The 144,179-nt window shown below is 40.6% G+C and overlaps 1 long non-coding RNA gene across 1 annotated transcript; it reads left to right on the forward strand.

Moving 5' to 3' along the window:
- The first annotated feature begins 18,953 nt into the window (after window positions 1-18,953).
- LOC144263766 (uncharacterized) lies at window positions 18,954-119,186 on the forward strand. Its single transcript, XR_013345847.1, has 3 exons — window positions 18,954-19,060; window positions 90,458-90,537; window positions 119,156-119,186. It is a non-coding gene; the product is annotated as an uncharacterized LOC144263766 (long non-coding RNA).
- The last annotated feature ends 24,993 nt before the right edge of the window (window positions 119,187-144,179 follow it).

Raw genomic sequence — 144,179 nt, forward strand, 5'->3', positions numbered from 1 at the left:
TTGGGAAGATTGTTCATTTTGTTAGAGGCACATTGAGGCAGCCCTTCTGAAAATTACTTTAAGCACTTCTGCAGTGAGTCCTTGTAATTTGTATACAAGTCTGGGTAAGAGCATTGAATCAAGAAAACTTAATTTTGACAGGCCTGATATATAGTCTATTTTGGTTAACCAAAAGGAACACATACATTTTCTACATTAGAGAAATTTCCATTATTTTTCTCTCATCCATGAAAATCGATTTTGATGTGATTACACTCAGAGGCCGCTTGATGTGCTTCTGACAGTACAAAATGGATAGAAACGGTGGGTGGTGTTGAATCGAGGATATTGTGGTTAGCTGAACTCTGTCACAAGCTGAAAATGGTAAGATTAAAGCACACACCATTAGTGTATTGTGCGGGAGAGTGAGCCTTAGGAAAAATGGTGACTGCAATATTTTGATACTGAAGATTGCAAATGATTCAGAGGACTTTCATCATCTTCTATTTACTGTAAACAGTGCTACTTTAGAAGTGGGAGGAGATCACCAATACTCATCAGATAAAAGCAGCTTTTAATAGTAAACAGTGGGGTATGTCTAAACATAGCTGGATATATGTAAACAGAGAAAGTCACATGGTATAATACATTAAGGATCAAATACTGGTCTCATTTACACAGGAGTAACTATTGACTTCTGTGAAACAATTCCAGTGACTGAGAGCAGAATTTGGCCATATATTTCATATGTCAGAGAATGATGTCATTTCTCATGAAACTGAAATGTTTACTCCTAGTCCAGCATGTAGAAAGATCCCCTTCCATCTAGAGAGACTGCATTATTCGTAAATACTACTTCCTCAAACATATTACCATGTTTTAAATATTTCACTTGTGAGGAAAATAACGACAGGTGAACCTCAGAAGGGTTGAAGTTCAATTCAGTTAGACAGCCAGAAGTATGGATACTTTTCTGAAATTCTTGGTCCTATCCATACTAGGATTTCTAGTTTCGTGTTTAAACACAGTTGTGGCTATCAAGGCCCTAGTATATTTCTCTGACTAGTGCGAAGATGGGTTTTAAAAAAACAAACAAACAAAGAAACAACTGCTATTAACCATGTCTATAGACTAATACAGATACAGGTACCATATTTTATGGTTTTATAACAAGGTTAAAAGAAAATGTCTGTTCTACTAGTCCAGGAAACCATGCTGGAACCTTGCCAGCAAACATTCACAAGCATAGTTGATATTAGTAAGTTTCAGCCGTGGTGTGCCTAGGGACAGGAAAGTTTACAAGAAGAGACTCTCCTATGAGATTTGCTTGACTTCCTGGTTTTGGCTAGATCAGAGATATCATGATAATAAGAAAAGGAGTACTTGTGGCACCTTAGAGACTAACCAATTTATTTGAGCATAAGTTTTCGTGAGCGACAGCTCGCTTCAGCGGATGCATCCTTTTCTTTTTGCGAATACAGACTAACATGGCTGCTACTCTGAAACCTATCATAGTCTTTCTTATGCTGTTTTTTCTATTTACACTTCCTGTCCAGAATGAAAACAGGCAACTGAAAATCACTGAGAAAATTGTTTTTAAAAAAGTTTATCAAATGTTTCATGAGCCTCAAAAAATGTTCAAGTTTGGTTTGGTTTGGTTTGAATTTCAAGCTTAGAATTGATTTGGTGCTTATTTCATTCAAAACTGTGCACTCTTATAGATTTATTAAGGATGTGATCAGTAGGGAGATGTGTATATATACATTTACACGCACACATATTTATATGGTCCCACAGAAATACTATAAAATGTATGAATTAAATAGAGAATTATATCCATCCTAGAACATTTTAAAACTAACTTATAGACTCTAATAGAATTATGGCCCTTCTTCAGCAAAGCTCTGAACCATGACGTAAAAAAGTCCCCTGCATTTTCTCTCCCTGATTATGGGAAAATCTGACTTTACACTGGGTGTCTCCAGCACAGGTTGCAACTTGCAAGAAGACCTACTCTTTGCAGGCCCTTTTAAGTCCCTCCTGCTTTCACTGGGAGTTTGCTGCACTTTCCATAGGGTCAGGGTGAAGATCTCCTGGCTGGGAGCTCCTTTGGAGATTCCAAGAGTCTCTTGCTTAGGGCAGTCCTGGCTTGGCTTGGGTTGGCTTGCCCTCCCCCTCCTCCAGATGACTGCCCCTTTTAAAGACCTCCTTCCGACCACACATGAGGCCCCCCCAAGACATCGCTGGCACCTTCCTTTTCAGCGTGGGATTTATATACATCATCACACATGTGCTAATCTTTTAGTACATGCTTAAATCCCATTGACTTTAAGTTTAGCGCATACTTAAGTGCTTTACTGAATCTGTCCTTAATCTCTCTGGACCTCAGTTTCCTGTTTGTAAATTGATAATAATACCTCCCAACTGCATGATTGCACAGTGAGGATAGACAAATTATGGTTGTGAGGTGCTCAGATAATATAGAGATTGGAGCCATATAAGTACCCAGACAGAAAGACATGTTGTCTATATTCTCTAATTTAGAGTCATTCCCTTGCCTCATTTTAGTCTAGACTCAGATCCCACTGAAGTCAATGGGAGTCTTTCCAGTGACTTCCATGGGATTTGGTTGAGACCCACAGACATAATCACAATCACAGTAAAACAATGCATTTTCTGACCCTTATCTTGTTTTTGTAAAAACAGCAAAGTACGAAACTTTTCACTTTCTTTTTTCTCCTCTTTCCCCGTGCTAAGCATTCTCCATATTTTCTCTCCTCAGTAAAAACATTTATTTTGCCTGGCCTTCCATCACTAATCACTTATGACTATGTATTGGGATTGGTTCCTAGACTGTAATGTCCTTGGGTCAGGGATGATGTCTTGCTGATTTTGTGATGCACCATTTCCCACATTGGGGTCAATACAGTTGATTAAAATAATAAAAACAATTTATGTATTTAATTCCAGATGTTTTGATTAAGACAGAGCAGTACGATTACTGTGCCTGTCATTCTTCCCAGGACATGACACAGTCCTCATGGTCAGTTAATCCTGTTAGAAAACACTCAGTAAAATTTTCAAAAGCACCTAGGTAACTTAGGGTATATAGGGTATATAAAACACCTGGCAGCTGGCCTGTGTCAGCTGACAAGGGCTCACGGGGCTCAGGCTGTGGAGTTTTAAACTACAGTGTAGATATTCAGGGGTGGTCACTTTTTAAAAATGTGAATGCTAGAAAAGTACTGTACAGTAGTCAACTCTTCATATAAAAGCTTAATAAGCCAGAGGTGTCTATTTAATATCTCATTAATCTAAATTAAACTCAGTTAAGTGCTAGTAGTATATTCTACCTGTAATGTGTTCACATCTCTCATTACTATTAGTGAGAGGCATGTGTGTGCATCAAGAAGAAAATCAACCCCATGGGACTTAATTTTTAACCTGTATATTCAAATCCTATTATTAGGCCAAAGCTGGAAGTTGTTACTAAGTTTTTTTTCAGTCATCACTCAGTCAGATTTTGCTGTTCAGGATTTGGTCCATGGTTAGCATAAGTTACATCTAATTTCTCTTGTATGCAAATGTTTCCCTTAATATAAAGCTTTATTTGTGAAGCAATCTGCAGTCTTTTTGGTGCTAACCAACACAGGGGTTTTTTAGTGTTTTTTGTTTTGTTTTTTGTTTTGCTGTTTGTTTGCTCTCCCGGTTTTTGTAGATATAAATATGCTGTTTTACTGTGCAATTTTTCCCTCTGTCTTGGTAATAACTGTAATCCAGTGACTTCCCATTTTCCCTTGATGTTTTGGGTTGTAAAGATGGGCTGAACTAATTTGCAAATTACAGGTAATTCTCCTCCTTGGGTATTACTGGATGTTGGCAAGGTAGATCTTGTATTTTAATGCTTTGATACACCCTTGCCTTTGTCTATTGGCCATGTAGATTGGATTGTAAATTTTAACAAGGTATGGAGGAGTTTAGCATGAGAGGGATTCTTTCAAACAATCCTCTTCTTCTAGTTCTCTTCTGCTTTCCTTCATCCAGGGTCAAAATCCTGGAACTCAAGACAAAGGGTACTGGGTGGGAGGAACATGCAGGAATGAGGGAAAAAATAATCCTATCCCTTAGCCACAAGTACAGGTGGTGTTCATCGCAGCCCTACCATGGTCACTGATCCTTTGCAAGGGAAGGAATGTTGGTCAGGACAGTTGTGATACCCTTTCTCAGCATTTTCAACTGCCATTTCAATGCACAAACCTACCATTCTACTTGTCCCCTTCCTTTCAGTCTTTAGCACTGCATCGTGTTCTTACGCATCTTGTGGCATTCCCAGCACCAACTGAAGCTTAACATGGCAAAAATCGAGCTCTTCATTTTTACTCCATAACTGAAACACTGCTCTGGTGAGAGAGGACCTGGAGAGTAAAGAGGCTTTTGTATGAAAAGTGAATTCATTTGAGGCCGTGATACATTTAAATTGGTGGTGGAACATTCAGGAAGGGATGTTGGTGTGATAGGATCCTTGTCTGTTCTTTCAATGATGCCAACCCCACTTCTCCCTTTGCTTCTCCATTTTTAATTGTTATGTCTTCTCCCATGCAGCCCCTACACACAGCATCCATGATCTGGATGCTACTGCACTGCAAATAAAATAAATAATAAATAAGAATAATAACAATAATGAGATTCACATTCATCCTCATCCTTAAGGTTCTATATAATCTTGCTCCCATCTATGTCCCCATTCTCATTTCCTCTCTTCCTCCTTCTCCCTCTCATCTGCTTAGTACACCCTTTGTCTCTTCCCGCTCTTATCACCTGTGGCACATTGTACCCATCTACCCTTCTTCTGTTCCTTCAGATCCCTCTTGAAAACTCACTTCTCCAAGCAATTCTTCCTACCTTCTTCTCAGAGTCAATAATCTCCACAAGAGTTGTCTAATAGCCCCTCACACAGGGGGATTCTGTGGAATATGAGCAGGACGACTGTCACTACGTCTCTTCTGGCCTTCCCCACAGTAGGAGCACAATGCGGGTGGAAAGGACCGTCGTTGCAGGTGTAATTTAGAGTAGTCTGTTGGCTGGTTTAATTTATGCTGGAGGCAGAACTAACTCCTGGCCAGCCCCAGGATTAGAAGAGCAGAATCGTGGCTAAGAGATTACCTCTCCCTTGCTCCTCTGATTTTGCACTGAGTATAGCTCAGCTAGACCCAATGATCCAGTCCTTTAATTTTAGTATCATAACACCCCACTGAGATGGGGGGACACATACTTCTCATGCCACAGAAGAGGAAACTGAAACAGAGAAAGATTAAGGCTAGGGTTTCCACAGAGGCTCTGAAAATTAGGTGCATAGCTCTTAATCTAAACCAAGGGGAGTAGGGCTCCTAACTTTTTCGAAGGTTCCTTTGGAAATCTCAGGTGTCTTACTCAAGGCTATACAGGATCCCTGGTGGAGCTGGAACTAGGTCTCTAGCACTGGGCTGTGTCTTAGACACCAGCCAATCCTTCCTCCCCTGGGAGGCATATTTAGGACAAACACATCCTAATTCATGTTTTAAAGCACTGTGTACAATTATAAGTGCATTTTACTATAGCAATTTTTTTGCATTCCAAACAATATTATTATAATTAGCAGCACTATTATTATGGGCCAAATTCTGAAGTCCTTATTTGATGTTAATTGGAGTTTTCCCTGTGTAAAAACTGAGGAAGGTGTTTTTCTTTTGGCACAATAATAATGAGGCTATCTTCTCAGGTATTCTGACCTTGTCTAAGACATTCAGCATCAAGGAGGAGATTTGGTCAGGACACCAGTGAAAGCAGATGGTGTATATAACCAAGATCACTGAAAAGTAAAAGCCCTGCTGAGAGGGATATGTGACATTTTGGAGGAAATCTGCCTTTTGATATACTGTATTAGAATTTTAAAAATTTAAGATGTCTTTTATGAGTAGGAAAACATACTCTGGGGTCCTGCTGGTATTAAAGAGATAACAGCATTTGCAGGGGTGGAAGGCACTTCAGTGTAATTCATGAGCCACGTGGTTAACTCACATCAACAACATGCATTACCATACGTCATTCAGGACACATATCACCAGGGGTTAAAGGCAAACACATCTCCCTTTCCCATTCCTCTTCCTCTGCTCTCCCTCTCCCAAACTTGGGGGAGTGCAGCGTCTGTCCTGAAACATGGACTCTCCAGGAAGCGAAGTATTACCAGGGAGCAGCAGGAAGAGTTGGTGCCTGACTAGGGCGTTTATAGCTCCTAGCCTTCCTGTCAATAGGGGAAGAACCACCACCACCTGACTGGAGGACAGGTGTTCTAAACAGGAGTCCCCTTTCTGCCTCTTCTCTTCCACATGAAAAAGATCTTTCCCTCCCACTTATTTTAATCACTGCATAACCCGCACTTGGGCCATAGAACATACCAAGAAGAACAAGAAGCATGTCTTCGCCTTCAACAGCCTTAATTTGTATTTAGGCAAAGTGCAGCTCACTCTTATTCTGTCTGGATATGGGAAGGGATATGGTAATAGGAAATGGCATTTTAATCTTCATTTGATAATTATGGCTACAACCTATGTAAACTAACATATTTAAGTGATGTACAGTACGTGATGCTGTTATTTGTAAGGCATAAATTATATATATGGATGCAGTTCTCTGAGCATGAAAAATGCTAAGAGCATTTGTAAAATGTTAGTTACTCAAATGTAAATATTAAACCATGATAGCTGCATGAAGCTAATCAGCCCAAGCATTCTGTCAAAGCTCACATGACAGGCTCGCTCATCTCTGACAGCCTAATTGTCACTATTAATCTCACAGGGAGAACAACTCTCACAATAATGTACAGCAAGTACAGATGCAAAGAATTTATATACCGCAGTCTACCTTTCACCTACATATTTCAGAAATAGTGTTTAGCCTTGTATAATAACTGCTTCATATTCATAAATTATGTGCAGAGGCAGCAGCACTGTGCATCCATCCTGTGTGCTGAATGACGCAGGGTTCCTGTGGAAAAAAAATCGATCATATAATTAAAGACCGTGTCAAAATGAATATGCACAAAGGGGTGCACGAGCAGCCTTAATTCAGGCTGCTCTTACCTTTTAGTGCTTGACTTTGCAACCTTAATGTTTTTTTAACATAGGTTTTATTTATACACACAGAGACCAATGAATTCCAAAGTATGTGTACAAAGCATGTATGTCTAAGAATGCCACTATGGAGCTGGCGATCACGTAGGCACCAAAAACATTGTGTAGTGGTGCAGTAAGATTGCCAGTGATGAACATAAACTGAATATCCAGCCAGACCACCTGCAGCACCTAGCCAGAGACTGATTCAGGTGATGCTTCATCTGCAAGGAAACCACATGCCTTTGGGATTGGCCATGATGATGATGATGTGAAGGAGGATAATCAATGGGACACAGTATTACCAGGGTAAAAAATATATCGGAAGGACAGAACAGGTCGTGCTGGTGGGGGAGTGGCACTATATGTGAAAGAAAGTGTAGAATCAAATGAAGTAAAAATCTTAAATGAACTAAATTGAACTATAGAATCTCTATGTATAGTAATTCCATGCTTGAAAAATAAGAATATAGCAGTAGGGCTATGTCAAGGTTCCTCCCCCACTCTGAACTCTAGGGTACAGATGTGGGGACCTGCATGAAAACCTCCTAAGCTTACTTTCACCAGCTTAGATTAAAACTTCCCCAAGGTACAAATTAATTTTATCCTTTGTCCCTGGATCTCCACTGCCACCACCAAACTCTAACTGGGTTTACTGGGAAACGTAGTTTGGACACGTCTTTCCCCCCAAAATCAACCCTTGCACCCCACTTCCTGGGAAAGGTTTGGTAAAAATCCTCACCAATTTGCATAGGTGACCACAGACCCAAACCCTTGGATCTGAGAACAATGAAAAAGCATTCAGTTTTCTTACAAGAAGACTTTTAATAGAAGTAAAGAAATCCCCTCTGTAAAATCAGGATGGTAGATACCTTACAGGGTAATTAGATTCAAAACATAGAGAATCCCCCTAGGCAAAACCTTAAGTTACAAAAAAGACACACAGACAGGAATAGTCATTCTATTCGGCACAGTTCCTTTCTCAGCCATTTAAAGAAATCATAATCTAACACATACCTAGCTAGATTACTTACTAAAAGTTCTAAGACTCCATTCCTGTTCCATCCCCGGCAAAAGCAGCATACCGACAGACACAGACCCTTTGTTTCTCTCCCTCCTCCCAGCTTTTGAAAGTATCTTGTCTCCTCATTGGTCGTTTTGGTCAGGTGCCAGTGAGGTTACCTTTAGCTTCTTAAGCCTTTACAGGTGAGAGGATTTTTCCTCTGGCCAGGAGGGATTTTAAAGGGGTTTACCCTTCCCTTTATATTTATGTCAGGCTATATTACAGACCACCTGACCAGGATGGTGTTAGTGACCCTGAAATGCTCAGGGAGATTAGAGAGGCTATTAAAATAAAAAACTCAATAATAATGGGGGATTTCAACTATCCCCAAATTGACTGGGTACATATCACCTCAGGAAGGGATGCTGAGATAAAGTTTCTTGACACCTTAAATGACTGCTTCTTGGAGCAGCTAGTCCTGGAACGCACAAGAGGAGAGGCAATTTTTGATTTAGTCCTAAGTGGAGAACAGGATCAGATCCAAGAGGTGAATATAGCTGGACTGCTTGGTTATAGTGACCATAATATAATTAAATTTAACATTCCTGTGGTGGGGAAAACTCCACAGCAGCCTAACACTGTAGTATTTAATTTCAGAAAGGGGAACTACATAAAAATGAGGAGGTTAGTGAAACAGAAATTAAAAGGTACAGCACCAAAAGTAAAATCCCTGCAAGCTGCATGGAAACTTTTTAAAGACACAATAATAGAGGCTTAACGTAAATGTATACCCCAATTTAAAAAACATAGTAAGAGAACCAAAGAAGAGCCACCGTGGTTAAACAACAAAGTAAAAGAAGCAGTGAGAGGCAAAAAGGCATCCTTTAAAAAGTGGAAGATAAATCCTAATGAGGAAAATAGAAAAGAGCATAAAGTCTGGCAAATGAAGTGTAAAAATATAATTAGAAAGACCAAAAATGAATTTGAAGAACAGCTAGCCACAGACTCCGAAAGTAATAGCAATTTAAAAAAAAAATACATTGTTGTATCAACCAGGCAAGGTACTAACAAGCTTCAATAGGACCTTATTTTCAAAGTGGAAACCCCTTTACCAAGCTGCTGCACCCTCTGTAGCTTTCTCCCAGCCTCTCAACTCCTCTTCCTCCTCCCTATTTCCTGTCCTTTCAGACTCCCAACAGCCAGTGCTCCTAATTCTAATAATTACAAGCAACATCTGAACACCACATTTCCTCCTCTCTTAAGAAACTCTCCCAATTAAAATAAACATTATTGTTCTAACCACAGGAACAAATATGAAACAAGACACTATACTGTTGGCAGAAATGTTACATTGAAAACACTGTAGATACTACATAACATAATCTCTAGTCCAGACAGGTAGTCGTCTGGGTCTGACAGGCCATCTCTCAAGCCCCAGTTCCAGTGCAATGTCTTGTTGTGTTGGTACTACGGTGAAGTCATCCAATGCAGACTGGGTGTTGGCATAATCTCCTCTTTGTGCATAGGCAGGTGCAAGATAAGAAGCATTCCATACCCACCCATCAGAAAGTTGATAGGTGTAAGGTCCCTTCTTCTCTATGATTTTAAGAGAAGCTGTGAATTTATGGTCCCCTTTGCATAAAATTCCAGGGTTTTCATATTCTAACGAAGGAACCACACTCAAACTTTGGTTCCTTAGCACCCCGCCACTTGTCTGTGAAAGCCTTAGACTTTGCTTGGTTCTGTTCAACCGTTTTTCTCACCTCATCCTCGTTTGGGGCATCAGGTCATGCCTTTAACAATCCACCAATGTTCTGTTTAGTATTCATCTGTTTCCCATGGAGAAACTCTGCGGGTGATCTTTGCGTTGTGACATGTCGTGTAGCCCGGTATGCTTGCAAGAAATCAGTAGTGAAGGGTATCCACAATCGCCCTTCCAGTTTAGCCATTTGCAAACTCTCTTTCAAACTTCTGTTAAACTGTTTTATTTCCCCATTGGCTTGAGGGTAATATAGGAGTGACCTTCTGTGTTAAATGTTCCTCTCTGCTAGAAAAGTTTCAAACTCCAGGGAAGTAAATTGACTACCATTATCTGAAACCAGTTCTTTGGGGTTACCTTCCCTGCTAAAAACTGAAGAGAGGAACTTAATTACTGTAGCAGAAGAGATTTGCGATGTAAACGCTACCTCAGGCCATTTACTGAAATAGTCTATTAAAGTGATGGCATAACGGCAATCAATTGGAGCAGTATCAAAGGGTCCTGCAATGTCAATCGCCACCTTTTCCCATGCAGATTCAGGAAGAGGAACAGTCTGTAATGGAACGGCACGTGTCACTGCTGTCTTGTCATGCATTTGGCAAGCATTTTATGAGTGCTTCAGTTTGAGAGTCCAACCCTGGCCACCAATACAGATCCCAAAGTCGTTGTTTGGTTTGGACGATTCCTTGATGAGTATCATGTGTCAGGTGTATGAGTTTTGACTGTAATTCTTCTGGCACAAGGAGCCAGTGTGTACCTCATAGCACACAGCCATCAAACAAAGAAAGTTCATCCCGAACTCTAAAATAAGACAGGAAAACTGGGTCAAGGTTTTTTGGGTGACTGGGCTATCTCTTTGTCAGAAATTCCCATAGTTTTTGTTGAAGTGGACACGCTACAGAAGCAGCTTGAAATTGTTCTCTTGTAACTGAAGTGAGAGTGCTTGAAAAAGCGCAACCACTACATCCTCATCCTCCAGTGGACCATCTGGTGAAGGCAAAGGCAGGCGAGAAAGGCAATCAGCGACCACATTTTGGTTTCCAGGCTTATATTCCAGTTCATAATTGAAAGAAAGTAATCTTGCAGACCATCAAGCAATACGGTATCCTGCTCTTCCCAGTCCTTTCGTGGTGAGCAACATTGTCAAAGGGCCGTTGTCTGTGCACAACTTGAATGTGCTGCCCCACGGGTAAGTTCTCCATTTTTCAGTAGCCCAGACACAAGCGAGTTCTTCTTTTTTGACCATAGAATATTTTCTTTCAGCATTACTTAGTGTCTTTGAAGCAAATGCAACAGTCCTCTCTGTGTTGTCCTCATGCAGTTGTGTGAGAACAGCCCCAAGTCCATAATCAGAAGCATCAGTAGTTACAATTGTGGGCAATGCAGGACTGAATAGTGCAAGTACTGGACTATGTACAATCAAGTCTTTCACCATTTCAAAACTAACTTGTGCATCCATTGTCCACACTAAGGTTGACCTTCTCCGTAGTAATTCCCGTAATGGTTCAATGACAGAAGCATAATTGGGAATGAATTTTGCATACCAGGAGGTAAGACCCAAGAAGGAACGTAAGGTTTGCAAATCTGTTGGAGGAGGAGCATTTGAAATTGCCAGGATATGATCTGGATCAGGTTTTAGTCCAGCTTGTGAAATTGTATGTCCCAGAAAGAAGAGTTCAGTTTGTCTAAATTTGCATTTGGACCTATTGAGCTGGAGGCCTGCTGTGCTGATGCAGTTTAGTACAGACTGCAGGTTATTGTCATACTCCTCAGAAGCATTTCCAAACAGGATAATATCATCCAGATGGCACTGAACTCCATGTTGATTCTTCAGAATCAATGACATTTTTTGAAAGGCACTTGGGGCAGATGCGAAACTGTATGGAACACATTTAAAATGAAATAGTCCCTCGTGTAATAAATTCTGTGAGGTCTCTGCTATCTTCATGCAACATAACCTGGTGGTATGCGCTCTGCAAATCAAGAGTAGAAAACATCTTTGCTCCACGGAATTCTGCAAATACTTCTTCTATGTGAGGAAGAGGATGGCTGTCAATCACAATAGCTTTATTTGGCTCCCTTAAGTCCACACAAAGGCGAATGTCTCCACCCTTCTTCTGCATCACTACTATAGATGAAACCCATTCCGAGGAGTTGATCTCTTCAATAATGTCCTTTTGAACAAGTTTTCTAAGTTCATTTGAAACAGCTTCCCTGACTGAAAATGGTAAGCGCCGTAACTTCTGTCGTACAGGCATCACATTATTCCAGATTTTAACTTTATGCAGAAACCCATAAGCACAGCCGAGTTTTTCCTCAACCTGGTGTTGGGTCCGAGCTGAAACTGGTGTGTGTACTGCAAGAGTGCTTTGCTGAAGAAGATCAATTCATCCATTAACTACCCTGAGATTTAAAGCAGCCAATAAATCTCTGCCAAGGATAGGAATGCCTTTGTGAACAATGTAGAACTCTGCAGTTACACAGCAATCACCAAAAGTAACTATTACTGGCAGGCAGCCATGTACTGGAATATGGTTTTTCAAATAGCATACCAAGTGAAGTTTGGGTTCAGTAAGAGGCACTTCTTTAAAGTAATGCAGATAGATGGAATCAGGTAGTATAGATACTGCTGAGCCAGTGTCCAACATTAGCTGAATAGAGCGTGGTTTGCCTGAGGGTATGGCAGAAATGTTTACAGTGCATTTTATCTGTTCTGAAATATATGCAGTAGTGATTCTGGAATATGTGCAGTAGTGACAGTAACATCTGGTATTGTAACTGCATGCACCTGTTGATTGAACTGGCTACTGTGATATACTTTAGCAAAATGTCCAATCTTTTTTCAATGATTGCCCTGAGCTACTTTTGCTGGACATCCTGTGTAGCTTGCAAGGTGTTGTGGGGATCCACGTGAAAACATACTTTTACTGTATTTTGAATTTGCTGATTCGATGGTTTTTCATTAGTTTTCTCTTGCAATTGTGTGTCTGCAGTGGTAGTGAACTTTTCTGCAAAGGAGTCACAGCCTGGACTGTGCCTTCTGTATCCATGCTCATTATTTTGGCTTCAGTTGTAGCTGACTCAATCTGAGTAGCAATGGTTATTGCTTTTTCTAGTGTAAGTTGTGGTTCCAGAAGTAAGTGTTCTCTTACATGAAGCATGTTTGTTTTCTCAATGAGCTGGTCTCTAATCATCTCATCTGCCATATTCCTAAAGTCACAAATTACAATCAGACTCCTCAGGGAAGTAATATACTACTGCATTATAGTTTCCCCTGGTTTCTGCTCATGCTGGTGAAATCTGTAGCAATTAGCTAATACATTCACTTTTGGAACAAAAAAATTCTTTAATGCAGTGAGTGCAGTCTCATCTTTATCATCTGCAAGGGGAAAAGTGTAAAATATATATGCTGCCCTTCTGCTCCAAGGCAGTGGATTAGCAAAGCACGCTTTCTTACTTCAGAAATCTCTGTAGCACTGATTGCGAGCAGATAAGTCTCAAACATGGATCCAGGTAGTAAAAGCAATTGGAGGCTCACCTGGGGTTTACAGACAGGGTGCATGGAGGCTCACCTGGGGTTTACAGACAGAGTGCAGGTGAGTTCAGAGGTAGAAGATCCATCCTCATCACCAAAATGTTGTATCAACCAGGCAAGGTACTAACAAGCCCCTTTACCAACCTGCTGCTGCACCCTCTGTAGCTTTCTCACAGCCTCTCAACTCCTCTCTACTCCTTCCTGTTTCCTGTCCTTTCAGACTCCCAACAGCCAGTGCTCCCAATTCTAATAATTACAAGCAACATCTAAACACCACATACATCAGAAGCAGAAATACTGCTAAACAACCATTGGGGCCACTGGGCGATCAAAATGCTAAAGGAGCACTCAAAGACGATAAGGCCATTGCAGAGAAACTAAATGAATTCTTTGCATCAGTCTTCACTGTTAAGGATGTGAGGGAGATTCCCAAACCTGAGCCATTCTTTCTGGGAGACAGATCTAAGGAACTGTCCCAAATCTGAGGTGTCATTAGAGGAGGTTTTGGAACAAATTGATAAACTAAATAGTAATAAGCCTCCAGGACCTGATGGTATTTACCCAAGAGTTCTGAAGGAACTAAAATGTGAAATTGCAGGACTACTAACTGTAGTCTGTAACCTATCATTTAAATCAGCTTCTGTACCAGATGACTGGAGGATAGCTAATGTGACGCCAATTTTTAAAAAGGGCTCCAGAGGTTACCCTGGCAATTACAAGCCAGTAAGCCTCACTTCAGTACTGGGCAAACTGATTGAAACTATTGTAAAGAACAAAATTGTCAGACACATAGATGAACATAATTTGTTGGGAAACAGTCAACGTGGTTTTTGTAAAGGGAAATCATGCCTCACCAATCTACTAGAATTCTTTGAGGGGGTCAACAAGCATGCAGACAAAGGAGATCCAGTGGATATAGTATATTTAGATTTTCAGAAAGCCATTGACAAGGTCCCTCACCAAAGGCTCTTAAGCAAAATAAGCAGTCATGGGATAAGAGGGAAGGCCCTCTCATAGATTGGTAACTGGTTAAAAGATAGGAAACAAAGGGTAGGAATAAATGGTCAGTTTTCAGAATGGAGGGAGGTAAATAGTGGTGTCCCCCAGGGATCTGTATGGGGCCCAGTCCTATTTAACATATTCATAAACGATCTGGAAAAAGGGGTAAACAGTGAGGTGGCAAAATTTGCAGAGGATACAAGATAGTTAAGTCCCAGGCAGACTGTGAAGAACCACAAAAGGATCTCACAAAACTGGGTGACTGGGCAACAAAATAGCAGATGAAATTTAATGTTGATAAATGCAAAGTAATGCACATTGGAAAACAATCCTAGCTATACATATACAATGATGGGATCTAAATTAGCTGTTACCACTCAAGAAAGAGATCTTGGAGTCATTGTAGATGGTTCTCTGAAATCATCCACTCAGTGTGCAGCGGCAGTAAAAAATCAAACATAATGTTGGGAATCATCAAGAGAGGGATAGATAATAAGACAGAAAATATCATATTGCCTGTATATAAATCCATGGTATGCCCACACCTTGAATACTGCGTGCAGATGTGGCCGCCGCATCCCAAAAAAGACATATTGGAATTGGAAAAGATTCAGAAAAGAACAACAAAAATTATTAGGGTTATAGAACGGCTTCCATATGAGGAGCAATTAATAAGACTGGGACTTTTCAGCTTGGAAAAGAGGCGACTAAGGGGGGATATGATAGAGGCCTATAAAATCATGAGTGGTATAGAGAAAGTAAATAAGGAAGTGTTATTTACTCCTTCTCATAATACAAGAACAAGGGGCCACCAAATGAAATTCATAGGTAGCAGGTTTAAAACAAACACAAGAAAGTATTTTTTCACACAATGCACTGTCAACCTCTGGAACTCCTTGTCAGAGGGCGTTGTGAAGGCCAATACTATAACGGGGTTCAAAAGGGAGCTAGATAGATTCATGGAAGATAGATCCATCAATGGCTATTAGGTCAGGAATGGTGTCCCTAGCCTCTGTTTGCCAGAAGCTGGAATTGGGTAACAGGGCATGGATCACTTGATGATAACCTGTCTGTTCATTCCCTTTGGGGCACCTGCCATTGGCCACTGTCAGAGGACAGGATACTGGGCTTGATGGACCTTTGGTCTGACCCACTATGGCCGTTCTTATGTTCTTATCTATATGCACAGAAGAGAGGTGCAAGCAATGACACTTATAAGATCTATCTCTGCTGTCCTTAATCAGGCAGTCAAGTCCCCCACTCCCAGAAAAACCTGTGTGAAGGGAAACATGCTACTGCAGAAATGGTGAGGAGCTGCCACCACACTCTCTCTTCCAAGTGGAGGAATTTTTGCCCTTGCAGAGAGGGGAGAGGGATAGCTCAGTGGTTTGAGCATTGAGCTAAACCCAGGGTTGTGAGTTCAATCCTTGAGGGGGCCATTTAGGGATCTGGGGCAAAAATTGGGGATTGGTCCTGCTTTGAGCAGGGGGTTGGGCTAGATGATCTCCTGAAGTCCCTTCCAACCCTGGTATTCTATGATTCTATGAAAGTGCACAGGTTACATGTGCCATGGAGCAAAAGGATCCATGGGAAAGCACAGCATAGTCCTATGCACTGTCTCATTCCTGGAGATTCTGTCCTCTCGATGCTGCTGTCTCCATTAGGAGCCATACTGCCATTGGCTGTGGTTGTAGTCTGTCTGCCTCCCTCTCTGAAGGAAGGTTGGTGTTGTGGAAGAGAATCATTCCTGCTAACTCACATATAGACTTCCACTTGGGAAGCCCCCAAGTTAGGACAGGAGCTTGCTGACCAGCATGGCTGTCTTCCAGTACCATAGCCTCCCAGCAACACACCCACAGTGCCCCATCCTACACTGGTTTTATGTAGGGGTTTCTCCCAGCTGCCAGGGAAGAAAACTCACTCTTAGGAGAGACAGTTTTACAAAGAACCGTTTTAGTTTCCATCACATGTTATATAACGTATCAAATGGCTGTTGACATAGCCATGTTTAAGGGCTTTTTGTGTACAATTGTATAAGGTTCCATAAGAAAGGAATGGAACTTCAGCCATCGCACTGTATGGATTTCATTTGAAACCAGGAATCACGTGTCGGAAAATTCTCACAATTACTCACAAGATAGAGTTCCTTATATAACTTTTTATTTTGCTGGTTTCCATAAGGGCTGTTTATAAACCTTACATCAGATAGTTATGATTATTAATAATACTAGTATGATTTGTATAATGCAGGTGTGCTAGGTATGCTCTACGCCTGTAGCTATATCTTGTCACTATTTAGAATGTAAGCCCTTTGGGACAGGGACTGTCTTTTACTGTATGTGCATATAGCATCAAGCATAGTACAGTCCACAGCTAGACTTGGCTTCTTGGCATTACAGTATTACAAATAAATAAATAAAATAATAATCAATAAAAAGCCAAGATCTCTTGATCTAAGCACACAAGGATTTTACAATCTAAACTGGAAACCTAAGGAAAACAATGATCTTACAATCATAACAGTGAGGTTTTAATATTACTGCTCATAGCACTTCAAGGACCTCTATATGGAACACAGAAGAACAATTTCCTCTCCTCCCACCCCCAACAATGTATTAAGTGAGGTCACCATATTTCTCCTTTCCTTCTCCCCTCACACTTACAGCATTTCCGTGTAAATTTATGGGATCATCCAGTCCTCAGTTGTTACTCAGATCAGACTCCTGTTGAATAGATTGCACCTGGTTATGAAAATATAACAGAATGTCACATTAATCTTTATTAACATCCACAGAAAAAAAAGTTCACCAAAATCTTTAATTCATGAAAAATAAATGAAGACATTTTTAATTTCATATGAAAGTGTGACTACAATGGACTGCTTTTGAGAATAACATCACTATTGTTTTTTTATTCAGTCTTACCTATTTCACTTTATATATTAATTCCTGACTCCTGTGGCAGTCAGTAATTTTGTTGATAGTATGTATCTGTACAGTATAGAGTTATAGCTCAATTGTTCTCACTTAAGTCCCATTTTCTTTCTCATGATGTGGATGGCATAGGTATTCTTTTTCATTACCAAACACCTGCTTTTGCTTTCATTTGGTTGAAAAGCTATTTACTTTGGAAATTACATTATTAATTGAAAAACTTGTAAATATTGCTAATGTCCCCACTTACAATAATTGCTATCACATTCTTGCTGCACATTTCCCTCCACATTTGTTGACTATAAATCCTGTTTTGTTACTGCAATGAGAGGAGCTAGACATTATACAATAATCTTAGTAATATTTATGTCTGAATTTCATCATATTGGGATAGAATCATGAATAGAACCTACAACATTCCCTTTTGGGGCAGGTAAGCATTGAGCAGATGGGGTAATTTAGGAACAAAGAGCGTAAGTGATCTGCCCAACATCATGTTTTACGACTCTAGCAGGACTACATGTGGGCACAGGGGTCTTCCCAGGGCAGTTCCATTTTTAGGATTCGGCCCTAACTCTGCGGTTGAGCTAGAATAGAATCCTGCTTCCCAATCATATACTTTAACTACTAGACAATACTTGCTCCCTAACCAAATTTTGGAATAGCCAGTGCTATGCATATACTTTAGAATACTCATACACTATAGTAGCTGTTTGATGGTTCCAAGGCATCAGGCACTATTTTCCTTAAAGGAGGAAAGAGTTGTGTGATGACCTGAAATTAAATGCGGGTCCCAATTCTGCAAGCTTCAACTCTTATTGGGAGTTCAGGGATGGGGGGAGGGTTGCAGGATTGGGTCAATGGACTATAAAGAGGAGAACACGACAGAGAGAGAGATTGCAAGGGATTTTGTGGAGGCAGATACAGATGGAAAATGTGGCTCCAGTTTAATATATCTTCAGTGGTTTCAGGAAAGTTCAGCTCAGACTTCAAAACAAGGATTCCAAAGAAACCATCCGACTAGGCTTAGTGCTTGCTAGTCCACTTCTCTACTAGATTCTGTTAATATAATGTTTTAAAAAAACAGCTCAAAGAGCATTTTCTGGAGTAAAATCAAAAGCCTGCTTCCCCTGCTCACACACATGCAGCTGAATTGATTTCACACTAGCTAGAAGAGACACATCGTTAACCACAGACCCTATTGGTCAACTTAATTAATCTGTTTTCCCTAAAAAGTACTAAACTGACTAGTAACCTGTTAAAAATTGAACTTCTTTGTAAAATGAAAAAACAAAACAAACAGTCTTTATAAATAAATTAAAATTCTAACTAAAAAGCTAATTATAAGGGTATTTGTTTTGTTTGAGGTAAGGCACATCTATTATCATAAAGATAATTAACTCAGTCTGACAGATCTAATAAAAGGACAAGTTTAGCATTGGCTTAGCCAGAAGCCCAAGGCAAGCAATTTTTATAATTACTAGTTATTGTAACTGGGCTCATAGAAAATGGTCTGTGATATTTAAACAGTAATGTTAATTTGCATTTAGACCTGTTTTTTTTTTCCCAGGCAGATCTATTTAACCGGAATAACTAAAAGAAACTTGAATAACTAAAAAGAAAAGAAAAAATATTCAGAATGGCTCTCTCTTCACAGAGAAACTTAAAGTCTTTTTATGTCTGGATAATTAATATCTTTACAAGGTAAGTGCTCTGGTAATCACAAAACAATTAAACAGCTTAACACAGTTTTAACATGCAGAAAATGTAGAATTTTCAGCTTGAGCTGATGTGTCTAAACAGCATGCATTTGGGGCAATTGTATTTATTAATCCTCAGATCTGCTATGTGTACATTTACTGTGCATGCCCTCAACCATGCTCCTGCAGATCAAGAAGGGGCTGTAGCTGTGAAAAAAAAAAAGTCATTCCAACTTCTGTAGCCAAGTGGGGGCCATTCGCAAACAAACAAAAATGATGTTTAGGAATATATGCAAAAGCAGTAAATTTCTCCTGCTGGCATGTTGTAGTAGCCCTTTACCTAGTGCTTACCTCAACATTTCACAGCCCATTTTCTGTAAAAAAAAAAAAAAAAAAAAAAAAATCAACATTTTAAAAGGAGAAAGTTATTTTTTAACTACTTCTGTAATGAAGGTTTTAGAAATAAGTAATAAGCAGGGTCAGAAAATACATTGGTTATATACTACAGAAAAGCACTTGGCAGTCAAGTAGGAATTTCATTATGTACTACTTCCAGATAATGCTACCTCATGACATTTTGCTAAAGCAGGACCAAATCCTGGGGAGCACCAGATGCACACTTGTCGCCTCAAAGTGGGTTCAAGGATGTGTGGCAGATCCTCAGCTGCTGTAAAACTGTCATAGCTCCACTGAGGTCAGCTGAGGATCTGCCCCCATGTATTAACCTCACAGGAGGAAGGGGGCAAAGCAGTGGCATCCCTATGTGTGGCAGGATGTGGATCTGTGGACTTCATGAATCCAATGGAGCAAAACACTGCATGCAGGTGGGGCAGGTATCAACAGACTTTGGCCACTATTCTCCCCACCTCTGAGCCTCGTAGCTGTGGTTTCAGCCCAGCTGCACAGTCACCTTGGTCTATTAGGGCTATAAATGTCTGTTTATCAGTCCATTACCTTTTCTTGTGAAGCAAAGCCTTTTTGTTCCATTTCCAAGATTTGGCCCATGGCATCTTGTATGTCCTCATTATTTGTAATGTTCCCTGGTGAGTACATTTGCTCCATCAGCCCAGTTAACTGGAAGGGCTGGCATATTCTGGATTGTATCAGCGATGGATGCTGGCAGCTGGCTGTACCTGCCTTACTGGAGTTATTGGTTTATTGATACAGATAAAGATATTGCTCAAACTCAGCAGCTACCATCTCTTTTTCTGCCTGGCTGTTTGATATTCAAGCCACTATGCCTCTCATGCTTCACTCTCACTGGATCTGATGTGATTTTTGAACACTTTAGCCAAGATTTTTTTTAAATGGGAGGCTAAATTAGAATCTCAAATCCCTTTTTAAGCACTTTGATTAGCTTATGCTTTATCCTCCATTTTGATTATTGGTTTTATGTTAATAATTTGGATTTTGTCTTCATTAGGATTAGAGCCCTTCCCTTTAAAGTATTTTTCCACTTGGTAAGAAAAAATAAGTGTTGTTCATTTTAATAAACATTTTGACCATTTTTTTCTAAGTTCTTTGCGCTCACTTTTTATGGTTTGGGGTTTCATACCCACATGAGTAGTCACAGGGACTACTCCCCTGCATAAGAGTTATGCCTGTGCTGAACGCCCAGATCCACAAATGGACTTATGCACCTAGAAATTCACAGGAACAACAGCGCAACCCATAAAGTCTGAATTAGGCATTTAGGCTCCTTATACAAACCTGGAGAGAAAGAGATGCCTCCAGATGTGATCCATAAAAACTCAGTATGCTAGGCAGCTCTCAAGCCTAAATTGGCCAGTGGGAAATGTTGACAAGAGAGTTGTGCCTGCCCCTCTCACAGAGTTAGGTGCTTAAATCTGGGCTGGAGGGAGGCGCCTGTGTCTGCTTGAGATCCACAACTGGAAACCCCTCTCATGGATTCAGGGAGCTGTGGTGCTTAAGTTGTTTCTGGAAAGAATGAGTTAGGCAACAGCCTCTCTCCACAAGAAACACTGACGATGCCCAGCAATTAGAGAGACCAGGTGGGTAGAGTAATATCTTTTATTCGATATTAACAACCTGGTCTCTCTAATATCCTGGGACCAGCACATCTACAACTACACTGCAAACAGTGGTTAGATCACTCTCCTGAGAGGTAGGAGACCCCTGTTCAAATCCTTTCTCCCCATCAAGCAGGCAGGGGAATCGAACCCACATCCCAGGTGAATGCTTTAAGCCCTGGGCTGAAAGATATAAAGTGGGTGGCAGCAGCACCTCTTGCTAATCTGGTCAGATTTTGAATGGGCCCCACTCTGGTAGGCATGCTCAGTTTACCTGCCAGATTGAACTCCACAGGTGAGATAGGCGGCTCCTTTGCCTATCTTCCCTTAGTTCACGGATTGCATTTTGGCTTAGGTGGGAGATGGTGTCTGGGTGCCCAGTGTGAGGTGGCAAGTGCTGCACATGCAGAGAGGAAGAAACATAGGCATTTAGGGATTTTTACAGCAAAAATTTAGCTGCATTTAGGTGCCTAAAGGCTTAGGCAACAGGAGTTTTGTGGATTGCAGTGGAACCTAAAACTGCCCTAGGCACCTAAGTTTGTAGTTTAGGGATATCAATACCTTTGTGGATCTGGGCTTAAATGCTTTGCTGGGTTGGGGCCCAAGGGTCTGATCCTGAGAAATGCTGGACATCTGCAACTTCCCCTGACTCCAGCGTTCAGCTCCTCTCAGATCAGATTCTCATAATATCAACAAAGCGCTGATCTCTGGCTCATTTTGGAGAGGTCGGGGGCAATCTTGGGGGTTGGTTTTCTCCGATGTTTGGTTCATGAACTCAGGTTTACAAGGTTCCTAATCCCAAATCCTCCAAAGTTACTTAATCACCTGACTCTCAGTGAAGCCAATGGTAGTTGTGGGGGTGGGGGGAAAGGGTTTCCCTTCCTCTGCAGCATGGGGCATGAGTCACTTGCAGGTTTAACCCAGTGTAAGTGGTGGAGTCTCTGTAACTTGAAGTCTTTAAATCATGATGTGAGGACTTCAGTAACTCAGCCAGAAGTTAGGGGTCTTTTACAGGAGTGGGTGGGTAAGGTTCTGTGGGTTGCAATGTGAAGGAGGTCCAACTAGATGATCATGATGGTCCCTTCTGGCCTTCAAGGCTATGACTTTGCCTGAATACTATGAGTGCCTTCAATTTGTACTGACTTCACCTCACCAGCTCTCAAGAAATGCTTAACAACTAACCGGTTCCAATGATATTTAAGACCAACACTATGAGACAGAAACACCCATTTCATTATATGCACCCTTTTTGTGCTGCCACGTTAGTGGCTCAGGCTAACAAGGTTCAGAAGGATCGGAGGAGAAAGACAAGTCCCTTTTCAAGAATCCTGATTTGGGTTGGGGAAAAACCCAAAATCCTGCTCTACTTCTGAATTGTTGCACTGACAAATAATCATAGAATATTGGGGTTGGAAGAGACCTCAGGAGGTCATCTAGTCCAACCCCCTGCTCAAAGCAGGACCAACCCCAACTAAACAATCCCAGCTAAGGCTTTGTCAAATCGAGCCTTAAAAACTCTAAGGATGGAGATTCCACCACCTCCCTAGGCAACCTATTCCAGGGCTTCACAACCCTCTTAGTGAAATAATCTTTCCTGATATCCAATCTAGACCACCCCCACTGCAACTTGAGACCATTGCTTCTTGTTCTGTCATCTGCCACCACTGAGAACAGCCGAGTTCCATCCTCTTTGGAACCCCACTTCAGGTAGTTGAAGGCTGCTATCAAATCCCCCCTCACTATTCTCCTGAGAATACTGAGAATGAGGGGCAAGCAGCAGGTTATCTCAAGTGCTTATATACGAATGCACAAAGCCTTGGAAACAAGCAGGGAGAACTGGAGGTCCTGGTGATGTCAAGGAATTATGACGTGATTGGAATAACAGAGACTTGGTGGGATAACTCATGTGACTGGAGTACTGTCATGGATGGTTATAAACTGTTCAGGAAGGACAGGCAGGGCAGAAAAGGTGGGGGAGTAGCACTGTATGTAAGGGAGCAGTATGACTGCTCAGAGCTCCGGTACGAAACTGCAGAAAAACCTGAGTGTCTCTGGATTAAGTTTAGAAGTGTGAGCAACAAGAGTGATGTAGTGGTGGGAGTCTGCTATAGACCACCGGACCAGGGGGATGAGGTGGATGAGGCTTTCTTCCGGCAGCTCGCAGAAGCTACTAGATCGCACGCCCTGGTTCTCATGGGTGACTTTAATTTTCCTGATATCTGCTGGGAGAGCAATACAGTGGTGCATAGACAATCCAGGAAGTTTTGGAAAGCATAGGGGACAATTTCCTGGTGCAAGTGCTAGAGGAGCCAACTGGGGGTAGCTTTTCTTGACCTGCTGCTCACAAACCGGGAAGAATTAGTAGGGGAAGCAAAAGTGGATGGGAATCTGGGAGGCAGTGACCATGAGTTGGTTGAGTTCAGGATCCTGACACAGGGAAGAAAGGTAAGCAGCAGGATACGGACCCTGGACTTCAGGAAAGCAGACTTTGACTCCTTCAGGGAACGGATGGGTAGGATCCCCTGGGGGACTAACATGAAGGGGAAAGGAGTCCAGGAGAGCTGGCTGTATTTCAAGGAATCCCTGTTGAGGTTGCAGGGACAAACCATCCCAATGTGTCGAAAGAATAATAAATATGGCAGGCGACCAGCTTGGCTTAACGGTGAAATCCTAGCGGATCTTAAACATAAAAAAGAAGCTTACAAGAAGTGGAAGGTTGGACATATGACCAGGGAAGACTATAAAAATATTGCTCGGGCATGTAGGAATGAAATCAGGAGGGCCAAATCGCACCTAGAGCTGCAGCTAGCGAGAGATGTTAAGGGTAACAAGAAGGGTTTCTTCAGGTATGTTGGCAACAAGAAGAAAGCCAAGGAAAGTATGGGCCCCATAATGAATGAGGGAGGCAACCTAGTGACAGAGGATGTGGAAAAAGCTAATGTACTCAATGCTTTTTTTGCCTCTGTCTTCACTAACAAGGTCAGCTCCCAGACTGCTGCACTGGGCATCACAACATGGGGAATAGATCGCCAGCCCTCTGTGGAGAAAGAGGTGGTTAGGGACTATTTAGAAAAGCTGGACATGCACAAGTCCATGGGGCCGGACGAGTTGCATCCGAGAGTGCTAAAGGAATTGGCGGCTGTGATTGCAGAGCCATTGGCCATTATCTTTGAAAACTCGTGGCGAACGGGGGAAGTCCCGAATGACTGGAAAAAGGCTAATGTAGTGCCAATCTTTAAAAAAGGGAAGAAGGAGGATCCTGGGAACTACAGGCCAGTCAGCCTCACCTCAGTCCCCGGAAAAATCATGGAGCAGGTCCTCAAAGAATCAATCCTGAAGTACTTACATGACAGGAAAGTGATCAGGAACAGTCAGCATGGATTCACCAAGGGAAGGTCATGCCTGACTAATCTAATCGCCTTCTGTGATGAGATTACTGGTTCTGTGGATGAAGGAAAAGCAGTAGATGTATTGTTTCTTGACTTTAGCAAAGCTTTTGACACGGTCTCCCACAGTATTCTTGTCAGCAAGTTAAAAAAGTATGGGCTGGATGAATGCACTATAAGGTGGGTAGAAAGTTGGCTAGTTTGTCGGGCTCAACGGGTAGTGATCAATGGCTCCATGTCTAGTTGGCAGCCGGTGTCAAGTGGAGTGCCCCAGGGGTCGGTCCTGGGGCCGGTTTTGTTCAATATCTTCATAAATGATCTGGAGGATGGTGTGGATTGCACTCTCAGCAAATTTGCGGATGATACTAAACTGGGAGGAGTGGTAGATACGCTGGAGGGCAGGGATAGGATACAGAGGGACCTAGACAAATTGGATGATTGGGCCAAAAGAAATCTGATGAGGTTCAAGAAGGATAAGTGCAGGGTCAGAACCCAATGCACAGCTACAGACTAGAGACCGAATGGCTAGGCAGCAGTTCTGCGGAAAACGACCTAGGGCTGACAGTGGACGAGAAGCTGGATATGAGTCAGCAGTGTGCCCTTGTTGCCAAGAAGGCCAATGGCATTTTGGGATGTATAAGTAGGGGCATAGCGAGCAGATCGAGGGACGTGATTGTCCCCCTCTATTCGACATTGGTGAGGCCTCATCTGGAGTACTGAGTCCAGTTTTGGGCCCCACACTACAAGAAGGATGTGGATAAATTGGAAAGAGTCCAGTGAAGGGCAACAAAAATGATTAGGGGTCTGTAACACATGACTTATGAGGAGAGGCTGAGGGTACTGGGATTGTTTCGTCTGCAGAAGAGAAGAATGAGGGGGGATTTGATAGCTGCTTTCAACTACCTGAGAGGTGGTTCCAGAGAGGATGGTTCTAGACTATTCTCAGTGGTAGAAGTGGACAGGACAAGGAGTAATGGTCTTAAGTTGCAGTGGGGTAGGTTTAGGTTGGATATTAGGAAAAACTTTTTCACTAGGAGGGTGGTGAAACACTGGAATGCGTTGCCTAGGGAGGTGCTGGAATCTTCTTCCTTAGAAGTTTTTAAGGTCAGGCTTGACAAAGCCTTGGCTGGGATGATTTAATTGGGGATTGGTCCTACTTTTGAGCAGGGGGTTGGACTAGATGACCTCCTGAGGTCCCTTCCAACCCTGATATTCTATGATTCTATGATTCCTCTGCAGACTAAATAACCCCAGTTCCCTCAGCCTTTCCTCGTAAGTCATGTGCCCCAGCCCCCTAATCATTTTCGTTGCCCTCCGCTGGGCTCTCTCCAATTTGTCCACATCCCTTCTGTAGTGGGGGGACCAAAACTGGACACAGTACTCCAGGTGTGGCCTCACCAGTGCCCAATAGAGGGGAATAATCACTTCCCTTGATCTGCTGGCAATGCTCCTACTAATACAGCCCAATATGCCATTCTTGGCAACGAGGGCACACTGCTAACCCATATTCAGCTTCTCATCCACTGTAATCCCCAGGACCTTTTCTACAGAACTGCTGCTTAGCCAATCAGTCCCCAGTCTGTAGCGATGCATGGGATTCTTCCTTCCTAAGTGCAGGACTCTGCACTTATCCTTGTTGAACCTCATCAGAATCATCAGCAGGACCCCTTGACCCTCCCGCTTCTCTACTGAACTCTGTAGGTTTTTAGAATAGTTTTTCTAGAAACATAAGAAATTTTATGGAGCCCTATTTGTTTCATGCTAAAGTAATACTTTAGATTATTCTTTTCAAAAAGTCACAGAATTATAAAGGTATTTCCCATCATATTTTAAGGGGGTCATTTTTTGCCTAAATAGATTGATTCTGACCCTTTAATTATACTCCAGTTGTCGCATATTAGTAATCACTGTAACGATTATAAAATACATTGTCTCCTTGCTGAGAATAGCATGTTTTCTTTTGCCTATGAATTGATCCCTGGAGTATTTCACATGGGAATTTATACACACACATATATGCACACATGTGCACACACACATTTCTAATGCAAAATGGCTTTAAATTGCAGATGTGCTAATCTGTAGGAGTCTCCAGAACTCATTGATCTGTGGCCAGCATAGGTATTAATCTATGTTGGTTGGAAAACTGAAAACAAGAACAACTAATTAAATAGCCTTGAGGATATTTTTCAAAACGGCAACGTAAGCAGTGATGGACAAACCTCAAAAGGGTTAGGGACTGGATTCAGTTCAGATAAGCTCCCTAATGTTCAGATGCTTAGCTGATCTTTAGGGCTTTTAGAGGAGAACAAAGCAATTTTGAGCTAATATTTGACATTTGACCCCAATGAGAAAGGGGTCTGTAAATTAAATTCTAATTCTTCTGTAGTGAAAGAGTAAGCCTGTCTGAGCGCTGGAGGTTCAAGCATTAGGGGTGGAATACCACAAGTTTTGTTCTTTCCATATCTGCTTTTCCTTTGAGCATCTATTTCAGAAAAAGATGAGAATCCAGGCCTGGGTAACATTGCTGGGAGTCAGTACAGATACCAAATAAATGCAACAAAGTTACACAGTTAAGTGGCCGTATTCAGATTTTTTTTCAAAAATCTTAACTCTGGGGACAAACACATGCTGGTTTACCATCTCTTATGGCTTCCAAAACAACATTTGGTAAAGCAATGAAGGCTAATGTCAACCCGTAACCTGTGTCTGCTTCATCAACAGCCATTTTTCGCCTTCTTCCTTGTTGCCCCCATGCATGAAATTCCCCAAATTCAGTTACAAGTCAACTACCTTTTCCTCCAAATTCCTCCTGAAGAATACTTCTCCCGTGACACTGACAAGAAAGGATAGGTTGAGGGGCATTAGGTTATAGAAGTGGTACATATATGTGTGTCCACTTCATATTAAAATTGTACATATCTTGAATGCACCCCTCTCTCACACCCTTCATATATTGCTTGTCTTAGATTTGAAGCTCTTCAGGGCAAAGCCCACATCTTCCTTTGTTTGTACAGCACCTAGAACAATGAGATTCCCATCTTGATTGATGGCTCTGGACACTATGTTAACAGAATAATTAATAATTAAAAAATAATTAATAATAAATAAGTTGTTACTTGAGTAAATGAATCGATCAAACAACTGTAATAATTTCTACTTGGGTTTTTAAAAGAGAATACGTATACACTTCTCTCAAAGTCTCTGCTGCAGTTTGGACACATTCTAGCATTAACAGATCTTTCTTAGATCTTACAGCCAGATGGTCAGCAGCTGCGAACTGCTTACTGAACTGCTCTTGAAGTTATGCCAAGATATCTGTATATGTGTGCTTCTTTTGCAAGCCAGTGCTATAAGGTCACAAGAATAATAAGGTCACAAGTGATTTGGCTTGTGCATTGGGGGGAGGGGGGCTGCTAGCTCCACCAGCCAAGCACGGTTGTTGAGTTGCAAACAGAGCAGGCAGGGCAAATAATTCATAACAAGTCATTTATTCATTGAATTTTGCCTCTTCTTGTGTTTGCAAATTGTCCATGAACAGACCATGATTTTCCTGAATATATTTATTATTCAGAGTTATTTGCTGACACAGGCAGCAGAAGCTGTGCAAGCAGTGTATGGGTCGAGCAGCCGATGCCTACTCCACCTTCACCAGACCCACAGAAGAGTGGGAACAACCCCCGCAGCAGCTGAACCTCCAGCCATTTGGGCAGGAGAAAGTATATCTCAGAGGTGGGCTCAAAGCCCAGGGAAGAGGAGACACAGAGATGTAGGCAATATCAGAGACTTTGCAGGCTCTTGACCTTAGTGACATCTCCAACTATGTTCCTCAGCTTGAATGTTAGAGTTTAACACTTCATGGGTGGTGGGGTTATAGAGTTCTGGGTCCTCCACAGTTGCCAGAGAGGACCAGAATTTGTTACAAAAGGGAGCTTACTAAATGTAGGAAGTTCTCTAGTTGGTGCTTAACGCAAGGCTCTTTGTGTTTGTCCACTACAATGTGTTCGCTGTTCTATCCTCCGCCTGCTGGTTGCTTTTCTCCAACTGCCAGACTTGCCCTGCTGCTGGCCTCACTCTCCCTACCCGCCATGCCCCTTCCTCCCCTCCCCCCAATATTTCCCTCCCTTTTCCTTCAATATTCATCTCCCCTTCCTTCCCTCCCTCTCTTTCCCTGCAATTGGATATGTAGAGGTGGACCCAATTACTGGGCAGCAATTTGTTAGTGAGCAATTTGTTGAAAACATTCAATAATTGTGTTACTCCAATAGGACACATAATATATTCCTGTTCCCTGATTGGATGCATATAACTCTTAATGTGTCACAGGTGCAAATACTCAGGGTTACAAATTCAGAATTCACTCTCCATTAATATTTTGGAACATTCGCTTAATTTTTTTAAAAAAAAACACCTGTGGCTATAAATGTTCACAATTTCCACCTCCACTCTCCATTTTTGATGAAATAGGACTTTTCTGACTGCTCTAGTTTCAGCAAACATTCCTGACATTAACCTAATTAGCTAGAATATTTGTGGAAAGTGAAGGTAGAAGGAGTGTGAATGCAGGCAAACCCAATTTGATTATAGATTGAAATGAATATTCACAGAAATATTTTGCAGTATTCAGCCAGTTCTAGGTGAAACTCCCACATAATTTAATTTATTTTTAATTTAATTAATGAACTCAACCTCTGTAGCTAAAAGCACTATCTTGTAAAGTGAGTTCCCAATACAGAATACAGCTTTGTACTTACCATGTGCTGTCATATATGTGAAATGGGTCTTTGGGTGAAAAGGTGTTTCAATGGAGCAATATACTGTGGTTCATTGGTTGTCATGACCTTCTGAAAACCACTGCGCAAAAAAACCAAACAAACCCAAAAAATCCCCAAAACCACAACAACGAGCAGCAGAAATTTTGGAATGGGAACACATAATTACTAGGCTGCACTATTTGACAGTGTGTAGGCTTTTAATCTCTTGTTCCCTTATACAAGTCCAGCAGCATGAGTTACATGTCCTCCCTGCTGATTGTTAGGTGATAGTTTCCCCAGACGTATAGAAAGAATGGTGCCCTGGATAAATCAGTTGTTTCCTGTTCAGCAGGTGGAAACAACTTTATGAAATCTGTTCAATTGCTTCTTTAGTTTGCACCGAAGAAAATACACTTCTTCATCCTCTGATCACGATTCCAGGTATAATTCTCTTCAGGAGAATCCAGAGCAGTGATACTCTGTAGCCTCTCAGAAGAGAACTATATTAGTGTTCAGCAACTCCTTAGTTCCCAAGCTTTCAGACTGCCTGTAATAACTACCATTTTAGACACCTGAGTAGTCTGGGTTTGCCCTGAATTACATCTCTACAGTTTCTATCTCTTTTGGCTCTGCTTGCAGATCAGCTGGAAACATTTTTTCTCACTGATTTCTCTGACCACAGCACAATTTCTCAGATTTCTGGACATATGTTTAAATATGATTCTGATAGCACTTTGTTATTTTTCCCCCTTTTGTTCCTGGTATCACTTCTACTATGAGGGGGAAAATGTGAAAAAACCCACTAGAGCAATGGAAATTAGCTCTCACTCTCAGGGGACTGTTCAGTAGCAACTGAAGTCAGTATACTGTAGCTATCTTCCTTTGCTTACTTTGTGTATCTGAAACAGACCTAGACTCATCCTCATGCCAGATACTAATATTCTCTGAAGACAGAGCTACTGGAGTGAGACATGCCTCTCCCGCTCCTCAAGTTATCTTATCAGCTTTCACTCCTGATCCCTAGGATGCAAGGGAATTGCTAGCATAAACCTTAAGCACTCCCACAAGCAACCAAGTCAGCTTAAATGCAGAAATTATTAAGCTTCTTAATATAGTCATTTTATTTCTTAAGCCTTGAATCTCTCTAGAAAGTGAAGGAGAAAAGTCAAACATTTATTAAAGTAGTCACTTATCTGACTAATTCCAGCCTCTCTGTAAAGCCTTCCCCTTTCCCACGTTGTTTTCCCACTTTCCAGTCTCCTTACCTTTGGAAAAATCTCTCTTGGAATAAGGAGCTTCAGAAGCAGAAAATGGGAAGGAGTCCAAGTGAGGAAACTCTAATTTCCCAGTATTTTAGACTATGTATAATTGCACAAAGAGCGAATGCTACCAATGTAGCTTCACCTTGTCTAACTTCATATAACTTCATCCACCTTACTTTAGAGAATGTAACAATGGAGTATTTTACATCGTCATAGTTGACTTGCCAGAAGAGAACACTTGAAATATCAGAAGATACCATATTCCCATTCTCTATTTTTTTTTGTCCTGTCTTAAGACTTCTGCAAAATTTTTGTGATGGCTTTTGTGTCTAAGAGATGAATAGAAAATTGTGATTTGAAAAGGGTTTAGTTGACTGGACTTGCACTAATATTCTACCTACTCAAGGAGAAGATGGCATCATTTTTATTTATAACTAAACAACAACAATCCCACCAAAAACCAACTCTCACCTGACAGTAGAAGAGCTTCTGTTGTTTAATCTTCTGGCACAAATTAACATCGGGGCAACTTTGTGTATATGCTTTATTACATGTGCCTCATACTGATATTTTGTGTTTGCCTTATTCTACCTTCTTTGTCCTGTATTGGTTTCATCCCTCTTTATTGACTGTCCGCCATCCTCTTCTTCATTTAACTCCTACCTGCTTGTACAATCACCTGAGCTGGTTTTATGCCACTGCTTCTAGGACCCAGTAATGTAAGTACCACTACCTTCAGTATGTTCTGCCATGATAACTGAGGTCAGCTGAGTGCCTTGGCTGTTGATGGTTGAAATTAGATTTTGTAGGGGTGGTGACAGGGCATTCTCAGTGCCAAGCCATTACCTTTGAGACTTGGGCCCCATCATGTTGCAAAGGTTTCTTTTGAATCACTCTTCAGGTTGCACATAATTTGGTTGATTCTATTTTGTTTTTGGCTATAGGTAGTTGGATGTCTAAGGCCAAGTGAATTTTATGAAGGACAGGGCTACATATGAGTGAGTCTGTGCTCTCTAAGGCCTAGTCTGCCTTCCATAATCCAGTAAAAACTCCCATTGAGGTAAGGGAAAAATCAGGCTTTTAAAATTTTTTTTAATTATTATTTTCCGTCTCCTAAGTACTTTTCCAGATTTGCAAAATTCTACTCACCCTGGCTGAGTAATTGTCTCGGAGGGGTAAGTAAAATCTTTTAAATTTGTTCATTACTATCATTGTCATGCTAACATGCAGGCAGAGAGATTTTTTTGCTTAGGTTGTAAATTACCAACCCAGTTTTGCAGGTCTGGCAATATGTAAATAAATAAATAATGTAAATATGAAATGAAAGTCAAGGAGCAAAGAATTGATTCTCCCCTCTCTCCTCCACTCAGTTCTGATTTCTCCAAATTAGGGGCCTGATCCAAAATCCCCTCAATGGGAGACGTCTTGTTGATTTCTGTGGATTTTGTTAGTTTAACATTGGATCAGGTTAGTTTAACGCTGAGTACTCTTGAAAAGTCCCTCCTTGCTTATTAGTTAGATTATAAGACTTTTGGGAAACGACCCATCTTCTATGTGCTTTTTATAACACACTGCTGGGTAGTAAAAAATTATAAATAGCTAATAATAAAATACTAAGTGTAATGTTGCCACTTCTCTGCTATGAACACTTTTCCTGCCAAGTCCCATGGACTCTCCCATGGTGTCCTGTGGGTCAGTATACCTGGATTCACTCTTGTAGTTTTCTCTGCTGGGTGGCAATAGCTGTTATTATAGATGTGACATACAGATCCCAATCTTCCTGATGCTACAGTTTATACACATAACATTTCCAAGTCTGTGACCTTGAAGGGGGTTCCAAAGAGGATGGATCTAGACTGTTCTCAGTGGTAGCAGATGACAGAACGAGGAGTAATGGTCTCAAGTTGCAGTGGGAGAAGTTTAGGTTGGATATTAGGAAAATCTTTTCACTAGGAGGGTGGTGAAACACTGGACTGCTTTACCTAGGGAGGTGGTGGAATCTCCTTCCTTAGAAGTTTTTAAGGTCAGGCTTGACAAAGCCCTGACTGGGCTGATTTAGTTGGGGATTGGTCCTGCTTAGAGCATGGGGTTGGACTAAATGACCTGCTGAGGTCCCTTCCAACCCTGATATTCTATGACCTTATATTCTTGCTTCATGTGAATATGAGGGCACCAAGGGAACATAAATACCTATATCCAGAACTGTTAATCCTCAGGAAATGTATCACAGGACACTGATATTTGATATTCTTCTTAAAGCCCCACCTCTTGGAATCATGAAGAACTCAGCTTTCATTTTTTAAAAAGGAAGTTTCTAGCCCTCATGGTTGCAGAGAAGAACTATAAAACAGAAAAGCTAGCCTAAAACCTCAGATAACCAGAAATCAAAGAAAACTAAGCACAACATTTATTATTTTAAATGTCTCATGAGTTTTGGGCCTGACTCATGATTTCTGAATTCTTGGGTTTGGCAATAATGTATACACCAGCCACTACATTGCATTTTCAGTTATTACTTGTTGCTCCTTTAAATTCAGAATTCAATATCTGTCTATTTATAGTTACTTTAATTGTTGTGTGTTCTTAATACTTTGGGGGACAGTTCCAATGCAGCACAGAGGGATTTAGCTTTGTGAATCCTATTAAAGTTAATGAAGGTCATGCAGTTACATCTCAATGCATCATGCTGAAAATTTACCCCCAAACGTCCTTAGTGTACGTGTTCTCATCATCATGTGGAGCATGTTCCCGGATTGCTGAATCGTGTGCAGCAGTTGTGTCCTACTACACCTTGCATGATGCCACTGACTCTTCCCCTTGCTCGCTGCATCCTGCTTTACTGCTGTGCTGGTGTTTTTAATTGTCACTCTCCTGCTGCCTGTCCATACAGTAGATACAGGTACAGTGTCATAGTTAGTGCAGATCTAACAGATAATGTCCTATTGACCTCTATAGGTGAGACAGACTGGACAGTACATTTTTTCTAAGCAACCATGTGAACATAAAAATAAAAATAGTTCCCATCCAGGTTTAATATAATGCACAGCAAAGGAAAACACACTATGTCTGATTAAAAAAAAAAACCTGTCCCAATTTTTTCTTCACTTTCACCTTATCCCTTTAATCAGGATCGGCAGCTGTTGTTCTTTATCTCCTTGTGTTCCTGTCAAGTGTGTCTTGCAAGCTGACACTGACCTTCATGTCATCCTTCAACATCTTGAACCACCTTTTACTGGATCTTCCTCATGATCTTTGTGCCATGACTATTAAATAGTGTGGCATATGTTGGGCAGAGTACATCTTGTTGCCTCACATGATTTAGCTGTCTCGGTCAATACTCCCTAAGCTTTTCCATCTGCAGCATGGCTCATACCATCTCATTGTGTAGCCTATCAGTGCTCATCTTACCAGCATCCACTTGAGCATTTTCATTTTGGCAATGAGAAGTAGTTGTTTTCTCTTCCTCATCAAGCAGCATTCTAAACTGTACATAATAGCTAGCCTAATTATGGTCTTAAATGCTTTGATCTTTAGCTTACGTAGCATGTTGTTATTACAGAGAATTTCCATCAACTGCGTCCATTTGCACCAACTGCTCTTCATGTGGTTTTTAACGTTGGCATCCACCTTCCCATCATAACTCAACACCAAACCAATATTTGAATTGTCGCACACACTTTAACTCTATACAAGCTAGCTTTACTAGCTTCTTGTCCCTCTCAATGAAGCATCGCAAGTATTCCGTCTTTTGTCAGCTGATTCATAAACCATATTCTTTTAATGCAGCACTCCCCATTTTAGATCCCTTTCCAGTTTGTATTTATTGGTGAAAAGCATGCTTTGTGAAGCCTCTCCTCTAACTCCCTGCATCAATATGTCCATTACAATCACAAACAGGAATGAACTCAAGACTGATCTTTGATGTAGACCCACCTTCACAGCCAATGACATGCTGTAGCCACAGCTGCATCTCACTACCATTGTGCTACCTTTGTCCATGTCCATGGTAGGTTAGAAAATACATCTCCAGCAGATTCCGCTACCACAGGCACCACTATATCAATTTTCTAAAAACTAATAAATCCACAAACACTAAATGCAATTCCTTGCTTTTCTTCCTGTACCTCTCCTGCAATGTTTGGGCTGCAAGCGCTGCATCCATTGTTGGCCTTCCTGGCATAAACCCAAATTGGTTGTCACTTACTTTGTGTTCTAGTTCCTGTTGAAATCTTTTCTCAATAATTCTTTTCAATCATTTCACAGTGTGACCCACTACCTTGATGGGTCTGTACTTGCTATATTCGTGTACATCTGCTTTATGCTTGAAAATGGAGACCAGTGTGCTCTTCCTCCACGTCAGGCATTTTTCCAGTTCAGATGATTAAGTGGAAGAAGTTTGTCATCGCTCCCTCATGGCCTAATGCTTTAAATGCCTTGATTAGAACACCATCCAGTCCCATTGCCTGTCCATATTTTATCATCTTAGCGCTCTCTGAGTCTGTCACAGTGATTGGTCTTGTGAGGTTGTTGGTTCTGCTTACTTTCCTCCATGGTTTCCTTCTGGTTTTCTTCATTGAGCTGTTTCTTTAAAACCACTAATGATTTCTCTGTCTTCCACCACTATTGTTTCTCTGGCATCTTTAACACACTTCATGACTTTCATGTCCTCAGTTCTTCTTTGCCTAGTCTTGGTTAATCTGTATATTCTTTCCACCATTCCTTAGTCAGTCCTGCACAAAAGGCCTTAAGTGCCTGGCCCTTAGCGTCTACAAACAATCTTTTGGCCTTTTCCTTTACTAGCTTGTATTCCTCATAACTCTTTCACCTTTCTTACTTTCTGCCATCATGTAAACTTTTCCTTCTTCTTTACTGTCTCTTGCACATCGATGGACCATCACCATGTTTCCTTGCCTTGAAATCGCTCTCCTTTTGTTTAGTCACAGGCAGCTTTTGCACTTTCTGTGATATATCTGGATATTTCTCCCCAAGCCTCACTGGTGTAATCATGGTCAGTTTGATCATTGTCCAACCTCTGTAGAACCTCATCCTTAAATCTCAGACTACATTCCCTATTCACAAGCCTTCACCACTTTATCTTTTGTCCCCAGCTAGCCTTTTCACCCAGAAATCCATTACAAGCAATCTATGTTGCTCTGCACTCTGATCTCCTGGAATCACTCTGCAGTCTCTCACAGTTTTCAGATCTCTTCTTCTTATCAAGAACCTGGGACCTGTTGGCTCCTTTGTTGTATGTAATTAAATGTTCCTCCATCTTTGCCAGGTATATATTGGCAACAAGCAGGCAAGGGTGATGGCCATGCGCATCGGAAGGACTGCAAGAGTGGGGGGGCCCAAGCCCGCCCCTGCCCTTCCCTTCTTACCTACTGACCAGACCAACGCATTCGGGTGACAGGTGCTTCCTGCTTCCCAGATCTGCCAGGTTCCCAACAGCAAGAGAAGACTCCGCTGCTGTTTTGGTAGCTGACTGGTGAGAGCCCAGCTGCTGGCATGTGGCTTAATGCATGGTGGGACCTGGATGCCAGCCTACTGGGCTAGGCCACAGTGCGCTTCCTCCCAGCCTGTTTTAAAGGTAGTGTGGGGGAACAGGACAATGGCTCTTCAGGCACCAGAACCTTTGTAGAAGGAGGAATTAATACTTAAATATTTTGGAGAGTGCATATGATTCTTTTGTTAAAAAGTGGGGGGGTGGTGCTATGGCTCACTGGCCGCCCTGGTTACTGTGCTGGTGGGGTTGGCTATCTGTAAGATTTTCTTACCAGCTTCATGTCTGCTTCCAAAGCCTTCTCCTCCATGACAGTCCTTCTAGCTCTCACTGTGTTCTCTTACATGACCACTGAGATCTGCTTTGATAATCAGGCACTCACAGCTTGTGGTACTTCATTTATCACTTGGTCCAGCGCTATCTGGAATTCCTCCTGTTCTGTCATATAGCCAGCTTGGGGTGTATATCTGCATATTACATTAAGTATTTGGTCTCTGCTCAGTACTGTTCTAACTTTCATCAGCCTGTCACTCTTCCTTTGGATGTCCCCTACCATAACTTACCTAAGGAATGTAGGACTGTCGCAATCTCCCGAGTGTGCTAACCTGAACCCTACAGTTGATTTGCTGTGTGGTTGTAGGCAAATCACTGTGGGATAAATTTTATCCTCACTCTCTCCTGCAATGCCAATTGAGTTGTTATCCATATTTTAAAGATGAGGACATTTACACTCAGAGAAGCTGAGGGAATATAACTGAAGGCAGAATCACACAGGCAGCTGCATGTCTTCATTGAAAAATGAGGATGCTCAGAACCTTGCAGGATTGGATTTAAAGTCCCAAGGGCTTCCAGTGTTCAGGTCTCCAGGCTAATACAGAACTGATAGATCAGCCTTATTCTTTGCATATCTTTTATTTCCATTTATATCTTTTGATTATATGAATTAAGACTAATTCCATACCTAATATGCACATTGTACTTTAATATAGGCCACATGCTATACACTGTATCAGTGTAGTTCTGCAATCCAAAAGAGAGTAATTTCATTTCAGAGGGCATCAAGGAATCTGAGTTTTGTGGTTAAGAAACGCCTTTATACTGAAACCCGAGTTCCTCCTCAGTGGATTTAATTTTCTGATATTCTGAAATCAAATGTAACTTTCTGAAGAGTGTTTAATATTGTCAAACAAAATAGTAAATGAAAATTAATATACAGAATAATCAGTATTACTGGAACCAACACATTTCACTGAAGCAAATTATTTCATTTATATCTAATGATTTTTATTAATGCCCAAATGTTTTTGCTGATGCTAGTAGAGTCCCCCCGCAATCAAAAATATGCATATATCTAAATAGTCATACAATTTTTGCTTAAGCAAATATTTTTTTCAAAGTCAGGCAACATTTAATCTAACCAACATTTACCCAGATCAATACATTTTAATTGAAATTAATGGCAGTTAGTTCAGTGAAAAAATCTGTTGGTTTAAGCTAAGTACATTAAATCAATACATATCTAAATTTTTCTATATTTTGTGTAAAAAGTATTTTTATTCTTAGCTAAACTCATTTCTATTGAAACATGTGAATACTAACAGTAATCAAAGTACTGACTCTGAGACCCAGTATTAGTGATATCAATACATTTAGAAAAGGATAGGCAGAGCTTATTTGTATATGTATCTCAAAATAATATAAAAGAGGTTAATTTGTAGAGAGGAAGGTTAAGACACTGGACTGGGACCAAGGAGACCTGGGGTTGGTTCTTGTCTCTGCCACAGACTCCTTGTGTAACCTTGGACAAATCTGGCTATGGGTATGTCTACACTGCATCTGGGACTTCCCAGCTCACATAGACAGATGTGTTAGCTCTGCTCAAAATAGCAGTGTACCTGAGGGTGCTGGCCCAGGCTACCAGCCTGAGTACATACCCAGAGGGTCTAGGCAGTTTTGTATTCAGGCTGTTAGCTTGTACTACCCCATCTACACTGCTGTTTTTAGCACGCTAGCTTGAGCGGAATGAGCATGTGTGTGTCTACGCAAGCTGAGAAGCACACTGCCAGCCGCAGTGTAGACGTACCCTATGTCTCATTTGTAAAGGGGGGATTATAGTACACTTATTTTAAAGTGTAAGTATAACCGTTGAGCGGGCTAGAGTTTACTTCACCACCCCTCACCTGGTACTTAAACACAACTCCTATAGCAGAGCACATAGAGATCCAGAATTAAGTCACTGAGGATTTTCAGCAAGGATTGCACAGCATCAATATTCCCTCAATCAAGTCCAAAAAGAACGAACTAAGAATTAAGTACTCTCTTTATAAAATCTTATAATAGATTAATTTCTACTACATAACAAAGCTACTGCATTATCCATATACATTATCTTCACAGTTTTACATAAATATAAACCAAAGAAATTAAATCTAAACAGATTAGTCCCTACAAACACTCAGTGAGAAGTAAGTCAAAGTTTCAAAAGCTTACGTTGAGTTCACTGAGTCTCAGTTAGTCATGGTTCATCAACTCTGCACAGTCTGCTGAGTCAAAAGCAGTAGTATCTTCCCTCCTTTTGCTTGCAGAACTGTCCAGTTGGAACCCAGGCAGACTCTCCTCCTCTGCAAGACTGTGGAATCACTGTTAGCCAGTCAGTTAACGAATTAACCACCTAACCAGTACTAAGTATATAAATGCAAAACCCTGTTACAAGAAATATATAAAACTAGGAAAAGCAAACTATAAGTGGCTCTTTTCCCATAATCACATTTAACTAAGAAAGGAGTTGGTGATCCATGCTGATTAAAACCAAATAACATTCAAGATGTACAACTAAAATGAAAGAAATTAGTTTTCCCTCCCAATTTCCTCTTTCTATAAGTAACAGTGCTATGCTTCCCTGTATGGAAAGTTAACAATAGGATCAACCTGCTGAAAAGCACTTCAGAGTTAGGGGAAAACCACATGCTTTCTGATCCTGTAGCTAAGTGTCTCCCAAACCAGGAAGGTCACATGTCCATAGCAGCTGCCCTGACTAATTGCCCTTAATGAAGTCTGAGTCCACCTACATGGAACCTATTGCATATACCCAAAACTACCGCACCTCAATTCCAGAAGCTTCTGGGCATGGGGTGCTAATTGTGCATCTGCCTAGTTGCAGTGACCCAGTCAACTCACTTCTCTCTCCTTCTCTCTCGAGCTCTTAAAAAGATATCTTCCTAATAGGCACGTGTGTTACCTAAGCTCTTTGGGGTAGGGACTGTCTCTTACTATGTGTTTGTACAGCACCCAGGACAATGGGGCCCAATCTCAGATGGGGCTTCCTGGCACTACCATAAAACTAATAATAATAGTAAATGTTCACAAAGATGCACTTGTGCTGCATGGGTAGAACTGGGTGCTTCAGTCTGCATTTGCTGGCATTTGCAAGTATAGTATGTAAATATTTCAACAGGAGGTACTCAAGAGTGAAGAAACAATTGCATACATTAGAAAGAGAACACACAAACAACTGGGTGGGATTGGGGCTGACACATGGTCATCTGTTTAAGTACTCAATTACAATCAAAGTATAATTAGACCACTAATTGCATGCCCAAATTTAGTTGATGAATTTGTAAGTGTAATTATGATTTATTGAAACACACTGTGTTAGAAGGAAATGGAAAGCCAAGCACTGCAAGCTGAGGGACAGACTTTATTTTTCATCTCCTTTGCATTTAAGCCACATAAAACAAATTTAAAAGATTGCCACAAAACACACACAACTCTGCCAGATATACCCCTGTCCTGCTGTACAAAAGGGCACAGCTCCATGCCCAGCCACTTGTTTCTGTGCTCTTGTATAGGGCCCTGATCTTGCAGTCTGATCTGTGCAGAAAAATTCCTGTTCTATTGTGGGGCTGCATTGACTTCAGTGGAAATACATGCAGGATTGAGGCTTTTTTGCCCAAGTGTCAGCTGCTGAAAATGGCAAGACGGGTTTTTCAGACTGCATCCATCCATTATTAGAAAGGTACTTTCCAGTAAAAGAAAAGAGAGAATTGTCTGAAACCAACCCCAATACTTTATATGCTGATTCTTTGGTCCTTCATCCACAAGAAAACAGGTGCACTAGAGCCAGGGAGCCTATATCAACTCTTCAACTGGAGTAGCACCCTTATCTCCAGCCTATTGGGAACATTTCCTCTCCCTTTGTCTCCACTAAGTTCCCCAGCACCCAGTTGAGTAACTTGGGCTGGGCATGGAGGAGAGGATTAGTTCTTTAATATGAAATACAAATCTTGGAGGAAGCTTTAGATGATATTGAAGCTTTGTTTGTATTTGAAAAAACCTTCTAAAAGGAAGCCCTTGCAACCGCTATGAGAAGCCCATCTGAAGCCCAGGTGGCAGCCACATGACATATGTGCAGGGTTTTATGAATCCTGTGAAGAGAAATCTCACATAGCTCGAGAGTCCATCAAACTTTCAAAGAGATGCTGCTGTATTTATAAGATGGCCTGCATTAAGGGAGAATTTATACCAAAATGTGCGGTTCTGTGAAGGCTTAACAGAATTAAAATTTGAGATGTTCCAGGATAAAACTGCAAATCCAAACAACTCTCTTTATAAAACTCTGGGGGGAAATCAGAATGTAAAAATTTTTGCCTGGGCCTTTTTCTTACAAGTTTTGGTTCAGTCCATGATTATCTGAAAACATGAAAATGTGGTGAAGCTCAGCTGAGTCCAGCCCCTACTGAAAAATAGATTTTGAGATGGTTTATATCTAAAGTATAATGAAATCTAGGCAAACATACCATACAATCTTGCCATATGCATTGTAATTGTTTTATGAAACGTATAACCTTTGGAAGGCTAGATTTTCATATGCATGCACATGGTGCAAAGAGCTTATGATCCTCAGAGACCAAGAACTGCATCTTGAGACCAGATTGCTGAAATGGGGAGCAGATGGAGATGGAGACAACATACAGGGACATAGAGCAGGCGTACATCAAAAGAGGCTGCCTCAATCCTTGAGTTAAGGAAGCTGGTCTCATGATGAGAGGGAACTCTACTGGAAGGGAAGGACAAAAGAAACACTCCCTTACTTGGGAACTGCTTTCCAATTGTTGCCTGTTATTGACTGTTTTGAGAAATAAATTTAAAGCATCAGTTCTGTTCTTGTCTTGAGCCTCATTAGGATGACTTAGACATCCTTGTTAGAAAGGTTAAATGTTGTAAGCAGTAATAATTTTTATTAGTGCCTTTTATCATCTTCTTTCTAACTCCTTCAAAGTCCACAACAGATTGACCAGGGGACATATGTTTTCTATTTCTTCTGTAAAAGTCTGTGTCATTGTTTTCAGGGCAGAATTATATGGGGATGTCCAATAATATTATACTAATTAATGTTGTTTCATTAGTAATTTTGTCCTTTCTGCAGGCATCCTGATGTGTTGGTGTCTCTCAGCGTACTGTATCCACTATACATTTCTTTACCCAACTCCAGACCGCCAAGAAATAATATTCCTGTATAAAATGCCTGTAGCATCTCTCTAGTGCAGCATTCTAGCACATTTCTTGAGGATGAATATAGAGAGAAAATTCTAACTTATATGTTCAGGCATAGTTGCCCATTGCAGCTTTTCTCAGCCAAAATCTGAAGCACAGCTATAGGGCCCAGCTTGCTTCCACCAAGGCAGAGAAAATGTCTAAAATACCCTTCAGCCAAGTTCCAGAGAAGAAGAAGAAGAAACCACTACTAAAATTTGAAAGTGAACCAGGTTTTGCAGACTTGTATTTGCATTGGCCCGCCTGTTCCATTGTACTGCCAAGTCAGGCAATGAGAAAGCGAGACTCTTGCCATCCCATCACCCTATAGTCTTGGGGAAGTGCACTCATCTGGGAACAAGAAGACCATGAGTTAAGGTCTAACCTTCACTGACCTGCTGTTATATTTCTGTGCACTTCAAAGCCCTTATTACTGAGCAAGACATCATACCCTACCTTAGAAGGCAATTAAGTATCATTCCCCGTATAACAAAGCCAGTGCAGAGAATGCACACTGGGAATAATTAATTAATTAATTAAATTAAATATTCAAAACTGGCCCAGCCTTGCTGCCCTTCAAATACCTGCACATAGGGCAGGAAACTGTGGTCCTTCTAATAAAAAAAAATACATTAACTTCTTCCCTGACAGCCTCTGTGGTATACCCATCATACTGACCCATTTGTAACCAAGAGGATTGGTTAAAAATACCCAACGTTGATGATAATTATACAATACCATATATTTTCTCTCTCTCAGACACACACAATTTGCAGCTACATATTAAATGCAGCATTATTATACCTACATCCCAGCTTTACCATAAGTATGTTTGTACAGTGCCTTGAAAATATAATATACCATTTCAGCGTTAATGAATTCTTATCCCAATTGCTAATAGCTTAGAAGTCCTATTCTGGGGCTGGTTTTGTGTGACAGTACAGCACCTTGTATTTTTGAAGCAATACACAAGATTCAGACTCTGAGTATTATTTTTCTTTGGCTCATTGGTGGGTTGAAGAGGCAAAATACCTGCTAGCATAAAACATCAGCACTTTTTAATTACACTATTATGTCGTATAAGGTGGACCTGCGAGATGACCTACAAGAGGAAGTCAGCATTTTTTGAGTGAGCACCAGCACATTTTTGAACTTGCTTTCTTCAGCCTTTTCTCCTCTTTCAAATGGATCAAGTTCCCTTTCTTTGGATCTTTAGCTTTGGTCCATTAGTACATCCCCAAAGACTATTTTATCAAACAGAGCAAAACACTTTAGCGAAGATTTTAGGTTCTTTCCAGAGTTATAGCCAGTGCTTTGTTTATGTATTGTGATTATTTACTGAGTTAGCACTCCCCAAAGAAAAATCTGGGTAGATACCAGAAAAATGCTTTAGATAATTGCTACTTGGCTTGATCTCTTGGTATTTTGTGGTATTGTATGCAGTCTTAATGGCATCATCTGAGATTCTCTGGGTACAAAAACGTTTTAAACTGTGGTCCCTAATAAATTGTAAGGAAGCGATTTTCAAATCCCAATAGTAACTAGCTATGCTGAAAATATTTTAATGTCCAGACTGCTGTTTTTGATAACATCATAACAAATGGCGATACAAAACTTACATCCGTGAGGAAGATTGGATCAAAAGATCATGATCTCTGTAAGCCTAAATCTTTAGTACAATCAACAAGTGTTTCCATTCATTCTCTTTTCCACTTACTGTCTTTTGGTTATTAATTGCTTGTAGTGCAATGCTTATTATTATTTGCTTTGTTTACATCCTGAGATCTTTACTAAGTATTGAGTCTCTCTCAAAATATTGTTACTTTCTGAAACAATAGTATGATCCTCTCAATTAGTTTCTTTTGGTGGCTTTGTTTGCAGAATACCTTTTTGAAACAGTACTTTTTGGTACTACCTATGTGTTTATCCTGAATTTATACTAAGCTGATGGTGATAAGTCTACATCTAAAAACTCAAAGGTCCAATAAGTTATTTCCTTGGTAAACTCTCTCAACTTAGTCTAAATAACTAAGAACAATTCAAGATCCATAAGCTCCAAAACTTTAAAAAGGCTTCAGTCTCATCTGGTTTTTTGCCAGTGATATTATATCCAAGTAAGACACTGTCAACTCGTAAAAGATTCAGGAGACAATCCAAGATTCTCTACATTTTGAGCCAGATAGTCAAGAAAATCCGACTATTCCATGGAGATGTTTTTAATAAGGCACTGAGATAGTCTAATCAAATTATGGAATATTTCAAAACCAAACCAAACTGACATAACCAATATTTTTTCATTACTCAATATTATGTGGGAATCTTTCTGGACCAGCAGTGACCAGTTAGCTTGGTCTATATATTTCAAAGCCTCAACCTTGTCATTTCAAAGTTAATGTTCACATTCCATATACTAAGATAATATGAAAACAGTATTACTCTAAAATACCCTTTGCAGTTTAAATTCATTGTTCTGTCTGAGGAGGGGCTGTCTAGACAGTTGATTATTAAAAATTTCTAAAAATAACTGAGGTAAATTGTGCATCTTACAAAAAAAATTAGCAGGCCAAATTCTGAGTTCATTTATTCGCTTGCAACCCCACTGACTTCAGTGTGTGAGAGCAGAATTTGGCCAACATATTAGTTTTTGGTAATCAATGATGTACATATGGATCATGGGAAAAAGCTTAGCTGCTGTATATTTAGCCACTACACCTCTTTCCCTTTCCTTATCTCATCCTCTATCCTCATACACCAGCTGCAAGCACATATTTGTCCATGTGAAAGTCTATGTGTGTGTGCTAGTGGGGAGTATCTCATCATTGATAGGAGTTGGCAAAGAAAGAGTACCACATTATTTTTCCACAAAGACAATTGTCACAGTATTTCCCAAGTGGCCAATCACTCTGCAGGGGACAGCTTCTTCTGTATTATACCTGCTTAACATAATTCATTAACTCTGTCAATTACCAGCTACTGCAGCAGTTTTTGTGATCATGTTACACAACATATGGGTTGCAGTTCAGATAGACTGTCCAGTTGTTTCCTGGCCTGATTTTCAAAGGTACTCAGCACCCACAATTCCCATTCTTTTTCATACATATTGTGGATTCAGAGCACCTTTGGAAATTGGACAGATGTCTGTAAGGGATGACTATACTTTCCTTGACAGTGCATTCATGAAGGTTTCATTGTCAAAATATCACTGCTAATTCTGTTTTGGCATGTTTTTAAGATAAATGTTCAGTTTCCTTTGCTCCCACATTCTGACAAAGCACACCTGATTTTAGTTCTCATTTGGATTTATGAAACTATTGTGGCAGGACAGTAATGTTCTTGGTTTCCCTGTACTTCCTTCCTATTCCTTCCCTCCCCAGCTCTTCCAGCAGTTAGGGACAGATTCTTAAAATGGTTTTAGCCTGGCCTCTACGTTTATGGATGCAATTTCTTGGGAATGCAGTTTTGCCCATGTAAATTAACATATGCGCAAAAACTCCATTTTTAAACTCAAAAAGGGCTTTTGCAAATACTTGTGGTGAGACATCTATGTGAACTGTTATGCTGGCAAATTATACACCTAAATCTCAGATTTATAATGTCTAAATTATTAGATTAGACGTCTCATGACTTGGTTTGCGTGTGGAAATCTAACACACATGCCCAAAACACTGGTAAAAATTCAGAGGCCACTTTTGAAACTAAGACTGCGTGTAACAAAGAGACCCATGATTAGACAAAATGAAACACACTTTTCAGATCAATCTAGCATCAAATATTCTGAAAGGGAACAGATGAATAAAAAAAAAAGAAAGTCATAAATACCACCCAATTATTTGGAGTTTTCTGGTCACTTCCCAAAAAAGAAGCAACAAATGTACAATATCTACTACTGCTGAAGTAGGATCCCGCAGGTCAGATAATGGTTGCTTTCTGTTACCCTTCATTTTCCAAAGGTGGAGTCTGAACAGTATATTTTTCTGTGCTTCAACTTTCCAAATGATGCCCTCCCAAATCCCCTTCCTGCTTTTCTCCTCACTGCTCTTCATTTTTGGTTTTCCATTCAAATCAGTATAGTTCCTTGGATATTAGGGATGCCGTGGTCAGGATAGTTTCTTTGATAAATAAGAGCAAGTGGCATTCCCTGTAGTCTCTTCCCATGCTAGGGCATGATGCAATGCAATGTGAGGTTCCAGCACACCAATTAGCTTTAAAACACCATAAGATCATATCCAGCTGATACCAATTGCCATATGCCACATTAATACCAAGACTGCCATTAAGCACTCCTGGGAACAGTACTGAATTCCCTAGTGCAGTTGGAATTTCACTGAATATGTATAAAGAAGGTCTCTATCACTGTGTTCATCAGAGGGTTTGCAATAATTTTACATTGCCTTCTATAAGCCTGCATACATTCTCAATTTTATACTGCTGACTGGGTTGAGATTCTTTTCTTAGTATTAGATGGACAATCATTTAAAGATAAATCTCTAACTGCAATAAAATAAAAGCTTGCAATTCTCTGATGTGCCCATCACCTGAATTTTTGAATTAGTCCGGGGGGTGCAGGAGGGGTTGGGGAATTGCAATATACCGTGAGCTAGTTCCATTCCTGAAAATGCTGTTTGTTCATAGTCAGGTGTAGGGTGAGGGTTTTTTTTTTTTTAAATAAAAATGAACACTATGCAAACACAGGCTGACTCCTTTTTAATCTGTCAGCATATTCTTTACATCTGTGCATAAACGTTATTATCACAAACGCAGTGTGTTACGGCAAAAATGATCAGAGTCCTCAAAATGTACTCTCTGTGGCTTCCAGTGGAATACAACTTTAATGCATTAATGTGAAAACAAGCAAGCTTTAGGAGGAAAAAATAGGCTTTTCATTTTCACAGAAGATTAGCCAAGGTTTCCCTCACTATCATATATACATACAGGATAAATATTTTGTACTTAGTACAATATTGTCTTATGACACAAACTTGGCCTTGATAAAAATTTTCCACTGTATTCACATAAAATATTAACTGTTGATGAAAAGACACAGTCAGACTTAGGAGGAGACAGGGATATGGCATATCTTCAGAGATTTGTAAAGATTACCTTGTGAGGTGGGGACCTCTAAGTGTATGGGTGTGTGTCTGTTTGTAGAAAAAAAATTACAATCAGCTTTTCCATGTTTATAGGGATGACCTTTTATGTTATAGAATGATACTTTGAAGCACGGTTATTTTTAATTGCTTTATATGCCTTCTGAGACCATTCTGTGTCTCATTTTGTAATATACAGTACCAAGGCATGTATGTTTGGTCAATGAATCATTTCATGACTTTGTATTTATGCTAAAGTCTCAATAAGAGTGGTGGAAATGTTGCAGGTTTTTGTTTGTATTTTTGGTTTTTTTCCTGTCACTATTGCTGTATACCTAATGAGGTGACAGAAAGAATTAAAAATGACAGATTGTTTTGGCTGCAGTGTTGCCATCTGAGATATATTTTCCTATAATACAGCTCAGTAAACCCAGCTTGTGTGAAGTCCTCTGTGTATGATTCATTGCCGCAGCAAGGGTACTCATGGAGGTTTAACGGGAGATGGTCTTGGGCTCGGCAGCAGGGAACTGGAATTGCTGTCAAAAGACCTCACTGGGGACTGCTGCCAGCACCACTATACGAATTCACAGGGGGTTGGCCAGGCTACATAATAATATACATTACTCCTAAAACATCTAATTGGAAGTTGCATTGGTTGGCTAACAGAAATACGCATTTCTGGCCAAACACCTTGAAAACAAGTAGCTTCCAGTCCCTATTGCTTGCAAAAGTGTGGTTGTCCCTTGTGTGGCCAGTCCCTCAACGCCTTAAGTCAATTATGTAAAATAAGCATCAGTGAGATTAAAATCAGACTCTAGGTCTGCAGTAATAAATGTCTTACCATCCACGTGCCATTTTGCTGCCAAGTGTCTGGTAGAACAATAAAACGTATCAGAAAAGATTCTTCAAGACAGAATGGTTAACTACAGGTGTTAGACTGATAGTCGGTATAATTAAGAAAAAAGATCTGTCATTTCACAGTCAGTGCAGAATAAATTCCAGATATCTGTGCGTAATCTTTCAAAGTACCTTTATCTCTAGAGCCAGTGAGGGTGACCACAGAATACCCTGAACCCAATTATGTACTTTCTGATTATCATATTTTTATTCCTCAAGACACAGGGCTAATATGAAAGATCAAAAAATGTTTAAACCAGAGTAATTTCAAATGTCAAGAACTAGTTATTCTTACAACAAGCTTCCAGATCTTGACAATGTAAGCTGTTTGCTGTTTGGTTTGATTCCTCCTGGGGAGGGGAAATGAGGGACTAGGGGATTTAAAGTGACTTTGTACTGTGGAATCAACATATGCTATTGAGACCTGCAGTTGACACCGGCTTTGTGGATTTTTTTTTCTGAGAGAGAGAAACCTGAAGAAGCATTGCAGCCTGTCATGACCAGTGAATTTCTTTTTAAACCTTCAGACCAGAAGAATCTAAATAGGTAAGGGTATGCAGGAAGGGACTGGGATGTCGAGAAAAGTAAAAAGACCTAATAGATGAAAGTCACATAACAAATTCACCTCAGAATAGAAAGTAATTTTATCAGCGATACAACAACAAAGGTGGAGAGGGGCAGGGACTCTTTTACAAGGAACAGAAAATATACTATTGCTATGCCAACAATCCCCACTTTGGAAGATGATTCATGGGGGTATTCATTTTGTTCTTGTGATCCTTCATGCCCAAGGAAAAGAATAGTAATATAAGAGAAAAAAACAGTGGGGCTCCCGCAGTGGTGCTGTTATGCATGTAATGCAAGTGTGGAAGCAGCTTCAAGACCCTCACCTTGTGGGATGCCCTTGGGGCTCGATCGTCACAAATGCCGAGCACCCATAAGCACAGTTGAAGGCAATGGGAGCTGTGGGTGCTCAGCACTTCTGCAAATCAGCTGCTAGGTATTTGGATGAGAGAGGAAGCTGGTCCAGCTCTTCATTCTCCTGCTGGCTCAGCAGAGACGGTAAATTCCACCCTCTCAACGAGAGGAAAGTGATGCAGCAGGAACTGGGAGCTAATTAAAAGAAAAAGCTCTGTAACGAAGAAGAAAGCTTTGTCTATGCATGTAAAACGTAGGGCTTTGGCCATTAACAAAAAAAAAAGGGAAAGTGAAAATAACTTTTCAAGGGGTTACCCATTTCTCCCACCCTGTTCATAGTTATTTCAGTTACAGACAAACCAAGAAAATCATTACACACCAGTTTTGAAAAATAACACAGAAGATGGAAAAATACTGCAAGTAAATCATGCAAAATAGTATTCTGAGAATAGCTTCAAGAGAACAAAACAAAACTGTTTTCACTGAGATCAATCATGTTAGTTTTCTGTGGGGTTTTGGGGTATTTTTTTTTAGTTCTAATTATCAGTACCATGCAGGAATCACAGATTAGACACTATTGAAGCTATTTTTAAGTTTAGCGTATTGAAACCTGTTCTTTTTAATTAATCTTTTCAGAACAAACTCAGCTTTTAGATTGTGCAATATACTGCTCAGAGTATCCCTGAAATTGAATACTGAAAATGAAAAGACCACTGCCAAGAGCCCAGAGGTACACATGCACATATACATTATATTTGCCAAGCATCATATCATTTGGAGATGGGTTAAGGAGGCCTATAGGTTAGTTTTACAAAACTTTTGCTGTTTGGGTTTTATTTTGCAAAACTCTATTTTGATCTGGGTTCCATGTCATCTGAACCACCAGAGTTTATGAGAGGGATGACAGAGAAAAGATTCCAGTTTTGGCCCTTCTCTAATACCATTTGAAAACGGCCCCTGATTTTAGGGAACTATAATACTGAAACATAGGGCAGAGATTGAGCGAAAAGACTAAAGACAGACATGGTGCATCAGAGGAAGCTATCATTTTGAGTTGTGGTGGTAAATTTTGGTGGGAAGGTGTGCTAGGTAAACCAGGCTGCTATAGAAACTTGAAGTACAAAGGAGTGCTAGTTTGGGGGAGTAAGGAGAGGAAAAAAGAGGAGGTGGGCACTTTTGTTTTTTTAAAATCCAGTCAAATCTATATTTAACAAAAGGGGTCTAGAAAAAGAATCAGAGAGTAAAAGGGGGAAAGAGAATGAGAATGCTGAGAAACGTTGAGAGAAAGAAGAGAGTGTGAAGATGACTCTTATAGAAGGGGTACTGTACAAAGATAGGAAACTAGGAATTGGCAGTTGTGGAATCCAGTAAAAGAGAATGAAAGGAAGGGTAATGGAAGAACCTGGACAACCAAGACGGACAAATATCCATAAAATCCTAACACTGCTCTTCATGGCTCAAATCCTACTACTAAACCATTCCAGTATGTGTACATGTACTTGTTCACAGACACCCATATAAGTGTATGTGTATATATTACACATGTATATACACAAATACATACATATAGTGAGATACGGTTACAGGCAAAAAGGCATCCTTTAAAAATCAGACAGCAAATCATAGTGAGGAAAACAGAAAGGAGCATAAGTCAAGTGTAAAAGTATAATAATAGGGCAGGCCAAGAAAGAATCTAAAAAGCAACTAGCTAAGGACATAAAAACTAACAATTTTTTAAAGTAGCCCGCCAAACAGTCAGTGAGGGCCACAGGACCATCGAGATGCTAAAGGAGCACTCAAGGAAGACAAGACCATTGCATGGAAGCTAAATAAATTCTTTGCAACAGTCTTGACTGCAGAGGATATGGGGGAGATCCCCACATAGGGTTGCCAACTTTCTAATTGCACAAAACTGAACACTCTTGACCCGACCCTGCCCCACCCTTTCTCTGAGGCCCCATCCCTTCTGAGGCCCCGCCCCCCATTCACTCCATCCCACCTCCCTCTGTCACTCACTCTCCCCCACCTTCACTCACTCACTCATTTTTTTGGGGCTGGGGCAGAAGGTTGGGGTGCAGGAGGAGGTGAGGGCTCCATCTGGGGGTGTGAGCTCTGGGGTGGGGCCAGAAATGAGGGGTTCACAGTGCAGGAGGGGGCTCCAGGCTGGGGCACAGGGTTGGGGTCTAGGCTCTGGGGTGGGGCCAGGGATTAGGGGTTTGGGGTGCTGGAGGGGGCTCTGGGCTGGGGGTGGAGCCGAGGGGTTCAGAGCGTGGGAGGGGGCTACTGGCTGAGACAGGGGATGGGGTGTGGGAGTGGGGTACAGGTTCTGGGCTGGGGTTGCGGGTTTTGGGGAGGGGTCAGAAATAAGGGGTTCAGGGTGCTGGAGGAGGTGCAGGGGGTGGGTTCCGGGAGGGAGTTGGGTGTGGGAGGGTGCTCCAGGCTGGGGTAGGGGGTTGGGGTGTAGGAGGGGGTGTGGGCTCCAGGCAGCACTTATGTCGGGGGGCATCCCTGGATCAGTGACATGTCCCTCAGCTCTGCATGGTGCGCACTGCCTCCATGTGCAGGTGCTGTCCCCCGCAGTTCCCATTGGCTGTGATTCCTGGCCAATGGGAGCTGTGGGGCTGGCACACAGAGCCCCCCTGACCATTCTTCCCCTTAGGAGCCAGAAGGAGGTGTCACCGCTTCCGGGAGCCGCACAGAGCCAGGTAGGTAGCCTGTCAGCCCCGCCAACCGGACTTTTAACTTCCAGGTCAGCAGTGCTGACCAGAACTGTCAGGATCCCTTTTCAACTGGGCGTTCTGGTCAAAAACCAGACACCTGGCAACCCTGTCCCCACTCCTGAGTAATTCTCTTTAGGTGACAAATCCTGGGAACTGTCCTGAACTGAAGAGTCAGTACACAAGGTTTTGGAACAAATTGATAAATTAAACAGTAAGACGTTACCAGGACCATATGGTATTCACTCAAGAGTAATGAAAGAACTCAAATATTAAATTGCAGAGCTACTAACTGTTGTACGTAAGCTATCACAGAAATCAGCCTCTGTAACAGATGACAATATTTTAAAAAGGCTCCAGAGATGATCCTGGCAATTACAGGTCAGTAAGCCTAACTTCAGCACCAGGCAAATTGGTTGAAACTATAGAAAAGAACAAAATTATCAGGCACATAGATTAATGTTGGGGAAAAGTCAAAATGGCTTTTCTAAAGAGAAATCATGCCTCATCAATCTATTAGAATTCTTTGTGGGTGTCAACAAGTATGTGGACAAGAGTGATCCAGTTGATATAGTATACCTGGACTTTCAAAAAGCCTTTGACAAGATTCCTCGCCAAAAGCACTTAAGCAAAGTTAGCTGTAAGGGGATAAGAGGGAAGGTCCTCTCATGAATCAGTAACTGGTTAAAAGACAGGAAACAAAGGGTAGGAATAAATGGACAGTTTTCACAATGGAGATAAGTAAATAATGGGGTCCCTCTGGGATCTGTGCTGTTCAACATATTCATAAATGACCTGGAAAAGTGGGGTGGAAAAATTCGCAGATGATTAAAAGTTACTCAAGATAGTTAAGTTCAAAGCTGACTGTGAAGAGTGACAAAGGATCTCACTGAACTGGATGACTGGGCAACAAAATGGCAGATGAAATTCAGTTTTGATATATGCAAAGTAATGCACATTTGTACGTATAGCTGGGATTATTTTTTCCAAATGATGGGTTTAAATTAGTTGTTACCACTCAAGAAAGCGAATCATTGTGAATATATCTCTGAAAACATCTGTTCTAGGTGCAGCAGCAGTCAAAAAATGCTAACAGAATGTTAAGAACCATTTGGAAAAAGATAGATAATAAAATAGGAAATATAATGACAATATAAATCCATGGTATGCCCACACCTGATTGCGGTTTTGGTTGCCCCATCTCAAAAAAGAAATATTAGAATTTAAGTTCAGAGAAGGGCAACAAAAACAAAAATTATTAAGGTTAGCACAGTTTCTGTATGAGGAGAGATTAACAGACTGGGACTGTTCATTTTAGAAAAGAGATGACTAAGGGGGATATGGTAGAGGTCTATAAAATCATAAATGGTGTGGAGAAAGTAAATAGGGAAGTGTTATTTACCCCTTCACAAACACAAGAACTAAGGGTCACCCGAAGAAATTAATATACAACAGGTTTATAACAAAGATAAGGAATTACTTCTTCACACAATGCACAGTCAACCTGTGGAACTTGTTATCATGGGATGTTGTGAAGCCAGAAGTATAACTGGGTTCAAAAAAGATATAGATAAATTCATGGAGGGCAGGTCCACCAATTGCTATTAGCCAAGATGGCCAGCGCCACAAGCCCATGCTCTGGGAGTCCCTGAACCTCCCAGGGCCAAAAGATGGGACTGGACGACTGGGGATGTACCACTTGAAATTGCCCTGCTCTGTTCATTCCCTCTGAATCTGACACTGGCCACTGGCACTGGTCACTGTTAGGATACTAGACTAGATGGACCATTAGTCTGACCCAGTATGGCTGTTCTTATGCAGATGGATACAGTTATACACCTTTAATAAGCAATTTGGGCTTTGATTGTCAAAGGAGCCTAAGAGATGTAGGCTCCCAACTCTACTGAATTTTAATCCCTTTGGTTTCTTTGTAAATCCCAGCTTCATACAGCATTGTTTAGATTAAATGCTGGTCTTTAATTGTGCATGTGCCTTGAGAGTTTAAGAAGTTACACAAATACACCAGGCCTTTCCCTTGGGGACAGTTTGGATCTATGTGACAGTCAATAAAAGAGGAAGATGTTAGTTTTATATACAGTGGTTTTACATAAAAATGTACACATTTTCAAATTTATTCAAGAGACTAGATTAGGCTTGTATAGCAAACAAAGCCTCCAAGAGGTTTGTACATTATTAATGAGACAGTGGAAGTACTCTACAATCAGCTTTCATCTAAATAAAGGTGATGATGTTTATCTGTACCCTTTGTATTCATTGTTGCCTTGAGTGCATAGTGCTTCCTGGTGGTATGCATGTTATCGATTTGCTGACTAATCTTTTTATCTGATCATTATAGATTGTAACTCTGCATCTATAACCTTCACACATACTGCTCTTGTGGTTAAATAAAACCAGATGCAAAATAATTAACATGTTTCCATATTGATATTTTCCTCCTAGCAAACAGTGTAAGCAAGACTTACATTTGACAACTAGAAGCAGTATTTTTAGGAAAAGGTGTAAATAGAAGATGAATATACAATCTTTAGTTCCTTAATATAAATTACTCAAGAAGAAATAGTATGTTGCCTTAGGGAAATCAACAGCTTCTTCAATTGGATTGCTTCTGTCATTGCATGGACACAGTCTTGTTTGATGTCCTCCTACCATTTGTCTTGTATGGAGTCTTTTATCTAAATCCAAAGCAATGCAGTCTTCACTGCTGCAATTTAATAATGGCTCCACAGGAGCTGTCATCCACAGTTTGCTATTCATCTTGTGAAGCCTTTGAGTTTTCAAAGTACCAACTAAGGTTGGTATTTCAATGCTGTGGACAGATCACTTAAGGCTCATTTGTGTGTTCAAACCAGGTCTAAATTGAGGATCAGCAGATATTGAAATACCCACCTTATTGCGCCTGTGTGCCAAAGATGCCATGAAAATGTCAGTAGGTAATTAGATAATTTGACACACCTTCTACCTGAGAAAGTATGACAGCATGGGTTTGAATCAAGATTTGAATTAGTACCAGCATTGTCTGGAGGGAACAAGCCCCTTTTAAATAAAGGAAAGAAAGATAAAAAGAGGACAGTGTGAAGAGGGAGAAAAAGTGGAAATGGCCATTGGTGGTATCATGAAGTGAAGAATTATCATGTGACAAAAGCTTGGAGTCTAGAGTAAGAAAAGCTTTTATGTAACTTTCTTTCAATGTTTCCTTTCTAAGGACAATTGAGATAAATAATTTATTCCATTCTATTCATCTTCTTAGTACTCAATCCATTAGTATGTATGCAGCATGAGTATGGCAAAATGCTCATATAGGACAAATATGGATATGGTATTCAGAGTCCATCTTGGCACAGAGTAGATGGGTAGGAAGGAAGGAGAGGAAACGTGGTAGAAGTTGTGGCTGTTACACAGCTCCCCTTAATCTACATCACTAGGACTATACACTGCTTAAATCCAATTTTAAAAGCTTTAGCAGTATATAAATGTACTGTTGACTTTCTGCATCATGGTGAATTTCACCCTTAGAGACTATGGCCAAGAAGCCATACAGGTACCTAGCTAGAATCCTAGTATGCCCATTCCCTGCATAGAATAGCAGCTCACAGAGAGCAGGGTTCCAGAACACAATGGAGGTGTGTGAATTCACTTTACCTCCTGCAGCTCCTTCTTGTGGAGCTGAACTGTATCAGTTCCACTGCCAAGGGCCCATTGCAATGGCAGAGACAGGGGCTAAATTTCCCCCATATTGACTCAACAGGTAGCTTCTAAGATACTCAGACATTCCTCCTACATTCTTTAACCTTCTCCAGTCTACTTTAAATGCTAGTCCTCTCTTATTAAGTGCTAGAATTGAAAAAAAAAGCATAAATATACCAGAAGCTCCTGGGTTAACCTTATCTCTGACCCTTCTATTATTCTAATTAAATATAATCAAAATATAATATGAAGATTCATGTTCCTTTCTTTTTAAAAGTGGTTTGCAATCTTTTAAAAATTACAAGTGAGTCAGTTAAGCATTAAAAAAGTAAAATATAGATATATAATTATCCAGATGCAGTGATATAAAATAGAATCTAAATTGAGCATATTTCAGCAGCATTGGGAGACCTCACCCCAGAGCTAATAATGTAACAGATCTATCTCACCAACAACTCCAAAGTTGCAACAGAGTTTTATCCACAAAGGAGAGTTCTCTGGCCTACTTTATTAAATACCTTGGAGGACTCTGTCTGTACCAGCACAGCTGAACAATGCAATTTATTAAGATCACACTTCTTACTTTTCCTACTTGAATTTTAGCCATTTTGTATCAAAACATTTATAAATAAAGCAAATAGGATAAATAAACCTCATTTAAAATATCTGTCCTTCGTAAGATACACTAAAAAAAATCCTAGCATTGATTTTCTCATTATTATTTATATAGCTGTATGTATTATATAGTAGATGTATAGTAGATGTATTTATTCACTTGCCTATTTTGCCATGATGAATAAGGTGAGTTGCATTGATAATGACAGATGGGGGCATTTCAAAAAAGCTAGGAGGAGAGTTGAACAAATAATGAAAAAGATGTCCATAAAATATAATAATTAAATATTTAACAAAATTAATTGAAAATGAATATAAATATATTACAGTGTATGTGTGTGTATATATATATGAATGAAACTAATTAAAATCTTATTTCATAAACATGATGCACTGAGTTAGGATAACAAATAGTAGGGAGGAGATAGAGTAAAGAACGACAAGGGTTCCAGATATCCATTCACTTAGTTTACACAGTTCGAGCACATCCTGGTGGCTCAATTAATTATTTTTTTCCATTTATATCTCTGTGTGTGATTGAAATACAAGATTTTGTATGTCTAGTTGGCAGCCGGTATCAAGCAGAGTGCTCCAAGGTTTGGTCCTAGGGCCAGTTTTGTTCAATATCTTCAATGATGATCTGGAGGATGGCGTGGACTGCACCCTCAGCAAGTTTGCAGATGATACTAAACTGGGAGGAGTGGTAGATATGCTGGAGGAAAGGGATAGGATACAGCAGGACCTAGACAAATTAGAGGATTGGGCCAAAAGAAATCTGATGAGGTTCAACAAAGACAAGTGCAGAGTCCTGTACTTAGGACGGAAGAATCCCATGCATTGCTACAGACTAGGGACTGACTGGCTAAGCAGCAGTTCTGCAGAAAAGGACCTAGGGGTTACAGTGGGCAAGAAGCTGGATATGAGTCAACAGTGCCAGGAAGGCTAACGGCATTTTGGGCTGTATAAGTAGGGGCATTGCCAGCAGATCGAGGGATGTGATTGTTCCCCTCTATTTGACATTGGTGAGGCCTTATCTGGAGTACTGTGTCCAGTTTTGGGCCCCACACTACAAGAAGGATGTGGAAAAACTGGAAAGCGTCCAGCGGAGGGCAACAAAAATGATTAGGGGACTGGAACACATGACTTATGAGGAGAGGCTGAGGGAACTGGGGTTGTTTAGTCTGCAGAAGAGAAGAGTTAGGGTGGATTTGATAGCTGCTTTCAACTACCTGAAAGGGGGTTCCAGAGAGGATGGATCTAGACTGTTCTCAGTGGTAGCAGATGACAGAACAAGGAGTAATGGTCTCAAGTTGCAGTGGGGGAGGTTTAGGTTGGATATTAGGAAAATCTTTTTCACTAGGAAGGTGGCGAAGCACCGGAATGTGTTACCTAGGGAGGAGGTGGAATCTCCTTCCTTTGAGGTTTTTAAGGTCAGGCTTGACAAAGCCCTGGCTGGGATGATTTAGTTGGGGATTGGTCCTGCTTTGAGCAGGGGGTTGGACTAGATGACCTCCTGAGTTCCCTTCCAACTCTGATATTCTATGATTCTATGATTTTACACATTGTAGAATAAAAAAATCACCATGATAACATTTTGCTAGCTCTAGTTTGGATATATAAAACAAAGACGGGAAACATAAAGTATGCCATTGTACCATCTCCCTGATATTGCACATGAGCAAAATTCTGCTCTACATAATCTAGGATTGCATAAAACAAAGGGTAGAAGCAAAACTACCGTCACACAAGCTACTTTCAGAACCTAGTTGACATGTAACCGAATTGCAACTATCCATCACATCACTGAAAAATGCAGAGAGTACAATCACCCAGTGTGCATGTGTTTCACTGACTACTCCAAAACATTTGATACCATCCAACACGATCCTCTTTGGAGGATACTGTCAGATATGGGGATTCCAAGCACTTCATTGAACTCATCACAAGTGTCTACTCTCCAAAAACAGAGCCAACAGCAGTAAGCAATAGTGAGTGGCTTTTCACTGAGCAGGATGTGAGACAAAGATATATTTTGTCCCCAAGCCTCTCACATAGATGCAGAGTTTATTACCAGACAAGCCTTGGAGGGTTTTGACATAATGGAAGGAATTGGGATTTCCATTTGTGGACACTTCTTAACTGGCCTCAGATATGCTGATGACATGATGCTCTCTGCCACAGCCACCAATGCAATGCAATAAATGTTGGAGCCTGGAGAAACAGTGAGGAATATGAACTATTCCTGAATGAGATGAAAACAAAATGCATGTACGTTGACATGACTTAAAGAAAAGCACAGGATGCAAGAGGATATGATGATTAATGTACAAACTGTAGAGGCAGTAGATAAACTTAATTATATGGGATCATATAAATCCAACCAAAGAGGCTGTTCTAAAGAAATCAGAATAAGATCAGGGATGGCTCACTCAGCTATGGAAAATCTTTTTTGCATGGAGAGTTGCTATATAATCCAGATAACTGGCACTCAAAAGTCCTTAAAGACCTGGCAGAGGAGATCTGGATCATACATGTTCATCTTTAATACATTTTGTAATACCCATGAAATTCCAGAAGACAGGAAGAATGTCAATATTAAAAAAGAGCAAGTAAGATGACCTGGGTAACCCTAGGCCAGTTAGCCTGGCATCAATCTCAGGCAAAATAATGGAAAAGCCGATATGGGATTCAATGAAAGAATTAAAGGATAAGAATACAATTACTGCCAGTCAACCTGGTTTTATGGAAAATTTGTCACACAAACCTGGTTTTGTTCTCTTTTTGAGATTACAAGTTTGGTTGATAAAGGTAACTGAATACATGTAATTGAATTTTGTAAGGTGTTTGACTTAGTACCACATGACATTCTGATTTTTAAAATTAGCACTATACAATATCCATAATGGACATGTTAAATGGATTAAGAACTGGTTATCTGACAGATCTCAAAAAGTAGGTGTCAATGGGAAATCATCAGATGGGGGTGTTTCTAGGGCAGGGGTGGGCAAACTTTTTGGCATGATGGCCACATCTGGGTATGGAAATTGTATGGTGGGTCATGAATGCTCACAAAATTGGGGGGTTGGGGTGCGGGAGGGTGTGAGGGCTCCAGCTGGGGGTGTGGCCAGAAATGAGGAGTTCAGAGTGCAGGAGGGGGCTCTGGGCTGGGGCAGTAGGTTGGGGTGTGTGGGGAGGGTGGGGGGTCCAGCTGGGGGTGTGGGCTCTGGGGTGGGACTGGGGATGAGGGGTTGGGAGTGCAGAAAGTTGCTCTGGGCTGGGACTGAGGGGTTCAGAGGGTGGAAGGGGGATCAGGGCTGGGGGATGGGGTGTGGGAGCGGGTCAGGGATGCAGGCTCCGAGCGGTGCTTACCTCAAGCAGCTCCCAGAAGCAGAGGCACGGCCAGGCAGCTCTGCATCATGACCCGTCCACAGGTGCTGCCCCTGCAGCTCCCATTGGCTGTGGTTCCTGGCCAATGGGAGCTGCGGGGGCAGCATGTGGAGTGGGGGCAATGTGCAGAGCCCCCTGGCTGTCCATACGCATAGGAGCCGGAGCGGGGACATGTCTCTGCTTCCGGGAGCTGTGTGGAGCCATGGCACATGTGGAGTGGGGCAAGCCCTGGACCCCTCTCCCCAGCGGGAGCTTGAGGGACGGATTAAAATGTCTGAAGGTCCAGATGTGGCCCCCAGGCCTTAGTTTGCCCACCCCTGTTCTAGTGGATTTCTCGGGGATTGGTACTAGGCCTGATGCTGATGCTCTTAAACATTTTTATCAATGATCTGGAAGTAAATTTAAATTCACTGCTGATAAAATTTTCAGATGACACAAACATTGGTGGACGGAAAATAATGCAGAGGACAGTGCAATCATACAGAGAGATCTGTATCACTTAGTAACAAAATGTGTTTTAATAAAGTAAGATCATACATTTAGGAACAAGCAGTGCAGGCCATACCTACCGAATGGGGCACTGTATCCTGCAAAGCAGTGAGATAGGAGAGAAAATGGACAAGCAACTCAACATGTGTTCAGGGTGCTGCTGTGGCCAGAAGGGCTAATATGAACCTTGAATATATAAACAGGGGTGTGGTTGGTAAGGGTAGAGAGGTGATTTTTACCTCCGTATATGGACTTGGTGAGACGAATACTGGAATATTGCATACAGTTTTGATGTCTGCATTTTAAAACGGATGTTGAATAATTGGAGATGGTGCAGAAAAGAGTCACACAAAATTATTCAAGGACTGGAGAAAATGCACCACAATGATTTAAAGAGCTCAATCCATTTTGCTTATCAAAAGGAAGATTGAGAGGTGATTTGATTACAGTGTCTAAGCACCTTCAAGGGGAGCAAATTCCAGGTACTAAAGGGGTCTCTAATCTAGTGGAGAAAAGCAAACAAGAACCAATCTCTGGAACCTGAAGCAAGACAAATTCAAAATAGAAATAAGGCACACATTTTTAACATTGAGGGTGATTAACCATTGCAACAAACTACCAAGGGAAGTGGGAGATTCTCCATCTTTTCATATCCAGAGAGGATGCCTTTCTGGAAGATATGTTAGTCAAACACAAATTATGCTTTAGTAAAAAACAAGTTACTGCTTAATACAGGGGAAATGTAATGGCCTGTGAAATTCAGAAGGTCAGACTAGATGATCTAATAGTCTCTTCTGGCTTTAAACTCTATGAATCAATTAATATGATCTTCAATACAGTATCTTGGCTCGGTTTTTGTGTGAGTGTGTGTGTGTGAATTCAAATACCAGTATTTGCCAGATCAAGTAATATAATCACTTGATTTTGGGGCTCTGAACCTAAGTGAGTGAGTGCAGAATAGGACCCCCCTTCCTGTTCGAATTTAAAATTTTATTAAAGTGGTAAACTTGCTTTTCATTTATATTTATATCTTTTATATATGGCTGCACCTAGAATAATCTTTGCTTAGCCTTCTGATGCTATTTCTCTTCTCCAACAGTCTGCTCCCAACCTCATTCCTGATTCTTAATTATAAATAGATTGTAAGCTCTTCATCTTGCTGTGTATTTGTGAGACACCACAAATATGTAAAATACTAGCCAATTAATACAAAATGATAATGCGCTGTTTCGGAAATGGACTTTTTCTTTTACTCCCAGGTTCAAACCTTGCTTTCCCTACAGTCCAGAGCAAATATGAAATTCAGGGTTAACATGGAAAATAGTGACAGATATTAGCAACGTTAAAGCAGCACAAACAGTTAAATTGTAACCCAGGAGGACTAAGTGTAAAGAAAAAGCCTAATTTATATGATACAATGGACCTGGTCCGCTGCCAGGATGAAATTCACCCCTCTGCAGAGGGCCTAGCATAGGGTCTATACAAATCCCATGTAAGTCTTATTTTGAGGGCTTATGTGGGATTCTAGTGTTTTCTAATAGTTTTTTGTTATGCAGTCATAGATTATTTGATCCACTTCATTTGAATCTCGTCTTGATATTAAAATTAAAACAAATGTTTTTGTCAGCAAGATGAATACCTGCAGTAATAAAAGGCATGTTTGATGCATGTTTGTGACTTCTTTCCTCTGTGCACCATTTTTCTGTGACAGATCACGCAGTCTAAAGTGCTGGCTATCCTTCCTTTAGCTTTTTAGCTTTGCTATGTTGTGTGGAATAATGCCATGCTAAGATTATCTGCACTGAAAAAAGTGTATGTTGAAGGCTGGTTCTACAAAGAGATTCCTTAGAAAATGGCATTCTGCAGAACTTCAGCAGCATCTGTAGAATAGCCTATGTCAAAAACAGTATGCTGTCCTTCCCTGGCAATGGCCCTTATTTGAACTGCTTTCGTGTTAATTTTGATTTCATTTCATCTTTTTCATCATCTGAATGTCAAGACGATGTCTATATTTCATGCACATAAAGCAAATGTGGAAAGTTTCTCTGTGGATACCTTTTTGGCTTTTTAATAAATTCTTTCTTTTGCCTGAAGAGAATTAGAGGCTGGCTTTTGACCTCTATTAATTTTTTTAATTTAATAGTTCTCTGCATGCATTAATAAATATTATTAACCATACTTTGTACTACAGCATTTCCATTTCCTCTATCCCAATGCTTTCTCATCACTACCCAGTTGGAGAGCAGATTAGCAAAAGTAGAGGGAATAAATAGAGAGACTCATCAATATTTCAACTCATCAAAAACAAATAAGGGGATTTTAGTAATCACTATATCTACCCATGCTTTACAAAAATGTAATTATAAATAAATTGCTATTTAACAGTTAAAACAATGTGGCTTAGCATAACACTGTTTTAGAAAGGCTAAACTGACCTCAGATTATAATATATTGAATTAACCCCCCCATCCATTTTTACTTACAAATTATGCCTCTTTTACTCATGTTGAATAGTACCTGAATCTATGAACAATTCCACTGATTTCAATAGAGCTGCTTGTGGGGTCAGAATAATTCTCTATATGAGTAGGAGTATTAGAATATGGCCCTTACTATCCTAGTTCTTCCAATATAGCCTCAAATTTACCCATATAATAAATAATTCTGTTTCAAAATAGAATGAGGCTATAAGTACATAATACAGCCTGAAGTCAAGCTGCAAATGGCACTTACAGACATAATATAAGCCATAATATTTAATCCTAATTTGTGAACCATATGTATGTTCCTATAGGTTTTTGTAAAATGAACATCATGTAAAAGTCCAGTAGCTGTCTGTTCATTTATTACCAGGGCAAATAATTTTTACACTAATATTGTTTTTGTTTTGTAGCTACAACATAGTTAAACTAACCGGTATTCTTAGGAGGCTACCCACTTGACACTGTTATAGCAAAGCATTTATCATGCAGGAACAATTGACCCCTCTAGTGGAATCAACAATGTATTGCAATTGTATGTTTATGGCTACTTAGAATTAGCAATTCAAATAGACCCACAGTATAGTAATCTCTTCTATAAATGTTAGTAGCGATCCTTAAAATGAAGACTCACTTCTTTCATAATGCCCACAAAACCCAAAACAAACCTAAACCCTTAAACCTCCTACTTATTCTTTTCTTTGTGCTTTACTGTGTTTATTCTGCAACTGTCCTTTTCAAAACGTATGCTTTTTGAGATTGTTCGTATGTTGTACAATACCAAGTTCATTATTGGCACTTAACAAATAACCTGTAATAATAAATATGATAATGCCCATTCCCATGCAAAAGGGGCTGGTTCCCATCTACTGGTGTTTGTTCACATTAATCTTAGTTTCTAGCTTCTTTGGATTCATATGATAGTTGGGTGGGAAGTGATTCTCAAAGTGCATTAGAGAATTAAATAACAATGTAAGAATAAGTTTGCGTCAAGGTTTTTAGAAATACTTATTTCTGAAACAATGATTCAGAATTTCAGAGGAATTTTCTGTAAAACATAGCCATGGAAAATGTACAGCTGAATAGAATAAAGTAAAGAAACCATAAATTATAAGCATAGTGCAGGGGTAGGCAACCTATGGCCCGGGTGCCAAAGGCAGCACGTGAGCTGATTTTCAGTGGCACTCTCACTGCCCGGGTCCTGGCCACTGGTCTGGGGGGCTCTGCATTTTAATTTAATTTTAAATGAAGTTTCTTAAACATTTTAAAAACCTTATTTACTTTACATACAACAATAGTTTAGTTATATATTATAGACTTATAGAAAGAGACCTTCTAAACATGTTAAACTGTATTACTGGCACGCGAAACCTTAAATTAGAGTGAATAAATGAAGACTCGGCACACCGCTTCTGAAAGGTTGCCGACCCCTGGCATAGCGTGCACACACCACACACACTCTTCTGCTTCACGTAAGCCCCTTAAATTCCATTTCTTCCACAAACCATTCTCTTGCTTATTTCCTATCACTAGTGTCGTTACATGCTCCTGCATTTGATTTGTTTTTCCTTTTTTTTTTTTTTCGTCTTGCCTGTGTTACATTGCAGTATCTTTGGACCTGAGACTGTATCTTACGCTGTGTTTTGTAAAGCACTATGTATATTTACTATCTGACTATTTAATAGTAAAAGGAAGGAGGTAATATTGCTATTAGAGAAACCTGCAATAAAGACCGCATCCGAAAGGCAATGTCCTGTCTTAAAGGATCACTCAAAGTGTTCAGGATTTCCACTGCCACTTTGCTTGATGGTTAAAGGCCACCTCTTGTTCAGGCAACCAGTTTTTGCTGGTCTTTCAGGTGCTTGCTTAAGACAAGTTTCACCGTATGTGAAATTACTTTATGGGTCTGACATACGCTCAGAAAAGGCTGAGAATTTAGGGCTTGGCCTTTTGGCTAAGATAAAGTACAGTATCAGCTATTTATTAGTAGTAGAACCAAAACATTATTCAATGCTCTAGCACACACAAAGCAAGGCCATCAAAGATCCTCAAAGTGTTTGCAATCTAAAGCTCCAATCCTGCAAATATGTAGCAGCTGGCTAGACTGGTCTGCCCACACAGAGCCCCACTGAAGTAAACGTTAAAGAGCAACACAGATAAGATAGGTGACACTGGGAAGCCCATAAGAAGAATTAACCAGGCAGGTTTTATAAACTTTTATTTCTGGTATTTATTTCTTCTTGGCTTCTTTTTGGGAGGGAAATACCTACAAAATGATCCAGTCCAAATAAAAACCATACTTTTTGGACCATATCATCACAAATACCGGTACATAACACTCCAGCTTTCAGAACAACAAAATACACCCCACTTGTGCATATTTCCTTCCACCCATGATAGACAGTCACTTGTTTAATTTCTCCTTTAAAGGCACACAGACTCCATGATGAGTGTGATATAAGAATCTGAATACAATGGAATTTACAAAGAACTTGAACGCGGAGAGGATAGTAGCTTGGAGAACTGGTGATATAATATCCAGTACATCCTCCCTTGGGTAAATCTATCTTTGCAAGGGAATAGGCTCGATGATCCAATAAGTCTTGTCCTTCTCAGACTTCTATAATCCATTTAATTGTGTCTACTGCGGAAGTCTGAAATTATACTTAGCACATGTGCTGAAATTCCCTCTCTTCCCTCCCTACATACTTACATGGCCCCACTCAGAACAGTAAGAGTTAAAGATATTTATGAAAACTCCTTAGTGCTGAATGCAATGAATTTTGTGAGTTTAAAATCAGCCAACTAATTTATATTTTATGTATCTTGTTTTGTCTAAGTCAACAGTAGTGTTAAACATGAAAACATACTAGAAAAGTCTATAATTTATCCCATTGACATTGAGATCATAACAATCTCAACAGAAATGTATGTTACATTCTTACTATCTACAAATCATGATATGAGGACTATAGTGACCCCTTTTAAAATGTCATGGTCTGTTATGTTATTGAGTATTTAGGGAAGCCTAAATCATAGGATCATTGGTGAGATACTTCAGATCAGAATAGCATCTTCTAAAACTATTTGCAAGCATCATTTCAATTTGTTCTTATGGAGGATTTCAACTGCCCAGTCATTAAGGCTATGGGTGAGGGGTTTTCTAATATAGACCTCAACCTTACAGTGGGATCTGAACAGGCAGAGCCTTATACCCCGACGGAGTCCCCACAGGTGAATCCAATTGTAGGATCAAGATCATAGTGAAGGAAACCTTAAAACAAAGATACATATATAAATGTAGGGTAACTCATTTTATTTTCAAAATATGAAAAATAAAAACTTTCTCCCTAGCAGAGACCTTATGTGCTAACATGTACTTTAGAGGCATTTGTTATAGCCAAGTTCTGCTTAGTAAGTATTATTTGGCCTTTAATAATTACGCTTGCATTTGCATTGAGCAATATGATAATTACTTATTCCCACTTTTGAAAAGAGCCATTCTGCATTGGGTTTACAGAAGAATCTGAATGAGCAGTAACTTCAACAAGATGTTAACATTTAGTGTAATATGGTAAGTTAGTAGAGAGTCCTTGTAATTGTTTTTAATACACACTTTGGATTAGTGTTAGTTAAACAAAAACAGGATTTGAGAATATGTGTTTGAGCCATATTGGCTGCACTGTGGACTTCAGCCAGATGATTCATTATCTCCATTTTTTGATTCTGTAATTCCCAGAACTAGTATACCAAATATATGAACACACTGCATTCTGGATTTATACACATAAAGGAGATAGACTCTGAGGAAAGTTTTTGTTTCAAGAAATCACAGCAGAGCTCAATATTAGCAGTTCTTGAAATACTCCTGAGTCCAGTCAAAACACATAGTTCAAGAATTCAAAGTCTTATCTTAAAGAGAGAGAGCTCTGAGCTGTAACGACCACATATATATATATCTTCCAGCTGGTGAGAAAAGATCTGACATCAGTCCAAGATCAAATGAGAGATAATCTGTATCAGGAAATAAAAGAAATACAAATCCTTGAAGGGCAGGTGTAAATTGGATAAGCCAAAACCCTGTAAGACTTAGAGAATGAAAGAAGGCATTCAAGAGCAAGAGCTAAAATTTAAGGCTTTGTATACCAGGAAAGTATTATATATATCATAACCTGCATGTGAAACATTAAAGCAAAAATATTTGACTCAATGTGTAATTTGACTCAATTCAAAAAGCTGAGTATTAAAAAAAAGAAAAACAAGAGGAAATTCAAGCATAATACTAAATCAGACTCACAATAGTAAAAATATAAAAAGGTGAAGTAGAAAGGAAAGGTGTTATCGTAAATCATGTTTGTGAAAGTGAATCTGGAAATCCATCTGTTAGTGGACCCATCAAAGTCAATGTTAGACATTACATGTAGCTGTAAATTCTTGACATGTGTCTGCAACAGTGTCACTTGTATGTTTAGAAGCAGCAAAATCATCTATGTATGGGACCAGTGTGTTAGAGAAGCCAATAAGACAGAAGCCTGCAACGTGAACAAAAATAAATCAGTTTTGTTAGCCTCTAACAGATTGAAATCCTGGCAGGGTGGGAGAAATGCAAGGGTCCTGCTGTGAGAGTGAGGCAGGCACCATAGATATGTGACGAAGGTAAACGCTGATATCCTAATGAACCATTTGTGCCTGAAGGACCGATGTTGGAAAAAATAAAGCTGCTTTTTCAGTTTAGAAGAACTCTGCAAAGCCTGGAAGGACGAGGTGACACAAAGAGTGGAATGCTACATACCTAGTCCCTGGAACTCAGTGCTCCTATCCGGGGATCCATTATGGGAAAATAATCATTTCCCCCCAGTAAAATGGGAATGATTTGTCACACTTTAGTATAATAAAGGAATCTTTTCCTGTCTATCTAAAGTGTTTATAGAGAAGCACTCACCCTACTACCTAGGCACTGTTCATTCAGGGGGGAAAGGGGTTATTTCTGACTAATGCTAGGAAGGCACTATATGTAACTGTTAGCCTTTTATTATAAATATCATCCGATAATGTCCTAACCCAGTTTTGCTTGAAGAACTGTTAGTTTTCCAGCATAAGCATGGTATAGGTCACCTTATACCCATTAAGCTTGTAATTCTGAGGAATGAGTAAAGGGAGTCTAAATTCTAAAAATCTGTCATTTATTAAAAGCCAAGGATATTACTAATGATATATTAAAGCCCTGATATTTGCAGGCCTTCAGCTCTTAACTAGCCAAAAGTAACTTCAAAAACTTTTGTGGCTTAAATGTAGCAGTATAACTATTGGTGTGAATGTTCCTTCTATGATTGCTGTACAGCAAATGGTGTGGACTAAATCCATCCCTGCAGTAACGCCACTGCAATCCACGGAATTACACCACAGGTTAATGGCCCCCTACGTAATGCTGTGCATAAAACGATACCCCCTTAAGGAAGAGGTTAGAATTTGGAGACTGGTGGACAGAGCCTTAGCTGGTGTAACTCTGAATAGATCCACAAAGTCAATGAAGCTATTTCAATTTACATCTGCTGAGGCAGAGGGGAAAAATAGAAACATAAGCACAAAGAGAAAGGAGAGTTGCTCTTCTCATTGAAGAGTTACAGAAGTTAAAGCAGTACTTCAAACATAGCCCGAGGAATGCATAGCCCACACTTAAGCATACTATCTATTTCTTTTTAATAGATCTAAAGTTTATGCATATATTGTGTATACCTAAGAGCTGATTGTGCAAGATATATAGCAATATATGCTCTTAGATCTAAGGTCTGCATCAAATCCTTAAGTTTGGTCTACATTACCAACTTATGTCTATATAACTATGTCACTCATAGGTATGGAAAACCCACACCCGTGAGTGATGTAGTTATATCAACCTAACTCCCAGTGTAGACACCACTATGTCAACGGGAGGGGTCCCATTGACATAGCTACCACCTCTCGGGGGCGGGGAGGGCATGGAGAACCTGTATTATAACACACGGAGGCAACAGGTATTCATCCTATTTGGTAAAGGAGAATCCAAACTTCAAGTATGTGTCATCATATTTTCTTACCATTCTCTTAATTTTTTTTGCTGACTCATTTCATGTAGGTGTAGATGGTCCAGGACTTTCATTTTCTTCTTCACCAGTGCACCCTTCTTGTTTTAAAAAAATGAATGGATCCATGTCAGATTGAAATACTCCTTGCCATTTTTTGCGGTTGTAAATGGTGGACTGTGTGCACATTGCTAGGTTATCTTGCAGTGAGCTGCATCGTTGTACTCACAAAAATTAAACTTGATATAGTGCAGCTCATTTTTTTAATAAATAAATAAATAATTTTCTTTCTATACTCTGTCCAACATATACAGCTCAAAACAGTACATTTATATAGCTTTTACTTAGATTACACAAGTCATGTGGAGTTAATGATTTACTAAGAGCTTGACTGGAGAATGCAGTTGTATTGGTGGACCACCTGGGACTGTGCCGTAGCCCACCTTTAGGCCACAGCCTACAGTTTGGGACTCCCTGCAGGAAAAGATATTACCTCACACATCTTATCTCTCTGCTTATTCCTGTTAGCTAGATCCCAGTGTGTGTTTTGATAATAGCTGTACTTGCTGCTTGTCTAGATCAGTGTTTCTCAATGACTGGTCTGTGGACCGAAGCTGGTCCCCAAGATCTCCCTGACACAGTTTAGGAAGGCAGCAAGACAGTCCCTGGATTAAAAAGGTTGAGAAACAATGGTCTAGATCACACTCAGCATGTTTCACCTTGTTAGCTGCTCAGTGCAAGACACATCTTTTGCAAAAAATTAGCTGATGCTTAGCACCCACTGGCAGCCAGCTCCCTCCTGCCTCCCAGTGCCTCCCGACTGCTGGCAGCCCTGCCAAGCAACTCCTCCCTCTCCTTCCCAGAGCCTCCCGGCTGCTGCAATCAGCTGTTCCGCGGTGTGCAGGCGGCGCTGGGAGGGAGAGGTCACAGTGGGGATGGAGTGGGAAGATGCGGGGCAGGTGTGGGGCCCTGTGGGAAGAGGTGGAGTGGTGGCAGGTCTAAGGCTGAGCAGCGGTTGAGCACCACCAGGCAAAGGAAAAAGCCTGAACCTGTGAGAAGGATCATATTACGGACTTTCTTCACATACCATACCATGATCCTTGGAAAGTCAATCCTGCTGAAGGAGGAGCAGAAAGGATGGTCTATATTTGGATAGTTACGATACATCTTTTAATCTTGTTCTAGGTACTTACATATTATAGCGATAGGCCCTCTAGAAGAACACCAAATTATATAGACCCCATGTGATGGGTGGAGCCTTGCCGGTCAAGTTGGGGCGCCCCCGTCAGTCTAGTATGGGGGTGGCCTGCTCCACCACTTGGTCGTAGGTTTCTCTGTTAAGCAGGTGATTTCTGCCAAGTGTGGCCCGGCCCCCAGACGGGTCACCTAAATGGGTAATCCGTGGATTCTGAGTGGCAAAACAATCAAACAGTCTGTGGAATTAGTTCCCTGGTCAGGGCGAAGCAGCAAGCAGGCTGCAGCCCCTGGGCCAGGCAAGGCAAGCAAATGATCAGTCTACAGGCCTCACATCTCTCTGGGCTGGGGCATAGTTTAGGCAGCTTCCTTAATGGGTGAGAGCCCGGCTTCCATGGTGGTCTCAATAGCCAGTGGATCACCTGGCAGGTAGTCTAGGTCCCCGGGCTTTACCGCGAGGGGCGCTGCAGGTACCTCTGCAGGAGCCAGCAGCATACTCCCTTCCTCCTCCATTCCCCCACCCACCCCCCATCTGCCAACTGGCCTGGGCCGCCTCCTTTTATCTGAGTTCTCCATCTGGAGCATGTGCAGCAGGGAAGAGAGAGCATGGCCTCCTGGGCCCACAATGATTGGTCCACCCCGGCGGCCCAGTGTGGGTCTGGTACACCCCATCACACCTCATATACTCATTCTCTGCTTCTACTGATCTGGTAAACCCTTCACACACTACACAGTTTAATAATTTTTTTCCAGAGATTCTGTTCCAATACATTAAGGTTGGATTTTAAATGCTCTAACACCTTTTTAGTATATGTAGTCTCTGTGCAGGACTTTACATTCCCTTTGTTAGATTTCCTCAGATCAGTCTTGAACATATTCTTAATTTAGTAATAGATATTTTGTAACAAAAAGCTATAAACACTATAGCTTGAACTGAGATAGCTGGGTGCCATATCTAGACACACAGAACTATTCATCTGTAACTTTGGTAACAGTTTCTGTCATAAATATAAAGGGAAGGCTAACCACCTTTAAATCCCTCCTGGCCAGAGGAAAAAACCCTTTCACCTGTAAAGGGTCAAGAAGCTAAAGATAACCTTGCTGGCATGTGACCAAAATGACCAATGAGGAGACAAGATACTTTCAAAGCTGGGGGGGGGGACAAAGGGTTCTGTCTGTCTGGGTGTTTTGTTTTTTTTGCCCAGACCAGAGCAGGAATGCAGGTTAGAACTCCTGTAAAGGGTTAATAAGCAATCTAGAAAGATATGCATTAGATTCTGTTTTGTTTAAATGGCTGATAAAATAAGTTGTGCTGAATGGAATGTAGATTCCTGTTTTTGTGTCTTTTTGTAACTTAAGATTTTGCCTAGAGGGATTCTCTATGTTTTGAATCTGATTACCCTGTAAGGTATTTACCATCCTGATTTTACAGAGGTGATTCTTTTACTTTTTTTTCTTCAATTAAAATTCTTCTTTTAAGAACCTGATTGCTTTTTCCTTGTTCTTAAGATCCAAGGGTTTGGGTCTGTGTTCACCTATGCAAATTGGTGAGGATTTTTATCAAGCCTTCCCCAGGAAAGGGGGTGTAGGGTTTGGGAGGACTTCTGGGGGAAAAGACATTTCCAAGCAGGCTCTTTCCCTGTTATATATTTGTTAGATGCTTGGTGGTGGCAGCAATAAAGTCCAAGGGCAAAAGGTAAAATAGTTTGTACCTTGGGGAAGTTTTAACCTAAGTTGGTAAAAATAAGCTTCAGGGGTTTTTCATGCAGGTCCCCACATCTATACCCTAGAGTTCAGAGTGGGGAAGGAACCTTGACTCTGTTACAGAACAATTTCAATCCACCTTAAAAGAGGTTAATGTAACAATGTATGTTGAGAGCAAGAGAAACCGAATGCATAAACCTCCCTGTCACCTTCCAGGGTGCAATCTAGACCAGCGAGGGGTTTAGTCACCACCTGCCCTACAACTTTGGGTGCCTCACAATGCTTTGCTGCTGTAGCTCTCAACCTGGGCTGCTCACAAACAGCCTGACTGCATGCAGGTCACACCCTAAGTGTTTGAGTATAGGTGCAGCCTGCCAGCTACACATCAGCTGGATTCTGGCTTCCAGCAGCCTTGGTTACTACTTGCTGTGTGACCCCAACACTCTCGCAGTCCTGAATTCCTCCCCCCCCCGCCACCCCCACAAAAAAAATGTGTGTTCTGCTCTGCCCAGCCCTCTCCTGGATAAGTCCAGATATTAGAGGTCCATTGCCCAGGTAACAACAGTTTTCTACTTTAAATGGAGTTACCAAACAATTCAGTTTAAACACGAACACTGGATTAGTTTTGATTAAAGAATAAAATCTATCTCTTTGTAGTTAAATAAACTTATCTTAAGTGAGTACAAGTTATTAAAGTCAGAAATGGTTACAAAGAGAAATAAAGATAAGACACTTCCTAGTAGCTAAGAATTAGACTTAGTTTGAGGTAAAATCTTTGTGACAGGTTCCTAGCAACACTGCTGATCAAATTTTCAAGTCAGGATCTCTCACAGAATCCAAAGGCTGGTTCCTTTGTCTTCTTGGGTGAAAGAGAGGGAGAAAGAAAGTGTGTGAACTTGGGGGGTGTTTTGCCCCTTACTTTTATAGTCCAGTTACCCATTTGAAATGCATTTTCCTGAAGGTTACCCCTAGATAAAGTTCCTTCTGGCTGTGAGGATGGAGGTATGGAGTCAAGTGGTGAAAGAGGTTCCAAGCTGTTGCTTGTTAAAATACAAATCAATCTGCTCCTGCTCCCCTTTGTTGCTAAAGAATGGCCACTTGACCAGTGATTGTCATTCAACTTTGATGACACTTGACTAGAGGCATCAGCTTGTCTTTTCTCTTTGAGGAATAGGTTTACCCCCTCTCTAGACTTGTCTGGTCAACACATTTCAGTCATAATTTCAGCTTACGTTTATAACTTCACATATAATATTGCTATATACATTTCATCATCATATTATTGACCTGTGAATTATTAATTTTCCATTGATACCTCACAAGGCATATTTTGTACAAAGGTTATTACAATGTTGTGTAATACAGGGTCGCATTCAGTCATATTACCTTGAGTAGTAAAGTTGCCACAAGGCACTCAACCGCCTCATCGGCTTGTTTGTAAGTGCAAGCAGTGTGGTAAGAGTGGTAGAAACCTGCTTCAAATGCACAAATCCCCCATTCCAGACCAATCAGCTTAATGCCAAAAACAGTTCCGATCAACCCCTTTTATACTATTGTTTTTTATCTTCATACCTGAAGTCCAAATAAAGGGAGAGTAGCAGTGAAGATCAGGAATGGGTTTGTAATACATCTTAGTGGTTCTATACATGCTCAGAAAGCAGGGGGCAGAGCTACAAAGAACCCAAAACATCCAGGAGAGGAAATGTTTGTAATTCCTCAACATGCTCAGTAGCCACACTTGGAGCCAGTGTGTAGAAGCCTCCATTAGGATGAACAATTTTATACATCCCAGAATCTTCTGGAACTCACCAAATCAGAGCTCAAGGGGACAGTCAAAGATGACCAGACTTGCCAGCCAGGCTCAGCTGAAAGCCTTAATAAGAGAACTGGTGTTCTGAAAGGAAGAGGACCTGACAGGACATTGCTGCTGTTGATCTGAGCCACAGCATCACCCCAACAAGAGGATGGACGTCCTTGTAGAAACAAAAACAATCTGATCTTTTTCCATTATGCTTTGGAGACCTAGAGGTAGTTGGAATTATTGGGGCAACTCTGTACCCCAAGTCCTGAGCATCCCAGTAGCAAAGCACGTGTACAGTGACTGACAGGCAAGCATTGCAGGTGTTTCAGCAGGTAGGCCTTGTAGGGGCTAGCCCTGGTGGCTCCCAATAGCTACTCAGATACATGGCTCAGGGAAATGTTATCTTACGAGGGATGGTGGGAAAAGGAATGGTTGCACATACCCTAGGTACAGAGGCTGAAACAGTTACACTTCAAAGTGAGCAATAGCAATTCCTGTTTCGGTGCCTGGACAGTCCAACTGAGAAACAGAACTCTTCAGGCCTAATGCCTGAGGTGCCCTCTCCAGGCCAATCTCTATTTGAAGCAAAGAGGAGCTTGCAGGTTTTCAGGACAGGTTCAGTTAGTGTCTTTAATTTGGGCCCCTGTGCACTGGCTCCCAGCCAAGCTGCTGCTGCTTCCCATAAGTTCCACAGAGACCTGTACCCAGCTGTGATGTCTGGCACTTACAAGCTGTTCCACGTGCAGTTCTGCATCCATTCCTGCCTCCAGCCTTTCTGCAGCTTTTTGTCATGTGGCCACTGCTTCAGCTTTGCTGCTGCTCCTGGTTTCCATTTGGCCATCGCCCCCAAACAGGGCCTAACCACTTACTGGTTCAGGACCTTAGGGGATGTGCAGTGGAAAGCAGACCAATGAGTACTGTAGTCCCCTGTTTTGCAGATCCATCACATAGTACCCATAGGGATACTTTTGCCACAGAGAGGTTGTAGACTCTAGAAAGTCTGTTAGCTATTAACTAGTTAAATTACATTTGGATTTTGTCTTAGCCAATGAGGAACAGAACAGAGGCAGACCTCAACAGGAAAAGGGTGTTTACATTCCTCAGCTGATTTAGCTGGGTCTTTCTGTGGAAGGATAGTGGCTTTTCCAAGTCAGAAACCCAGGGCATTGATTGTTTTATGTGCTGGGTTGCAGTGCCTGCAACTCTTGACTTCCTGACCTGAGTGGACTGTAACTAGGATTAGTTACATTAGGATTAGGATGACTGGAGTGTAGCAAAGGGGCAGATTGCTGAGCATCCAGCATGGAGAGATGCAGCACTAGCCTGCTCAGCCCCCATCCTCTTCTCTCCATCATGAAAGTAAGATACTGAGGAGGCAGAGGTGGGTGGCAGAATATTCAGGCTGAAGAGAGTCCAAGTTGATGATGGGGATGTTGCAGAGCTGGAGGAGGTGATCCAGGCAGGAGGGGAGAGACTTGATTGAGGGAACACAGACTGGAAGAGAAAGCTGCCTAGTGGGGAGAGCTGAAGGAAGGACAAGCTGGAGGGTGGCTCAGACCTTGGGAAGGGAGAAAAAATAGAGATAGTGGGGGAGAGGCAGACATGGAATTATTCAGCAATTGGGAGGTGCATATATAGGCCAAGAGCCTCAGAAAAAGTTCTCCTCAGAAGAGCAGAAGGAATGGCCCTTGAAGATACCATTTGTCACATGAAGATGTGAAAGTGTAAAGTGCTGTGTTTTCTGGAAAGCTGTGAGCAGGCAAGTGTAGGCAAACCATATGCAAATTTTTATCTCCAGTTTTTCGATGGCCCAATGTAGTCAGGTCTGAAATGCAGCTATTCAGAAAGATTCAATAATGACTTGTTAGAACGGCAGAAGCTTTCCGGTATGGACTGAGACATACTTGTGTTCATTCCAGTTCTACTTCAACAACTGAAGGAAAGTGAATATCTCTACATTTTAGGCCTTGCATTAGACTGGAAGTCATCTCTGTAGAACATCAGAGGGATGTGTGTGTGTGTGCATACACAAACATAAAGGAGGATAAGTATTATGCTGAGGACTCCAAGTTGTGATGCAGTTGTCATAAATCACTAGGAAAAGTCACTGGGAAAGTATATAGAGAAAGGCTTCCCGGAGCTTAACTATTCATAGATTTCTTTTTTAGTTAATATTTTAGATAATGTTTAAAGTGCTTGTTTGTAAATAATAACTATATATTTGTGCATTCTAAACAATGAAACAGTACTCTCTATTTGATTTGAAGGTAACTGCTGCCTATTAATAGAATTTAAAATTCAGGATTTAAATTCTGTGTCACAATTTATTAAAAGTCCTGAAAAGCAACTGGTTTATAGCCTGTCTTTTAACAAAGAGTTCGGCTCAAGTTCAGGAAAGAGAGTGTGATATTAGTGAGTTGCGTTGGGTGAATCTTCTCACACATTTTCTGCAAATATTCACTCAGATGAATGAGCTGCAATTAACTATTCACATCCTTATTGTGTTCATTTTCCACAAATATTCCAGTATATCAGTTTATTGGCAGGAATATTCACTTCAGCAGTGACTTTCCATTTATAATTATTATTTTTACTAGAAAACAGATTCTAAGAACTATGCTCATCCAATCAGGAAAAACACATGTGACGTGTCCAATCAAGACAGCCAGTTTTGAATTTCCAATATCAAATATGTGGATTGAAGTGCTTGTAAATAAACTGCATACCAAGACTATTTGTAGAAATTAAATTAATTCAGATAATTAAATTAGAGATTCACAAACAGAAAATGAAGCAAAAAACTCTTTACAAATGAATTATGAATCATTTATCCAGTTCTATTCCTGATATATGACTTGCTCCAATATGCAGTGGTGTGTACCTGTATCGGTCCCAGGATATGAGAGAGATAAGGTAGGTGAGGAAATTAAGAGAGACACTAGATTTATGGCTTATTAGAACAATCTATATAACCCACTAACAACCCCTCCTCTCATTTGCTTTCCTCTCCCCCTTCTTTTCCTCCCTATGATTGGGTGGGGTATTAACAGGCCACTTGACCTTGAATGATCCCTTGAAATATGTATTAACTACTTATGCTAAACCATTTGTTCCATCTTGTATTTATCTGTGACACTGAGTAAGTTTCCCAGAGCTGAAGAAGAGCTCTGTGTAAGCGCAAAAGCTTGTCTGCCTCGCCGACAGAAGTTGGTCCAAGAAAAAATGGTACCTCACCCACCTTGACCCAATATCTCAGTTATTAAATCAAGCTTTTTAAAAAAAATCTCAACTGCCCAGCAAATGGATGACTCAAGGTAATTCAGTGGCTGGATTTCATCACTAGATCCAGAAAGCAAAGGGCAGCAATTCTGATGATATCATAGGAGTTTGAGTTAACATGCAACACACCATTTCACCTTGGCTAAATCTTCGTCTTATTTTTATCCTACAGGACCACCAAACAACTGACAGAAGAAGTTAAGGCCCAAGAATAACAGGTAGTGGCTGCCTGTCTGAAACATGTTTTAGGACAACATTTCCATTGCTAAATTTTAGAACAAAAATTTTTTGATGAAGTTTAGTGCATAACATTTCTGAGAGGTGGAAAGCCAGAACTGTCCGCCTTCCTAGCCAGGGCTTGCATATTTCAAAGTTTCCATCTTCTAAGTAACTGACTGATGCAGATTGGCAGCTATCTTTGGAACACCATTCGGAACATCAATAACCATCATTTGCGAAAGAAATTAATGCTGGATTTTGCTTAGTTTTGGTTCAAACCCTCTTATTATGCAGACTCTAATCCTCTCTAATAGTTTTGTCATGCCCACCTTGTCTTTATTATGGGGAAGAAACATCCCCTCTATTGTTGCAACTGCAGCCACCTTCTGAAGTCCAATTTTTGTCCTTCTTTAACTTTGGCTTGGAAAATTGGTTTTACCTGAAAATTTCCATACTTTGAAAGAAACGAAGAATGATTAATTTTCTTCAAACACTGCATAATCAAACTGTTTTTAATTTAGAGGTCATTTAAAAATTACCCTGACTGGAAATTTACTTCTCTAATGTATCTCTGTCTCCCTTTATCTCAAAAGCAGCTTGTTAATACCTCTTTCAACTTTCCATAAAGTTATATTTACTTGAAACCTCATGCAGCAGCTATATTATAGAAAAAATACATAACAATTAAGAAAAAATAGTGATTTTTGTTGTGGATAGTTTTGAGCCCCATCCTTTCCTCATTTAATTGAGTGGAAACAGGATAAAATACAATATGTTTGTGGGCATGTTGCTCTTTATTAACAGTTTGCTACTGTAAAACAACATATAGGTTTTTCCATAGCTTAACAGGTAACTGAGATCTTCCTTTAGCTCAAGACATCGAGGCCTGTGTCTTTGGAGCTATACAAATTCATAAATTCCTAGAGTCCAAGACAAGAAGATACCATTCTCATCATCTACTTCTCCTTCATAACACAGGCAAGAACTTCCCCAAAATAATTCCAGAGCATATTTTTTAGAAAAACATTCAGTCTTGATTTAAAAATCTCCAGCAATTGAGAATCCAACACGGCCCTGAGTAAATTGCTCCAATGGTTAATTATCCTCACTTAAAATTTTATGCCTTATTTTCAATCTGAATTTGTCTAGCTTCAATTACTAGCCATTGGATCATGCTATACCTTTTTCTGCTAGATTGAGGAGTGCATTATCAAACATTTGTTCCCTGTGTAGTGTGACAAAGTTCCTCCTCTACCTTGGTGGATCTTGCGCTTATTGGTGGATTTGCTTGCCTTGGAGCTTCACAGTAGCCCTCAGTTTGGCCATTTTCATGAACCCACAGTCCAGTCAACTCCTCCTGTGTCTGACCAGGAGTTGGGAAGTTTGGGGGGAAAACCCGGGCCCGCCCTCTACTCCAGGTTCCAGCCCAGGGCCCTGTGGAATGCAGCTGTCTAGAGTGCCTCCTGGAACAGCTGTGCGACAGCTACAACTCCCTGGGCTACTTCCCCATGGCCTCCTCCCAACACCTTCTTTATCCTCACCTCTCCTGGTGTCTGATAATGGTTGTACTCCTCAGTCCTCCAACAGTATGCGTTCTCACTCTCAGCTCCTAGCGCCTCTTGCTCCCAGCTCCTTACACGGGCACCACAAACTGAAATGAGCTTCTTTTTAAACCCAGGTGCCCTGATTAGCCTGCCTTAATTGATTCTAGCAGCTTCTTGATTGGCTACAGGTGTTCTAATCAGCCTGTCTGTCTTAATTGTCTCCAGAAAGTTCCTGATTGTTCTGGAACCTTCCCTGTTACCTTACCCAGGGAAAAGGGACCTCCTTAACCTGGGGCTAATGCATCTGCCTTCTATTACTCTCCTGTAGCCATCTGGCCCGACCCTGTCACAGTAGGTACTTACAGACTGTAATCAAATCACTTATTAATCATCTCTTTCTTAAACTAAATAGATAGACTCAAAGAGCTCAGTCACTATAAGCCATGTTTTCTAATCCTCTAATCATTCTCATGGATCTTCTCTGAACCTTCTCCAACTTATCAACATCCTTCTTGAATTGACACCAGAACTGGACACAATATTCCAGCAGCAGTAACAGCAGTGCCAAATACAGAGGTAAAATAACCACTCTACTCAGACTCAAGATTCAAATTTATGCATCCAAGGACTGCATCAGCCCATTTGGCCACAGTGTCACATTGGGCTCTCATGTTCAGCTGATTATCCACCACAACCACCAAATCTTTTTCAGAGTCAATGCTCCCCAGGATAGAGTGCCCCCATCCTGTAAGCATGGCCAACCTTCTATGTTCCTAGATGTACACATTTACATTTAGCCATATTAAACTCTTATTGTTTGCTTGCAATCAGTTTACCAAACTATCCAGATCATTCTGAATCAATTACCTGTCCTTTTCCTCATTTAACAATCCCCCAATTTTTGTGTCATTTGCAAACTATCAGTGAGGATTTTATGTTTTCTTTCAGGTCATTCATAAAAATATTAAATATCACAGAGCCAGGAACTGATCCCTGTGGGACCCCACTAGAAACACAACTGCTCGATAATGATTCCCTATTTACAGTTACATTTTGAGACCTATCAGTTAACCCAGTTCTAATCCATTTAACGTGTGCTATGTTAATTTCATAATCTTTCTAGTTTTTTTAATCAAAATGTCATGCGGTACCAAGTCAAATGCCTTACAGAAGTCTAAGTCTATTACATGAACACTATTACTTTTATCAATCAAACTTGTAATCTCATCAAAAAAGACATCAAGTTAGTTTGACAGGATTTATTTTCCATAAACCCATGTTAATTGGAATTAATTATATTATCTTCCTTTAATTCTTTAGTAATTGAGTCCTGTATCAGCCACTCCATTATCTTGCCCGGGATTGATGTCAGTATGACAGGTCTTTACTTACACAGGTCATCCTGTTTACTCCTTTTAAATATTGGCAGAGCATTAGCTTTCTTCCACTCTTTTGGAATTTTTCCAGTGTTCCAAATCTTATTAAAAATCACTATTAGTCCAGAGAGCTCCTCAGCCAGCTCTTTTAAAACTTTTGGATGCAAGTTACTTAGATCTGATGGTTTTAAACATGTCTAACTTTAGTAGCTGTTATTTAAATTCTCCTGAGATACTCTTTCCATTTGTTTGGGCATAAGCTTTTGTGGGTAAAAAACCCACTTCTTCAGATGCATGGAGTGAAAATTACAGGTGCAGGCATTATGGCAGGCACTGACACATGAAGAGACGGGAATTACCTTACAAGTGGAGAACCAGTGTTGACAGGGCCAATACAATCAGGTTGGATGTGGTCCACTCCCAATAACTGCTGAGGAGGTGTCAATACCAAGAGAGGGAAAGTTGCTTTCGTAGTGAGCCAGCCACTCCGAGTCCCTATTCAAGCCCAAATTAATGGTGTTAAATTTGCAAATGAATTTTAGTTCTGCAGTTTCTCTTTGAAGTCTAGATTTCCACTCCATACAGCTAAATGCAGTGCCTTGCATAATGACAGGTTTCAGAGTAACAGCCGTGTTAGTCTGTATTTGCAAAAAGCTCACGAAAGCTTATGCTCAAATAAATTGGGTTAGTCTCTAAGGTGCCACAAGTACTCCTTTTCTTTTTGCGAATACAGACTAACACGGCTGTTACTCTGAAATCTTTGAAGTCTGTTTTTGAAGGTTTTTTTGTTGAAGTATGGGTACTTTTAAGTCTGTTATAGAATGTCCAGGGAGATTGACGTATTCTCCTACTGACTTTTGTATGTTACCGTTCCTGATGTCTGATTTGTGTCCATTTATTCTCTTACATAGAGACTGTTCGGTTTGGCCAATGTACGTGGCAGAGAGGCATTGCTGGCACATGGCATATATCACATTAGTGCAGGTGAATGAGTCCCTGATGGTGTGGCTCATGTGGTTGGGTCTTCTGATGGTGTCGCTAGAGTAGATATGGGGACAGAGTAGGCAACAGGGATTGTTACAGAGATTGGATCCTGGGTTGGTGTTTCTGTGGTGTGGTGTGTAGTTGCTGGTGAGTATTTGCTTCAGGTTGGGAGGCTGTCTGTAAGTGAGGACAGGCCTGCCTCCCAAGATCTGGGAGAGTGAGGGATCATTTTCCAGGCTAGGTTGTAGATCGTTGATGATGTGCTGGAGAGGTTTTAGCTGGGGGCTGTACGATGGCCAGTGGTGTTCTGTTATTTTCCTTGTTGGGCCTGTCCTGTAGTAGGCTTCTGAATTTTAGGTACCTGTCTCGCTCTGTCAATCTGTTTCCTCGCTTCCCCAGGTGGGTATTGTAGTTTTAAGAATGCTTGATAAAGATCGTGCAGGTGTTTGTCTCTGTCTGAGGGATAGGAGCAAATTTGGTTGTATCTTAGGGCTTGGCTTTAGACAATGGATCGTGTGATGTGTCCTGGATGGAAGCTGGAGGCATGTAGGTAAGTATAATGGTCAGTAGGTTTCTGGTATAGGGTGGTGTTTATGTGACCATCACTTATTTGCAAGGAAGTGGATCTCTTGTGTGGTCTGGTCCAGGCTGAGGTTGATGGTGGGGTGGAAATTGTTGAAATCCAGGTGGTATTTTTCGAGGGCCACCTTCCTGTGGGTCCATACGATGAAGATGTCATCAATGTAGCGCAAGTAGAGCAGGGGCGCTATGGACAAGAGTTGAGGAAGCGTTGTTCTAAGTCAGCCATAAAAATGTTGGCATACTGTGGGGCCATGCAGGTACCCATAGCAGTGCCGCTGACGTTTGTGACTTTGTCTTCACCCACAACCATTTCAGATTTGGGGATAACTTATACCTTCAAGTCAGCAGCACTGCTACTCGGCTACCCTTATATGGCAACCCCTCTGATACTCTTTCCATTTGTGTTATCATCAAATGATCTGACTACACTATCTGATCTAGTTCCAGTTCTGCACGTGTGTATGGATTATAATGCTAGTATAGTGCTAGTACCCTGCTAGTCTGATTTTGATCCCCTTCATACCAAAAAAGAAAAATACTCATACTTTCATATTTCTAGTTACCTCTTATTGTCAACTAAAGCACTTTCTGAAAAAATGGATTTAATTAAGTGCCATGCCATTAATTTTATATACTTCTGTCATGTCCTCTTTTATCCATCTTATTCTACATTATTCTAATGTCAGGGACTCCAGTCTTTTCAATCTCTGGTTATGAGAGTTTTCACTCCCTTCCTCATTCTCATTGCCTTTCTCAGAAACCCCTCTAGATTTTCAATATTCTTTTGAGATCAGGGTGGCTAGAACTGCACACTGTATTCTACATGAGGCTGCACCTTTGATTTGTATTACAGCATTATAATATTCTCTGTATTATTCATCATCCTATTCCTTATGCATCCCGACACCTTGGGTTTTTTTTACCCCATCTGCAGGTTGAGCAGAGGACTTCATTAGAGCCATCAACAATGATGCTGAGGCCCCTTTATTAAATTGATACTGCTAATTTAGAGACCTGTAAGGTGTATGAGTAGTTTTCCCTCCAATGTGCATTACTTTTGTTTTTATCAACAGTTAATATCATTTGCCATATCATGGCACCTAAGTTGTTTAGGACTCTGTAAAGTTCTGCACAGACCTCTCTGGTCTTGACTAACCTAAATAACTTTGTGACATTTGCAAATTTTGCTACCTCATTGCTCACCGGCCCTTCCCATATCATTAATGTATTAAACTACGCAGAACTTAGCATAGAACTTTAAAGCACTCTGCTGTTAACCTTCAGTTATGAAGCAAATTGATCATTTAATCCTACTCTTCACTTTGTCTCATAGCCAGTTTATGATCTGTGTCTACTTAGCTTCTTTATTAGCTTCTTGTGCAGACCCTCCTCAAAGGCCTTTTGGAAACCTGAATAAATTATGTCAGTCAGTTCTCCTTTATCCACTACTTTAGTGACACATTGTGACCCAAGGGCCTCTTGATGCCAACTCACAGAGTTCACAGGAGTACACAGATCTCCTGGGTCCACCAAAAGAATGTCATAGATCTCTAATGAAACCTGTGTCACACTGGTAATCAAACATTGAGAGATGTATGTATGGAAAATATGTGAAGAGTTATGGATGGATCACTTGCTGATTACCTATTCTGTTCATTCCCTCTGATGCACCTGGCATTGGCCACTGTCTCTTCGATAAACTAAAGTGAGCTTCTTCAGTCTCTCATATTAAGTATGTTTTCCAGGTCTAACATCATTCCTATAGCTCTTCCAAATGGTCCGTCTTTTTTAAAGTGTGGACACCACAACTGAACAGAAGGGACCATTGTGATCATCTAGTCTGGCCTCCTGCATATTGCAGGCCACAGAACCTCACCTACCCATTCCAGTAAATCAGTCAGCGGTTATGGATCTATTATAGAAGTCCTTAAATCAAGATTTAAAGACTTCAAGTTACAGGGACGCCACCATTTCATCACGATCCACAAATAGCTACATGCGAAAGAAATTTATAATAGCAGATGGGTCTTTAATTTGTCAGAAAAATACAATGAGATCCAGTGGTTGGAAGTTGAAGCTAGACAAATTCAGACTAGAAATAAGAAGCAAGCTTTTAACAGAGAGGATAATTAGCCATTGGAACAATTTATCTAGGGATGTGCTGGATTCCCTACACTTGAAGTCTTTAAAGACTGAATCTCTTTCTAAAAGATATACTGTAGCTCAAACAGAAGTTACAAGCTTCATGCAGAAGTTACTATGTGTGGATTTATGGTCTGTGTTATTCATGAAATGTGACTAGATGATCACAATGTTCCCTTCAGTGCTTAAAATCTATGATTCCATAAAACATTTACTTCAACATTCCAGCAAACAAGTTTATTGGCAGGAATGATTTCAGAAACAGCTAATTTTAAGTGAGTATTGGAAACCTAATTCTTAGCGTTACATTCATTCTACGGGAGAAGAAAAACATAGCATGTGGCAAGGGCAATCAGTGATACAGCCTGTATAGATACCAAGTTCTTGAAACAAACTGATAGGAGCTAGAGACAACGAATAACTAATAATTTACTCAATAAATAACTTTTCTGCACATGAGCTTTCTGTGACCAGATCATGAATCTCAAATTTATTTATTTGAAATTATCAATTATTCACCCAGTAGGAGTCAATCGTGTGGTTTGCAATAGTCCTGCACATTGTGTATTTTCAGTAACTTGAGCAAACTGACTGTTTGCAACTTTTGTTTCTAGAAGAAATAAGAAAAAATAGCTTCAATAGATGGTCATATCTTTAGGCAGCCCCTTACCTTCACTTTCTCATTTAAGCATGGAGTTTGGTGTTTTGTATTGCTGTGGAATGTGCTGAAAATACAGATTTTCTTGTAGTTTCTTGTTTTGTGCTCTGTAAGGAAGTATACTGGTACTTTAAGAGTACAGGGGAGCAGAAGACCCCTGTTCCAGGGAGCTGGAATGAACACAGTCCCAGGAAATGGCCAGGTCCATAGGAGAGGAAGCAGTCCTGGGGAATCAGGGGTTGGATGAGGGGATCCCAGGGGAACTGTTCCTTTAAGGGCTGGAAGAGAGGCTGTAGGGTGGGGGCAGAGTGCTCCTTTCTTTCAGCCAATTAGGAGGAACTCTCTGGATCAGGGTAGTATATAGACTGCCTTCTCCCTCAAACAGGGGAGACACTGGCAAAAGAAGGAAGCCAGAGTCTTAAACTCCAGGGAGAGACAGCTATGAGAGGTGACTCTGTGGAGAGCAGTTTGTGTGTGAATGGCTGAAGAGACAGAGATAAGTGTGAATGTTTGGATTTCAGTGATGGACTTTATAGGTGGGACTGTTTGTGATCATTAAACTAGCCCCAAGAGGAAGGTGGTAGAGGCTGTGGGTGGGGGAGTGGGGTCTGTAAGGGGCCTTGAAGAGGGAGAACAAAGAGAGGATGCTGCAAAGGAACTGGCCACGAGGTATTGCTCAGTAAGCAGGAGCCCTGTTACATGCCCATAACTGAAAGTTTTACTACTAGAATTCAAGCACATATTTTTAAAATGTATCCCTATAATGGCTTTTCAAAATCTTGCAAAGCAAGGACTGACTCAAGTTCACCTGGTGTCATTCCACACAGAAAATTTCAATTTTTCTCTCCAACACCCCTTCAGCTGAAATGAAGGAATTTCCACTGGTTAGGGCACTAGTCTGGTACAGGGAAGACCTGAGTCTAATTCCCTGCTCCACCACAGACTTCCTTCCTTGGACAAGTAAGTTACTTATGGCCAGATTTGTTATCTAGATGCCCAACTCCCATTAAAATCAATGGGAGCCAGGCAATTAAATACCTTTAAAATATGGCCCATAGTCTCTGTGCCTCAGCTTCCTATCTGTAAAATAGGGACAATAGCACTTCCCTACCTCCCAGGGATGTGTAATGAGAATAGGATATTAAATGTTATGAGGTGCTCAGATACTAGAGTGACATGAGCCATATAAGTACATTAGATAGATTCCCCAGGAAAGATGTGGGATTTGTCCACTCTGATCGTAGAGCCCACTTCCAATTTACTTGTGCATGTTTCAAAACCCAGATAGTGTTTTTAAATAGCAGACGAATCTTGGTATAGTTCTAAGACAGAGTATGACACTTGTACTTACACATGTGCTCTTCTTGTCCCACTACACATAGAATCTGTTCACCAGCACCAGCCAATAGTTTTAAGGAATGACTGCTTCCTGAAGAGAAGTCTTACAGTTTGTGATCTGATGTAGCAGCAACACGGGGGACAAGCTGTGGCTCACCGTGTCAGCATTATTTTTGGGCTGCTGGGTAGGGTTGCTGCAAAAGTCATGACCACAAGAGACAGAACAGGATGGGAGCAAAGAGAGGCACAGCCAAATGGGATGTCAGGATCTTGCAAACACAAATTGTGAGGGAGTCTCCTTGCCTATGAAGTGCTGGCTGCATAAGTTGCATGAATAAAGAATGGTGTTACAGATGAGTTGCCCAGTGGAAACTATTGTAAAGTATTCTGGAGATGTTAAGAGTAGGAGATTGCTTCTTAAGGTAAACTAAGAAAATTCATTTAAAACTGCTTATCCTACCTGTCAGTCCATCTTTCATAGTCAATTCCAAGTGCCCATCAGCAGCAGCTCTATGTGGTGGAAGTCTCTCTCTACCACCTGTTTTCACATGATACCTGCTATTATGGGGCTCATCCAAATTGGATTCAGAAAAAAAACTCTCCCAAGTCAGAACCAAAATTATAAGAGTGCATCTGGGTCTGAGGATCTGAATCAGAATTCCCCTCCAATTCAGGCATGGGAGAGATTCAGTTATGAATTTCTTGTTTTGACAGTCTCTAAAACAGATTATATGAATATATTGCTAAATGAGACGCTAGATGAGAGAGTTTTGGTACCTTAAATGTATTGATCATTTGAGACCTTTGCCAATACGTTGTTTGCATGTTACTGTTGTCTCACTGGACTCTTAAAAATACATATACTATTACTTGTAATTTTCTTATAAATAAACTAATAAGAATCAGAAGGTCAGGAAAAGATATATGAAGGGAAGGCTTGCCTTTGGATTAAAAATATACTAACCTCTTTTTACCAAGGATTATTATTAGGTGTTTGTTTAGCGACCACTGATTTTATATGTAAGCCAATTGAATACACATTGTTCTTAACGCTGAAGTATTTTACTTTACCTCCATGTGATTTTCTTTGGGTATTTGCATTTAGATACTGTCCCTGTAAAATGAGAAATAATTTTACAAAGGGGGAGGAAGAGCCATAAGTGTCTCTCAGAAAAGAGCAACGGAGGGAGATTAAGAAAGTTAGGTTCTTTAAAATCTAAAATATGAAGAAAAGGGTGCATTAGTCAGAGAGAAAAATGAAAGAAGAAAGAGTAAACGAGTAAAAATATGAATGTTGTCACCTCATACTTTCCCCTGCAATCTCTCTCTCTTTTTTAAAAATCCTGAGAGTGAAACAGATTACATTTCAACTGAATAGAGGAAGAAAGGATGGAATTCTCTAACAATAGCCTCAGTGGCCAATTTCACAAGATAGGCAGAAGAGCAAAGTCACTAACAGGCTTTTTGTGACTGAAGAACATTGAGAATAAAGCTGAGAGCTCCCTTATTGACTGGAGATTCCCCAGGACTTGAGCCATACAAGGGTTTACTGTCGGTCTATAGACCTTCTGTCAATGAAGGCAAACAAAGACTGAGGAGGAAAGTTCCTTACACAGTAGCTTTCATTTTACAGTGCCCTCTGGAAGAGAGCAGTTCTCACAAGGATGGATAACTGTCCTGTCCGGCGTCCCTTCTGCTTGTTATCAACATATTTTATTTTGAAGTGCATAAGAAAGAATGCTGAAGATTAGTTTGGTTTTGTCCATACCTAAGAACTGAACTATTTATACCTGAGTCAGTTGCAGTGAACCAATTTAGGAATAAATGGGTCAGTGCCACTGCACTAGCCAGGCTGAACCATGTTAAAGAGCCCTTGCAAATTTACCCTGAATCCAAACAGACACTGCTCTGAATCACTTTGCATCATACCTTCTGGGTAGCTGGAGTGATTGAGGCTGAAATGGTGCTTAGCCCTGCTGGTGCACTGTCTTCTCCAAACCATATTTAGGCCCCTGTAAACTATCCTGAATGCTTCTGTGCTTGGAGGTCAGGCATTTTACAATCACTCGGTGGGAGAACAAATGCATGGCTGTTTGGTGTAGATAAGAACTTTTGAGAGCAGCTACTGATGTAGTTGTAAAATTGTATTTCTTTAAAAGATGAGGTAATTCTGTAGATGAGCAGAAGTAGTAAAAGCAGCCCCAAGGTATTGTCCCTCTTTTCATTTTTACCATAATCCTGACAAAGTGCATCATACCATATTAAATTCCTAAAGGCAGTGTGAAAATTGAGGTGCTGAGAGGAAGAAATGGTGTTGGAGCGTAAGGAAGGCACCCAAAACTCTGCTATTGGGGTTGCTACCTGTCTTGAAGAGAAAAATGCAAACAATCAGCCCTAAACTGGTGTTTATTTGGAAGAGCCTGTTTATTGGGAATTTTCTGAACTTAGACTTTAATTGAGCATTAAAACTCTCCCTCCACTCCCTCCCCAGGGGGACATTTGGGTTCTTATTTGACCCCCTCCCCCCATAACCATAGAGTGCTTCACAAACATTAGTTTATGCTCACAGTACTCCTGTGAGGTGGGAGAAGTATTATCCCCATTGTATAGATGGAAATTAGGGCACAAGGACACAAATCAATCTCCCAAATCAAGACTCACACTGAATATAGCCTAGTACCATAACCACAGAAACATTTCACCTTTTTCTTACTTATTACCAAGAAGAATAAAACTAAGAGTCAGACTCTAAAAATGTCCCACCCTACTAACATACATTCAGGAAACTAGAGACCAATTTATCAATGCATGGTCTTGCTTTGACCTTGATCTTTCAATGACATGTAGAAAGACCATTTTAAAATTGCTGGGTCATTTCTCAGCATCAAGATGGAACCATATAGGAGAGACAAGATATAATAAAAGGAGGTTCTACCTGCAGAGAAAAAAATTTTCACCATGCTTTGTAACTGTAGTTAGCCACTTGCCAAAAGCCACAGGAGAATTTAAGATGAATACTCTTTTTTTCAAATGTCTACAGCATCCTCAGTTTTTGAAGAAATAGGACTCTTTCGTCACAATGTCATTCCATTTGATATAATCCATACAAAACCTTGCAAACCATACAAAACCTCCCAGACTATTCTGGGCACTGTAGGTAACAAGATCCAGTAACAGGTTTGACCATTCCTTTTGCACATATTTTGGTGTGTTTGCTCATTTAGTCTGAGAAAGAAAAACAAAGTCCACCCTGACATATTTTTTTAGTTCTGTCCAGATAAGGAAGTTATCCATGGGACACATTAGAAATGCTTTATGCCAAGGGAAGGAGGAGATGCATGCTATGCTAGTACCCTACCAGTCAAGGATTAGAAAATTCTCATGATGAAGCAGTTTAAGGCTTTATCTTGTAAACCCATTGTTTGCAAATAAAATAATAAAGACAGAGATAGTATGTAGAGCAAAACAAGTAGCAATCACAGGCCTACCAGTGCCATTATCTCAAACACAATAAAACTGCTACCACCATATGAGAATTGTTGCAAAATGCCCTGGAATGAGTGATGCTGTATAAAATTGCAGTTGTAAGAGCACCACATTGTGAACCCACATATATCTAACTTACATTTGTGCTATAATGGTGGACTATAAACTAGAAATCTTCGCCATTATCTCTTTAGATCTTTTAATTTTTGTATGTCATTCCGAAGGCATTGGCACAGGTTGGGCATAATGCATATGGTGCATAGTTGGTAGCTTGTCCCTGCGTTCACACAGGGCCAGGTTATGTACCCTTTACTCATATTGAGGAGCAGCTACTCAAATGATGAATCCCACTGATTTTAGTGGGACTACTCAACTGTTCTCCAATATGAGTAAGGTGTGTGCTGGGGGCCGGGTCACAGGGTCTGGTTATCTTTAAATAACAGACTAGATAAATGTCCTCCTTTTTGGCTATGTGTTATAAATGAATGTTCATTTTCTTCTGGGTGGGAATATCTGGAACGATACAGTTCTAAAGAAGTGGTGATCAGATGGGTTTCACAGGTGCCCTTTGACTTCTCAAGCTTCCTCTGGAGCTGATCTGTGATTGTTGGGGTTGGAGTGCCACACTAGACAACTTTGTAATGATCCGGGGCACACGGTCAAATAGTTCCTATTTGGTTTTCATCCAAGAAAAAAAGATAGTATTAAATTTCCGAAGTCTTGTACCATGCTGGTGACCTATCTGGAGAGTGATTAATTGTGCCCTTGGGGGTCTATGTAATATTCTATTTTGGACAAAAAGATCTTTTAAATATATCTAAGAACTATAATTATGAGTGAGGATGGGGACCCATAACTGTAAACTGGTTCTCTGTGTTCCTTATTTAAGTACCTGCCAACAATTGAAAGACAGAAAGCTGGAGAGCATTTTGTACCAGCAAGCAGAATGCAGCAACTTTTCAGGATAAATTCTATCTGCTGTGAACAGTTTTGTCTCGTAAGAACCAATGAATCTATTAATCTGTTCTATGAGACAATGGATAGTGACGACCTGTCAGCTTTGTGGGATACATCAATGTCTAGTCTTATCCTTTTGAAGAAAGCCCATATGCCCTCTGCAGGCTCTGCATTACCATAGCCCTGTTAACACTGTCAGCAGGACCATTATAAAACCTGCGTTTCAGAGATCTATAATGCTGATATTTTTAATATTATAATCACACAGGGTTGAAGTTTTTCATGAGAGTCTCATCCACAGAGTGGTTTTGCAGTTGTGGTGATGTGTTTTTTTTTAAACCAATTTAAGATAAAAGAAAAAACCTCAGAATTCTGTGTTTATGCTACACAAAAAAATTACTATTTCAGACATTAATCATATCTTTAAAGGGTTTAAAAGACATAGTCTTCAGCTGTGCAGTTTTAGCACTGATTTTAAAGGGTCTATCCTTTCCTATGTTGTATCTCTATTAATTTAACCAACCTTTAAAACAAATTTAAGGGGAAATTTTTTTGGCTCAACTTTTTGCATTCATTTTTAAAATGAAAATGTGTAGGCCACAAGCCCATTGTTTCTAATATTTAACTTTATACCAAATAATCTAAAATGTATTGGGTCAATGAGCAATTAATTCATTGGTCTTTGCATCTGACTTATAGTGCCTTAATCCTCTCTCATTCATACTAACCCACTTCAGAAATAATTCTACTGAAGTCAATGTAATCACACCCATGTAAATGTGGAATGAACACAGAATCAGCCCACAGCATTCAGAGACTGAAAGTTTAGCTGTTTTCAAAAAATACAGGAGAGGGTGCTAGCAATTTTATAGAGAACTCTCCATAGAGATAATTTCTATGATTCTGGGGTAAATGCACAGAAATTAGAAGGTTAAAAGATTGAGAGAGTAATAAAGAAGCTGGCTACCAACCCATGAGATTTAATATGGAAATATTCAAGCTAGCATATCTTACAAAAAAAGATCTGAAGCTCAAATAGTTAAATTAGAGGGGAAAACTTGGAAACTGTGAAGGTTGAAAGAGTCCTACCAATGAGGAGAGCAGAAAGGGCTTGCCTACACTAGAATGTTCTTCCGCTTTAACCATATGGGTATAGTTAAAGCTGTACAGCCCTCCCAGTGAGTGGACAGTTAATATTAATACCAAAAGGTACTTCATACCGGTAGCTATTCCCATACTGGAATGGGAATAAGCTATACCACTATAATCACTACCACCACAACCACATCTTATATAGTGCTTTTTATCCACAGATCTCAAAGCATTCTGCAACGGAGGTTCAGTATTACTACTTGCATGTTACAGATGGGGAAAGTGCAGCACAGAGAGAAAGGTGAGTTGCCCAAAGTCTCCAGATAGGCCAGGGGCAGACCTGGGACTAGAACCCAGTTTTCCTGAGTCCTAGGCCAGTGCGTTACCCATTAGGGGGAGCTGGTGTAGCTTATGAGATGCTGGGGAAGTGGGAATTGAAACTGAGGCCTGGTCTACACTACAGAGTTACAATGGTGCCCCCACTGATGTAAGTTGCCTACTACATCAACTTAATAATGTCACCTCCATGAGAGGCATAGCATTTATGTCAATGTAGTTAGGGCGACACAGTATCCGTTTAGACGCTGTGTTAATTACATCACCAGTTGGCTTACGGTGGGAGTCCCTCTCCCCACCTCAGGGCTGAGAGCTCAAGCTGTCAGCCTGGCACAGGGCTCAATTTCACAGTAAATAGCCTACCAGCGGTGAAATTGACATTCTTGTTGTTTTCAGGGCTGCTATTTCACTTTTCCTTTCCAACTCCAACTGTCAGACCTGGGGTGAGGGGCTCCAGCTGTGAGCCCACATGGGGATGACAGGGGAGACAAAATGTGTGAGCCCTGCGAGACAGTCAGTGCCCCACAGTATCACACTTCAGTCGGTGCAAGCACTCCTAGTGAGGACATGAGCCACTGGCAGAAGGAGGGCAGTGTGGACACCAACAGCCGATTTAATTGCTGTGGTGACTATAGGTTGACCAAACTTAAATCAACCTAATTTTGTACTGTAGTCAGGCCCACAGTGTTCTTTTACAAGGAAGTGGGGCAGCCTGTTGCCCATTCTAACAGAAGCAGCTACTGTGTGTGAGGGCTGTGGCTCTATTAAAGTTTGCTAGATGTTCTGACACTGTGGTCTCATATCATTCCTTCATATACCTTTGAGGCTGCAGTATAGTTTGGCAAAGAGAAGATGGATTATGATGACAGTGTGCAAATATTTGAAGGCCGTAAATGCTACAGGGTGAGGATTTGTTTAAAGTTGTCTCTGGAGAACAGAGGAATGTATAAAAGGCAAAATTTCATCTGAATATCATGCAAATCTTCCTTTCAACAACATCTAATAGCATAGGCCCTAGTCCCCCAAGGGAAATGGTAGAAGACCCATTATTTGGGGTATTCAAAACTAAACTGGAAAAAAATAATATAAATGGATCATAAGGTACAATCCTGAATTGGAAGGGAGATGGAATGGATGACCTAAGATCTTTCCTAGCTCCTAATTCTAAGCATGCAAGTGCTGTGTGTGTGGGTTTGCGTTATGCTCAAGCCAAACATTACTATATCCTTACCAAGAAAGATAAATATCACAAATGGTGCTGAGGTCTAGACGTTGCAAGCAAATACAGATGTTGGTGCAGCACCAATATTAGATTGTACTGAGAAACCAAGATGTCTCACATCCGGATATAAAAGATAGACACATGAATTCCAGCTATTTCAATGAGTGCAAAGATTGGTGGATGATGAGAAGCAGCATACTCCGTTAACCAGCAGGGATTACTGGTTTGTTTATGTTAAAAATATAAAAAAAAATCTTCAGTTAAACCCCACTACACACCATGTAGTTGATATGCTGTAACTAAGTGTTCCCATCACCATTATATCCTCCCTCCTCTTCATCTCCATGTTACACCCACTTGTTACATCTTGTCTGAATTTAGGCCCTGTTCCTGTATACACTTACAGATGTGCTTAACTTTAAGCCTATTGAACCTCTGGTCAGGATTGGGGTGTTTGTACAGCACTCAGCATAATTTAGCAGGGACTTATCCTAATTAGGGCCTCTGGGCATTACTGTAGTACAAATAATGATTAATAATAATGTTAAGGTTTCAGAGTGGTAGCCGTGTTAGTCTGTATCAGCAAAAAAACCGAGGAATACTTGTGGCACTTTAGAGACTAACCAGTTTATCTGAGCATAAGCTTTCGTGGGCTAAAACCCACTTCATCAGATGTATGCAGTGGAAAATAGAGTAGGAAAATATTTATACACAGAGAACATGAAAAAATGCGTGTTGCCAAACCAACTGTAATGAGACTAATCAATAAAGGTGGGCTATTATCAGCTGGAGAAAAAAAACTTTTGTAGTGATAATCAGGATGGCCCATTTCAAACAGTTGACAAGAAGGTGTGAGTAATGGTAGGGGGGAAATTAGCATGGGAAATAGTTTTTACTTTGTGTAATGACCCATCCACTCCCAGTCTTTATTCAAGTCTAATTTAATGGTGTCCAGTTTGCAAATTAATTCCAATTCTGCAGTTTCTCATTGGAGTCTGCTTTTGAAGTTTTTTTGTTGGAGAATTATGACTTTTAGGTCTGAAATTGAGTGACCAGGGAGGTTGAAGTGTTCTCTGACTCGTTTTTGAATGTTATAATTATTGACATCTCATTTGTGTCCATTTATTCTTTTGTGTAGAGATTGTCCTGTTTGGCCAATGTATATGGCAGAGGGGCATTGCTGGCACATGATGGCATATATCACATTGGTAGATGTGCAGGTGAACAAGCCCCTGACAGTGTGACTGCTATGATTAGGTTCTATGATGGTGTCCCTTGAATAGATATGTGGACAGAGTTGGCAACGGGCTTTGTTGCAAGGATAGGTTCCTGGGTTAGTGTTTTTGTTGTGTGGTGTGTAGTTGCTGGTGAGTATTTGCTTCAGGTTGGGGGCCTGTCTGTAAGCGAGGACTGGCCTGTCTCCCAAGATCTGTGAGAGTGAGGGATCGTCCTTCAGGATAGGTTGTATATCCTTGGTGATGTGCTGGAGAGGTTTTAGTTGGGGGCTAGAGGTGATGGCTAGTGGCATTTTGTTACTTTCTTTGTTGAGCCTGTCCTGGAGTAAATGACTTCTGGGTATTCTTCTGGCTCTGTCAATCTATTTCTTCACTTCAGCAGGTGGATATTGTAGTTTTAAGAACGCTTGATAGAGATCTTGTAGGTGTTTGTCTCTGTCTGAGGGATTGGAGCAAATGCAGTTGTATCCTAGAGCTTGGCTGTAGACAATGGATCGTGTGATGTGGTCTGGATGAAAGCTGGAGGCATTTAGGTAAGTATAGCCATCAGTAGGTTTCCGGTATAGGGTGGAATTTATGTGACCATCGCTTATTAGCACTGTAGTGTCCAGGAAGTGGATCTCGTTACAGTTGGTATGGGAACACCCATTTTTTCATGTTCTCTGTGTATATATATCTTCCTACTCTATTTTCCACTGCATGCATCCGATGAAGTGGGTTTTAGCCCATGAAAGATTATGCCCAAATAAATTTGTTAGTCTCTAAGGTGCCACAAGTACTCCTCGTTTTTTTAATAATGTTAAAGTAAATGATATACCAGCCTACTCACAAAATGGTTTCCAAAAAAATGAAAATAATGAAGTTGCATCATATAAGGCTCACTTGTCAAGGATATGTAAAATAACAACAACAACATGGAAAGAGAGGAAAGAATAGCAAGTATAGGCTTTTAAAATTCAAGGGTTACATGGGGAAGGAACACTGTGACTCAGAATGCTAAGGGCTCTTAGTAAGGATGTCAATTTACTCATGAATGACTACAGTATAACTGACCTGACATTATGGATGGAACTGAAGCAACAAGGTGTTAAATGTTTATCAGATAAAACAAAGTGAAAGCTATTTTCCCATGGGACATGTAAACCTCCAGATGTTGTGGGAAAATTGGCAACAGGTTTACAGAAGAGGTCAAGAAAATCAAGCAAGAATATGGGGTGACAGTGAGAAAGTGCAATACGCTTCGGTGTACTATAATTGGCACTATAAACATATACAAGCTTTTTAAAAAAATAGACGGAAGCTGTGGGATGGAGGAGATGCTATATGACCAAAGCTTGTGGACTGCGTAGTGCACATATTCTACCCTAGTCAAACATACTGACTTAATCGGATATCTAATATCTGAGCCTGTGTAAGCCTAAATCACACCAGCAGGACTCTGAAGGACTTGGATTCTTAAGACTGACAAAATTCACACTCACCATACACAAATAATGAGAATTTTAGCCCAATGTACTACAAAGAACTCCATTCCAAAGGAAGCCTATCCAAAGCTTTAGATCATCCAAAGCAGTCACACTACTTCTTCTCCCCACCCTGCCACATCAGTTGATCACCAGTCATGTGATCAACACAGTTTAAAATCCCCATTCCCCACTCCGACAAGAGAGAGAAATCCTTCCTCAACAGCCACAACCATCACCAATGCCTACTCAATCAGACAGGCTTTGCAGCATGCCCAGGTCAACAAATTTGGGCTATTTTGGACCTTTGTGGGGAAGACATTCCAAAGGCAAGGAATCACATTCTGCCAGCAGTCCCCGCCCTTTTATAATGAGGAATATCAGACTCAAGGGTCTCTGTTGATCATAGCTGTGGCAGAAGAGACCTTACATGGAGAACAGAACAGAAAGCATGGGGAAATTTAAATCACAAGTTGCCAAAATAAAACTTTAATGTATTTTGACCAATGTTAAAACCAGGGTAATTACAAACACTAATCCGGTAGTGTTAGGAGCTGTCCTTGTACATGTACAGAATGGTTATGCCGATATATAGCAAAGTGTATACTATCAGAAATGTAATGGACACAAAATGGAACTGCTTGAAGACTGGATAGGAAGTTTTTCTCTAGTGTGGGTGTGAAGCAATTTCATGTTCACATACATTGACTCTGAGTTGATCACAAAATGACTCTAAACTGTGTATTCTTTAACATTTAAAGTTTTTATGAGAACAGGACAATTGGAGTTATGACTACAATCAAACTTCAGAAAAGGTGCCAACTAGGCACAAAAATTGGGAACAGTACATTGACATGGTTATCCATGAAACAAGGCAGACTATGGCAGAAGAATATGATAGTGTGTTACAGAATATTCTTTGCCTCATAAAATGAACACAAATGAAGTGGGAAGAGAATAAGAAAAATGAAGAGCTGGTGGAACTGAGATGCATTCAGACAGAAGAGTGACTGCAAATGAAACTGGAAACATACAGATCAGTAGGGCGAACTGAGTGTACAGATTACTTCTTTGTATAGGGAATAGCAGCCCCATGACAGCAACTGAAATTTTGAATCTGGTATACTAAGGACAGTGGTGAATCAAAAGTGTGGTGGTCTGGCAGCAATAAAGAAGAAAAAATATTTGGCAAAATATTGCCATGAGTATCGACTGGTAAGACTGATAGCATAACCTGGGAAAGGAAGTTTACAACTGATGTCTTAGGAAAATTACCTTCATTAGCCAGTGTACTCATACTTTTAGACTCCATATAGCAGGTATATGAAATTCTTGTTTTACAAACTACATCATCTGATAAGATCACTGACTGCTTGGATTAAGAATTTATAACTCATGGATTACCACATTTACTGCTAGTTACATTTACATCAGTTCAACTCAATGAGCATCTTGAGCAAAATGGGACACAATATAAAACCCTGACCCCATTGTGGCTGGCACCAAAATAGAACATTAAAGAATGCTTGCATCTTCCAGACTGTCTGCCAAATGAAAGCTTAGGACATGCATATGTGCCTTCAGCATCTACAGGGTTAATAAATGCTATCAGAACAGCACAAGCGACAAAATACTCTGTTGGAAAGGTGATTTGAGACTATTTCTAATACATTATAGAAGCATATTACAGTCTAAAACAGGAGTTTAGCCCAACTAAATAACTCTTGAGATGAATGATTAGGACAAAATTGCCAGAAATAATTGAGATCAACAGCAATGATTTAGAAGTCAGAAACAGAGAACAGAAGAAGGAAAAGAGATATGCAGATCAAAGGCGAGGACTTGAAAATTCTGAGCTACAACCCGGGAGACCAAATACTATTGCAGCAGAAATGCAAAGATAAGATTAAAACTATTTTTGAGAATGATCCATATCAAGTGATTCAGAAAAGTCTCTAACTGAGAATACTGTCCTCTGAAGGATAGCCATGTATATGAGAAATTCATCCAGTACAAAGTAAGAGTGAAGGGGACTATAATAAATCTGAAATAGGAGGTAACAAAGATGAGACTGGTGGCTTTACTAGTCAGAGTAATGAGAAGAAAATTGTTTCAGCTAGACCAAACAATTAAAAAAAAAAGCCATGAGGATTTTGAAATGTTGCAAGCCGAAAGGACTGATTAGACAGATGCTGGAAGACTATATGCAGATCTCTCCTGCCTAAGGAAAATGACATTAGCAGATATATTGTTTTATGAAGTATTCATATATAATATTTGGGGGGGAAATGTTGAAATATGTAGCAGTTCTCAAAGAATTTCAATTGTTTACAGTGAGACAGTGTGTGATTGAAAAGGAAGAAAGGATATAATATCCTCTTGTTTTAGATTAACATCACATGGCAGAAAGCACTACCATCTACTCCACAGAGCTGACATCTGCTGCATGATTCTGAGTAGACACACAGGAAATAGGAAACTGAGGGTTAATAGGTTAATGAAAGAATAATAAAAAGTTAGTTGACACACAGATTGCTCATGAATGCCACCTCTGTGTGGAGTTATTCTGAACCTCAGTCTCAATGATTTGTATATCCCTATGTAGAAAGATGGCTGGGATATTACACTAACCTGGGCCTTTGCCTATTTAAGGAAACTGAATTTTTTAGAAGAATATTATTTAGAAACATTATTGGGTGGACAACATGCCTTACTACTTTCACTGCAAGTTTCAAGATATATCAGGATGCAGACTTGTAAACATACCCCTCACCTTAAGTCATTTTCTGGGATGCAGATACACGACTCGTATTAATATGAACAAGAGTCATGTTGTTAAATCCATGTACAGTCCCAGGGCTGCAGACTTGGGGAAACTAGAAATGTAAAAAACAATCTCAGCTTTCATGTAAAATAAGCAAGTGATGTAAAATGGTTACCAGGATTAGAAGGAAGTAGCCACTGGGTTCCAACTGTGCAGCAGGAAGCAGGAATGGTTCAAAGAGAAAGACATACCTAATGTAAAATACGTCCATTAAATTTGTGGGTTTTCCAAAACATATTTTCTTTTCACCAGAAAAATTGTAAGGTCAGGTCTGTGTAGTGGTGAGATCAATGAGGGGACAATCATTGGTGGAGAAAGACACAAAAATTGTCGCAGAAACTTGAAAAAAAATACTAAGACCAATTTTGACAACTTACTGAAAAAGTACCTCCCTATATAGCTGGACTGATCCTGCTCCCATGGGAGTCAATGGGAATTTTTCCATTTATTTAAATGCACCTCTTATATCGTCAACATAGGTGCTGGAACTAGTGGTGCAGGGGGTGCTGCCTGACCCCCTGCTTGAAGTGGTTTCCATCATATACAGGATTTGCAGTTTGCTTCAATGGTGCTCAGCACCTCCACTATACATATTGCTCCAGCACCCCTGGTCCTCAATGGAGTAATGTTGTCCATAACACCTGGGGAGAGAAAACCCCACTATTGTCAAACATCCTCCTTCTTCTTATACCTTTGCCCTCCCCCACCCCCCTCAAGCCCTCACTCTAAAGAAATAACACCAAAGCCTCATTCTCCTATCCCCCAAACACTTTTCATTCTCCTCCAGGCTCTTTATCGGCTCTTTCTTCTCTCTCCCTCTTCCAAACAACTATCATTCACCACTCCCTCGCTCCACAAATATCCTCGCTCTCTTCCTTCATCTGTGTCCCCTACTCTTCCCCAAGCCTCTTCTCTCCTCCATCTCACAAAATTCCTAGTCTTTTCTACCTCCCCGCAAATCCTCCTTCTATTTGATCCTGCACGAGGTCTTCCTCACTCCCTATACTGCACTCAAGCTCTTTCTTAATCTTATACCTTCTGCATCTTAAGGTCCCCAATCTTCTCTCTTAATCTCTGTAACAATCCCCCCTCTGCACTGAAACACATGCCATACCTCCCTCATCTCTTCCTCTCCAGCTCCCCTCCCCAAGGACCTCTACATCCCTTCTCCCCACCTCCGCTCTCTGCCTCCCCATGCCAGACCACCTCTTCCAAGTCTCTCCAATGAGACTGCCCCACTTGCAGCTCCCCTACTCAAAGGTGTCCCAAGCATTGATTCTGTCCACAACCAGAGTCTCACCCCCACCCAGGATATACCATCCAACTAGCTCTCCTCCCATCAGTCTGCCTCAGCAGGCCCCCTGCCCAAGCCTCTTTCATCCACAGTCAGCTCTGCACATGTTCCACACCAGTACCTGTCCACTTGTAATTGTCATCTAAGGTGGGAAATTAGGAAGTGCTTCTGTGCAACACCTGTGTCTACATTAGGAAGTGCATTAGGAATGTTGCTTCTGTGCAACACCTATGTCTACTCCCAAGCCAGCTCAGCTCCCTGCCTGCTGAGCCAGACTGTTGCCACTCTGCATTCAGGCTGGGGAAAGAGCAGAGGGTGAGGGAGAGTGTCAGGCAGGTAGGGAGTGAGGTGGATCAGTTGCAGATGAAATGTTCATTGCAACCTCCTGCCTGCCTGGAGGCAGAAGTTCCAAGCATCCCCTACTGGCTGGAGGCTGAAAGGCAGCTGCATCTATCTGCTGAACATATCAGTTGTTTGAGTCCAGCATCCAGGATAAGGGTTGAGTCGATTGATCTGGCCGCATAAAGCAGCCTCACAGCTTGCCTACGCAGGAAAGTTATATCAGTATAAGCTCAGTCTCTCCCATACTTCCCACCTGGGTCCCTCTCCTCCAACCAAGGACGGAAAGCTGGGGGGAACATCTGCCCTATCATTATGCGTATGACCATAATTTATTCAAAATGTAGATACCTTTTATAGCATTTACAAAACACTCAAAAGCAAAGAAATTATTTAAGGACAGCCTAAACCTTAGACTCCCATGTAAAAAAAAAAGTATATTTCATCACAATACATGACCTTAACTTTGATCCATGGATTGTTCGATTTTATTCTGATGTATTTTTGTTATTGTGAGCTTGGCGTCTAGATGTTTTCTTAAGGGTTACTGTAAAATGGGAGGGGAGAATCAGAATATTTAATCAACTGAAAGTAGAATTTTGTAAAGTACTTAATTTTTGTATTTTGAGAACAACATTGTAGTTTAATAGAAAAGAGTATAACAATCATTTTATGATAAAATTATATATGTACGTGAATTTTCATTCGATCAGTTAGAGTTAAACATAATATTTGTTTCTTTTTCAAAGGGTTTTCTGTTGTGTTCCTCTTTTAATATCAGTGATGAAAAGATTCATTGTGGATCAGAATTAAAGTGCTTATGATGAAATATGCTTTGCTTATACTGGTTAAAAATAATAGTTCATTTATGATGTGGACAGTGTAAGATTATATGTTGTACTTGACTATTCATTTCCTTACTATTAAGTGCTTTGTTTTGCTAAATGTTGCAATAGGTAACTATCTTGGTTCACTTTGCAACTTTTGTTTTGGGAATTTTCCATTTTTTAAAAATATATATCTTTGCATGGGTGTAATTAAATGAAGGTACGGGTTTTTTCATTTTGAGATGGCACAAGGCAAGGCAAGAAAAGACTCACTTGTGGCCTGCACTGACCTTTATTGGGGACATACACCACTCATTGGCCATCCCAGCACCTGTTACAGACACCAGAAATTGCCCAGTGAGAGCTCCTGACATCGGAGAGCCCCTTTTGGATATGGGACACCCAATATCACCCAGAGGAGTTGCCCACATCGACCCTGGGCTCCAGGCCTTCTACTCTCTAACAACCACAGAGATCTTCACCTCTATCCCTGCAGCCTCCCTTTTATCTGTGCTTCCTCTCTTTATACTCACCATGAAGCTCCTCCTCCAACTGGGCTTCATTTTCATTTGGATCTACCCCACATTTCCAGGGGCCTTAATTGAACTCTGGCACTAAAAGTGTTAACTAGAGCTAGGGTGTGTACAGAGCCCATCATAGCCCCAAATCTGCCTGCAATGGGATTACTCATAGTGCCTAATGTTACATACATAGATAAACCTTTATAGGATCAGGGCTTTGTCCCTGCACACATACACAGCACAGCTTACCTTAACTCTGAGTAGTGATCTGAATCCTTCCAGCATTGTCAGATGTTGATTAGGGCACAAACAAGGCTCTGCCTCACCAGTCTATCCTGGGCCACTCTTTGCATATTCTCTATGTTGTTAAGTCCCATATGTCTCTGAGCAGCCTTCAACAGAAGGATTTTTTTTGGTCATCCCCTTTTGCATGTTCCTCAAGCTGCTCTATGGAACACATGCCATGGCAGATGCTCAACAACTCCTTGTCTACAAAGTTATCCAGAAAAAAAGATGGAAATATTTAAGACATGTTAAGATTGAAGCCAGAGCATCTGCTTTGGCTGATGTGCCACTGGGGATCTAGAGCAGGGTCTCCAAACTTTTTGAATCACGCACCCCCAGGGCCAGCTCTAGGGAAGCAAAAAAAAAAGACGGAGCGGGGAGAGCTGGTGTGCCACCGAAGAATCAGCATGGCTGCCGCCTTGCACGCACCCCACTTTGGAGACCACGATCTAGAGGAACATGCGAAAGGGGCCAGCCAAAAGAATTCTTCTGTCAAATGCTACTCATAGAGGGAAAAATCTTATGGAACGTAACAACACAGAGGACACGCAAAGAGAGGCCCAGGATAGTCTGGGAAGACAAAGTGTTGTTTCTGTACTAAGTGATGTCGGATGGCACAGGAAGGATTCAGCTTCAAATATTTTGTTGAAAAGTGTGTTCATTTTAATCGATGGTCTCATCAGCACAAGCTTTCAACATTTCCTAGCTAACTTATTCTTCACCTGCAGCTTTCCCAGGTTTTTTTTTTTTTATTGAGTCTTTTTGCTTCTTCGTGATGTGAGATATTATGATGTCTCATTCTTGGTGTTGAATTTCTTTGTCGAGTCAATAGTTCCTTGTGGTATTGGTCTACATGGCAACTCTTGAAAGTGCTCCTTTGCTCTTTGTTCTATTTCTGTCATGAAGAAATGTTGAGTGTTGATAAGAGAAATGCCCAAAAAATCAGAGCAAAGTGTCACCCAAACCTGTAACAGAAATCTCTTGGGTTCACATCTAACACCTAAACTAGTAGGCCACAGTGCTGAATTTCTCTAAGCTTCAGGAATCCCCTCTGAAAAAGATGTGTCTAGTAATGCTTCTTTGCACTTACATAGTGGATTTTCAGTTGTAGTTCTCAAAGTACTTTACAAGATGGGTAAGAATTATTAGCCCAGTTTTACAGTTGGCCTAACTAATATACAGATTATCACTACAAAAGGTTCCCCCTCCCCTCCCCCCGCTCTCCTGCTGGTAATAGCTCACCTTAAGTGATCACTCTTGTTACAGTGTGTATGGTAACACCCATTGTTTCATGTTCTCTGTGTATATAAATCTCCCCACTGTATTTTCCACTGAATGCATCCGATGAAGTGAACTGTAGCTCATGAAAGCTTATGCTCAAATAAATTGTTAGTCTCTAAGGTGCCACAAGTCCTCCTTTTCTTTTTGCAAATACAGACTAACACGGCTGCTACTCTGAAACCTGTAATATACAGATGTAAAGCTAGTTATGAGAGGCATTGTGATCTATTTGTTAAGAGATGGTTCTTGTCACCTCAGAGATTAAAGTTCTGTTCCCAGCTCTGCCAAACTTGGTGGGCAAGTTTTGGCAAGTCACTTAAATTCCACACCATTACCAAATATGGAAAATGATTCTGTGCTCATATGTCTAAGCAATTTTCAGCCCAAATCAGGTTTCTAAGCCAAAGTTATAAGAGGGGTGGAAACAGTGATTTCTAATGAGAGCTTGTTGCAACAGATAATGAGAATCATCATGATTCATGTCAAATATCTACTCAAACAAAATTAACATACAGATAAATATGCTACAGACTTTAGTGGCTATCTATATGTTTGCATTGCAGCATGAAGAAATCTGCACTGCAATTTGCCATGCATGTGAACATAATTGATTTTCCAGGGCTGTCAGCATAGAACTTTCCATGGGCACCAACATCATATTCAAATGCACATTTAAGAAATTAATGATGACATTTAAAATAAAAACATGTTTTAAATGAACTAGACTAATTTTCTTGGAGGTATGAAGGAATAGTATCACTCTCTTCGTGAGACATTTGACTGGGTCCCCAGCCATTTGCCAACATTGTATCCTGAAATTTAATATGTCAAATCAAAACTCCATGAATTCTTTTTTTAAAACATGCACATTGACTATTTACCTACTACATACTACATGCAGAAATCAGATTTAATAAATACGTTCAGATAGCAACGCAGATTGTTACAAAACCAAGACAATTTAGATTTAAAGCTAAGAATGTATTACTTCATATACCACTGTACACTGGACTGTACATATTCCATTACTATTAATAGTACGGTATGCCTATTTGCCCACACTAACCAATATTAGATGTACCTGGATCTTTCCTGGAACCTAAAGTCAGAAAAACAGTCTTACACCTTAGACATGCAGGCTGTTCATACAAACTCACAGGCATATTATTGATATAATACAATTAAAGCAAATTTGTCTTTACAAAAACATAATACCTACTGTGTTCGAGTAGAGAAATGAATGCCAACCAGCAATCTAAAAGCAATAAACAATAAACTTAAATTATAGTAAAAGTCAATTAGTATGCCAATTAGTTTATATTGCAAGCAACTTGCACGAAAAGTCTTATTTTTCACCATCATACAAGGTGTCAAGGAATGAACTATCATTTAGGATTCACTAATAATTATAAAGGGGAGTTTGACAGATTATGATGTGACTCCATAAAGTAGTAACGTAAAATAGCTAACTGCCAAATGGTAAAAGCTTTTATACTTCAGTAGCTTTAAAAAGGGTACACATGGTATTAGAGACTCACTTTGTAGTAAGACAAATAAATCTGGGAATGCATATGCTTTGTGTCAGTTTCATGTGGTTCCTAAACAAGATTTTTTACTGGAAATGTTTTCAATGCAAAAAGATAACAACATGGAGAAAAACACATCATTCATCAAGTACAACACACAAAAGCAAGACCTCACTTTATTCTTGGGGGGATAAGCTCAAAAAAGGTAGTAATCCACTCAAATCAGTGGAGTTCACTACCCTCACAATAAAAAGATACTGTGAAAGAAAACAAATACTTTCAAACAACATTATACCACTATTACATATTGTATATTAGAATTGGAACATTACAGAGAAGGGCAACAGAAATCATTAGGGGTATGGAACTGTCTCCATATGAGGAGAGACTAAAAAGACTGGTTTCAGAGTAGCAGCCGTGTTAGTCTATATTCGCAAAAAGAAAAGGAGTACTTGTGGCACCTTAGAGACTAACCAATTTATTATTATTATTATTTATTTTAAAAGACAGACTATTCAGTTTAGAAAAGGGACAACTAAGCGGGGTTATGATAGAGGTCTATAAAAATCATGAATGGTATGGAGAAAAAGTGTTATTTACCCCTTCACATTACACAAGAACCAGAGGTCACTCAATGAAATGAATAGGGGGCTGGTTTAAAACAAACAAAAAGGAAGTACCTGTTCACATGACACACAGTCAGTGGATCTTGTTGCCAGAAAATGTGTAGGCCAAAAGTGTAAATGGTTTCAAAAAAGAATCATCAATGGGTATTAGCCAAGATGGTCAGGGACGCAACCCCACGCTCTGGGTATCCCTAAGCCTCTAACTGACAGAAGCTGGGAGTAGACTATAGGGAATGGATCACTCAATAACTGCCCTGTTCTGTTAATTCCTCTGAAGCACCTGGCATTGGCCATTGTTGGAAGACAGGATACTGAGCTAGATGGAGCATTGGTCTGAACCAGTATGTCCATTCTTATGTTCTTATTGTACATTTCAAGAGACAGTGCATTCCAGGCCAGTACGAAAGGCAAGTTCTGATTTGTGTTTCATGTTCCTGGCTCAGAAACTAGAGGCTGAGGTTTTCAATGCCACCAAAAGGATTTGGATGCTCAATTACTGTTAATTGTAAAGGAATTGGGCAGCTACATTCCTTTGTCAATATTAGAAATCTCTGCCTAATTGTTCTGTGTAGTCTGCTTCCCCTAGGATTAACTAGCCTTAGAATTTGTTTGTTCTCCTATCCTTGCACACAGACAGATTGAATTACTCCGCCAATGGTTGGCTGAAGTCTTCATTTGGCTCTCTCAAATAAAGTCTCTGTGGAGAGGCTGGCCGGACACTCACAGTCCCCAGTTAGTGTTTTCCGTTTTGTGTCTGGACTCCCTGCGTGTGTTTGTCTGACCTGCATATCACCCTGGCTGAGAAACTGGTACCTTTATGGTCTCTAGACAGCAGTTTTACCTAGAGAACTAATGGAAAGCCTTCTTCCAGCTGAGACTGTTGTAACTATGCTATATTGTTTCATCTGGTAGTTAATCTTACTTAAAGTTTATATGAGAGCCAGATGTGATGTAAGTAGGCTGTTAACCTACTCTCTTCAGAGTCCAGCACATAAAGTCTTACCTTAACCTTTCTTCCTGCTAAGAAGATTTGGTATACCAGTTTCTATGCTCTTTAGTCTAATCCCCCTCTAAATGTGTGGACTTGTTCTGTAACCTAGACAAGATTTTTTTTTCTTTGTAAAAAGACACTCCCAGTCCCTTCTCTTCATCATGGAAACTGACGAGGTAAAATACAAATACAGTGAGGTAAAATGCAATGCAAAGGAAATGACTAAGCAGATAAAAGCAAGACAGTGTTTTGTATCTAGACTGCTTCTGCATCTAAAAAGGGCTGTCAAGAATTCTAGAAAATGACTGGCCACTGAAGCATTGGTGAGAGCATGATAGTCAATATGGAAAAAACACAAACATTTTTCACATAGTTGTCTAAATACACTGTCCATGCATTACAATCCAAGTGTGCAGGATTCCATACTGTTTTATTTTCATGTTGCCTTCACCATCATGGATTGCTCTGAGGAGGCTGGCAGTTTATGTTTTAAAACAGTGGCCCCCAAACTGTGGGGTGCACCCCCTAGGGGTCTTAGAGGAATGTTTGGGGGGCACAGTGGGGCCCAGGCCAGCCCCTATGGGGTGGGGAGGGAGTGCTACCCAGCCCCACTCTGCCCCCAACTCAGCTTCTGGCCCCAGTCCCGATCACAGGCCCGCTTCTGGCCACAGGCCCTGGCCCCGACCATGAGCCCAGCTGCAGTGCTGACCCTAGCCCTGACTTTGGCCCTGCTCCCACCCCCAGTTCTACTCCTGACCTGCAGCTTTGGCCCCCTCCAAGCCCTGGCTCCCCACCACAGCTCCTGGGGGGGGGCACAGAAGTTTGGGGACCATGTTTTTAAAAGCTTTATTTGAGGTACAGCACTGGCTTTTAAAGCATCTCAAGGGCTGCGAGAACCCAACTGCAACCTGTACATTGTGGATTTACTCCTAACAGAATGCCCCAGGCTGATATATGATAGAAGGCAAGGGTGGTGCTGTCACCATGTATTCAAAATGTGTGTGTTATGAGATATTTTAACCCAGCAGCTAAAGTGTTAAAATTGGGTTAGCAAGTAAGAATATAAACTAACATGTTGCAGTGTTCCTGTTTGTAAGTGTGACAGATATCACCAACCCCATGCAGTATCTTTTGGCCGGGGGGGTGGGGGGGGAGGATGGGACACCATATTGTATTCCATTTATGTATCATTGTGGGCCACAGATTGCATGCAACTCCAGGGGGAGGGTTACCATAGCTTCTGCAGGAACGAAAAAAGAGTGAGCAAAGATTAAGGTGAATCCCATAAATTGTAAAAACCTGCATGGAGGTACCATCCCACTCCTAGAGAAGGCTCAAACTAGGTTTTCCAGAAACCAATAGACAAAGAAATGGATTTGGGCATAAAAAGACTGCATTTAAACTGACTTATAGCCTTCTTTCAGATCCAGAAAACAGGCAGACAGGACCTTTGCTCCAAGATAAGCCTCAACACTTGTGGAAGGGTTAGAAAGGCTTTGCCCACTAGAATCATAGAATATCAGGGTTGGAAGGGACCTCAGGAGATTATCTAGTCCAACCCCCTGCTCAAAGCAGGACCAATCCCCAATTTTTGCCCCAGATCCCTAAATGGCCCCCTCAAGGATTGTACTCACAACCCTGGGTTTAGCAGGCCAATGCTCAAACCACTGAGCTATCCCTTCCCCCACCCATATATGGATGACCTCTGGTCAGCTTTTGCATGCACATAGGAACATTTATTGTTTTTACGTGTTTTTCTCACTAATGCTTTTACTTAGAAAGAACTGTGTAGTAACTTGGAACTGCTACCACTATACTATTTGTAGCCCTTGGAGAGAAAGCAATGCACGGGCCTTTAGGCAAAATTGGCTTGCTGGGAATATCAGAGTGTAAGGAAGGGAGCTATGCAGCCTTGAAACCCCAGTCAGGAAGGACAGACGTGTGTGTCTCAACCTAAAATACGTGATGTCTGGGAACTGGAAACCTTAAGTGGGTGTCATCAAGGGACAGCAGAGGGAGAGTACAGGTGCAGTTAACCTGGAGACTGTGACACTAAGTGTCTGCAAACAGACCACCGACGACACTGTCACAACTAGCGTGCTGGGCTGCACAGATGTCTACGTCTGAAGATTGCTTTTGAGCAAGCAGAGCAAGAGCTATCTGAATGCTGGTCACAGTTTTCTTCTCAAAGCTTTCAAGGTTGTTTCATAATAGAAAGGTTATGTTAAGAAAATACAAATGTGTGCTTAACAATTCTTTAATGCATAAGAGCACACCAGCAGCTTAGGCCTAATTTTCAAAGTTCAGCACATGTCCTAAGATATGTTCCACCAAACATGCTAATCTCTGCTTGGAGCTTACTCTGCAGTTCATCTGTCTGAAACGTCTTGAAATACTTCAAGGGTTGCCGCTGCATAGTCACTAAGGCCTAGATTTTTAAAGGTGTTTAGGTGTTGCTATGTTCAGTTTAGACCTAAATCAATTAGGTGTTCAACACTGAGCTCAGCAAGGCCCAAATACCTTTAAAAATCTGGGCCTAAATTCAAGGATTCATGGAAGAATCTGGGAAAGCTTTTCTGGAAGGAAAGGATGCTTGCAGCTGTGGGTACGGGATATACCAGGGCTAAGGGAACATTTTTAGCTGTGGCAGTCAGCTAATAGATCTGTAGGCACAACTCTGGGCATAAGTTAGCAAGGACAGCGACAGGTATATCCCCACTGAAAATTTCAGTTTGGGGAAGGCAACGTGCCCCCCCCCTCCATGACTTGTATGCCCCTACTGGAGGAAAGGAAGAGAGGCTACAGAGAGAACTCTCTGCTAGCTAAAGAACACCTTTTTATCCCAGTCTAGACATACCCTATGAATGTCATTGTCCCCCAACAAGATGTCGAAGAGGACAAAACTAGGCAAAATGAACAAACATAACAGCGTCATGTGGCATTTTTTATATTTTAAGTAGATCAGAGAACACTGGTCAGAATGAACTAGTGTGCAGCAGCGTTGGGCCCAAGGCTCGTTACGAAATAAAAGTGACTAGGCATGAACAGTAATAAACAGCCATTGTTTTCTTTCACACCTGTAACACTTGTGTACAGTTAAACAGTACTGAAATGAAATGTGAAAAAATGAGTTGTTTTCCTAGTAAATATTTTGGATATGGTACATTTCTAATACTATAAGTTATTACTTATTTCTCTGACTGAAGAAAGCATAAATTATAATAAAGTGTAAAGGTTCTTGATATTTTTTTAAAGATAAATGAGCTAAAATTTTTGATCAAGATGATTGCTTAAAGGCCTTTGTATTTAAACACTTGATGTTGCTTTATGTTCTAACCTCACAAAAGTTTTGCAACTACAAAAGAAATCTTAAACAATGAAGTGTATTTTAGCATAATTTACTAACATTTTAATACAGAAAGTTATTTAAATAATTAAGGACATAATTAAGCCCCATCAACATACTGAACTGTTTATTTTTCAGATTAAAACTTCATAAGGATTCTTGTGCTTTCATCTTTATTAGACAATGTATTTGTTTTGTATTTTCATGGACATCTAATTAATGTTATCTGTTTAAAAATGAATAATTCTCCCTTTTGTCTGTCATGACTATATACTAATACATAGTACTATGGTTACTATGGCACTCCCTGGAGCTTAACCACATTCAGTGAGAAGAGGAGCGATACCACAGGAGTAAAAAGAAAAGGAGGACTTGTGGCACCTTAGAGACTAACCAATTTATTTGAGCATAAGCTTTCGTGAGCTACAGCTCACTTCATCTATGCATCCGATGAAGTGAGCTGTAGCTCACGAAAGCTTATGCTCAAATAAATGTGTTAGTCTCTAAGGTGCCACAAGTCCTCCTTTTCTTTTTGCGAATACAGACTAACATGGCTGTTACTCTGAAACCACAGGAGTAGTGGTACCAGAAGTCTTTACACCAGTACCCATTATGCACAATGCTTCCTCAGTACCGGTGGAGTGCCCTTTGCAAAGGGGTAGCCAGTATTCTTCCCAGCCAGGCAAAAATCCAAACCCTCTTTTGATTGATAAACAGTAAATGTACATGTTCTCCCTTGCTACTGACATTGGATGAGACGCTGAACAGAATGTTATTGCACTAAGACTAAAACAGTCACTTTACTATAGCTTCTCCTGGTGCGTCCTACCTTCCCTTGGCAGAGCTCTCTCTTCTGTACAGATCTCTTACACATCTTCATTTACCATGAACTCTCTTTAGATTGGGCTTCCCTTACTGTCAGACAGCTATCCAAACAAAGGGGAAGAGTCCCCTAGTCATGTTGAAAGCTCAAGTCATCTCCCAACACCCTCACTTAACTTTTGTGCTTCACTCCTTCTCTTTGTTTCCCAGGTCAGCATTATCTGTTCCCACATACTGTCTTACTTCCCATTGTGGTGTCGCTGGTCTATTAGATGAGACCCAGTCACAGGGTCTGCTCTCCACTAGTGCACCTCCTCTAATTCACTCTGGGGATTAGCAGATTCCAGGACCAATGCCTCCTTCCTGCGTCTTGCCACATACCCTGCCTTTTCTTCCTGGCCCTCAGTGGTGCATGATGCTCAGTTTGTGAATTAGACCTCCAGACAAATCACATGCATCCTCCCCTCTGGGTATCAAAGTCTATTCTTACACACTGGAACAGGCAGTCTTCCCATTCACTGTCCACCCAGTACCTCTTCCCCAGTGGCTGGTAGGAAAATCTAGACTCACCCTCTACTCTGGGTTCCAGCTCAGGGACCCTCGAATCAGCAGCCAAACTCTGTTCCATTTCAGACCTTACTGCCTTTTCCCTGAGGCTTTGCTAACCTTCTGGCTCCTCTTCTTTAGGTTTACTAGTCCCAAAACTCCCTTCTTCTAGAGAGGAAAAGTATATTTCTTTGGCTCTGTAACCCTCAGATACACAGGATACTTCTCTGCTACTAACTTCCTGTCTTTATATACCCAGCCCAGCTTATTCCTCCTCAACTGGACTCCCTCAGTTTTCAATCAGAGGATTACTTAAACCACCTAATTCCCCTCAGCTGTGGCCCATCTGGTTAATTGGCCTCCTTTTTAGATACATTAACTCCTTCAGGGCAAGTGTGGGGTGAACACCCCATCACAGAGCTAGAATAAATAGCTCTCCTTAATAGTCCAGTTTAGAAATACACCTTCAATTTTAACTTTCCTTTTGAACAAAACACTCAGCTTAATATTATTTTAAACATGCATCTAGGATGTGGATATCACCATCTGCCACATAAACAAACCCCAATACTGAAATATATGGCCTTATTCCTCCCTGGCCCTACACCATCATACTTAGCACCCACTTGTGAGAGTAGGTAGATTCTCATTACAGTTAAGAGAAACAGAAGAGCAATTGTGTGAATCTAGCCAATGATAGTTGAATGTTCTCCCACTTTACCAAAAGTAGCACTGAGACTAATATTAAAAACAACAATGTGTTTTCTGTCATGATAAAGCCTAAGGTATTGGCTGAAATACAAAAATAATGCAGAATTGTTTCACTGCTAGACTGAAAATCATGCTGCTGACAGCAGTTCAGTTTTCTGAGTTATTGCATTAAGATCCTGTAAATCTACTTGTAACACTGCATAAGAATGATCCATGGATTAAAAATCAATGAGTAGCTTTATATAACACAGAAGAATAAAGTAAAATAGTAACCTGAAACTTCAGATGTATGAGGAACATAATCTGCAAGGCAAAAAACAGAGACAAGATCCACATGAGCAGTTAATCAAAGGGTACTGTAAAGCCTGGTCTAAAATATGGAAATGCCTTTACAAGTCTATGTAAAAGAGGCCAAATCCTCAGCTGGAAAAATTGGGTCAAATGAAGTCACTGAAAGAGCTTCCATTTTCATCAGCTGGGGATCTCACCCAAGGTTTGTAAAATGAATGGACTACACTATATTCCTTTAATTTTTTTGCTAGCAGTCTGGAGAGGTAATTAGTATACAGCTGCATCCCCAAGAGTGTTGTTTAATACAACTGTTTTTTTCCTTGCAGTGGTATGCAAAAGCACACACAGAGAGGCTAAGAGCCAGAGGGCCTGACACACTGTGTATTCATATACACCATGGCAAGTGGGAGTAAACATTTCTGATTTGGTATACAAAGTGCAAAGCAGTGGAGAACGAGGCCCAGTAATCAGGATGTTTGAAATGAAGACAGTTTGTCAGGAAGTGGGAAATGAAAACTCAACCCCAAGACCATATATAGTATTGAGATTTCTTAAGTCCCATAGCTAACTATGAATAGGAAAGCATATATCTGATAAATGAGAGAAGTGAAGAAGACAGAAAGGAAAATATGGTGAAATGTGAAACAGAGGAAGTGTGCAGACCATAACGTTCCAGCAATGCACATAAAAAATAAACAGCACACTTGGAATTGCTCCTGAGGCTAGGGAACACTCAGAAAACAGCTTTTCAGACAGAAAAACCACCCTAAAGGAGGGACTAAAAGAGAGTAAAGTTGGAACAAACTGAAGCCTGATCTACACCTAAGACGTGGATGAATCTACCTACATCTGTCAGGGCTGTGCAAAGTTAAGATAACCTAAGCCCTGGTGTGAACACCACTAGGTTTCTTCTGTCAACCTCGCTATCCCCCTCAGAGAGGTGGATTTACTACAGCGATGGAAAAGCCCCTTACACTGCTGTAGTGTCTACATTTCAGTGCTATAGCAGCGTTGCTGTAGTGTAGACATACCCTGAGAAACACTGTAACCATTTCAGGCAAGCAATTCCATGCCTAAGCAGGAATTTGTTATCTTGTAATTAAAGTGCATGTGTAGGGAATACTGTAAATACAGTGGTAAGGTTATATAGTTGTCTGTGGAAAACCTTGTGGATATCCAATAGGTAAAAGCAGATAGTAACCACCCACTTTGAGCCTGATTTTCGTGGTGCTGAGCACTGACCTGGTGATTTCAGTTACCCCTCTGAAAATCAAGCCCCTGGGGATTCAAAGTGTTCGGAAACAGATTGAAGACTCCTTTGTACAAGACCATGTCAAAGATGTATTTTACTGTGTGGGTGTTCTACCTTTAATCAAAAATTAAGCCTGGCATTTTCAAAGGGACTAAAAGGAGTCAGGGATCCCCACTCCCATTGAATTTCATTCAGATTTTGGGATCTTAATTCCCTTAGCTTTCTTTGAAAATCCCAGCCTAAGGGCTTGTCTATGCATGGACTTGTTCCTGATTGTCCACACATGGAGTTATTTTTATTCTGGAATAAGAGTGCTTTGTTCCTTAACCGACTTGGAAAATTTGAAATGTTTTCCTCTTCGTTGTAACCAGTCCTGCTGCTGTGTTTGGCTACATTTGAGGATAACTTGCTCTTGGGAACATGCTGGGACTATACAGTATGTCAGTTTTTTAATAACATTTTTAAAAGGAGACTCATCTCCTTGACCATTTAAAGAGAGCTTTATCTTCCTTTCCAGACAGGCTTTTTGATCGAGTAATTTAATACAAACTTTCCAGAGCATGAGCAATACAGGTTGTATTCCAATCAAAGGGACCTTTACACTTAAAAATGTATCTTTTTGGAAGCTGATTGACCTTTAAGAAAATGCGTATCCTGTTTTCCATGTCTTATTTTTTTTCCTCTCTTTTCAAGCACACAGCTTCCTGAAAGGGATTTATACAGATCACATTTAGCAAAACTGTGAAAAGCAGGTGCTTAAACAATACAGGCTTAAACCACATTGATATACAAACTACAAGAGTTACAGGGAGACTCAAGATCTGGAATTTTAGGCAAAAATCACATTGGCTCCATTGGATAATTTGCATAGAGTAAAGCAAACAAAATTTGGCTCATTCATTAGAACACTTTCCCCCCAGAATATTAGAGGTGTGTTGTACCAATACCATTTTTTTTGCAGAACATATAATAATAAACTGCAAATAAATGATACAGTATTTTTCTATAAAAATCTAGTCTGTTATTTTCAAAGGAGCCTAAGGGAATTTGATGCCAAATCCCATTAACTTCTTTAGGCTCCTTTGAAAATGAAAACCCCAGCCTTAATTAGTATGAGCCAAACATCCAACTAGAATTATTGTGAAAAATAATAATGCATTGAATTAACTAATTTTTGATCTAAATAAAACCATTATTTGTAACAGGCCCAGGTCATTGCTAAACTCTCTTTTTTCACTTTGAGAATTGATAGCCACACCAGCTACACAAGCACTTTAAATTCAGTGTCATAGCACATTCTTTTATTGTAATCTTACATTAGCTTCCACTGGTAGCCAGGAATGCGACATAATGATGTGGAAACAAAATTTCAAGGTGTTAAATTGATCCAATGCAGCTTTTGTTATATTGCCCAATAAGACCCCACTTTTTCAGTAGCCCCTTCAACTATATGGCCTAGAACTGATATTAATAGCTTATAGTTAGAACCATATCAGGTCTCTATTTACTTAGGCCCAGGTTCTCAAAGATAGCTAGGTGCCTTATTCCCACTCGCCAGCTGGGCACTTGAAAAGGAAGGAAAAACAGAAGACTGACACACATTTTTTAAAAGTATGTGTGATTCCCAGCTCAGGTAGACTTACAGTCCGTTAGCTCTGTTCAAACTCGAGCACTCAAAACAGCAGTATGAGCACAGAAGTGTGGAAGGCTTTTCAGGCTAGCCACGAGAGAATATACCCAAGGAGCTGGACAGGATTGCACTCAGGTGGCTAGCCTAAACTACTACCCATGCAGCTGGGGCCAGACTGGTATTTTTAGCATGCTAGCTTGAAGAGAGCTAGTGTGTTCATGTTTACCTGAGCTGGGAAACATATCTCTCTGCTGCTGTGTAGACATACTCTTAAAGATCAATCTGCTGCAAAAAAGATACATCTTTAAGTGTAAAGGGCCCTTTGATCTGAACGCAACTGGTATTGTCCATTAAGGCACTTAAATCCATCTAAGGATCTGGGCCTTAGTTCCCATGTCCCTCAATGTATCGAGAACAGCTTTTCTGTGGCACTCTTTTTCTTCTCGGGATAGCCAGGAGCTGTTGCCAGGTGACAGAATTGTTTTTCAGTATCCAGTAGGTACCTGAAGCTGCAGTACTTTTGTGGGCAAATCCTACAGTAACTTCACTGGGCCCTAGCTGGAATCCCATTTGAACTCCTTTCTTAAACAGACATCGCACACTTAGCTAATTGTTACAGTTTACAAAATATCAGAGGGGTAACAATGTATCCACAAAAACAATGAGGAGTCTGGTGGCACCTTAAAGACTAACAGATTTATTTGGGCCTAAGCTTTTGTGGGTAAAACACCCTCTTCTTCATGCATCTGAAGAAGTGGGTTTTTTACCGACAAAAGCTTACACCCAAATAAAATCTGTTAGTCTTTAAGGTGCCACCGGACTCCTCATTGTTTTTTTAGTTTACAAAATATAAGGTAGCATGTTTTGTTTCTAATACACTAGATGCAACTCTTTACATTTCTGCAGCTGTACACCCTAAATCTCGGCACAACCCAGTAATATATCTTAGGTAGAAATATGACCCAATAAAAGTAGAGTATTATGAACACTAAAGCTCTTTTATGGCTAAGTCAAAGTATGAGGCTTTTTACTGGAGTATTTTACTCAGTATTTATGGAACAGAAAGTGACTAGAGAACGACTATTTCTGTGTGCAGATTCAATAATTGTTTGTTTTAATGTATGCACAAAGTTGCACTCCACCCAAACCATATCATAGAAGTGAGAGATCTCTTTCAGAACAGTACTAACAAAATACAATGTAATTTTGCAATGTATATGAATAACAATGCTATGTTCACCAGTTTATTCTAGCTGCCTTAGAATACTATTCCAATTAATCAAAGGCAATCTAAGAGATTTTGTACAAAAAGGCTGTAACCAGCATCAATGGCTATTTCATATTGTATCCAGTAGTCATTTATAATGAATGAGTATTCATGACTTTTTGCAGAAGGGTTTGCATCTGTCAAAACAAATACCTATCAAAGTTGTGGTGTCACTTCTGTAACTTTTTAATAGCTATTTTGGAAACAGCTGGCTTGCTAGCACTTTTATTATTAATTAAATTATGGGCATATTTGAGGATTAACTTCATTCAGGTCTGATGGCGCCCCTGCCAACACTTATTTGCACTGCATCACCCCTTGCTTTCCAGGGCTTGTCCCTTTAGCCAGGTCCCTAGGTAGTTCTCCCTTTCCAGGGTAACAAAGTCCCACCAAACAAGCTATCCAGATGCTACCTCAGAGTCTTCTGTTCCACATCTCCAGGTCCTGTACTACTTTCTCAGTAGCTAGTAGGAGAATTAGGGACCTCTTGCTCCTCTGGATTCCAGCCCAGGGACCCTATGACTAACAACCTAGATCTGCTCAATCTCAGACCATGTTGCTGTTTCCTTGGGCTCTTTCCTACCTCACCTCTCTATCTCCTTGCTTGTTTCTAGTTTACCATCAGAGCTTTCTCTATGGCTATTTCACCCTTCTCAATCTCTTGCTAGACTCCATAGTCCAGAGACAGGACCACAGTGCTTACTCTCACCTTTGTTCCTAGCCAGCTCCCTTTCCCTCTAGGAATAACTACAGACCTCTTCCCTAAAGCCTCCGTCTTGGCTTCATCCCTTTATATCGGCCCCACCTGCTTCTTCCCAGCTGAACTTCATATTCCGTTAGGCTTCACTAAGCCCTGGCTCTCCTCCAGGTGCTACATATAAGCTTAATTGACCTAACTGACCTACTCTGCTTTACAAACCCCTATAACAGAAAGATTTTGAAAACAATTGGAAAGTGATTAAAGAGCAACAAAAAATGATCAAGGACCTGGAAGAGATGATTTATGAGAACACAATTTTTAAAAAGCTAAATATGCATATCTTGTCTAAGAGACAGCTAGGGAATCTGATGACAGTCTGCAAGTATCTGAAAGATGTAAGAAACAACAGCCAAATTTATCTCTGTCATAACTCCACTCATAACAATGGAATAGCACAGGAAATGAATTTGACCTTAAGGATTAGAATTTTTTAATATGGTACACAGGTGTATAAACAGTGCATTGGAAAGGAGAGACTGGATAATTCAATAGGTCTTTTTCATCTCTAATTCGTTGGGCCTTTGAAACAACTGAATATGGTGGTTTATTTAGGTGTGACAACTATTGTTCAATCTCATTAAATATGCTTAACAATTAACTGGTATCCGTAACAGCAGCCTCCAACTGATGTAATTGGGAGTTATACCTGTGTAGCTGATGACAGAATTGGGCCCACAATATACAATAAATTCTTTATATCTTTGCTAAACCAATTAATTTAGTTGCATAATTTAGTACATATTAAATAATTATTAGGAGCATATTTACTGAAATTCAATTGTTTGACATATATCTTCATAAAAATTGTTGCACTTCAATAAATATTCATAGTAACCAGTGTGTATTTAATTAACATATAATAACTCTCTCATTAAATCTAAGTTAAATACTTTTTGGGGATATTTCATTTAAAGTGCAACTGGAAATCTCTCTTTGGAAGATTACATAATTAACCTTATTTTTGGCTCCTGACCAAAGACAGGGCACTTGACGGCTAATGCTGAATTGTCCTTTCCCTGAACATGTGTCTACACTTTGATAAAAATCTAGCCAAAGGGTTTGAGAACAAAACAAGAAAGAATAAAATGAATGTATTATTTAGCTCATCTGTGATTCCAGAATAGTTTATTTGGAAGCCTTAAAAGCCTTGAAAAAAATGACAGAAGAGTACAATTTGCAATAAGTAACAAAGTTATGGACCATTTTAATTTACATCAAATAGCAAGTTAAATTGCTGATAAAAAGTGATGACATCTTTCAAAAAGTTTTAAACCACCCAGTCACTCTTAATTTTTCATTCATGCTTTACCTTCCCCTCTTTTCTATTAACCCCCTTGCCAGAACAGAACTGTTAGTAAAGTGCACTGTTTCCTTTTGGCTTACATGCTAAAGTACATGAATGGGCTTAAAGTTACTCACACTCACCTTTATACTTAACTTATGTGAGGCTCCAATCTTCTCTTTTCCCTACGAATCTTCTACAGTTGAGTAATCCATAGAATAGTCTGTGGTATAGGCCCAAGATTGTACATATGTAAAAGACTAAGTTTCACATACTAATAACACCACCATTGAAATGTGTATCCAATTGTCTAAATTGGGACAAGTCTGTGCCTAGACAAGTCAGGAGGCCCATCTACAAGGTTTGTGTGTGTATGAGAGAGAGAGAACAAAAAGCCTTAGACTTGAGGTATAGTGAAGATCTAGAGATTTGGCCTGACCATGATCTCACTTACCCACTATTTTATACTGATGTGACTTCAATGCTATTACTCCGTATCTGAACCTGAGAAAGTAAAATTAGAATCAGGCCCAAGATAAAGCTGAACCAGATCAGTTCTAACTAATATAAGAGAATTGATCCTGTCATGAAGGAAATAAGACATAAAAGAAATGGATTTAATGCAGCCGGCAGTAAATTTGGTCACCAATGTATAGAAAGGATGTAAAGAAACTGGATAGGATCCAGAGGCAAGCGACAAAGATGATCAAAGGGATGGCATGCAAGCCATACGAGCAAAGGCTGAAGGAACTGGGTATGTTTAGTTTGGAAAAGAGGAGATTAAGGGCGAATATGATCTCAATTCCCTCTAAGCTGTGCAGCCGCATGGGGCTTGGTGCGCAGCCACCGGGGCTTGGAGCGGAGAGAGGATGGGGAGGTGGATGGAGGAGGAGCAAACTGGGGCATGCAGGGCTCCCACAGCGAGAGGCGCCTCTCCCCCAACCCCGGCCCCAGAGCTCCTGCCAGCAGGGAGAGGTGCCTCTCCCCCTGGCCCTGGAGCTGCTGCCGGCAGGAAGAGGCGCCTCTCCCCTGGCCCCAACCCCGGGGCTATTGTGGTAAGAGCGGGCTGGGGGGAGTCTTCTCTCCCTGCGGCAGCCCCAGGAAAACCTGCACCCCAAACCCCTCATCCCTAGCACCACCCCAGAGCCTGCATTCTCAGCCAGAGCCCTCACCCCCATTCACCCCAACCCTCTGCCCCAGCCCTGAGCCCCCTGCCACACTCTGAACCCCTCGGCCCCACCCCTGCCACACATCACCTCCATATTGGTGCATACAACAAAATTCATTCCGCACATGGATGTAAAAAATTAGAGGGAACATTTAATATGATAGAGGTCTTCAGATAAGGACAAAAGAACAGCCATACTGGGTCAGACCAAAGGTCCATCTAGCCCAGCATCCTGTCTTCTGACAGTGGCCAATGCCAGGTGCCCCAGAGGGAATGAACAGAACAGGTAATCCTCAAGTGTTCCATCCCCTGTTGCCTATTCTCAGCTTCTGGCAAACAGAGGCTAGAGACACCATCCCTGCCCATCCTGGCTAATAGCCATTGATGGACCTATACTCCATGAATGTATCTAGTTCTTATTTGAACCTTGTTAAAGCTTGGCCTTCACAACATCCTCTGGCAAAGAGTTCCACAGGTTGACTGTGCATTGTGCAAAGAAATACTACCTTTTTGTTTGTTTTAAACCTGTTGCCTATTAATTTCATTTGGTGATCCCTAGTTCTTGTGTTATGAGAAGGAGTAAATAACAGTTCCTTATTTACTTTCTCCATACCCGTCATGATTTTATAAACCTCTAAACCTTAGTCAACTCTTTTCCAAGCCGAAAAGCCTCAGTCTTATTAATCTCTCCTTATATGGAAGCTGTTCCATACCCCTAATCATTTTTTTGCCCTTTTCTGAGCCTTTTCCAATTCCAATATATCTTTTCTGAGGTGGGGTGACCACATCTGCAGGTAGTATTCAAGGTGTGAGCGTACCATGGATTTATAGAGGCAATATGACATTTTCTGTTTTATTATCTATCCCTTTCTTAATGAAGCCCAACATTCTGTTAGCTTTTTTCACTGCTGCTGCACATTGAGTGGCTGTCTTCAGAGAACTAACCATGATGACTCCATGATCTCTTTCTTGAGTGGTAACAGCTATTTTAGACCCCATCATTTTATGGGGTCTAAAGATACTTGAAAGACTGCCATAGAAAAGATGGTGAAAAGTTGTTCTCTTTTCCCACAGAGGCAGGACAGAGGCAATGGGTGCAAACTGCAGCATAGCAGATTTAGACTAAATCCCAGGAAAAACTTCCTAACTGTACGAACAGTAGGACAACGGAACAGACTGCCTAGGTATGTTGTGGAAGCTCAATCACTGGTGGTTTTCAAAAGGCGGCTGGATATTCATCTGTCTTGGATGGTTTAGACACAACAAATGCTGCATGTTGGCAGGGGGTTAGACTAGATGACCCTTGTGGTCCCTTCTAAATCTGTGGTTCTGTGTTTCTATGATTCTATTAAACTAATCCCCCTTCAGTATTTGGATCCAGTGTGGTGAGACTATCCAGTTTAACCAAGGTGGGGGGGAGGCACTGAGCCCTACCCAACAGCCCCCAGTCAGGGATTCAGCCTGAGCTGGGCTCCTTTGTTCCCACCCCTCATGTGGGGAACAAGAGTTCCCAGAGTGATTCAGTCGACATCAGACTTAAAACCAGTTTTGTCCCAGTAGCCTTCGGAGCCCTGTACTTGGGATTGCCACAGCTGCAGCGGCACAGGAGCCAGCAAACAGAGCTGTAAACAGGGGAGTTTGAGTGGGAGTTCTGTTGGAGGAGAAGGTGGGAAGGATATGACAGATACAGAGGTGGCAGTGGGAGTGACCCATGTAGCAGAAGACACAATGAAGATGACTGGATGTGGAAGCTGTGGTATGTACATGATCCTGGAGGGGGCACCTGGTAAGAGTTTTGTCTGCATGAAGTGCCGTCTGATAGAGCTGATGGAGGAAAAGATCCGAGGTTTGGAGATGCAGGTGGAAAGTCTGGTAGAGTTTAGGAAGGGGTTTGAGCAGATTATGGAGCAAAGACATGAGGTATCTGAAGGGAAAAGCTCAGACTTGCAGATGGAAGCAGGACTAGGGAATTCTGAGGGGAGACTGGGTGAGGAAAGTGGTCAGTGGAAGCATGTGACTAAAAGAACTAGGCAGAGGAAAAGACGGGCTAGTGAAGGAGAAATAGAGCTTAAGAATAGGTTTGCAGAGTTGGAAAATGAGGAAGGGGCTCAGCAGGTAGTCACTGAAGGTGACAGGGCAAGGAAGAAGAGAAGAGAGGTTAGTCCTATAGGAAAAGGGGAGGAGTTAATGGAGATTACACCAAATATGAGCCCCAGGAGGATACAGGATGGGTTAAAAAGGATTACAAGGGAGAATGGGAATGGAAAGAACTTGCAGCCAGAGGGAACAGGGGATAGACTGGAGAATAGCACAGTCACTAGGAAAAGGCAGGTCTATGTGATTGGGGACTCTTTACTGAGAAGAATAGATAGGCCTGTAACCAGAGCTGATCCAGAAAATAGGAGGGTGTGCTGTCTTCCGGGTGCTAAGATACGGGATGTAGACCTGAGGTTGAAAAGGATTCTAAAGGGAGCGGGAAAGAATCCCCTAATTATCCTTCATGTGGGAACAAATGATACGGCTAGATTCTCGCTGGAAAGTATTAAGGGAGACTATGCTAGGCTGGGGAGGACGCTTAAGGAAATTGAGGCTCAGGTGATCTTTAGTGGGATTCTGCCTGTTCCTAGAGAAGGGCAACAAAGGTGTGACAAGATTATGACTATCAATAGATGGCTTAGGCAGTGGTGCTATAAGGAGGGCTTTGGGATGTATGGCCACTGGGAGGCATTCATGGATAGGGGACAGTTCTCTCGGGATGGACTTCATCTGAGTAGGGAAGGAAATAGACTTCTAGGATGGAGGCTGGCACAACTGATTAAGAGAGCTTTAAACTAGGAATTTGGGGGAGATGGTTGGGAGATGTCCAGGTAATCTCCACGCCAGAATTAAGCATAGAGTGGAAAGAAAATGAAGTAAGAGTGGATACAGCTGTAGGTAGGAGGAAGGGCAGTGTAGATACAAGTCTAATAGGTTATACTGGTAGTAAAATAACCGTGCCTAATAGGGTACAGAATGTGAGTGAGGCTAAACAGCAAAAATTAAGATGTTTGTACACTAATGCAAGGAGCCTAGGTAACAAAATGGAGGAACTAGAGTTACTGGTGCAGGAAGTGAAACCAGATATTATAGGTATAACAGAGACCTGGTGGAATAGTAGTCATGACTGGGCTACAGGTATTGAAGGGTATGTGCTGTTTAGGAAAGACCGAAATAAAGGTAAAGGTGGTGGAGTAGCACTGTATATCAATGATGAGATAGAATGTAAAGAAATAAGAAGCGATGAAATGGATATGACTGAGTCTGTCTGGGCAAAAATTAAATTGGGGAAGAAAACTATTAGAGCCTCCCCTGGGATAGTGCTTGGGGTGTGCTATAGACCGCCGGGATCTAATTTGGATATGGATAGAGCCCTTTTTAATGTTTTTAATAAAGTAAATACTAATGGAAACTGTGTGATCATGGGAGACTTTAACTTCCCAGATATAGACTGGAGGACGAGTGCTAGTAATAATAATAGGGCTCAGATTTTCCTAGATGCGATAGCTGATGGATTCCTTCAGCAAGTAGTTGCTGAACCGACTAGAGGGGATGCTATTTTAGATTTGGTCTTGGTGAGTAATGAGGACTTCATAGAGGAAATGGTTGTAGGGGATAATCTTGGCTCAAGTGATCATGAGCTAATTCAGTTCAAACTGAATGGAAGGATTAACAAAAATAAATCTGCAACTAAGGTTTTTGATTTCAAAAGGGCTGACTTTCAAAAATTAAGGAAATTAGTTAGGGAAGTGGATTGGACTGAAGAATTTATGGGTTTAAAGGTAGAGGAGGCCTGGGATTATTTTAAATTAAAGCTGCAGAAGCTATCGGAAGCCTGCATCCCAAGAAAGGGGAAAAAATTCATAGGCAGGAGTTGTAGACCAAGCTGGATGAGCAAGCATCTTAGAGAGGTAATTAAGAAAAAGCAGAAAGCATATAGGGAGTGGAAGAAGGGAGGGATCAGTAAGGCAAGCTACCTTATTGAGGTCAGAATATGTAGGGATAAAGTGAGACAGGCTAAAAGTCAAGTAGAGTTGGACCTTGCAAAGGGAATTAAAACCAATAGTAAAAGGTTCTATAGTCATATAAATAGGAAGAAAACAAAGAAAGAAGAAGTGGGACCGCTAAAAACTGAGGATGGAGTGGAGGTCAAGGATAATCTAGGCATGGCCCAATATCTAAACAAATACTTTGCCTCAGTCTTTAATAAGACTAAAGAGGATCTTAGGGATAATGGTAGCATGATAAATGGGAATGAGGATATGGAGGTAGACATCACCATATCTGAGGTAGAAGCGAAACTCAAACAGCTTAATGGGACTAAATCGGGGGGCCCAGATAATCTTCATCCAAGAATATTAAAAGAATTGGCACAAGAAATTGCAAACCCATTAGCAAGAATTTTTAATGAATCTGTAAACTCAGGGGTTGTACCGTATGATTGGAGGATTGCTAACATAGTTCCTATTTTTAAGAAAGGGAAAAAAAGTGATCCAAGTAATTATAGGCCTGTTAGTTTAACATCTGTAGTATGCAAGGTCTTGGAAAAAATTTTGAAGGAGAAGGTAGTTAAGGACATTGAAGTCAATGGTAATTGGGACAAAATACAACATGGTTTTACAAAAGGTAGATCGTGCCAAACCAACCTGATCTCCTTCTTTGAGAAAGTAACAGATTTTTTAGATAAAGGAAACGCAGTGGATCTAATTTACTTAGATTTTAGTAAGGCGTTTGATACGGTGCCACATGGGGAATTATTAGTTAAATTGGATAAGATGGGCATCAATAGGAATATTGAAAGGTGGATAGGGAATTGGTTAAAGGGGAGACTACAACGGGTCCTACTGAAAGGTGAACTGTCAAGTTGGAGGGAGGTTACCAGTGGAGTTCCTCAGGGATCGGTTTTGGGACCAATCTTATTTAATCTTTTTATTACTGACCTGGGCACAAAAAGTGGGAGTGTGCTAATAAAGTTTGCAGATGATACAAAGCTGGGAGGTATTGCTAATTTAGAGAAGGACAGGGATACCCTACAGGAGGATCTGGATGACCTTGTAAACTGGAGTAATAGGAATAGGATGAAATTTAATAGTGAGAAGTGTAAGGTCATGCATTTAGGGATTAATAACAAGAATTTTAGTTATAAGCTAGGGACGCATCAACTAGAAGTAACGGAGGAGGAAAAGGACCTTGGAGTATTGGTTGATCATAGGATGACTATGAGCTGCCAATGTGATATGGCTGTGAAAAAAGCTAATGTCGTCTTGGGATGCATCAGGAGAGGTATTTCCAGTAGGGATAAGGAGGTTTTAGTACCGTTATATAAGGCACTGGTGAGACCTCACCTGGAGTACTGTGTGCAGTTCTGGTCTCCCATGTTTAAGAAGGATGAATTCAAACTGGAACAGGTACAGAGAAGGGCTACTAGGATGATCCGAGGAATGGAAAACTTGTCTTATGAAAGGAGACTCAGGGAGCTTGGCTTGTTTAGCCTAACTAAAAGAAGGCTGAGGGGAGATATGATTGCTCTCTATAAATATATCAGAGGGATAAATACCAGAGAGGGAGAGGAATTATTTAAACTCAGTACCAATGTGGACACAAGAACAAATGGATATAAACTGGCCACTAGGAAATTTAGATTAGAAATTAGACGAAGGTTTCTAACCATCAGAGGAGTGAAGTTTTGGAATAGCCTTCCGAGGGAAGTAGTGGGGGCAAAAGATCTATCTTGCTTTAAGATTAAACTCGATAAGTTTATGGAGGAGATGGTATGATGGGATAACATGGTTTTGGTAATTAAATATTCATGGTAAATAGGCCCAATGGCCTGTGATGGGTTTTAGATGGGGTAAGGTCCAAGTTACCTGGGAAAGAATTTTCTGTAGTATCTGGCTGATGAATCTTGCCCATATGCTCAGGGTTTAGCTGATCGCCATATTTGGGGTCGGGAAGGAATTTTCCTCCAGGGCAGATTGGAAGAGGCCCTGGAGGTTTTTCGCCTTCCTCTGTAGCATGGGGCACGGGTCACTTGCTGGAGGATTCTCTGCTCCTTGAGGTCTTTAAACTACAATTTGAGGACTTCAATAGCACAGATATAGGTGTGAGGTTTTTTTGTAAGAGTGGTGGGTGAAATTCTGTGGCCTGCGTTGTGCAGGAGGTCAGACTAGATGATCATAATGGTCCCTTCTGACCTAAATATCTATGAATCTATGAATCTGGTCACCCACTTATTCCATCTAGATACCCTGGAGTCCGGCAGCAAGTTGTTTCAAAGGGGGTTGGATGGGGGTGGAGGAGGGTTGGGAGGGGGTATTTTTATTACAAACAATTATTCCTTTTCATGTTTTAAATATCCTAACTAACCAGCCAGACCTCTGTGTGGTTGAAAGTAAGGTAAAAAAAGAAAGGAAGGTAAAAAAAAAAAATCCAACTTGACACAAACCAATCTTCTCCAGTGGGAAAATCCCTTGCCAAAAAAACATTTTGGCTTGGCTCACAGCATACCTGGAGGTCCAACCAGGCAACTACACAGCAAAGGTGAGGTGGGGTGGGGTGGGGTGGATGGGTGCGGGGGCAAATAGTGGTCCACTCTTGAGAGGGACCTTCTATGACCCCACCGCCTCAGTTTAGCTAATAGCCCCTCCTAGCTCCTTCTCCTCCACATGCATTGCTCATTCCCACAAAGACAGGATAGGAGGGGCGATGGATATATATGCAGGTGGTACCTCCTTTCCCAGACCCCTCTTAAGATGGGCAGGGCATTTTTGTTGTATTCTTATTTCTCCCATCAAGAAACTGACACGTTCTTTCTTTTGGAAAGGCCTAAAGCCATTTTTGTGTGATGTATCTCAAAAATCTAGCTTGATTGCTCTATAGATAATGGCAAAAAAGTTTCTTTTTGGGGAGCCTCAAGTGGGGGGAGATAATCTTAGTGCCTGATTTTGCAAGTACTTACTATTGGGCATAACATCGCTTAATCCCATTGACGTCCCTTAGTAGGCACTATACCCAGTTATAAATTTTTTCAGTATCTAACTCTTAGCTTTTCTGTTTTGCTACCTATCACTGTTTTTTTCATCAAACAGGAGACCAAAAAAACTTTCTTCAGGCAGTTACCTCTCAAATGTCCCTAATTTCAAAGGACATCTCTTATTTTAGTTCCAAAATTACCCACAATCTATACATATATGGTATCCTCCTCACTTTTACTGCTGAAATGATGTAGATTAGTAATACAGATTCATGAAAGTGAGGCAATAGACTTATTTACACTAACCAACAAAACAGAGTATTTTAAGTTTTCTGCATGCATAATTTTTGTGTCCCTCATTTGACTATTGTAACACATTGCTTCTTCCATCTGGGCCTGGTAAGATTGACAGCTGTGTTCAAGGTATGTAGGTACATCTCCCTGTCTTCCCTTTAATACTTAGACCTATGCCTACAGCATGTAGCTCCTCTAGTAAAGTAACAGTATGACTTTGAATTCAAAGTGATCACTCAGTGAAATGAGAAGTGTTTTAAACATAATTTCACTATGTTGTTTTTTTTAAAAATATCCCTTCCAAACATCATACTATGGTTTAGCAATGCATATATATATATATATGGTATATTTTATACTGTATTGCACAAAACTCCATAAGAACATAAAATAAAATTAATTTAAACTACATAACATGTATAAATGGAATATGGAAACTGTCTGTAATATTCAGGAAATAAGCTTCATAACTCACTAGAGGCTCTACTATTCATGAGTTATGTGTTCTTTCCACATCTTTCACAAATTGATTATATATTTTTGTTCTCTATTTACTATACTTTATCTTCCTCTGTGTGTGTGTGTGTGTGTGTACACAGGGTCACATATTTATACATATATTCATATATTTACATATGCAAATAATCACATACTAACAGTTTTTCATCCCTCTTGACTCCATGTGTTATCGCTTCACCAAACTAACAAATTAAAAACAACTTCCAATTTCTTTCACAAATACCTAGTGGCTAAATGTTACTAATGCATTTGTCGGAAAGGCATAAACTCAAACATTGCTCAGTTAGGGAAGAAGAATATACAAGGTTGATTGTTTACAATCAGTTTTTGTAATCTGTATTTTCTTCACGGAGCTGAAAGTTTATCTCATCATAGAACAACAGTTATAATTTCACCACAACTATTCATCAGAACTGATATTTCAGAGCCAGACGCAAACCATCACTTTTTGAGGCTACAAAGTAAGCAAGCTGTTGACTTTTTCCCCAATACACATTTTTTTTAAAAATGGCTGCCAGCAAGTTATGGGTTTATCTCATACATGTGAGAGTACTCCAATAAATCAGTTTTCCTGCAGTAGTCATGGAGTATGAGGCTTTTATAATCATGAAATAAGCCCCGTAGCCCACTGCAGTTTTCAGAAGATTGAACATCACTGAGTATTATGCTCTTTGTATGGGTGTGTGGGTGTCTCATTTTTCAGGGGCTAGTGTTACATTTAGCTATGCTGTCAGCATGTATCTTGTACAACAGTAATGCTTTCTACAAGTGAAGAAACATCAGGGAGTTTTTTCAACTCATGCCATCTTCACTATGAAATAATGAAGTTCACTTCAGGTGTTTCAAGTCTCTAAATCACTTTTTCTTCTCTTTCCCTTTCAGGAATGTTAATCTTGCATAATCTGTTATAATACCGTGCTTTGAAATAGTTCTGTATTGCAAGAAGCACAAGAAAGTAATCTGAATGAAGTCTATGAAGGAGATTTATCTGAATTCTCTCTCAGAACAATTACTGCCATTAGATATACCAATACCTTTGTATTCTTACTATTGCAATATTCTTGAAGTAATGATTAGAAGGAGTTTCTTACTGGAAATAGATCTAAAACCAAGGTTTGATGACTTTCTCAACTAAACAGGTTTTGTGAGCTGTAAGCAAGGTAATGATGACACCTATTAAGGTCAGTGTAATTATCAGCTTTCCATATTTGGGTAAGTATTACCCTGGGTCTCATAGACAAACCATGTACAACTCTTATTTTATTACTGTCATTCCTTGAAAATGGACTTTGCAGTTTTACATTGTGAACGTTTATGTCAGTTCCAAATGGGAATTTCATTTCTGCTTTAAAAATCCATCTTCTTCTACTTGATTTGGCTTTCTAAAACCAAAAGGTGCAGGCATGAAAAATAAAGAGAAATAAACCAAAGCAAATTTGGCTTTAAAGCTACAAATGTGCATGCTCAGAAATGCAGATTGTAAAATGGTATTTTATCCAAGAGAGAGGAGAATAGCAGACACAAGCTAGAATTCAAAAAGGAATTGTTGTGTCAGGTTTCCATTTACATTTCTGATACTCCTGCAATTATTAGATAGCTATTTGCTTTAATCTTTCCATATCAGCCACAAACTGCTTGTACACATTGTGTCATAATCACTGCGATAGGAACTTTATCCAAATGGCATTCAACTTCAAATTTTTATGCCCAAATTTTTGGATGATAACTATGTTTGACGGTGATATAAGAATCTTATGTAAACAATGCTTTAGAACTATACATATATCTTGGCTGCACTAAATCAGCAAAAGTAGTGGTGTGCTCATTCAAAGACACACTTCAATGGAAAAATGTTTCAAAGCCAAAACTAACATGAACTACTCTGCCAAACAGGTCTTGTGAGCTGTGAATACATAGGAACGTGTTAACAAAAGACAAGGTCAGCAAAGTAAGCCGTACTTCATTAGGTCTTTGTTATAATACTATTCAGTATCAAGACATATTAAACTCTTTCCCCCCATGTAACAGAGCCCCTTCTGAATTGTGTGTCTTTGAAATTACTCGTTTTCCCTTCGAGCCATCTTGCAACATTCTTACAGTACATGCTGAAGACTCACTACAAATGAGCAGCTCTTTCAGAAGTCATTGGCTAACCTCATCCCATGAATAGATCACACACTAATGGAATATCCTCTTCCAAGTCACTCTTATATGGTGGACTGAATGTTCCAGGTCTAAAAAGTGTACAGTGTGGAGCAGTTCAGTGTGTGCAAGCCTGAGTCCATCAAGTTTGTCAACTTTCTGCCATCAGTCATGAATTCAAAGCTTCTGCCATTTTCACAAAGTAAAGTCATGATAAAACACTTTGTAAGCTACAAAGTGAAGGAAACAAATACTCCTCTTTTCTCAGTGGTGACAACTTGTCTCTCTATTTTTCATCCAAACAAGTAGAGCACTGTAAATCCCATCCAGCAGACACAGACTGGAAAAATTAATGAAAGATTTGCTTATGAGCTGTTTGAAGCAGATTAAATGTTGTGTTGACAATACACTTTGCAAATTATCTATCAACAGAAACATAGCTCCTCATCCTGATTTCAGTAGAAGCAGGCCCCAGAGAGGTGAGCTAAGCCAGTTTGGCTACCTCCAGACCCGAAGTTATCACCTAGATTATTTTCCCAAATTTAGTCCTTGAAATTAAGTCCTTATGTGTTTATACTGGAGCCTATGTGCAATTACCAGACTACTTCACCACAGCCAAGAAATGCTCATTTTTAGAGCTAATCAACAATGAATTTTCACAGTGAATCAGTGGTCAGTAGCATAGGATTTCCCTAACTGCAATACACAGGAGAAAATAACGTGCTCAGGGGCCCACAGTTCCTCTGAGATCAAAGAGTTCCTCATGTAGAAAAAGGATAGACTATCATCCTCTGAGACTGTTTGGCTAAAGACTAGAGATGAGCAGGAAGTGGCTTTTTCATCCCTTGTAAATTTTTGAGATTTTAAAAAAAGCCTCCCTGCTGTACACTGGGATGAAACCAAGCCCTCTGAAAATTTGCTCAGAGAGAGACCACTCCCACCCCCCACATCCCAGAATAGAAAATACCCTGGTGGTTAGGGTACTCACCTGGAATGTGCAGGTCCAAGTTCCTTTTCTGACTCAGGCAAGGACTTGACTCTGGGTCTCTGTAAGACATTGCTGGGGATACCCAGAGCTGTGAATCACTATGTTACCTCTCTGCCTAAGTAAGAATGAGTTGTGCTGGTGATTAGACAATACGCCAACTCCCTGTCACACCAGCCTGTCTTCCTCACCAGCAAACTCCTTAAGGCTCTCTCAGCCCAAACCTTGCCTGACAAGTAGCAATCAATGAACTCCAGCCCCTGAGCTCATCAGAGATGTTTCTCAGCAATGTACAGACACTACCACTTTGCATGCACAGAAGACATTAAATTCGCTGCTCTGTTAAAGAGTCAATACATCACAGCTTATTGCTTCAACTGGGGTAAATACACCCTTCCCTTCAGACATAGCACTGAATTGGTTTATAGTACAAGTAAAAAGGTTATTGACAAAAGAGAATGGATTAAGTGATACCAAATAAAAGAGATTAAGGTACAGATGGTTACAAGCAAATAATAGTGAAAACATGAATCTAAAAGTCTAAATCTAGCAAAACAGTTTATTTTACCCACAGTCTCCTTTCCAGCTTTTTGTAGGCCAGGGCCCATCCCAGAGATCAAATTGCTTGGTTTTTTGTTCTTCTCAGGTGAAAGATAAAGATGGAGTCTCTCTCTGTTCCTTTTGTCCCTAAAACAGTGGTTTCCAAACTTGTTCCGCCGCTTGTGCAGGGAAAGCGGTGGCCAGTACATCCCTTGGCCTGCGCTGCTTCCAGCAGCTCCAATTGGCTGGGAGCAGCGAACCGCGGCCACTGGGAGCCGCGACTGGCCGAACCTGCAGAAGTGGCAGGTAAACAAACTGGCCCGGCCCACCAGGGGCTTTCCCTGCTTAAGCAGTGGAACAAGTTTGTGAACGACTGCCCTAAAGAGATAATGTTGTCTCACAAGTCAGGAAGGCCTCCTGGGGATTCAGTTTCTTGTGTCTCCCTAGAGTGCAGGAGCCATTATAATTCTCTGTCTCTTGAGTTCAGGCTCAGGATAACTCCCACTGGTTTAGCTCAAAGGCTTTGTTTACTGCTCATTTGTGAAATGAGGTAAACCCATATTGTAGGCTATCTAATCTAAAACATGTTCTAGTAACATCATACAGAAGGAATCCATGACCACATATAACCTTATCACATGCATTTTACAATTAATATATTAATATTAATAACCAGAATGTTATTAGCTTTCATATGATACCTCACAAGGCATATTTTGTACAAATATTATCGCAGTAGTGTGTAGGGAGTGAATACAGGGGTACCTAATGTCATAGTCTCCCAGATGAGTGCCCAATCACTGGGATGTTGGCTATTCCAGGGTCGTTTTGACAAGAAATTTTATCCTGGATCTGAGAAAGTTTGGTTGAAACTGATACATTTCCACAAAAGTTTTCAGTTTTGGCATTTTCCAATGAAAAACTGTTTTGTCAAAAAAATTCCCAACCAGCTCTTCTAAAGACCCACACGTACATTCATATTTCTTTCTTTCTTTCTCTTTACTTCTCCGTGTGTGCTTGCTTTCCCCCGCATGTTAACTGAAGGCAAAACTGTTTGGAAAACCCCTCTTGTATCTAGATTTCTCCTATAATACAAGTCTATTGCTAAAAATAAGAAGCATTCACTACTGTGTGGGCTTTGATTGTTGCTTATTATACTAAACAAGATCATTCAACTCTTATCTGGTCTTCCTCCCAACTTCACAGTCTCCTCCCTCACTTGTTTGGTGTCTCAGCCTGCCATCGCTCATCATATGCAAAAGCTCATAAGCACTTCAGAGAAAGGACTGGTGCCGTTAGGGCCTTGATCCATGATTAGGACCTCTAGATAATATTGTGACATTTGGGGATGGTTTATATTATAGTCAGTTTATTGATTTCATGATGCACACAGTCAGATCTCATTCAGCAAATCCTATGATCCTGTATTATAGATAAGAATAGTATTCTATTCAGATAGCAAATATTGACATTTCTGTGAGTAGTAGGTGGATGAAATTACCTAGATACCTTTGCAGTTCAGGTATTTTAATGCCCACCATTCGCTATGTCCAAATTATAGTCCCTATCCTTGAAGATGCTGAGTTGAAGTTACTCAGCACATTGTAAAATTGGTAGAGCCCTGCAAATCTGTGGACCATGTTTATGGATCGCAGATCAGATGTAGATACAAACTTTGTATCCATGCAGGGCTCTAAAAATTGGGTCCAGGGTGGCCCATGTTCTGTTTTCAGTTACACTGCTGTAAATATAGATTTCAGAGTAACAGCCGTGTTAGTCTGTATTCGCAAAAAGAAAAGGAGTACTTGTGGCACCTTAGAGACTAACCAATTTATTTGAGCATGAGCTTTCGTGAGCTACAGCTCACTTCATCAGATGCATACCGTGGAAACTGCAGCAGACTTTATATATACACAGAGAATATGAAACAATACCTCCTCCCACCCCACTGTCCTGCTGGTAATAGCTTATCTAAAGTAATCATCAGGTTAGGCCATTTCCAGCACAAATCCAGGTTTTCTCACCCTCCACCCCCCCACACAAATTCACTCTCCTGCTGGTGATAGCCCATCCAAAGTGACAACTCTTTACACAATGTGCATGATAATCAAGTTAGGCCATTTCCTGCACAAATCCAGGTTCTCTCACTCCCTCACCCCCCTCCAAAAACCCACCCCCATACACACACAGACTCACTCTCCTGCTGGTAATAGCTCATCCAAACTGACCACTCTCCAAGTTTAAATCCAAGTTAAACCAGAACATCTGGGGGGGGGGGGGTGGGGGTAGGAAAAAACAAGAGGAAATAGGCTACCTTGCATAATGACTTAGCCACTCCCAGTCTCTATTTAAGCCTAAATTAATAGTATCCAATTGTTTCATATTCTCTGTGTATATATAAAGTCTGCTGCAGTTTCCACGGTATGCATCTGATGAAGTGAGCTGTAGCTCACGAAAGCTCATGCTCAAATAAATTGGTTAGTCTCTAAGGTGCCACAAGTACTCCTTTTCTTTTTGTAAATATAGAGTACCTCCATTGATTTAAGTGGAGTTGCTCCAGGGTTGTTTTTTCGTTTGTTTGTTTGTTTTTGTTTTTGCAACAGTGTAATTGTAGAATGTAGCCATGTCTAGTTAAGAAATAGAAACCTTCAGATGGAAATACATATGTTTTCAGATGTGTTTATATGTACATTTTGTTCTAGCAAAGGAATGAGATTATGAGGCACAATTTTTCACAAATTTGACTAAGATACATTATTACAACCTGTCCTGTGAGTGACTAGTAAAGCTTTGCTAACTAATGAGTGGATTAATGTCCTGAGTAGAGCATGGTGGAAAGCGGATTATCCATTTTGTGGGAAATTCTGCAACATAAAAAAAAATGTTGCAGGTCACTCAATGTTACATTTTGTTTTGATTTTGACCTTTACTTTTTTAATGTTTTTATATTAAAAAATGAATTCCATTTCAAAAAGTCATTTTGAAACACAAATTCAAAAGTTTTCATTCTGAAAAGGTCAAAATGGAACATTTCAACATTACCAAAACGCTTGGTTTTGTTTTTTTTCTAAACAAATGGTTTTGCTGAATGTGACACGTTTTTCATTGCAAAACCATTTTGACAAAAAAATTTCCAATCCATTCTAATCCTGAGTTTATGGAACAGTCCAAAAGCCTTAAAATTCCTTCCACCCTGCAAGATGGTTTCTGTTGAATAATATGAGTTCATATGAAAAAGAATTTCCCTTCCTGTAGGTACTATGGTGATGAATGCTATAGAAATCCCTACCAAAAAAACAAAACAAAACAAAAAAAAACCCCAACCCTAAAATAATCATCAACAACAAAAACTCTTCAAAACCAAGGATTGTTTTGGCGGGACTACACAAATTCCTATTTTAGAACTTATACTACCTGGGGAAATATGACCACTTAATTTATAATAAAACAGGTGCCAGGGTTCAAGCAATTTTTTTTTTACATTCATAACTGATACAGCAAGCCCAGAGGTGCCAGGGTTATAAACTGCCAGGCCTACAGGTGCCGGAGCTCAGCCCTGGCAAGCCCTGGCACAAATTAAGCACTTAATATGACACATCTTCATGAGTGAAGAGAGAAGTGTGTCTCACGCATTGGTGCTTAGGAGAAGAACTACATTTGCCTCAAAAGAGAATGTGAAAATGGCTGGCATTGGACTACCCTTGTAGAGTTAGGGTTTTCTGAGGTGAAATTCATTAATAACTGTAAAGTATTTTGAGATTCTTGCAATATGCTATTGGTTCAGCTCCATTTGAAGTCATTGAAGCTGATGGAGCTATGCTGATTGACACTAGCTGAGGATCTGGCCATATATAGCCATAGTGCAAAGTATTTGTTAAAGAGCAAGAAAAAACAAAACCCTGATGATTAATTTAGTCTTCGTTGTCTTTATTTTCCGATAAACAATGTTAAGTCCTTTAAGAACACTAAAGCTTGAGTCTTTAGAGATATTCCACAGTTGGATTCATACAGAAGCTGCAGTATTTCTCATTGTTTAAATCAATTCATTTGCATTGTGTTGAGTACTCCCAAGCTACAAGATGCTTAAATTGTAAAAAAATAAGCTCTTTCTTCATTTTACTGGCAATGTACTGTAAACCACAGCATATAAAATAAGCCATGATGCAAATGATTTCATTAAATTATTAGATTCTATGAGATTAATATTAACAACTGACATTGCTCCATATAACAATAAAGGCTTTTCATTGGTACAGCTAGTTTTAAAATAGTGTGTTGTCATTCTTATCATTTAGTACCAGATGAGAGTAATAAGAAAAGAGCTTCCTCCATCAAACAGCTGGGAACCCCAGCTTCATAGATAAGAGAGGTTGTTATTTTCGACAAAGAGTGAAATGTACTCATTTTTTTCTAGGAATAATGAGATCTACATGGAAATGCAAAGGCCAATTTAACAAATTTGTACAGGCATTAATCTTATGTTTTAAGCTCATCTCAGAATTCGTGGACCTAATTCATGCTTGCTGTAACTTACATTTTCTTTCTGGGTTTTGAATAATCACATGTGGCTATTTTTTGTGATGAGAAAAAATTAAACAGAATGATCAAAATACTGAAAAGAATTGGTTCAAGTCAGGGTCAAGACCAGAACACTGTTATTCTAAGGTATGGAATAAAAACTTGGGGCTTCCCTTGGTGTGAACATTTTTTAAAGGGGGAGAATAGAGATGGGGCACATTTCTGTAAAGCATATTTTTAGTCCTATTTTGGGGGTGAGTTTCAGGGCGTGGAGAAGATCCAGCAACCACCATCACTACAGCAGAGTTAGCAGGCCATTACAAGCCAGTGCAATCTAGAGCCCCTGAAGACATGATTATTTTCACTGGGGCTGAACCTATCCTCAGCTCTTCCCACAATTGGAGGTGCAGAACCATGGTGGAAAGCCACCTTCCCCTTCACATCCCAGGGTTCACCAAACACTTATGCCGCATGTGAGGATTCAGACCTTAGTTTGTAAATCACATTGTTCAGAGCTGAACAATGGGGTTTTACATGTCTTACATTGCATATGCTGAATGGCTGGGTTCTAGCTTGAAAACATAGGCCATTGCTACACTACAAACTTTGGTTAAGGCAAGTTGCATCAACGTACAGCTGCCCAAGTTTGTATGCATTGTTTGGATGCCTGCATACTTGGCTTCTTGCATTAACACTGCATGTACTTACCAGAAGTGCTTATGTCGGTGTAAAGTGCAGTGCATCAAGAGGTAGGTATCCCAGTGTATTCCCTGTCCTGTGGTCCAGTACAATGCCTTTTAGGAATTTTTGCAATGTTTTGTGCTATAGTAATGACATGCCACATATCTCTATGAGCTAGGGGTCAAGTTCTTCGCATGCAGTTTTCTCTGTCCCACAATGCCATCCATATACCATAATTTACATTCCTTTTTAAAAAAAAATCTCACAAACCCATGTGGCACGGTTCGGTGTCTGGCATCTCTGATTGAAGCATGGAGCCTGGGGAGCTCTGCACTATTCTCATGAACATTGTTAACACAGGATTCTCCTATATTTGCAGACCCTCAGGAAGTACCACAGCAACTGAGGACATGAGGAGTTCTTCTAGGAAAGTTTGTTGAAGGACACAGTGAAAAACAATTCATGGAGCAGATGAAGATGGTGGTGTACCACTTCTGAGCTTAAAAAGTCAGCACTGACTGGTGGGATTGCATGGTAATGCAAGTTTGGGACGATGAGCAGGGGCTGCAGAACTTTCGGATGTGAAAGTCCACATTCCTGGATCTGTCTGCCAAGCTTGTCCAAGCCTTCCAGAGCACGGACACCAGAATAAGATGTAAGACAATGGAGAAGTAAGTGGCAATTGCATTCTGGAGGTTTGCAATGCCAGATTACTACCAGTCAGTAGGAAATCATTTTGGAGTTGGAAGATCCACAGTAAGGGGCTATTGTCATGCAAGTGTGTAGGGCCATCAATCATCTCCTGCTATGCAGGACTAAGACTCTTGCAGGAAATAATGGATGGATTTACAGCAACTGGGCTCCCTAATGGTGGTTGGGCGACAGACGGCATGCATATCCCTATTTTGGCATCAGCCCACCCTGCCACAGAGTACATCAACAGATGCATGTTTCTGGGGTTATGCAAGCACTGGAGGATCACCTGGGATGCTTCACTGATATCAATATGGGCTGGCCAGGGAAAGGGCATGCCACTAGCATCTCTAAGAACACAGGACTGTTCAGAAAGTTGCAAGAGGGGATATTCTTTCCCAGATGGCAGATTACTATTGGCAATGTTGAAATGGCAATAGAGACCCAGCCTACCCATTGCTCCCCTGGTTCATGAAGCTGTACCCTAGCCACTTTGACAGCTGATATGATTTTGGTAGATTGAAGGAAACTGGTGGTATTTACTCACAAGATTGGATCTCAGTGAGAAAAATATCCCAGTGGTTATAACTGCCCGTTGTGTCCTGCATAATATCTGTGAGGCAAAGGGGGAAAATCTGCTGCCAGATTGGAGGGTGAGCAGCTGTCTGCTGAACTTGAACAGTCATTGCAAGAGCCCAGTGTGGAGTTATGCAGTTGAGGGAGCTGTTGAAGATGACTTTAACCACCAGCCACAGCACAGTTAGCTGCTGGACTGTTCTCTGGGCCTGGAGCTTTGTGGGCTGCTAAGAATTGTATAGTGCTTGCTGTACATTTATAAATGTGACTAGGTGTTTTTGTGAAGTTATGAATTCTGTGGTGTTTGCTGTGCATTTAGAAGTACTGTTTGCTTTGACTACTGCTATGCATTCTGCAATATTTGCTGTGAACTAATAAAGATAATTTGATTATCCAAAAATAGAACTGTACTGAGTGGAAACAACCGTGCAGAAAATCAAAGTGGAAAAAATCCCTACAAGAACATCAAACAATTTTTTACATAACTGTGGGGTGAAAATTTAGAAATATAAAGGAAGTAAACATATATGTCCATTTGAGTAAACAAATGTTGTCCGTTGCCACTACACATACACCGATCTGTGAAAACCACAATCGGCATATGTGAAGCTGTGGTTTTCCTTGCTGTCCCCCAGTGTGAAGTGGTAGGGGTAAGGATGTGGCCCATGATGCCATGTGCCAGTTGAGAGGGTGTAGGAAGCAGCAACCATGGAGTTTTCCAAGGACTGCAAAGTGTGGAGAGTCTAGGATTTTTGGATCTGTAGGCCAACCAGGGTCTATAGCACTTAGATTTGCTGGCTGGAAGACCCATTAAGTCCTAGTGCATTTCCTGGTCATTGTCCTGCTGGGACTCCTAGGCCTTTTTCCTGTCCTTTCTGTCTCTGTCTATGCTATTGGCCTTATTGACCTGCCAAGTCCTTTGTTCGATGCAGCACTATCTTTCAGGATCTTGAAGAATGTCTTCTTTAATTCTTTTCTTTCTCCTCCTCATTAGGGTCGGTGTTCTGTGGGCAAGAAAGGGGCACCCCTCCAGGCTGGAACGCCAGAAATGGTGACAAAAATAGACAGACGTACCATTAGAATTACAGTAACAGTGGAAAGAGAAAGATAAGTTTCCAAACTCCCTTTCCTTATTCCCATAAACATTTTTAATATGAAATACTTATTGACACTTCAGCTTTAGGGCACCTCAACAAAGCACTGCTCCACAGCTCTGGTAAGTATGGGCTAGAAGGGATGAGGAGAGTGAAGGATTTTTTGTTGCATGAAGGTATTAAATTTTAGTCCCTATTTCATGGGTACAAGTATAGAACAATGGCACTGAATATTGGCTCTGTTTTCCACAGACAGTGATGATTTTAGCTATCTCACTCCAGAGGGTCACAAAGGCATAGAAAACACAATTGCTACATGTTGTCCCAAAACCACCTGGGCCCATATGCTGCTAGCCTGTTTACTATAATGGTGAACTCATCTCAGAGGGGTGTGGGACAGTGTCCTACTGCGAAGGAAGAAAGCAGCCATCCCTAGAAACCTTTGGGAGAGGATTACAGAGTACATCCACAAAAGTTTCATTGAGATCTCTCAGGAGGATAAAAGGGACATCCCAATTCACATAAAGTGCTCTGCATGTGCTGCTCCTACCCCCTCACAGGCACATAACCCAACAGGAAAATGCAAAACAGATGCCGACTTTACCTCTTTTTTTCATGCCACTACCTCTTCTAGTACAAATAAAACAACTAAAAGTCAATACCTGTACCTTGTTAACTCGGGGACAGGACAGGTACCATCTTTAAATGTAAACATTGCCGGGAAAAATGCATTCACACACTTACCTGAGTTCTCTTTCTCTTCATCAGGCTCATCCACCCTCACCTGAAGGGACTGTCTAGACTGTGGCAGAGTCTCAAAGAGGTCCTGGCTCATGGCAGGGCTGGAGTCCCACACTGTGTCTCCCTCCTCATCCTCCTCACTGTTCACAGCTGGGGTCTTGGGCTCCTTTGAGATATCCACAGTCCCCACCATGGTCCTGGTGAGGTCTCCACCACATATGCCATGCAGTTTATTGTAGAAGCAGCAGGTGTGTGGCACAGCATCAGATTTACTATTGCGCTCTCTGGCCTTGTGGTATCCCTGGCAAAGTTCCTTCACTTTCACATAGCACTGCTGATGATCGCTGTCAAACCTTTTTGCCTGCATTGCCAGTGCAAGCTGCTCATAAATGTCCATATTTCTACAGCTGGTCCATTGCTGTGTTTGCACAGACTCTTCTCCCCACTCACCCAAGAGATCCAATGCTTTCTGTGTTCTGCAGGCAGGAGTGCGTAGAGCTGACCCGATCAGTTGGGCAGATTCACACAACAAATGTGAGCTGCTAGGAAAAGGCATTTGAAAACATGCAGGAGACTTTAAGGGGCGGGATAGGGGCTTTTAGTCTCTGTGACCCCAGTTACAATTTTAAACTCCCCTGCCCACAGAGATCATTATCGCAAGGAAAGAGGAAATTTTGGGATAGCTGCTAGAGGTCGATTAGGGTCGATATAGGTCATTCAGTGTCTTTATTTGCACTGCATCAGCCTCAGTAGGTCATCCACAGCACTATGCCATTTGGGGAAGTGGTTTTACCGCTGTAACTGGATGCTTATGTCAGCCGGAGACAAATTTAAGTGTAGACACATACACAAATAGATTGATGCAAGGTGACTTACATAAACCTAACTTTATATTGCAGATCAGGCCATAACTAACATCCACGTTGCAACTGCTGCTGAACTTGGCCCAGTAACTAAAGCTTACCCAATATATATGTATATATATACACACATATCAAACATTCTATTTACACATATTTTCTTGATCCTCAACAGTCAGTTTTTGGAGCATTGTTTGACGTAGAAATGGCATTAATAATTTTGGTTGATAGTCTGCTCCTAGCGAGGGATGCTGAAATTGTGTCTATGCAGTTTTTATTAAATCTGTCACCTGCCTTGCATACTATTGACTATGAGGCATTGATGACTTATTTGCAGTGCCTTGCTGGAACAGCAGTTTGTAGTCCAATAACCAATTTAACTTCACTTTCTGCCGCAAATACTAACTTGAGAGTGTTAAAGAGCTCCCAGTTGATGTCCTATAATATAAAATAAGAATTGAAAGTTGCTGTGTGAACACAAAAGGCTGTTTGAAAGGGCAAGGGACTTTCTTAAAGAAATATTTAGCATGTTATACTGCTCCTAAAACAAAAATGGTGAAGGAAGCCAAGGCAAAGGCATAAGTCCCCTGTGCAGAGCAGTGCCACACAAGGGCCAGAGAGGGCAGTAGTGAGCAAGAAAAGATAGCAACCTGAAAACTGTATTTTGAAAAACAGCTGTTTTATAATGTATTTTCATGATAGCTCTCAAAGCACTTTACTGAGAAAAGTAAGTATTAAGGCACTTTACTGTTGGAAAAAGTGAGGCATAGAGAGGTAAAGTTACTAGGCCAACCAGTGGGGCAGTGTTGGAACTGGAAATAGAACCCCATTGTCTTCTCTTATTATTATCTGATAGTGACCCCTATATTTGGGTTGCTTACCACATTTTATTATAAAAGATTTTTGCAGCCTTCTTTTGAGAAGCTCTAGCATCTCTAGCATTGTTTGCAGCAGGCATTTGAAATTTGGCAGAAAAAAGCCCTCAGGCTACAGAAGTGCCTTCTCTTTGTTCCTTAAAATTCCATTCAGGTTTTGCTGAGATTAAAATCTTTGAAATCTCCATTTCCCTTCTCTCATTAGCATTGTTCAGGAAAATTTTGGCAACATGCTGAAATAACAACACAAAGTGAACATTCTAAAGAGCTGGCCCATCCTGCTACCAAAGCAGCAGCAGGGGCAGTAGATGCTTAACTAGGAATGATGGGAGCTGTAGGGTTGGGGAGAGAGTTGGATTGGGCTGGGATCCCTCCCCCAACCCTATTCTGCAGCCAGTACAGGGTGCCAGCAGCCCATATCCCTTCTCTGCAATAAATCTTCTCCTGCCAGGTAATGAAATTATCCCTAGAGTTCTAGTCATAGAAATCTGTGCTGCAGTGCTGAAGGTTCAAGGTTTAAACCTGTTGAGGATGATGGGGGTGGGGGGAGGATTATAACAGTGGCATATAATACAACTGTTTTTTACTTCTTTTTAATGCTAGGAAATTACAGGCCAAAAACTATGTTAAAAGAATGTTGTTTGTTGCAATATAAATAATACAAATATAGACATTTTGAGAAATAGTCTTTGCCCTTGGATACTAAAACTATAATACATAAAACTATAATGGACTTTGTCATAAATATAAAGGGAAGGGTAAACACCTTTAAAATCCCACCTATGCTACCATGTCAAGGTTCCTTCCCCACTCTGAACTCTAGGTACAGCTGTGGGGACCTGCATGAAAACCCGCTAAGCTTATTTTTACCAGCTTAGGTTAAAACTTCCCCAAGGTACAAACTATTTTACCTTTTGCCCTTGGACTTTATTGCTGCCACCACCAAGTGTCTAACAGATAAATAACAGGGAAAGAGCCCGCTTGGAAACATGTTTCCCCCCAAAATTTTCCCCAAACCCTTGACGATGTGGCCATATTTTCGGATTCCTGAGCAGAACACCTGGAACGTCTACAAAAAGTCTTCGAGCGCATAAGGGAGGCAGGACTAACGGTTAAGGCTAAGAAGTGTCAAATAGGCCTAAACAGAGTGACTTACCTTGGACACCAGGTGGGTCAAGGAACTATCAACCCCCACAGGCCAAAGTGGATGCTATCCAAAAGTGGCCTGTCCCAAAGTCAAAGAAACAGGTCCAATCCTTCTTAGGCTTGCCCGGTTATTACAGGCGATTTGTACCGCAATACAGCCAAATTGCCGCCCCACTGACAGACCTAACCAAAAAGAAACAGCCAAATGCCGTTCAGTGGACCGAAGACTGTCAGAAAGCCTTTAACCAGCTTAAAGCGACGCTCATGTCTGACCCTGTAGTAAGGGCCCCAGACTTTGACAAACCGTTCCTAGTAACCATGGATGCGTCCAAGCATGGTGTGGGAGCAGTTTTAATGCAGGAAGGACTGGATCAAGAATTCCATCCTGTAGTGTTTCTCAGCAAGAAGCTGTCTGAGAGGGAAAGCAACTGGTCAGTCAGTAAAAAAGAATGTTACACCATTGTCTACACTCTGGAAAAGCTACGCCCATACGTTTGGGGACGGCGTTTGCACCTGCAAACCGACCATGGTGCGCTACAGTGGCTTCATACCGCCACAGGAAATGACAAAAAACTTATTCGGTGGAGTTTAGCTTTCCAAGATTTTGATTTCGACATCCAACACATCTCAGGAGCTTCTAACAAAGTGGCTGATACACTCTCCCGTGAAAGTTTCCCAGAATCAACTGGTTAAAATCGTCCTTGAGATGTGGAAAATATTGTTAGTCTTTATATACTTGGTAGTATATTTAGAGGTGCATGTGTCTTATTAACTCTGTTTTCTCCTAGAGCTCCAGGAAGAAATCACAGCCAGCGTTTCACCCTATCTGTGATTTGGGGGGCATGTCATAAATATAAAGGGAAGGGTAAACACCTTTAAAATCCCTCCTGGCCAGAGGAAAAACCCTTTCACATGTAAAGGGTTAAGAAGCTAGGATAACCTCGCTGGCACCTGACCAAAATGACCAATGAGGAGTCAAGATATTTTCAAAGCTGGAGGGGGAGAAACAAAGGCTCTCTCTGCCTGTGTGATGCTTTTGCCAGGAACAGAAACGGAATGGAGTCTTAGAACTTAGTAAGTAATCTAGCTAGATATGCGTTAGATTCTGTTTTGTTTAAATGGCTGATAAAATAGCTGTGCTGAATGGAATGTAGATTCCTGTTTTTGTGTCTTTTTGTAACTTAAGGTTTTGCCTAGAGGGATTCTCTGTGTTTTGAATCTGATTACCCTGTAAGGTATTTACCATCCTGATTTTACAGAGGTGATTCTTTTACTTTTTTCTTCAATTAAAATTCTTCTTTTAAGAACCTGATTGCTTTTTCATTGTTCTTAAGACCAAGGGTTTGGGTCTGTGTTCACCTTTGCAAATTGGTGAGGATTTTTATCAAGCCTTCCCCAGGAAAGGGGGTGTAGGGTTTGGGGAGGATTTTGGGGGGAAAGACGTTTCCAAGCGGGCTCTTTCCCTGTTATATATATGTTAGATGCTTGGTGGTGGCAGCAATAAAGTTCAAGGGCAAAAGGTAAAATAGTTTGTACCTTGGGGAAGTTTTAACCTAAGCTGGTAAAAATAAGCTTGGGGGGTTTTCATGCAGGTCCCTACATCTGTACCCTAGAGTTCAGAGTGGGGAAGGAACCTTGACAGACTTCTTTGAGAACAATGGGGAAAATTTGGCCCTTAAATTGTTCACTGTACACATAAATGAGTGAAACAAGAAATGTCCTGTTCAATGCTATCTTTTAGCTATTATTCATAGAGAGATAAAGTGGCTATGTTCAACCAGTGGGGCAGTGTCCCCTTTAATACAATTAAGGAAACATGGACGAAGTGAGCTGTAGCTTACGAAAGCTTATGCTCAAATAAATTTGTTAGCCTCTAAGGTGCCACAAGTACTCCTGTTCTTTTTGAGAATACAAACTAACACGGCTGCTACTCTGAAACATGGAATGCCTAGTATGTTATGCACCTTTCATGAGCATGTTCTTCAGCAATACTCAAAGAACTAAGTAGAACTCATTACCAAATAGAGGCTTAAGAGCTTTTTACACTAAGGGGTCTATTCAGTTTATGTGAAAGTCCATTAATATAAATAAGAGCTATACAGATGTATCAAGGGGAAAATGTACACTGAGTGATTATTCTTTATTTCAAAATATAAATGAACTCTACTCTCTTTCACTAATATGCACCTAGTCATAGTTTACCCATCTGCTTCTAGACCTGTGGTGAAAAATGTATTTAAACTGCTAAGAAAGAACAAGGTTTTAACTATTCTTGTCAGGACATACATTATGAATGTGGTGATGTATTATTTTTTGTTTCTTGGAGGTTTTTTAAGCCTTCCTGGAATTAGGGGCATATTTAATATGCTGTGTACAGCATACTAAATTCTAAATTATTTATGGAGAATAATGGCCCTAGGTACTTTTGAGAGACTTTGTATGGAAAGTTGGGGTGAGGAAGTTAGACTATTTAAAATCCACAAGAGGTCCAGTGCAGAGGAGAAGTTAAAGAGCAGCTAAGATGCTCTGCTAGTTAGTATTACAAATCCCTAAGGTGGGCTGGATCTCCCTGCTGGCAGGCCAGTTACTCCCCAGCATCAGCTGATTCAAAAGGTTCTGCTTTCCTCAGAAAATGTAGAAAAATTTTACTTTTCATCAGAAAACACCCAACTCTGTCCTCCCTAATGCATCCTGGTGGTTCTGCAAGAGAGGAACCATGGTGGCAAGAAAGGAAACCCTGGGGCATGTATTCCAGCCCACAGGGAAGAATGGAGGCATGCAGCAAGTGAAATACAGCTCTCTGAAGGCATCTTGGTTTATATTCCTGAATTTAAATATTTGGTTTTCAATCAAAAGTTTTCAGCTGAAATTTTTCAACTTTCAATTTTGTACCCAAAATTTCATTGAAAACAATTTTGTTTTGTTTTCTTGAAATTATTCATGTTAAGAAAAATATTCTGACCAGCTCTAATCATATATAATATTTCTCAGGTTCTATATTTAAGGTTTCTCTCCCGTAATGATCTAACAAGTGAGCAACCTTTAAAGGTTGCAAACTGAGTGTGTCCATTTCCCCTTCCTATGTTTTTTCACTTTTTTCTCTCTTCTTCCTATCCTATTCTGCTTCTTACTTTTCTTCTTCTTCTTCTGTAGTCTGGGCTGCAGACTCAGTCTATATTATTTTTATCTATACAGATACGGCCCTTGACCTAAAGAACTTACAGTCTAATTAAAGATAAGATGCAACAAAAAGAATAACAGACAACAGGAAAGAAAGAAGAACTAGAGCAACAGTAATAAGCACATGTATTTACAGGGGCTCACCATGAGCACAATTAGATGAATCCATCAGCTCTCCACCCTCCAGCCCCCCGCCCTTTTAAAGAGTAAAACTAATCAGGGGCAAGCACAGGGGTCTCATTTCT

Source organism: Eretmochelys imbricata, chromosome 4 (genome assembly GCF_965152235.1).
Source record: "Eretmochelys imbricata isolate rEreImb1 chromosome 4, rEreImb1.hap1, whole genome shotgun sequence".
Lineage (NCBI taxonomy): Eukaryota > Metazoa > Chordata > Testudines > Cheloniidae > Eretmochelys > Eretmochelys imbricata.